The sequence below is a fragment of the Melozone crissalis genome, unplaced genomic scaffold (genome assembly GCF_028551555.1).
Source record: "Melozone crissalis strain CALT ecotype California unplaced genomic scaffold, PUWL_Pcris_2 ptg000009l_1, whole genome shotgun sequence".
Lineage (NCBI taxonomy): Eukaryota > Metazoa > Chordata > Aves > Passeriformes > Passerellidae > Melozone > Melozone crissalis.
In genome coordinates this window covers 15,727,938-15,872,116 of record NW_026535787.1, presented here as the reverse complement: position 1 = coordinate 15,872,116, position 144,179 = coordinate 15,727,938, and the positions used below count along the sequence as shown (strand labels likewise).

The following is a 144,179-nucleotide window of genomic DNA, read 5'->3' as shown; positions in this document are numbered from 1 at the left end:
CAACCTGGTTTAGTGGAAAGTATCCCTGCCCATGGCAGGAGGCTGTTCCTTAATGTCCCTTCCCACCCAAACCATTCTATGATTCTATAGTGCCTCCAGCCTCCTCAAGCCTTGTGATTTCCCTGAATGATTTCAAGGCGGATCTAGAAAAAGTTGTGGTACTCTTCTCTGGTCCAAATCTGAGATAATCATTCTAATATAAAAAAGGAGGGAAATCTCTTTTCTCTCAACAAACAGGGATTTCATGAGATCTTTGTGAGTTGGAAATTGTTAGTTCAGGAGTTCTTCTGGTTAAAGACAATGTACTCCGCCATGCAGCATTCTACTCGTGCAGCTCTGAGGGGGAGGTATGGCATAATGAAGAAGGTGAGGCTCACTAGGACCAGTCCTGTACTTCAAAGAATTAGCCTTCTGGGCCAGTTTAAGATGTGAATGGGAAACATCTGTATTATTGCAGAGCAGAGGATGTCTCAGTGCCCATGGCTATTGCACTTTACCAGCTCGTTTTTGTAGGGTGATGAGAGAGAACAGACCTGGGTTAAAAGCATGGGCTGAAAATCTTCATTTCAGATGAAGCTGTGTCCTGGGGTGACTTCATGATGATTGTATCCCTATTTATCTGTTTAGCCCAGAAATAAGTTTTGCACCTTTAAGACTGGTTCTGAAAATGAAGGGGGTGAGAAGAATTGTAGAGTTGGTTATCAGAAGCTGCACTTGCTCCTCCCATCCTGCTCCTGGACTGTGATGTCTGAAGAATTGATAGATGGTGGGACAGAGCTCTCCTTTGCATTTTAGTTAGTTTTTAGCTAGCTGAAGCAGAGGAATTCCCTGGACTGTGGTTTTTTCTTTTTCTTGTACCTGTTTAACCCTGCTCTGCACTGAACACCAGCAGACAACCAGCAGCTCACACCTGTGGCCCACTGGGCCAGGCCTGGGCTGTGGCATTTCCAGCACCAGAGGGACTGATCAGAGACTGAGTGAGCTGAGCTGCAACCCACAAAGGGACTTTCTGAGTCTGTCATCTCTTCAGAGCAGCAAGAGGTTTTATTGTTTAATATTGTTCTTTTTTTGTGTGTGTGCTGGTGAATGCTTTGCTTGTTAAATAAACAGATTTTTTCCACTTTTCTCCAAGGAAATATTTTCCCAAACCAGTTGGGGGAGGGGCTGCTTGAATCTGCTTTCTAGAAGGGGTGAACCCAATTGGGGGGAACCCAATTGGGGGGAACCCAATGCAGAGGTTTCCTTCAAAATTTGCCCTAAAGCAGGACACGCTGTTAGTCAATAACCAATTTCTAGGAAGGTGTAATTTCAATCTAGAAGCTCCTGCAGGGAAACTGAGACCCATGATATCTGTGTGAGGGGAAGGGTTCATCAACTTCTGTCAATAACAGATGATTAATTAATTGAATGCTGATCATATCTCACTTGACTGTGGACTTTCCTCTGCCTTATCAGCAAATTCAGGTTCTGCCAGTGAGACATAAAGTAACAGGGTTGCTGCAATGGGTGTCAGTCACATCTTACACATGATGGCCAACGAGAGGCGTTGATGGAGGAGACACAGCAAGAGATGGGTGCCTGAGGTTATCTGTGGCTCACATTGTCTTGCTCAGGCTTGCCCTCAAAACTTCAGCTACCAGACCTCTACACTTTCCAAAACTACTGTTGACTTTCCATTTTAGCAATTGGTTTGCTGATGATTTCCTGTTGCTCCAAATGACAAGAATAAGAGGTGGAATCAAGTTTGGTGTGGATATGTGTGGCCTTGAGCCTGCTTCCACCAGAAGCAAACTTGTCCTTCAGGAATTTGGATGTGCAGAAGAGGCTGACTGGTAAAAATGATGATGATTTTTCTTTTTCTATCATTGTTTGAAATATCAGCCACTCTTCCAGTCTCATTCAAGTGCAATAGCAATTTCTTCCTTTTACACATTATTTTGTTCCTTTGCAGGAAAAGACTAACAAATCAATTAACAAACAAACAAACAAACATTAAATAACAAACAAACAAAACCCTTTGAAGTGTAATTGATGAACCCAAAATATTTAATTTTGTTCAGAATCCTACTGAAAAAAGAGTTTAAAAAGATAACGATTAAATTTGCATCAATCCTAATACATAGTTTAGTTGGAACAAGGGCAAAACGAGGTTGGCAGAGATGGGTCTCAGGTCTGTCCCCCTGATGTTGTGTTATTTTTCTGTGAAACAATATGTGAACAGACCACACAAGTACCCTGAGAGCCAAAGGACACCAGAGGATTAGCTGCAAACAGCAAGCCAGGATCCCTGGTTTACACTGAGCAGCTTTAGCTGTGCCCTGCATATAGGATATATGACACATGAGAACCAGCCATGAATACTCACATATTATTAAAAGGGACAAAACGCCCACCCTGCACACAATACCTCACTCTTTAATTGCAACATGACAGAAGAAATTACATTAGCCTATTATTTGATTTCAGAATCCTGTTCTCATCTATACCAGATGCCTTTGTTCTGAGATGATGGATTGTTTGTTTCTGTACTCAGCCTTGCCAGCTCCTCTATGCACGGGGAGTGCTCTTGCCTTTGCAGTTCTGAGACTTTAATTTAGTCTCATTTTGAAGCTTTTAATAGGGCCAATGTCATGACAAGAATGTTTTTAAAACTGATACTTCCTAGACTATGAAGCATAGCACAGAAATAAAAAAGTTTGAAGGGGAATATTACCAGTGTCACTTTGCTGTTTCCCATTTTTCAGCTCCCAAGGGGAATGCAGTCTGGTCACCATCAGTTTTACGCTGACCAGTTTCCAGGTGCCTTCAATTTCATTTATATTTAATTTCCACATTCTTTTCTACAGTTTCTCATAGGCTGATTTAGTGAGGCCACAAATATAAGCTCTGAAATTGCAGATGCTCCTTCTGCCCATGGTGGTGACAACTTGCAACAGCTCATCATCTTCACTGAAATGTGGCCTTGGGACCTGGCAGAATATGAAGGACTCTGTCATCCTGGTTCTGCAGGACCACACAGAGGAAGGATCAGCTGGTGGTTACACAATGCAGAATTTCTAGCACAAGTTCACAGGGCAGCCCTGTGATAAACCTTTCACCTTTCACATGAACTAAATGTTCTTGTATGGGATTTATCCTGTTTCACTGGGCTGTTTGAGGTAGGCAGTCAGCTGCCCAAGGATTCTTCTGGAGCTTCTGCAAAGCCTCTTCCAGAGCACCTTGGTTGGAATGACAGGCCAAGAGCTCACATGCTACATGCAAAGGAGAAACAAATCTGATTCATTCCATTACAGTGCAATTATCCCAAAAAAGGGTGGCATCTGTCTTGGTCCTGTCCCCCAACAACCCAAAATCTCTGCCTACAGGTTTGTCACATGAAGAGAAAAACATACCAGGGAAAAAAGATGCCATAATCATGTCAATATTTGCATAAACATATACAAAAAATACACATCAATAGGAAATACCATAACAAGTCTCCACGGCCCCAGTATGTGGTAGATTGTTTTTTTGTTGCAATCTTAAGGTGTTCCTTATTGTGAGTTTATTTCCATGTGAGTTTATTTCCATGTACCCCATTCAGTTTCCCCAAAGGTTTTGCCCTGAAGTTGCTTACTACTATTTTCCTGCCTAATCCTATGTCAGTCCCCATGTCAATCTCCCTTGCACCTCCCTGATTTCCAGACCCTTCCCTGCCAATCCTGGAAGTACTGCCCTCTTCCCTTGTTCATCAAATGTAACCCCACCCCTTTCTCTAGAACCTTCCCTGTCTATCACCCTTCCCTCAAAGTTCCACTGGTGTGCCAAGCCTGATCCCCTCCCATGGTATCCTCTTTTGGTTACCTAGAATCTGATCCATGCCCCACATTCCTCTCCTGCTGTTTTACTCTTGGTTAAGATTCATATCCTCTCCTAGTACCCTCTCCTGGACTTAAGTCGCTGTTACCCTGTTGGAGTTTTGTCACTTCTTTGTGGGCTCTTTCGGAGATTAAACCATCTTGAGAACTTATACAAGTGGTCCCTCTCATCTCCTTTGTTCTGGCTTCCTCAACTCCTATCAGCAGAATTCCTATAAGCAGCTGCCTAGAGCATCTTTGCTGCCGCTGGGAGTTGGGCAGCCCTGCTGTACTGCCACCCAGACTGACCCGAGAGGGGGACAGGGGGACAGGGGACAGCCACTCTTAGCACAGGCCAGGAGGTGGGGACTAGCCAGAGCATCACCAAGAGACTGCCCGTGTCACCAGTAAGCCTGGGATAATTCACAGCTTTCACCCCGCTGCCCCACAGTTTGCTAAAGCCCTTGTAGTCATTACTCACTGCAAAGTATGCAGCTGGATAAACTCAGTGATCAGACAGGTTGTTTCCATTTCTAATGGGAGTTTGGATTGAACTCTGGCCTGCCCGGGTAGCCTTGGGAGAAATTAGCTGATTAGAAATGTCCAAAGGGGAAGCGGCAAGTGGGAAGAGTTTTATTCTTCAAATATGCATTTGGCAATGCACTGAGTTAGTGAATAATCACAAGGCATTGCGTAACCAGAACATTTCATTGAGGCATTTCTTCCAATTCATTGTCTGTTCCAGGTTTAATATACTGATATTTCTCCAATTACTGTCCCCAGGAAGATCCAACCCGGTTAACACAAAGTCCTTTCTGTTTGTAAGCTCTAGGATAGAATTTGTGTTCCTTTGCCTCCGAGTTATGGTAAGTTTGGTTTTATGTGTGCTGTTCCCACTCTGCTAATTTTTTTTTCCTTTCAGTGCAAAGAATACATTTAACTCCTAAAATACTAGACCTAAGATATGGTGTGCTTCACTGGCAAGCACCTTTACTGTCACTCTGGAGGAATTTATCATGGTGAAATTGAAATCTGTCTAACTTGGCTTTCCAGCTCTGTGCCTGCAGACATCTCCATCTGAGCCACAGACCCCACACTCCCCAGGCACTGGAGTCAAGAGAGCAAAACAGGCACTTCTGAGCTGCAATTCATCTCAGCCTCGTGGAGACATTTCTATTAGGTCAGAACCATGCTCTGTTTCTCTTCACTGACTATAAGGACAGCCTGGGGTGACTAGCCCTCATGGAGGCCTCTTTCACATAGAGGCCTGTGTTAGGTGAGATGAATTTTGTCTTTTAGGTCTGTTTGTGAGGAAGTCAGGCACCCAGTTTTATGTTAGAGCTTTGATTTTGGAGCACCACCTGCAAATTTGTTTCTTTGTCCCTCTCTTGCAGCCGGTGCAGAAAGGCTCTGATTGATGGAGGTTAGTCAGCTTGCTGTAGTTTTGATAGGCCTTGAGAACTTCAGATGGCTGGCATCTGCTTTGGCAACTTGTTCCTGCTTTCTTTGTATCTTCAGCTTTGGCCTGTCATGTAGTAAAATACATATTTTCTTTGTCATAGGCTTTTCTGTGCTACATTGGAGTTGTAAGGATGGTTAGGAGCAATGAGAAGAGCATATTTTCCTTGTCACTGTGGTGTTTTCTTTTCACACTGAATGTAATGGCAATAAGGTGAGTTTAAATCCATAACCATTAGCTGAATACTCATTGATGCTACAGAATAAATCAATAATGTAGCAAGGAGCTGGCTGTCCTGGTGCTAAGAGTGAACCATCATCAGAGAATTTGGCTCAAGAGAAGTATTTACACATGTAGATTTAGGACCCGATCCATGTGAATGGAGCAATCCCCTCTCTCAGGATTGTTGGGATATCTCAGACATTTAACTCAGTACTTGCCAACCTGACCAGGAAGAATGTCAGGGATGGAAATGGTTCATGCCTTAAACATTGCTATGAAGGAGTTTTGCCCATTATAACTAAAACTATATAAAGAAGCTACAGCCACAGAAGCCTCCTTGAAGATGCCTGACTGGAACTTTGGACTGTGAGTTAAGTTGCCTAGATAAGATGAAGTGAACATTATTGTTTCATCATCTCAGGTCCAGGAAGAAACAAGGCTGAGGGAAAGGAATGCATCCACAAGAAAGCCAAACCCAGCAGCTGTGCTGAGAATCACCTCTGGCTGGGTTTGGGGTGGAGGACACCACAGCCCACAGGGGGCCAGGTTTGCACAGACTGCCCTGAAATGAGTGTGGTGTAACCTCTGCTCAGAGGCAGTGAACACCCATCCTCCCTCACACAAACCAGCCCAGATGTGGAACCCCCAGCCCCACAGACCACATCCACGGGGCATTCACATGGGAGGCAGCTGAGGGGGTGTCATAATCCAGCCCCCAGAGCCCTTGCACCACAGCACTGCACGTGATGCCAAGTGATGCTACAGATCCAGAGTCTGCTGCAAGAGACTGGTCTCTCCCTGCTCCCGCCCTGGGGGGAGGTACCTGGGCATTCCTACCTGGCCTGAGAGTGTATTGACCACTTGGATTCCATGCTTTCTGGGGGACCAGCTGGTGAGAATCATTGGGACACTGGTGGGATCCACGGAGGGGTGATATTTTCGTCATCTCTGTCACTCTTTCCTGTCACTCCATCTCTTTTCTACTTCTTTCTCTTCCCTCCTCTCTCTCTCGATCTCTCTCTCTCGATCTCTCTTATTTACTATTAAATAAAACCCATACTTTTGACATTGGCATATGGTCTTGTTTGCACCTTAATTCACTCAGAGACATTTCTAAAAACTTTAAAAACTGGACTGTGACAAAGACCCTTTTTCTTACCACATAAGCACTGTAGCAGGTTCTGTAACAACTCAGTGCCTAGTCCACAGCCTCACAATCATAGAAACAAAAGCTATGGAGGACTTCATTGCTTGTTTTTCTGACCTAAACCCAGTTCCATGCTTTCTTTGCATTCTGTCAGATATTTTTCAAGCCTGGAATTACAAGTTTTGACTACAAGAGCTTACACTGACTCCACTCAAGTCGTTGTTACCCTCTCAGTAGCAGGTGCCTGCATCAGCTCCAGTGAAAGAACCCCTGGATGTTTGCAAACTGAGTCCTCGAGATCTACAAAGAGGCAAACAAAGCTTATTACTGTGACACGACAGACACATTTGGAGAGCCTGCAGCTGCATGGCATGATAGCAATGTGCCAGCTGCATAGGAGACAGGAATTCTCATGATGAGAGTGTAATTGTGCCTGGATGGATATGTCCTCCTCAGATGTATCCTTTGTTCACCTCTTGTCTCATTTTCTTCCCTTTGGTAACCCAGCTTGTAATCTTTCTGAGATGAGGACTGCCTTCAGCAGGGGTCCATGCAAGGCCTTTGTCTGTGGTCATATCCCTTCTTTGAACTATCTGGTGATACTGTGACATAAATAATACACTCTGCATTGATAAACAGTTAAGAAATTTCATTGGTCCTAATCTGCTTGAACTATATCCCCTTCCAATCACATACAGTCCCACCAAAAATGCACATAGTTTCTTACACATGAAAATAATACTAGGAAAATATTTGCTTTGCCTAATTTAGCAGAATTTAGAAGCTAGAAGTAACAAAGAAGAGCTAGCATTTTGCAAAGGGCCATCCCTGAACAGACCACCAGCAAGTACTCCATGCACCTCAGTTTGGAAAGACAGATGGAAGCCATTATTTTGTTTTGAACAAAATACCATCTGGGGCAAACATTTGCTGTCTGTTATTTTTGAGAAAATCCAGAGAAACTCCATCAGGGTCCTTAATAATCAGTCCTGGGGCCAATCTTATTAAATATTTTCCTTAATGAACTTGGCAGAAAAAACTGCCAAGGTTCCTGGCCATGAGATCTGCTGAAGGCAAAAACTTGAGTGACTGTATGGCCAGTGCAGAGCAAGATCAGAATATGATTGATATGGGAAGAGGGAAGAGCTGGATGACCTTGAAGGAAGGTTGAGAGAAACAGGTGAATTTTAACAGTAACAAAGAGTAAGATACTGCATTCAATGCTAAGGTAGAAGCCTGTTGATTCAAGATAACAGTAAAGGAAAAAGGACCTGAGTCAGTCTATCTGAGAATAGTGACCTTAAAAAGAACAGCTGCAACTGTAATATATATCACTCTTCAGTCTGCAGCGTTGGGCTTTCAGAAAAGAGTGCCCAACAAGGATTTGGGAGAGTGGTGGTCTGCACTGGAGAAAGGAATATAGGGAAGCATGAAGTACAGGCACTGAATTTGGAATGCAATAATAGGGCTAAGGAGGGGAAAGAAAAGAATTGGAGGTAAGGGGGTCAGATAGGTCTCCGAAAGGGCCTTTTAGGAGGGAAAACTTTAAAATAAAATAAAGAAACCTGCTTCTGAACATTGACTAGGGAGTGTCTCAGCCCAAAGAGCTGGTCAGGGGATAGATGCTTCCTAGCAGCATCCTGTTTCCACATGCTGCAGGGTTTATGACTCCACACTGAACAATCCAATAGCTACAGGTGTTTAGCTCCAGGGAGTAAACCAGGTACAATTTCCCAACCCTTCCAGTGGGGGTGATCAACTCATAAGCCACAGGGAATGGTGCATCTGATTTGAGATCATGTTGCCCTATGGTTTTTGCCTTTTTCTTTTTCCCCTCTTTTTTTTTCCTTCCTTTGGCACTGTGAATAGGGCTTGCCAGCTTGCCTCTCTGTTTCTCTGCCTCTTGGGAGCCCAGAGCTGGTGCCAGGAGCCAGGAGATGGGAGCACCCCATCCCCTGCCAGGCCATTCCCTCTGGGTGGCAGCCAGAAACCAGCCATCACCCATGCGAGAAATGATACTCACTTTCAAAAAAATTAAAAAGGTTTATTAAAACCTTATCAAAAATACATCAGAAGGCTGAATAAGGAAAAATACAGCGCCAGGAGCAAAGGATTCTATCACCATGTGCTCATCCACAAAATGGATGTTCTGGCCTTTATACCTCTAACCCCTCCCAAGGTCTTGTCAATTGACTCCTTCCTCGCTGTCCAGTGGTGGTGATCTCTTTCTTACATCTGGATTGAAGGTCAGGTGTTGCCATAGGAACAAGCCAACCCTCCCAAATGCCCTGAGTACTAAGGCCATCCCATGATAACAATGCAAGGGGGAGGCAAAACATAACTATACATCTATAAAACTTCTTTTAACATATACATAATATTCACCCCTTAATTGTGAGACCCAACTATCATTACTCACCTATAACACCCACGAGCTGTGCAAAGGAGCAAACCCCTCCCCCAGCTGTGCTGTTTACTGCTGCTGCTTCAGGGCTTTTTGCTACACTTTAGCCTGACATTTTGCATTTGCCAGGACCCCCTTGCTTTGGCCACCACTTAGGGTTTAGTGTTACAATTCCATTCACTGCCCCTGTGGGGTTCTGCTGTTCCAGCTGCTGCTTCAGGTTCCTGGTCCAGTTCAGCTGCCCACCCAGAGTGGCTCTCAGAGTTTGAAAATATGAGCAATTAAGTCCCAGCATCTTGGTTAGTATTCAGGGTATGTCATGCAACATCTTTGGAGGGACACTTTGAGCCCATTCTCAAAACCAAGCTCATCATGTTTACAAAGTTCTCGAAATAACTCCTGAGCAACTCAAAACATGCTGGACTTCCAGCCTCAGAAGCTGAAATGCCCACAGAGTGTGAAAAGAGAACCCTTGGCAACCTTTCAAGGTGTCTTAGAGCTGCTCTGAAAGGCCTAATCTTGAAAATTTTCTGTCTTCAGATGTTTTTGCACTAACACAAAATATGGGAATGGGGAAACATCAGCTTTTGCTCAGGTCATTCTACTGTACTGAGTCAGGATCAAGTCTTCCTCATGCCTGACTATTGATTAGTTAATGTTAATGACCTGGGAATTGCAGCCTTCCTCTGAGGGTGATGAGGAGTGGTTTTTCCATGGGTCATTGGAGGAGATGGAGGTACAGGGAAATTAAGAGATCTTTCTGAGAGATGTTCACCGAGACAATGATGGGGATTCCAGGTCCTGGCATTCAGTGTCTCCTTACCTCTGTTCCTCTCTTGAGTTGGGCTTCAGTGTGTTTTTCCTAATTTTCCTAATTTGTGCCAACAGAAACTGTGAAATCCGTCTGTCTCATACAGCAAGACCTGGTCCATCACCACCTTTCTCAGAGAAATGGGAAGCAAAAGCAAGCACCTTTAATCTCACAAGCCACATCAATCCCCATTGCTTCTGCTCCATTACACAGATGTCAAACCAGCTGTGGCAGGAACAGAAAATGGGCTTTGCATCATGTCCATCTGTTAGGCAAATCATGGCATAGGAAGACCACATTTGGGATCCTTTTTCTTTTCAGTGCTGCCAGTCATATAAAACAACAGGTCCTTAAAATAGTTATGAATAACCATTAGTAGGAGAAGACTTTGAAAATGTTCCTTGTTTATACATTTGCTGGAGGGTCTAAATCTTGGTAGAGCTTAGAAAAATCCACCGTTTTCATTAAGCTTTCAGCTCAGCTTGGCCAAGGGCTCTGTAGCACACAATAATAAATAAATGTCATACCACATGTATACATATTTCCTTCCAAAGCTGTTTTCAATTTCTCTTTTCAGGCATGTTTTGTGCTGATGGTTCCATTTGCTGGGTGTATTAGAACAGCTTCAGCACATCTTTGAAAGCTTTTCCAAACAGAAAGCACATTCATATCCTCAGCTCTGAGATGAGTAACAGTTTGCAGCTATGTACCTTAGGCTCCATAAAGCACAGTAAACTGGATTGGAAGACTTCCTGTGTCCCTTACCATATTTTTGATGGAAATAATAGCTTGGAAAAACAAGAGGTTTGAAAGCAATGCCAGAAGGGCCCTGGAGAGCCTGAATTTAACAGCCTCAGCCTGATCTGTTATTTCTGCTACAACTTCACTTCCCATACCACAAACTAAATCCAGTGTTGTGTTCAGGACCTGCAGCAGATTTGTCCTAAACCAACCAATTCAAAGCCCTTGAAAATACTTCCCTGCCATGGTCCATGTCAGAGAGAAGTGGAACTCAGAGACACCACAAGACCAAACAGTACGAGACATTAAGCTAACATGATGCTAACATTGATGCTAATGATTTTTTGATACATTTAGCCTGAAGTGCAAGCAGAGACAGCTGTACTGATGCCTTGCAGACAGCTCGTGCTGCCAGGCATGGTGGCCACCCCAAAGCAGCAGGCTTAGCATTTCTTCTATGTCTTGGGGGAGTGACTTGAGGGAAGTTTATTGGTCACAATTTGGTCTTGTGTCCTCATCTGGAGTGGTCTTTCCCTTAAAACAATAAACTAGCTTTCCCCCTTTTTAAAATCTGTCATAGCAATAAAGGACAACAGAGTGAATTTTATCAGACCGTTAATACATAGAATGAGTGGGTGTCTTGGGGATGGTTTATTATCGCATATCATTTCTGGGGTGTTTGCTCTGTTTTGTTTCACCTTGTTTCTGGGATAGCGGCTTCCCACACCCCCCGGCCCCCCTCCTCCATGGCTCCAGGAGTGCCTTGATGGGTGGGAGCCAGGCAGGGGGCTCCAGAGAGGGTTGGGGATGGGCAGGGGGGCAGCCCTTGCTTTTCCGGGTGGGATGTTCAGCTCACTACAGAGCTGGTGTCTCTGACAAGAGACACTGCAACTTTCTGTGAGTTTTACCTGTTTTTTGTGTCGGCACTGTGACTGGGCTTGTTGCCATGCCACACCCCCTGAGCAACCCCTGAGCTTTTCCATTCCCCCCTGCCCCATGCCAGGGACACCTGTGCAGCTTCTCTGTACCTGATGGCAGCAATACAGGAGGAAAGGGAACTGCGGGGAGAGCAGAGGGCATCTAAACTACAGTAACATAACTGTACATCACTAAAGCTGTTCTTAATATTCACACAATAGTTATCTTTTAATTGCAAGAGCAAATCATCTCATTATCCATCTATAACACGCAATTTCAATATCTAGCATTTATTCAATTGCTTCCTTTTTTTCCTCTGCCTTGCAGGCATCCTTTTATTTTTCCTCAATAAACAGGGTTTTTTTCACTTTCACCCACTGGTATTAATTTCTCTCATTGGCAAAAAGGGATTGCTGGAGCCCTTCTCTTTAGAGGAAACACTCATTTCAGAGCATTTCCTCCTAAATTTATCTCCAAACTAAGACAGTGGGTGAAGACAGAGGCCACAATGCAGTACACCCTCTTGGGCATATACTAACAGATTCCAAGCCTGTAGAGAGACTCTTTTAGAGCATCTATGTTCATTAAGTAGCATCAAAAGCAGCAGCAAACATTGGGAAATGTTGAGAAATTCCTAATGGGAGCTGCCATTTCAAAGTCACTGAGAGTCTCAGTTTCAGAGTTTCAGAGTCATGAGTTCATGTTTCATGCTAAATATTTTCCTACATATTGGCCCAACTCAATTAAAAAAGAAAAAAAAAGGAGAAGGAGAAAAGGGGGAAAAATCACCTAGTAGACAGAAGCAGATTGCACAAAAAATTAATTTTCTTTCCCCCACCAGAGATCTGCTGATGCTTTGATGGCCCTGCCTAGCTCTTTCCCACTTGCTGAATTATGTGTGAGAAAGCACAAAGAAAGCTATCTTGGGGATTAAAAAGCATAATAATCCTGGGGATTGAAAAGCACTGGCCACTATTTGTCAGAATGCAGAGAAATTGGGGTACCTCAAAGTTTTGTGTGACCATCCTGAGGCTTCTTGAAGTCGTTTCAAACTCCATGTGATCAACTCCTTCACTTTGCCACATGTCAGGCTGAGTACTCAGAGATCCTATAAATACTGACTCCATTTCACCTTCCTTCAATCTCTTTCTTTTTTTTTTTTAATACAAACCATAGCAGGGTGTTGTGGTAATTATCTTCAGATGTATCCTTCTTTTTCAGCATTGCCTACTTTAGAGCTTCTTGTAGCTACTTTCATGGCATCTGGTACTGATCTGGAGCAGAGACACAACAACAAATTTGCTGGAGCACAGCTCTGGTGTGGGGTGGTCTGGAATTCTCTTCTACTCAAGTGTCCTTCAGTACTGATCTTGTTCTTGAAAACACCCAGGCTTTCCTGGCACAGAAAGTTTCACCAGGAAAGGAAGGAATAAAAAAAGAATGAACTGGGTGGGGGGTTCATCCTTGGTGGGCTTGGGATAGCTGGGAACCACCTCTGCTTGCTTGTGTGCATGACCTTCAGCACAACCACAAATCTCCCATTTGTAGAAAACATCACCTAAAAAATGACTGACAGTTACAATTTTTCCACACTCCATCTTCACTCCTCTTTTTCCCTCAGATTTTAGACAACAGGCACAGCTATATAAGCGATATAAACAGTTTCAGGCATTTATCAGTTTGGGGAAATAGAAAACAAGGGAAAATAATTTATGCATTTATAGTATATATAGTCTCTCTACATTTGTAGCTGACCTGTAGAGGTCCATGGTCACAGATAGGTACTTCAAGACTTTAGGTAGAGGAATAAAACAATCTACTTTCAGTTTGCTAATGTAAGTGTATGAAAACAGATGACTTACACTCTGGAATTGCCTCTTTGCCTCTATGAACAAAGAAGGGAGATTTCTGCGAGCACTTCAGACTGTAAACTATCCACTACAGACTGAAACTTCAGTTTCGGTTCAGTTACCTGCAACCCCTGCCCATGCTCTACCTGAGATGCACTGCAATTCCAAAAGGAGGTCAAGTAACAAGGAAGCACATTGTGCATAGGAGCTCCCTTTGTAAAGTAAGGCTGATGATGCTTTCTTTCTTCACTCCCCTGCCTCCCAGACCTAGACATGCTAGAGATTCTCTTTGTTTTCCCAGGATGTAGTTCTTTACACATCATGGCCTCAACCCTCATTCAGGTTACCAGCTGTTTTTCTAAGACCACCCCTTTGCACAAACAGTGATGGTGGAAGTCACACCTTATGTCTTGGTTTGGAAAGACAGGTGTCTGCTAAGGAAGGCAGGAGCCTACCCTGAAATGAAAAAAATGTAAACACCCTCCCTCTGAATTGCTATAAATTTGAAATTAAGGGGGCTCTCAGGCAAAGGTATGGGAACAGGAATAACAGTTCTTTATTAGGGAAGAAAATAAAAAGGTAAAATAAACAATGCAGTAAACTAAGACAGCACTGATAGAGTCAGAACACAACCTGACACCCTGGTGGTCAGGGTGCTGGTAGCACTCCAATTGCAAATGTGGCTGCAGTCCTCCTGGAGTGTCAGGTGTGGTTCTGTTGGAACAGTGATCCTGTAGAAGGGTGTAGTCTTCCTCTGAAGATCCAGTGGAAGAGGCAGCTGTTCCTCTGGGAAAATCCAGTGGAGAAAGCCGTGCTGGTGTTCCAGATTATATCTGGGTAGGAATGCTTGGCTCCTCCCTCTGGATGGAGCATCTCACAACGGGATGCTATGGTTCTTATCAATCATGCAGTGACATTCAATAGCCTGTTATCAGCAGATGTCTCCCCAGAGGGGGGAGTGATTGTGGAAGAGATAAGGAAAACTGCCCAATTAACAGAAGACAACTGCCACACAGATGGCAAATAGAATACAATTTGCTTGGCAATCCAGGACACCTTATAATTCCTATTGACTCTTGGCCTGACTTTGTTACTCTTCAAATCACAAAGGTGAGCTAACAGGACTGATAACTGAGTTTAGTGTCTTTTAAGATCAAGATGTTCAGGGAGGAGCATTGAGGAATATCCTTAACTGTTCCTGTTAAGGAGGATGTGATCTTGTTATCCAAAACTCCTTAACACCAGTGTAGTATTAAGAAGCAGGCATTCTCTATTCAACTGGATGCTCAAGAGGATAGCTCGTCCCAAAAGGTGTGCATGCTGAGTACAGGAAAGTTTCTGTTCATACATTGCATTTTTCATACATATTCATTGATTGTCTCAGACTAAACATACATATGATAATAATTTCCCCAAAATCATTAACATATTTCCCCTGCCCTTTATGCATGCGTTCTTCTGTCCTGGGGGTCTTGCTGGTGGTCCCTGGTGTGTCCCAGATTACAAGGCAAGATGTATTCTATTTGACATCTGTTAGAGGTGGGGCAGTTATCTTCTGTTAATTGGGCAGGGGTTTTATATCTCTTACGTAACCAGTCCTCCCTTGGAGATATCTACTGTTAATGGGCCATTGAGTGTCACTGCATGATTGATAAAATTACATCATCACATTGTGAGATGCTCCGTCCAGAGGGAGGAGCCAAGCATTCCTACCTAGAGATAATCTGAGATCCTGGGACAGCAAGACAGCTTCTCCACTGAATTCCCAGAGGAACAGCTGCTGCTTCCGCTGGATCTTCAGAGGAAGACTACACCCTTTCTACAGGATCACTGCTCCAACAGAACCACACCTGACACTCCAGGAGGACTACAGCCACCATTCCATTTGGACTGCTACCCCTACTACCCCTGACCAACAGGGTGTCAGGCCATATTCTGACTCTGTCAGTGCTGTTTTAGTTTACTGCATTGTTTATTTTATCTTTTTATTTTCTTCTCTAGTAAAGAACTGTTATTCCTGCTCCCATAGCTTTGCCTGAGAGCCCCCTTAATTTCAAATTTGTAGCAGTTCAGAGGGAGGGTGTTTACATTTTCCATTTCAGGGAGGCTCCTGCCTTCCTCGGCAGACACCTGTCTTTTCAAACCTAGACATGGTGGACCGCAGTGTTCTATTGATGATGTTGGAGACCGGCACACGACAGAACACACTGAGGTTCATGCGACAGCAGCCAGCTGTTAGTGAGTGCTGTTCTCCCCATATAGCATGGAAGCTCTGTGTGGTTAATCCTGATTGGCTGAACCAGTTGCCACTCAGCCAACCAGCCAATAGCTTCCCATGTCCCCAGCGGCCTAGGCCTGCTTGCCAATGGCCCAGTCTGGTCATGTTATATAATCAAGGTAATTGTATAATTAGTTATTTAGTCTGTTATGTTTCAGTTATAAATTTATAATTAGCATTATTTATAACTATGAGGCCTTCAGGGCAGCTGTTAGCCACTACAGTGTTCCAGGTGACCTGGCTGAGGTGGCAGGACATTAAGGCTGGTGAACTTCCAGTTCTCCATCTTACACAACGGGCAATGTGTCGTTTCCACAAGCCAGGAGTTTTGGAGAACAAGCACTGTGTTAGCTCACCGGGTGTGGGCCATTTATCATCTGGTAACAACCTCATAAAGTTGGAAAGAAGTGGAACAGTTTGGTCCATACTCATGTCATCATAAAGGGATGCTGATAGCCCAGCGCTACACAACTGGTTTTATTTAAACATCATGGCAGCAATGCCATGCTATCAATACTCTCTTTTGGAAGAATATTGCAAAGAACATGTAAGTGAGGAAGAAACTTCTGTAGGAGGATTTTGCTGAATACCTTTGCTGCCCACCTGTGTTGTAAGACACACATCTTTTCAGTCCTGAGAGCGGTGCTATTCTTGAGCATGAAATATTGTGCCAATTAGAAGGAAAGTCAAGTCAGAGTCATAAAAAAGAAGGCTGGAAGGATGAGGAGAGGTGATCAAGGTCTTTGTTTTGCTTCAAGGAAGGATCAGTTTTTCCCAAGCCATTTCTGACAGTTGTTTGTTTTATCTGTTTTTAAAGATCACAGTTGTTCCAAAATGACAGCCTCCCAGGCAATCAATGCCAGTGCTTAACTGGATTTACTGTTAGAAATTGCTTCTCAAGCTTAACAGAGCTCTCCCAGGGCTCCATTTAAGACCATGACTTCATGCCTGGTTCCCTGGTGATATGGAGAAGAGCCAATTCCCTTTGTATTTATGGTCCATTTTATATAGTCAGACTGCTGAGGGCAACCCTGGAGGATCTCCTCTTGCTGCATATTTGATGTTCACTCTGTTGATCCAGCTCAGCTATTGTGAGGAGCTCCTATACATTCCTGTGGGGCTTATGCTCACTTACAGAATGGTTAAATTCAGTTCTTTCACTCTCTTATTCCTGGCCAGCCTACAACAGCCTATAACACCTATCCCCCTACTGTCCCCAGTGGGTTTTGTGATTCCTGGTCCTTGAAAATTTATTCTAACTTCTGAACTGATGCCCCATGAAAGCTGCCATTGCCAGCTGCAGCCACCACCTGAACAGAAGATCAAACTCTATCAATTCCTTTGTGCTTCCTGCCCAGCACTTCTGCTCATGAACCCACGCTGTTGCTCTGGCTCTTAGCAACATCCACTGTGGACCTGAATGGCCTCATGAGTTTTGTAGCTTCACCCATGTAAGATATTTGTATCTTGCAAAAGTCTGAGTTGTCTTCCAGGTAGGTTACCAGACCTACTCAAAGTCGGTTCCATTTGGGAACTCAGTTAAGCTGAGGTGGTCCAAAGACTTGAGGGTTTTCTGAATGAGTGGTGGGCATATCAAGCAAGCATGGATGCTCTCAATGTGTTCTCTTTCTCTTTCTACTCTCAGGACTGCTTGAAGTGGCCATAATTGGACCCTCACAGGTCAGCATGTTGTAGCTATCATTTCATCCCTTGTCTTGTCTCCTTGAGCACTTCCAAATTTCTCAGAAAAAAATTCCAGCTTGTTTGTCCACACCCACATCTCCTTCTGTAATGGAAGACTGAGTTAGCAAAACCTTGAGGAATCTCTTTACATTTCATGCTGGAAAAAGCAGACAAGCCTTGCAAGCAGGTCCCAAAGACCATAATATATTATCTGGGTTAAGGCCAGCAGCTGTTCCTGCTCCTCCTCTCTGCAAGGATTCTCAGATGGAGACATTTCTGACTTATAAATTACCTGCTGTAGCTGTCATCTGTCAGAGCAGCCACAGAGTATTGTCTCACAGAGAGTGTAATTCCTTTTCTCCCCATTCTTCTCCTATCAAGAGATTATTGCTCTTTTTGGTAGCTTTTTGGTGTCAGTCCCCACTGCCAGGCAGGAGGCTTTCCTCCAGCTCCCAGACTGCTTACTGACTTCAAAGGCCAGCAGGGAATGGGAAGCACAGCAGACCTCATTCCTACAATTTATTTGCCTTGCAGACTGGTGGCTGCACTCAGTTTTGCCTGTCAGAGGTACTGGCAGCCCCCTCAAAGATCTCATCTCACAACTGGGTGTATAAAATGGCGCCAGAGGAGAAAACAAGGATATATTGTACTCTGGGATGGTCACCATCATCTCCTGGCTGATGTAAGGCTTTAGATGAAGTCCTGCATCTCTCTTTAGCAGGACTTAGAAGCCTGTTCCATCTACCCTTGGTTACATCTGCTCTCCAACTCATGATGATGGGCAATCTGAGAACAAAGGCCAATGTTCCTATAAAGTACTGGGAATGGGAAATTCACATGTTCCTGGTGAATTTCACATGAGAAAACAAGTCATGAGACCCAAATGTAAACCTGGGACAAAAAAGACACCACTCAGATAATCTACAGTTTCTGAGGGTCCCCCAGTAAGGTTCAGTTTGATTACAACTCAGTGTATGGAGGTGAAACTATGAGTCACTTTGGTCCTGAAAGAAGACATAACTCAATGAGAGGCTTCTGGAGTCAACACTGATTTCTTACCTGTTCCTGAAAAGTCTTGGAGAACTTTTTTGGGCATGGAGACATGTTCACATGTGGTTTGAGATCTAACAAAGGCCAAGAACTATCCCCAATGAGAAGTTCAAATAAAGGTCCCTATTCAGATTTAAAGGTGTTGGTGCAAGCTCTTCCACACCAGATGACCTGAGTCACAGGACAGTCTTGTGCACATTGAATTTATTTTCACAGGCACAAACATTGAGTTAAGCTCTTGCTGTTTCAGGTGCCATGTCATACAATCCTTCTCGAGAAGTACATTGAGCTCAAGTGCCCAAGATTTCCATGAAACAAGTGGTTAACTGATAAGGACCTCTGTAAGCTTCTCAGCAGACCTTTGAGTCTTTTGCTGGAAATAAATTAATGTAAGGTATTTGAAGAAACAAAAGCATAACAAAGAGTTCTAGAAAGAAGATACCGCAAAATCCTTAGATCCAGACCTTCTTCCTTTTGACTCTTCTATGTAGCTCTACTATCAGCACACAAGTTTATGCTATTTATCTTTGCTTTGAATGCATTCTAGTAAAACTGGTGTGTCCCTTCTCATTTGTATTAATGCATTTGTCTAGTAGTGAGTAGGTGATTAAAAATACCCCCAAGCCCTTGAAACATTGCTTCTCCTTCTTGCCATTTTGCTCTGGTTGGTGTTTTCTCTCCTGAAGAGCACAAACCATATCAATGGCTGGGATTTTCTAGTTTATCCCTATCTTTTCATTGGATTATTGATCAAATCCCATGATATAAACATCCCAGACTTGACTGAATGCTTGACACCATGCTTGACAAGGCACAGGCACATAATAAAGTGACAGCCTTTACCCTTAAGAGGTTTTACAAAGCAGCATGGAAGGTAACAAAGGGTACGTGGAGGAGACTAATTGCAGAACCTCTTTATTACTTGTGTTACACATCAGTTCAAGGCAGCTCTTCTAAGGACATCTGCCATGGGAGAAGGTGTGTGTATTTCTGTGTGAGCATGCATGCCAACTGTTTTATAACCATGCGCTTGGAGGTGAGATTCATGTCTTCAGAGCTCACCTGGACACTTGAGCCTCACCAGGCTTCTGCCGTCATTCAGCCTCTTTCTGTCCACTCATCTTTCCTGACAAAATCTGGGCACTTCATGGTTGCCAAGCATGTGATAAAAACATCTGCCTGCCAGAAAGGCATGTGCAGAGAATCTGCTGCTGCTGCAGCTTCTCCAGGGAAGCTGGCATACTTCAGAGCTTGGAAGGGGTTCCCAGCTCTGTCACTGTCATATTTTCTGAAAAATCTCTTTGCCCAGGGTTCTTTTCCTGGGAAGCTGAGAAGCCTCAGAGAAAAATGAAAACAATAATTATCTGATTTGCTTCTCCTGTGTTTTGCTGCTTTGGAATGCGGTTTGGACATTTTTTACCAACAGGTGCTTGTTTCATTGGTTTCATGTGAATTGTTTTTACTTCATGACCAATCACCGTCCAGCTGTATCAGGGCCCTGGAGAGAGTCACGAGTTCTTCATTATTATCTTTTAGCCTTCTGTCTGTATCCTTTCTCTATTCTTTAGTATTGCTTTGTATAGTAGTCTTTTATATACTATAGATAATAAAATAATAAATAGCCTTCTAACAACATGGAGTCAGATTCACTCATTCCTCCTCTGTCTGGGGAACCCCGAAAATACCACACAGCTCCTCGCTGCCCTTCCACTGTTAACTACTTCCTCTGCACCCGAGCTTTGCACTGCCTTCCATGGCCACAGCACTTTCTCACCACTTTCAGACTCCTAATTAACCTCAGACAGAGCCCACTTCTCCACATGAAGGGCACTTCTTGAACTCCTCTATCTGCCTCATTTTCATGGCTCCACAGAAGTCTCCTTGCACTGCAGTGAGAAAAACATGTTGAGCTGCAATAACACAAGGGATTAGGGAAACTCACAATTACAAAGAAATAATTTCAGGACACTGAGTACCAGAGGGAAGCACTGGGATGATGGTGCTGAAGACCTAGACTGCTCAAATCTAATCAAGTCAAATTAGATCAAAGCTTTTGTTCAAGAAGTCTAGTTTCTCTGAGCCTCATTTTCCCATGGTTATATTTCATTTCCCTACTCTTGCTATCTGTCAAGATAATAAGCTTGGTCAAGATAACAAGCATGTAGGTCTCAGCCTACATGCCCAGTGCTTAACACCATGGCATTCTGACCTTGCAGGCTTCTTTGCAGTAAAAATAATGTCACTCTAGTCAGAGAGAGGCACATTTACAGAAATTCCCTTGGTATGGACTTCTACTCACATCTCTACCATAAGATTGACTCCTTTGAGTCAGAGTATTGGGATACCATGGCACAAAGGCAAATGAGCAAAGCTGCAAATACTCCTTTTTCTCTAGGAAAGGGCAGGCGTTTAGCAGCAGTCACTATGTCTTTTTTGAGACAAATTTAGGACACACTCTGCAATGAGTTGTTTCCTGTAACCCTTTCCTCTAAAGGGTTCAACCATTCTCCTCCACCAACAGAAGATGAATACTAATAGAGGAAGGTGAAAAAAAATCAAAAACCAACAGTTTATTAACAACTGAATGCTCACAGAACTCACCCCCTACCCCACACACACAGAGGAACAAAGACCCAAAAATGTCTGGAGAATGGGGCAAATGTTGGAGAAATACCCCTTCCCAACACGTGGTGTGAGACAGTGCCAGCTTTCATGCTGAGGAAAGTGGAGCTCCCACAAGAGTTCCAGCAGGATGCAAAAAGCCTGGTGGCTCTCTGGCATCAGCCTCCTCTCCACAGCAGAGAAAGCAGCTGGGCTGGAGCCTTTTTGTGTGCTTCTCTCCCTGGCTCAGCTTCCTGAAGTTTGGGGCTGGAGCAGGGTGGCTCCTCCAGCCATGGACCAGCAGCTGTTTGGTTCACCTTGAGGCAGGTGAAAGATTGCTGCTGCAGCTTCTCCAAGGGCAGGGAAGGGAAAACTCTCTTGCCTGGGCCAACAAAACCAAGCTAGCAAAACCAAACTGCACAGCATCACACAACACCTGGGTGGTGAGGCCTTGAAAAGTCCTTCCAAAAAGCCCAAAGCTCCCTCTCTCCCTCTCCCACACACCCAATCCCAGGCCTTAAAGATACAACAACTGTTTTTGGGCATAAAGCAGAGGATCATGGAATAGAGTGTCATCATAAATCACTCCAACACAGTCAGGAATAAATCCCTTTTTCTTTCAGTGGCCAAGAGTTAGTCCTGGACAGCAGGAGTGAAGCTGCAATTTCTGAGCACAACTCACCTGCTGCATGCCCCGTCCTACTGAGCATCCCTCCAGCACACTGGCACAATCACACCCTCCCGTGAAGTTTCGAGGGTTGGGTTTTTTCCCATTCGTTCCAAGCCAAAAAGGGCTGAAAAGCAGTTCCTGCAGTGGTTTTTAAGGAGCAGGAGTGAGGGGAGATATGTAACACCTTTTGCAGTAGGACATCTTATCTGAGACCAATTCATCATTGTCCACCCACCCTGCTGAGCCCTGGCAGCAAGTCACCAGTTAAGGCCCCAGATCCATGGTCTCTCTAGAAATGATCAAACAGTGAAACTGGGAACAGCATAAACTTTCCTGGATGGGATTACAGCCCAGCCAGAACATGTAATACTGAGAAATCCTCCTTTTCATCCCCCTCTGGGCTGGGTTAATTCTAACCCCTCTCCTACTGTGCCCAGCATCCAAAGCTCAGAGAGGCACAGTGGGGATGATTTGGGAGGAGTACACAGTGCACTTCCAGCCCAAAAGCCTACAGTAAACTGCTGGTGTGTAAGACTCACCCTCTGCAGCAGCTGTCCTTACACAGAAACAAATTTACATCAAATTTAATGTTCAGACCCTAAACTCTAAATGAGGTTTAAAGTGAGGTGAGATCAAAAAGCATTCAGAATAAATTGCAGCAGAATAATTCTACTAAGACAGATGAACAGAAGCACACACTACTTCTCTCTCATGGTATCTCTTTTGTGCTGGGCTGTCCTGGGTGCCAGGCATGACCATGCCAGGCCCTGGTTTTCTGTGGCTGCCCTTAGAGAGAAACTAAGTGGAAAGGGATGGCTCCCTGGGCTGGGTTTAGGGCTCCTCAGTCTCCACTTGGGTTTTCCTTGGCAGAAAAAACTGCTTTGCATAGGTCCTTTCCTCTTGAAAGGTGAAGACTGTGTGTCTGGGCTGAATAAGTTTTCTGGGTGTGGTGCAGGCTGCAGTAGGGGCTGGACTAATGGTTAGTGACAGAAACACAGAAAAGCCACACAGCAGCTGAGACAAAACTTTAAAGCAGGAAAAGGGACTTTTCTTCCAGAGAAGGAATCCTCCAGAAGAAAATGCCACCGATGCCTGGTAAAGTTACTTTCAGCCCATGGCATGTTTCAGGGGCAGGAGGGGCAGCCTGTGAGGTTACATGTGGAGTGGCATCCCAGGCACTCACCAGCTCTGGAGAGGAGCCGTGGGGGTGCTGAGCTTCTGGAGGAGCTCCTGCTGTGCCCTCACAGAGATACAGCTGTCCTGCAGTGGGTGTTGACTGTGCCTGTTTTCCTCATGCCATTTGCAGGAAATACCTTGGGCACAGAGGGCTAGAACAGAGCTCCTAAATCCCATCTACTGCTACCTTAGCAAGCATATGTTATATTTCACTAAATAATTCTGGCCTCCCCAGCTTGCAACTGACTTTTTTACCCCCTCTGCCCTCTTTTCCTGTAGAACAACCCTGGCTCTGTTCTGCCTGTGACTGCATGAAACTTTTCACCTTCTTTTCCTGCCTCACTGGCTTAGGTGAAAGGCTCAGCATGTCAGCCATGCACGGGAGTTGTCATGGCTTCTTGTAAGCACTTCATATATTGTGAGGAGTGACTCCCACAAAGGCTTAAGATCCATGACAGCGTTTTCCAGCACTGCCTTGTTGCTTCCAATTACCCTGACATATGGCTGACACAGAAAAGGAGACCCATGCCTCCCATCCAGAGACTCACCAGAAACTTCTCCCCCCAACACCTTTGTCTGTCATCCTCCTCCTCAGGGATGAGTTACATCTTCCCCATCCGCCTGCTTTGCTGAGCAGCCAGAAACTCACACAAACTCACACATCAGGAGGAAATGTGCATGTGCTCTGTTCAGATGGTGAGGGACATGGCATGAATCACAGCAGGGGCTTGCCTGGAGGAGGGGGCTGTCCTGGAAATGGAAATTAATGGCAGTTGATTATCTGGAGAAGATTTTCTTTTATTCTTTTGATGCCTCCATGCCTCCTGTTATAATAGGATCCAGTAATTCATCCTCAGCATGGGTTGTGTGTCTGTTCTCTCTAAAGAATCATCCTAGGGTTGGGTTAGTAATCCAGCACAGGGGATACTGAACTTTTCCTCCTCTCTGTTTTTCCACAGGTGATTTCAGGGCAGCCAATGTACTTCTAATGCCTTAAGTTGTAGCTTTCATATTTACCAGATTTTGTACTGCCTTAGTATGTAACTGAACTTTACATAAAGTGTTAGCAAGTTCTCCTCACAGTTTTGTTAGACAAAACAGCAATCAGCTCCTTTCTCCTCTGAACCAGGAGACTGGACTGACCAAAAACCCAGCCCCAAACTTCTGGAATAGCCTTTTCTCTCTTGTTATCACTTGCAACCTGTCCCCAGCCAAGGTCATTTCAATGGAATGTAGGGACCCCCACCCCCTCCCCAGCTATGTTTTTGTTTTCTTAACTATTGGAAGTTATTGTTTCCTATCAATATGTGGGAAAAATTCCATGAGGGAAGGAAACAACAGGAAAAATCCTAAGTCCCAACAATGGGCCATAGTCTGCTTCCAATTATGGATCATTCTTGCATTCTACTGCTGGTAACATGAGTAGATTTGCCCACAGACAGATTAGCTGACAGCCATAAGAATCAGTCTCAAAGCATGACCTGGCTGTGCTGCCTTCACCATGCACACCTTCCCTCCAGGCTTCCATCACTCTGCTGCAAATCTCACGCATTGGTTGACCAAACCTTTTTTCCCCCCTGGTCTCCAGTGAAGTTTGGCTAGAAAATTTCTGAGCCCTTTGGTAGCATGGTGAGTGTCAAGACAAAATCAACTCTCCCCATTTCCAATGGAAACAAAACAAAGCCACCCATTCCCTGCTCTCAGGCTGTCCTGAGGTCACTGCAGTCCTGCAGATATTAACCCTCCCCTTCCCACCACTGCTGTGACAGCACAACAAGCTCTGTTCTGCAATAAGCTTGACTCAGCAGGCAGGAGAAGCACCAATTTCTGCATTGAAACTCCCTTGCACAAACTGTTGAGTCCTTTATTCAACTGGAAATGTCACTTCTGGGTCTTAGTGGTTCACTGGTGAAAAAAACAAAGCATGAAGCAAAAAGCTCTGCAGGACACGGCCCACCAAGAAAAGCCTTATTTCAGATACTTGTCTGGTTTCAATGGTGATGTAGACCTGTCCCAAACTGGGCAGCAGGACAGTAATATTCGTGACCCACATGCCAAATCAGCAAGAGCATTCAGTTCTTCTGGTTTGATTAGCAGGTGCACTGGGTTGGTTGTATATGCATTTTGTGAAGTTTTCACGTGCTTGGTGTTACTGAAGAGACAGAGAGGAGCAGCATAAAACACATAGCATTTGCAGCAGCACAGTGTAATCACATCAGAGCCTTGTTATCATCAGGTCAAGGTGATTGTCCCAAACTATTCAGCTCTGGTGAGAGCCCACCTGCAGAGCTGCCTCCAGTTCTGGGGCCCCCAACATCAGATGGACATAGAGCTGCTGAAGTGAGTCCAGAGGAGGCCATGGAGATGCTTCAAGAACTGGAGTCCCTCTGCTCTGGAGACAAGCTGGCAGAGTTGGGGGTGTTTACCCTCAAGAAAAGGTTTCAGGAAAGAGCTTAGGCCCCCTTCCAGTGCCTAAAGAGGCTCCAAAAGAGCTGGAGAGGGAATTGTGAAAGCAACATAGAATGACAGGACAAGGAGGAATGGCTTCAAACTGAGGGCAGGGTTGGATTGGATATTGGAGGCAATTCTTCCCTGTGGATGGTGAGGCCCTGGCACAGGCTGCCCAGAGAAGCTGTGGCTGCCCCATCCCTGGAAGTGTTCACAGCTAGGTAGGATGGGGCTTGGAGCAACCTGGTCTAGTGGAAGGTGTCCCTGCCCATGGCAAAGGGGTGGAACTGGGTGATCTTTAAGGGCCTCTTCTAACCCAAACTATTCTGTGATTCTATCCTCACCATTGTTGTGTCAGCATGAGATGGGACCACACACCTGGCAGAGATTGCCTGGAGAGAAGGACATGAAAGAGAGATCCTGGTCATGGAAGAAATTTTGAGGTGGAAAATGGATAACCTTTGGCTTGTAAAATCCAGAGAGAGTAGAAGAGGTTTGAGGCTCTTCTAAGACACTCCTTTTCAAAAGAAGTCCCAGTATTTGTTCAGGGTTACAAAACTATAGCATGTGCAAGAGAATTTAAAAACTCCAAAAATATGAAACCACCTAGTCTGCTCTGAGTAGCAATGTAAACAAATCTATAACAGGACATGTACTGCTCAGCTCCACCACAGATTACATTTGTTTTTATTTTGAGGGGACTATATGGGAAACAGAGATTTCCAGCCTACTGAGAACCGACCTGATGAAACTGGGAAGGTGTCCAAAAATATCTGGCATGTCAAAGGAGGGTGCAGAAGAAAGGCTGGGGAGATTTTGGCATGCAGAGATGATAGAGCAAGATCTTCACACTATTTGCTGGGTTATGTATTTAAGGGCAGTACAACAGGCTCATGGCTTCTCCTACCTGCCTAAGACCTGGCAGCAGTTAATTTGATATCTCAGAAAGGATTTGATATAAAACTATGCAGGGTTTAAAAGTTAATGAGATAGTTGTCTAATGCTTCTGGAATATCAACTCATCAGAAACATATTGAGCAACCAGTAACAGAGACTCATCCACAACTGTTCTTACAGTCAAGATTAAATGTTTTCAAGCAACAGTTTGGGCATGATCCTGAATTTCAGCATGCACTGGGAATCGGTGATGCTCTACTCTTCAGATAGGGAACATGGGTCATCCCATCTTGCCCCAAATGAGCTGGCTCAGCCTGTCATCTCTTCAGATGAGGAGGAGGAGTGCACAGCAGATATTTGTTAAGTCCTCCAGACATGCAGCCTTTGAAAACTGGCAGAGAGGAGATTCAGCCATTGAAAATCTTTGTCAGAGTCTCCCTTCAGATACCCAGGAACCTCCAGATGCCTTTGGATTGACATCCTTTAGCATGGAAAAGGCAAATACAGTCAGTGGACTGTAAAGTCCCAATTTCTCCCTTTTTGTTTTTGTCAGGTTAGCACTTTCAAAACCTCTGGTTTGGAGCTGAAAGTGCTAAATTGAAAAGATGACACCCACAGTGGCACCTGTGTCATTTACATCAGCGTGTGGTCCCTGAAGTCAGATCTTCAGTCTTGCCCAAATATAATTGCATTCAATAACCTTGCAGTCCTTTAGACTGTGCAGGGCCTTTAACCAAAATTGGATCCTTTCCTGTATTTTTCCTTGTTTTCCACTGAAATAACATATATGCTATAATGAGTTTCTGACCTTTCAGCAAGTTTCTGCAGTGATGCCGTCTTCTGCTGACCCTCTGTGGCTCAGAATCAAGAGGAATCACACTGGGTGCCACCATCTCATCAAAACATTCAGGAATGTAATTCACTACCAACCTTTCATTTCAAGATCTACTTTCTATGCTTGTTCAAGAAGTAAAAAATAAAATCCCAAAGCTTATCTACTCTTCCAATAAGCACTTCAAAATGTGATGTGTTTTATACTTTTATGTGACACGGTGCAGAGGAGTCCCCAGAACACCTTTTCACATTAAGGGGCTTTTCCAGAGCCACAGAAACATGCAACCCCAAAGGACTGGGAAATTCTGGAGCTACATGACTCCACAGTTCCTGCTTTGAAAGGCTAAAAGGAGCCTGGCAAATGAGCAGCAGAGAATCCAGCAACATGTAGGCACCCAAGGAACGCAGGGTGAGAAGAGAAGCTTAAGAGCTGGGGCACCTCTGGCCATGGCTCCAAAGCAGTCAGTTTGCCCAAGATGTGGGATCCTAGAAGATGAGGACTCTTCTTCCAACCCACCAGGTGAGAAATGAAGCAGGATGAGCTAGACACATCCCAATTTTCCATCAATATCTTGATGAAATTCAACTGTCTCCATGGTTCATTTAGCTGTGGGATCTATCGAGGTATTGCCATGGTGGAAGGTATGGATAAAACTGAGGAAAAACTCACAACTAACAGTCTCCTGTAAGTAGAGGGGGAAAATCTGATGTTTTAAAGGGAAATAATTAGTGCTGAATACAACCCAAGTAATTTATTTAAAGTCCCACATATCTCAGGGGCCTTCATCTGAAACATGTGCAGATTTTTTTCTGTCTGTTGTTTTAACCAGACTGAAGCAAGCCTACAAGACAAAGATTTGAGACACTAATAACTGTGGCTGATTTCTGCCTGGATTTGTTTCAGCCCTGTCTCTTAATGCTAACCAGGAAAATGAAAAATAATTAATAACAATCAAAGTTCTCCATGCTAAGTGCAAAGTGCCATTGTTTCCCTCACATTCCTGGTGCTGATTCTGCAGGGCCCCAACCCAACAAAGCAATCAAACACATGTGTAGCACTGACAGCCTGATTAGCAGCTTTGGCTCCAAGGAGATCAAGGCTAGTATTTACCAAAGAAATGGTGCTGAGCCATCGGCCAACAAACTATATGGACATCTTGAACAGGTCCTTGCCTCATTTTTGAGTATGACCACTTGTGACTCGATCTTTTGTGTGGGATTCCGTGTTGTCAAAGCTGGCCATGATAATCCAACCCTGAAGCTTTAGATAAGCTTCCAAAGTAGTTTCAATATTGGTTGATGCAGAAAGAGTTGTGTTTTCTTCAAAGTTTCTTTTCACCTGTGTCCATACAGGAAAATCAAAAGGCACTTGGAATTCTTTCCAGACACGAGAGCTCTCTTCTCCAGATGGTTTGATTTTTAGGATGCTCTTGGCACCATTCGGGTCTGGACAATCAGACTGTTCTATGCACACCTCCCAGGCACAGCTCAGAAGGCAGCACAAACTCCAAACAGGCAGTTTGGGAGAAGCCACTTCGTTTTGGATAGCAAGGAGGGACAACAATGTGGACACAACCCTCCTTTGCTGTTTGGCCTCTGGAGATCAGCACTGGGCACATTTAATTTACTGGTACAGATCCAGTGACTAAATCCCTCTCTTAACCTTTCTGTTGCCCAGTGGTAATGTATCATGTGGCAGAGATCTTTATAAACCTTCATCCATCTGGAAATTATTATCTCAAAATGAAGTTTATTTGAAGAAATGGTATTAAATGATTACATGTTATTTTTGCCTTGGCTAGAAAGCAAACTGCTGAGAGCCTCTCCTTGGTCCAGATTTGTTTTAGTTTTTTTATCTGGACCATCAGCATCAGGCAGCTAATTTGGCTGCTCTGCTACAGTTGTCTGGTGATTGGACCTAATTTATTAGGAGTTTGACTATTTGTTTAGGTTTATCTGTTACTGTTTCTCTTCTCCATCTTCTGTTAGGGCCTGTGTATTGCCCATCTGAATTGTCTCTTTATTTACTCTTTACTTTTCACTGTGAAGATTTGATATACATATTAAAGTCCAGAAAAAACCAGCTAAAAAATAACACATAGAAGTTGCCAAAATAGTATCACTTGTGTTGCGTACTTGGAAAAAGCTGGACTAGACAGTTCTGGGGCTGATTCTTCTCCCAGTGATAATTAAGTGAGGAAAAAACCCAGGGAAACCTAAGGCAAAGCAGTAACCTTCAGCAAATGCATAGATTTGCAGACAAGACTTCTACAGTGGTGCAATCTTACTGTAGATCTCTATGACACTGATTAATAATTCATGATTGAACAAGAGACTTCATTTTGAAGGGAAAAATAACAATTGGGTTTAAATATGTTAACTAGGGGGGTGCCTGATAATTTCTGGCATTTGTGTTCAGTTCTGGCTCCTTGCCGTACACACACTGCCTCTGCAGTATGCCCCTTCCAACCCATCTGCACCACCAAATCCTTGTGTGGGAACCTTTTTTCCCCTAATCTTGATAAATACCATCCCATCCCACTGCCATTCATCCTGAGTGCATCTTTGATCAAGTCTTCTCCTCCCCAGACAGCTCTTTTCAGACTCTCCCATCTGTGCCACAGCCAGTGTGAGCTGCTCCTCCTTGCTTCCATCAGGCCTTCCCTAATGCCAGGTTCTGCATCTGCTGCCCATTTCAGGTTTCTGAGACGTGTGCTCTCTCTTGGTCAGAGCCTGGATTCATCAAGACAAATGAAGTTCAGGAGACAGTGCTACTCAATCTGGGGTTGGTGGGTCCTTCCCCACCCCTCCTGGGTTGTACCTCAGGAGGATAAAAGGGAGACCTTTTGGAGCTCATGATGAAAGGGGCACCTTAAAATGAGTGTGAGGTCCAAGACATGAAAAAGTTGTGAAGTGACTGACCTACCAGTAGTTAGAAGTAGTGTTAAACCATAATTTGTTTTCTGTGTGCCATTTTTCTTCACTACTAATCTGGTCAGTATGGTTGTTTTGTAGCAGAGCTTTTAATTCCCCAAATCCTGGAAGACACAGAAATATTTCTTTTTTCCCTGCATGTAATAAATTTCCCCCTGGGATGGTGTCACAGACCAGATTTACTGGTGTGCTTCCCTCTGACCAGGGGCCATATCCCTCTGCTGTATTTGCACCATGACAGGCACAGCAGACTATGTCTACCATATAAAAGCAAACTAGAAACATTTGCTTTTATATCTTATGGCCACACTTCCACGTGCTCCACAGTGATTCCTTAACTCTTTAGTTAAATGCCTTTAACAGGCAGGATAAATGTCAGCCAGCTACTACTTCAAAGTTTCCAAGCCTATCCTTATCAGTTTGATTTTTCTCTTTATTTCTCTTCCTAATGACATATTTAGAAAGGAATTCCATATTCTGGCAGGTTTAGAGGCATTTATTAATTACATCCTGCACTTTGTTTATTAATGAGATTGGGTTCTCATTTTCCCCCATTACAATTGTGGAGGGCTTTTATTCCCCTTTAGCCCTAGCACTCCTAACATTAGCTCATAAACATTTCCTCTCTTATGCCCAGAGATTTTCAGTCAAAGTTTAATTGAGCAGTGGTTCATCTCAAGGAGGGAACTGACTCACTGTGCTCTCTACAGCTGTCAGCAAATCAGGAGTGGATAACACAATTGCTGGGCCCAAGCCCAGGACAGCTTGAGAGACAGAGAAAAGGAAGTCAAGACTGGATTTCTCCAGTATATTTGTATAACTTCTGGCATGGTGTAGGCCAGAGCAGCCCCAAAGTTTCCAGGTGTTACCTCAACAATAATAAATAATAGTTATCGTTAGCAATCAGCAATTATTATTAACAGCATGGAGTAACAAGAAATAATAACAAATAATATTAATTATTTAATAATATGCAGGAGGTGGTGTTTGAAAAAGATTGGGAATTATTTCCACAAAAACAAGTTCTAGATGCTTCCATTTTCCAAGAGTTTAAACAACCCATTTTCCACATGGCACTGCAAATTCTTCTAATGAAAATCCCAGTAGTACTTGAGAAACTAGTTCTCTGGTTTAAAATAAATAAATAAATGAATAAATAAATAAGAAATGGTTGGTGGAGATGTCAGAACAAGGTCAGCATTGTTGGGATGATGGGCACTGAAGGAGCTCTTGCTGCAGATGAAAGGGACCTGCATTGCCCTGGATCAGGAGTCTGTTTGATGATCAGTAACCACAAGAGAGCAAACCACTCTGCCCAGAACCCTTTGGGAGAGGAAACCAGCCACAAACTGGGAATGAAGCCATTCCTTAAGACATCAGCAACACATCAGCAAGACGTCATTCAAACACAGCAGAGGCACAGAATGCTTTTAATTGGAACAGACCTTTAAAAGTCATCTAGTCCAACCCCCCTTTCCACTAGACCAGGTTTCTCTATCCCTATCCTACCTGGCCTTGAGCACTTCCAGGGATGGGGCAGCCACAGCTTCTCTGGACAGCCTGTGCCACAGCCTCAACACCCTCACAGCCAAGAATTCCATTCCAATATCCAATCTAACCCTGCCCTCTGTCAGTGTGAAGCCATTTTCCTTTGTCCTGTCCCTCCAGCCGCTTGTCCAAAGTCCCTCTCCAGCTCTTGGAGCCCCTTTAGGCACTGGAAGGAGCTCCAAGGTCTCCCCAGTGCCTTCTTCTCTCCAGGTGAACACCCTCTGCTCTCCCAGCCTGCTTCCAGAGCAGAGAGGCTCCAACTCTGGAGGATCTCCATGGACTCCTCTGGACTTGCTCCAAAATTCCACATCCTTCTTATTTTTGGAGCCCCATAGCTGGGCACTTATGCCCTCTGTTAGTTGCCTTGGGGCAGCAGCATCCCTTCGCTTACAATTCCACACGCTCCAAAGGGCTTTGCTGATGCCAGAGATGTTGTGTCTTCATGTGGCATGAAACCATGAGCCCTGCCTTGGGCTCATCAGTGGGCTGGCATGGAGCTGTGCTTCCCTGGAGAAGGGTTCAAAGCCTGAGCTTGATGCAATTCTCCATCCCCATCACCAACAGGGGGACAATTTGGAAGTCAGAGCCAGAGCTTGTGGTGCATCATCTGTGTTAGGGTTGGCTCTGTTTCCCTTCAAGGAGACCTGAATAAATGTAATCTTGTAGGATACTGGAATGTTATCAGGGAGCTGATCTGGAGTTTTGAGGTCACAGAGCAAGAACAGAGATCTCTCTCCATTACAGATAACAGGTGAATCTGTCATCTGCCTTTGCCAGTTTTCCCTCTTGGTCCTTCTTCTCCCTCTGGCCTTCTCCACATCCTTCACATTGTGCTTCAGACACAGAGAACAAGCTCCTGCACCAGGTTCCTCCAGTGACAGATTCAGCTGGCCCAAGAAAGCTCCTTATGCAGGCCAAAATGCCCTCAAATGCATCACAAGACGTTGGAGACTGTCCTATGCATCAGAGGAGACACAGCTCTATCAGACTTCCAGGCAACCCCTCAAAGGGAAGAATGATGAGGAGCACTCCCTGATATCAGAATGACTAATTATTACTTTATTATACTATATTATTCTATACTATATCACACTATATCACACTACATCCAAACTGAAACTGCACAAGCAAACAACTCAACTGAACAAAACCTTGTGACTGTCTGCTGCCCAACAGTCTGGACATGTGCTTGGCCCTGACAGGCCAAGGAAACAAAACACCATCACTTTGGGTAAACAATCTCCATATTGCATTCCACTTTGGCACAACACAGGCACAGCAAATGAGATAAGAATTGTTCTGATCATTCTCTTCTCTGCTTCTCTCACTGCTTCTCTCAGGTTCAGAGAATATGAATCCCACTCAGCTCTTCTGCCTGTTTTGTTTTTTTTTCTCCCTAGGCTACAAGATTCCTCCTTTAGGCTACATCTTTGATTTATTGCACTTTTGCACTTATGAGCACCTGGAAAGTGTTCTTGTCCCATTAATTTCAACTTGGAAGTTTCATTGTTTTCCAGAAGAAAAATAAATCACTCGGGATGGGAAGACATGCCCCACAAGCCCCCTCTCTTGTCTTCCACTTTCTTTTCCCTCCTACTGTTCCCTCTCCTCCTATTCCAAGAGGGAAGAGGGGTGATAAATGTGCCACACAAGGTATGAACTTCACAAACCAGGAGCAGGGTAATCCTATCTGTGCAAACATTGCTTTGCTGAGCACCTAAATAAGGCTCTTTGCTCAGCACATTTCCTATTGCCAGAGATGAATACTGTGGTCCCAGAAAGAGGACAACTAGCTCCAGGCGTCTAATCTCTGCATGGGATCTGTGTTCACCTCCTAAATACTTGTCCCCAGAAGTTTGAAGCACTTTGAACACTCAGTATTCAGCTGAAATTGTGTTTCCTTTAAGGTCTCCCCAAATGTGACTCTTCCACCCCAATGGTCTCAAGACTCTCACCATGCAGTGCAGCTTCTCTCACTCCCCCAGGTTTCCTCCTAGCTTATAATCATCATCCTTGCAAGGAAACAACCTACAGCAGCACTCACTGGAATTCCTGAACAGATGGCATACCCCAGATTAAACCTTTCCCCATTTTATCAGACACTGGAAGACAATACTGAAATGTCCTGTACTCTTGTTTTTTATGGTCAGTCTCATGCACCTGCCCCTGTTCTTCAGCCTTTGAAGAACATCAATTGTCAGGTTGGACAGGGCTTGAAGCAGCCTGTTCTAGTGGAATGATCCCTGCCCATGGCAGGAGGTGGAGATGAGAGGAGATTTAAGGTTCCTCTTAACCCGAGCTGTGCTATGATTCTGTGATTCCTTGCTGGAATCCTGCTGTGTTAGTTGAACTACTGCTATCTGCTGCCAGGATAGCCATTACTCCTTTGCTTTAGGCTAATAAACAAAGACTCAACAATTAGGGTTTTATAATACCCTCACCACATGGATAAGTCATTCAGATTTCTGCCAGTGATGAGCACATTATGGACAAATCAGATATGCCTGGCACTAAAGGAAGTGCTTCGGAATCTATGCAGCATTTGTCTAATCAAGATCTGTTGTAAAAAAAATCGAATTTATTTGAAAAATAGCCTCGGTTTCCAGATTCAAACCTGGGTTAAGGTTTTCCACAATTCATTTCTCCTCCATTCAGTACAGGAAATAGAGGGAAGGAACCCCCTGTGAGTTCATTTTCCTATTTATTATATAAACTTCCCCACAAGAATTTAAATTTACATGGTCACTCAATCTGTCATCTACCTGGCCCCCAGAGATTTCTCCACTTGTTGATTTTTCAAACAGTTTTGACAGGAAACTGAAGGTCTCCAAAAATATTATGTTCCTATTTCAACATTAAAAAAATTATTCAGAGAAAGGAATTATTTCAAGCTAAACAATTCCTTCTTATTTTTATCCTATTAGCTGATTTCTACAGGGCAGGTGATGTACATAGCAGATTGTAGTAGACAAAATGCACAAAAAACCCAAGGGAATTTTAAAGGGGAAACAGAAAAAATAGACAATCTTAAAATAAATCAGTTTAACAAGCCATCAGCTTTGAGACAGAAATCCATCACAATCAGACTCTGCTTCCTGTCATTCTTTGTTCTTCTCATTTCTGTCTGGATTTGAGTCCACTCAAACCCTGCTGGAAAGGCAATTCCTCCTGGTATTTCCAGGCTGTCTAGAAATATCTGAATAAAAAGTATCAGAAATTCTTCAAGAGCACACGTATTCAGATGGTTTCCAGTTATGATTTGCACACTGCAGTCTCTAGATAGAGGGTGTACCTCACAACCAGGGGGCAAAAAAATGGTACTTGGTGCAGCACAGAGGCCAGAGCAATCAGTGCCTAACTGGTGCTGTGTCACAGACATGTTTTATGAAAAATCCTTTCCTTAGGATTTTTTCTCCTGAGAAGCTGAGAGGCCTCAGGAACAAAATGTAAACATTGATTATCTGCTGCTGTGGAATGCAACAGGTGGATCTGTGATTGGTCTCATGTGGTTGTTTGTAATTAATGGCCAATCACAGCACAGCTGTGTCTCTCTCCAGTCTGACACAGGATTTTGTTATTCATTCCATTCTTTGCTTTCCTTGCTAGCCTTCTGATGAAATGCTTTCTTCTATTCTTTTAGTATAGTTTTAATATAATATATATCATGAAATAATAAATCAGCCTTCTGAAACATGGAGTCAGATCCTCGTCTCTTCCCTCTTCCTGGGACCCCTGTGGACACCACCACAGTGGTAGCTTGAACATCACCTCCTGTGCTGATAGTAAGAAAAAAAAAGGAGGGGGGAAATGGACATTTTCTTCTAGGCTGGAGTTTTGAATTGCTCAGAGATATCATCAAGAGTATATGTAGCACATAGTTTATCTCAGCACAGACTCTGGCAGTACATTGAATTAATTACATCACCAAGTTTCTCTCCCTTAAAAGTGATTTAAAGGGCCAACTTCAAAGTAATGAAAGTAAATGAGACCAAAAAGATAAATCACTTCAATAAGAAAATTGCTAAGAATCCAAGTCTCCTCAGTGTATTGTCTTCTGCCCTTGCAAATTTACAGGGTGGCATTCAAGAGCATCAGAAAGAAGAGTCTTGTGCAATTCCAGAAGTACAGCTCAACAGAACTTTGCCTTGATCAAATTCCACTGGACTGTGAGGATTTCCTGACGGAAAACCAGCTTAGCAAAGGAGAAAAGCAGGAAAGTGCTCTTGATGACACAAGACACACCTAAGTGCTCTACCTCCAGTGCCATGAAGTTGCACTGAAGAAATTCAGCTCCAGAGTTGAATGTCAAATATGGTGCTAGAATCACACTACTTGCACACTACATCGTTAAGGGGACCCACTTGAGAAAGCACAGTAAACAAGATTATTTAATAACTCTGTAGTGCCTTTCATTCAAATATCTCCCAACACTGTACAACCATTTGCTGCAAACCCCAGGTGAAGCCATGCTATCTTTGCTATGTGACAGATAAGGAAATAGAGGTTACATTATTTCCAGGAGGCCTTGACGTGGGCCAAGTAAGAGCCAAGAGTCCTTCCATTTATTCACCTTTGCCACTTGGGAATGATAGGAAAAAAGTGAAAATGGGGATTTGAGTCTGTGGTTAGCCTGTGCTCAAGTTGAGGGCCGTCCAGTAATGTTTTCTTTTGTTCCTCCATCAGGGCTAATTCAAGTGACAATACAGGGTATAAATGGAAGATATCAGGACAAGAAGCAAAGAAATCACAATGGAAATGTAGTCAGATCAATGGTACATTTGTGAATACTTAGAAACAGTAGGCATCACCCCAGACCTACAAGACACAAATGTTCTCCTATGTTGGAAGCTGGAAACCAAGGAGAATGCTCTACAGCATCAGCTTGCACTACATGCCTACAAGCAGACAGATGGACCTTTTGATAACTTCCATCGAAAAGGAGTCTCTGTAGGTCTAATACCCAGACTCACACCACAAGGGAAAACAGAGTAACAGTTCATCTTGTCTTCAAAACCAGTGCTGGTGGACAGAGAATCTATTCACCTGCACACATCCTCCCTCCAAGCACCAGGATTTACAAGCACTTGTGATGGTGAAAAAGGCTGAGTTCAACAGGCTGAGGCTGGAGGTGAGGAGCCAAATCCTGTTCTCAGTAATGATAAGTCGAGGAGCCAAATCCTGTTCTCAGTAATGGTAAGTGTAAAGTCTTTCTGCAAGAAACTTACATGAGATCTTGTCCTTGCTGAGGACATTCCAGTAAGATCAGTAAAAAAGAAGAGAGAAAAGAGCAAAAATTGTTTTGTTTCATTTGCTGCCAAATTTTCAGCATTTCACGGTTTTGGAATACATTGAAACCTCTTGAGCTAGATGAAGGATACAGATGAGCCTTGCCTGAGCTGGGACAAGGTGCAAACACCATGGCACAAAAGAAATGTGGGTCACACTATAATTTATGTTTAGAAAGCATCTCTGGTTCCAAGCACTATGTCTGTTGCTGCAGCCTCTCCCATCACAGCGAAACTATTGCATATTGCATTGATTCAAATATATACCCTCAGAAGAAGATCTATTTTGCACCAGGAGCGGTTATATTGAAAATTAGGAAAAACTTCTTGTCTCAAAGGGTTGTTCAGCCCTGGCACAGGGGTCCAGGGCAGGGGTGCAGTCACCATCCCTGAAGGGGTTTTAAAAGCCATGTGGATGCGGCACTTTGGGACATGGTTGAAGTGATGGGCTTGGCACTGCTGAGTTAATGGTTGGACTCAGAGGGCTTTTCCAGCCTAAATGATTCCATGATCCTCTGATTCTCAGTCTCCTGTGGAAAAGCCATGCACCTTAGGGGGAAACTTACAAATCAAAATACACCATGAACCAGGCAGAAACCAAATTTCCAAATTTCCCAAACCACTTGTTCTCCAAGGGGAAAAAGCCACTTCAAACTTGCAGCAGGCTGGGCTAAAAAGCAAAAGCATTCAAAGGGCAGAGAGGGCTGCCAGGGGACATGAAAGGCAGGAGCATTTATGTCATCTTCAAATGTCAGAGACCCTCTCTCCTCCTGCATTGACCTTTTACCTTTAAGCCTTCTCTTCCCAGACAGGACCCTGCACAAGAGAGCTGCCCTCTCCAGCAGGTCACTGTTTGAGGGGCAGAGCTGTTCCAGCAGGCAGCTCTTGCTCAAGAGTCAGGAGTGCACAGCTGAGGAGGAGAGCTTACAGGAAAACATTTCAGTAGTGTTTCTGTTCTGTGGGACTCACAGTTTGCATTTGCTCCCTCTTTCCCCTGTGTGAAAAAAGTAAGTGTTGCAATGACTCTTGGAGACAGGAGTGATGTGTGAGTCTCTGGCACCTTCCTGTTGGATTCTTTCTGTGGAAGAGCCTGACCCTTCCTGGGGAGGAGGTTCATGCTGATGGTGCACACGATAGGAGGGGAGCATCTGTACCAAGGTGGTCTCCCTGCATGCAAGAACCACCCACAAAGTGTCTTCTCCCCTCACCTTCCCCAAGCACTGCCTCCCAAAGTCCATTTGGTGCCGTGGCTCCTTGCAAGCATATATTTGTTATACAAGATTTGTCCCCATCACTCGTCTCACAAACAAAAACTACTCACTCCAGTCATAAAAATCAAATCACAGAATGCTTGCAACATGATGATCTGATAACAGAAGGGTTGCAAATGCTCCAAAAGCCAGTGTTTAAACCTAGCAAAATCCAGGAATAGTAATAATAAAATATCCATGACTTGCATGCAGTGGGTGAAGGATGGTCAGTGCTGTGGTTATCATTTTGCCAGAGCCTCTTCAGAAGCATGCAGTGATCATGGTTGTAAACCAAGGGGAAAAGCTGGGGCACAGATGAGATACCAAGGCATTTCCAACCATATCAGGCATTTTTTGGACCTCAAATGAATGAAGAAACTCAGCAGCTTCCAACTTAGACAGGAATTTTCTCAAAAACAACGCCAAAAGAATTTCCCCCTGACATCTAGTGGCTGCTGAAAACAGAGAAAGATAACGTGACAGGAGAAAACAAGCTGTGCTATAACCAAGAAGATTAATTGCAAGTGCAATAATATCCAGGCCTTCTGATGAAATATTTTACAGTATATTGCCCTCAAGAGAATGGCTTTTTTACTGATTTATTTTAACCTCCACATTACACAGATATGTTATAGATGTCTTCAGAGATGCCTTGGTGTTATTTTCCCCCTGACAGCAAATAATAAACTCTTTCTCAGCTGTATAACATTTCGAAGGAAACCCTTGACATGACCAGAAAAATATCAAGGACAATTAAGCCACATGGCACTCACAGCCCTGTGGGAACAGACCTGAGGTCTGCTCCAGCACTCAGAGAGCAGGAGAAACCCTGGTTCAAGTCAAGTAGCAACAGTCTTAGAGGCAGCAATTGTTAAAGATCTCCTGGGTAAAGATCCTCTGGGGTCTCTGTATTATTTTAAAAATGGTTCAAGTCAACTTTACTGCTTGCAGAGGAGCCTGGTCCCACAAAGGTGGAAGGGCTCATCTCAAGGGAATACAGTGAGGACATCTCAGCTGCACATAGTTTTGTTCAGCAGGGAGAAAGGGAGTGTTGGTCACACATCTTTGGGAGTCCAGGTACACTTGATGTCTCCCTTGTAGGCCCAATTTTAGCCTTACTGGATGGAGGGATATCATGGACAGAGGTTCCTGGGAGGTGGATGCCAGCTTCAGGCTCCTATGGTTAAAACATGGTTAAGAGGATTCAGGCAATTTGGGGAGAATTCCAATCACCTGATCTGCCAGCCCAGATGGCTTGCTTTGTCCCTGTCCTTGGTTCCTCCTGTGTAACCCACTGTAATTAATAGGGCAGCCATTTCCCCTCATTGTGGCTGTACCAGCTTTGCTGTGTGTCAGCAGGGCCTGGCATTCGGCCACAGAGCCTGGCTGGGCCCCCACTCCCTGTCACACTCAGGAGAGGCCACTGAGAGCAGGTGAGGTGAGAAGGGTGACCAGACCCTGCTAATTGCACACTGACAGAGCCTCAGCATCCCCTGGCACCAGAGGAAGGAGGCTGAACACCCCTGGGCCCAGAGCTGTGGCACACAGCACACAGTGTTGGCAGAATGCCCAGCATGGCTCCCCAGCTGCTTCCCACCCCTGCTTTGTTACAGACAGACAATCCATCCATCCTCACACCACTGGTGTTTGCAGGGTGCTGGTATCAGTGCTCCTGCCACTCTGGGTGCCACCACACCTCTGAAGGTTCCTCCACACCAGCTGAGCATGAACCTGCTCTTCCCCTCCCTTGCAGTCTCCTCGTTCCACCCATACAGCAAAACGTCTCTTTAAATCTTTTGGTGACCATCAAAGCACCTCAGCAAGAGGGTCTCACACCATCTGACCCTGACTCCACAGCCAATTTCTCTTGTTGCTGTTACTGATGGCACAGGATCAACCCACATTAACCCTTTCTGCCATAGGATTATGGAGCAAATCTTGGTTCTGAGCATTCACCTTCTCCATTCCGCCCCTCAGGGGACCCACACCCCACATGGAGGAAGAAATTAATTTCTAAGAATCCTAGCAAGTAAGAATCATACCATAACTCCTGGATACACCAGACCAGCCCGTGCTACATCATGAAGATTTCAGTTGTTACAGCAGCAGCTTGCATTCAGGTCTCACCTGAATTCATGGTGATTGGACCTGTATCTTATTACAGGCAATTTGGGAGAAAATGGACCAAAGCAAAGTCTTGGTGGCCCAGAGGGACTGTGTGCCCACAAGGGAGGGAACAGCATCTACAGTCATGTGTTTTTCTTCTTATCCACAAGGTCTCTGCAGCTTCTGGGCACGAGTCTGCTGGCTCTGTGTTCATAGGTAGTGGATGGTTATGGGTGTAAATAAACCTTCTGAGAAAATCCTAAAGGTGACCTTGTGACTCTGGGTTTTGACTATTTCAAAAAACACTGAGCACCTGGAGCTTTTCATGCCCCAAACAGAATGATGCATCCACTGTGGGTGTTGCCCAGCAGACACAAGGCCCCTTTACCAACACCACAAACTGAAGGGCAGCTTGCACAGACCTCTGATGCCTTTTTTTTTCCCTTTCCAAGCCCTGTGGAACTGGAACAGACCCCTGTAAAACCACTCTGGTTGGAGAGCTGTTGTCAGGTCATTTTCAAAAGTTCACAACACTTTGCAAATTGTTCCTGCTGGAGGTTGTACAATAACAGGGTCATTACTCAAAAAGACATAGATCAGATCTCTTCACCCACAACAATGTTCCATGGGAAAAAAAAAAAAAAAAAAAAGAGGAAAATAAATTGTTCAACACAAGCTGGAGATGACAATGAAAAATTTACCCTTAATTATGTATATTTTTAATGGAGAAAGGTTATCTATCCATCATCATATACTAGGACAGGAAAGAGCCTGTGGCTATTTAGATATAAGTATCTTGCATAGGTAGCTAAAGAGAAACAATTATCCTAGAGAGGCTGTCTCTACTCTCCGTGTCCTCTCCCTGTAGATGCCCATCACAAACACTGCATAAATATGTTGAGGCTGCTCACCTGACCTGTTTTAATCATCAGTATTGCGAAGTAATGAGTAGGAGTGTCTGTTTCTCTCCAGAAGCAATAAAGGGAGCAATTAGTCCAGATGTAAAAAACTTCATCACATCAGGCCAATCCCATTTATACATCTTGTTTTCTCCGTCTCTAAAGCAGAGATAATAAACCTGCCTTTGTCTCAAAAGCATTTGAAGATCCTTGAGGGGAAAGGTGGTTGTGATATAGGGATGTTTCTCACAAAAAACCAAAACACAATAAGGTTAACAACAAAGTCAGTAATGAGTTCTTATAGAAAACTTGCAGTGGAATTGCAAAAACCCAAGGTTGCCCTCAGTTTGGAAAATCCAAGAATCAAAGATTTGGGTTGGAAGGGACCTTTAAAGCTCACCTAGTCCAACCCCCTTGCAATGAACAGAGACACCTTCAACTAGATCATGTCTATTGTCTCCCCACAGCTGAAACTGGATCCTTCAAAAAGCATTCTTTTTCTTCCTGCAATTTTCAAATGACTCATTAAAGAAGAAAGGTGTTTTTTCTAAGAGTCAGCCACTCAATGTTTCACAAAAGTTGTGTGATCACACTCAGTGCAATTACCATATTTTTCAGCATTTTAGCAAATTGAAGGCAATAGGTCAACCACAACTTCTACAAAAATTAGAGTATTTCTCTTTTTTAATTCCATTTTGACTGTTTTTTCCCATTTATGTTCTCCCTTGCACCTCTGCTTGGACTCCTGAGCATCAATGAAATCCCTCACAGTGGAAGAGCAGCAGAGCCACCCCCAGAGTGATTGTTTCTCCTGGGGCTCTCACACAAAGGATGGTGTTTCACCCCACCCTGTCTGGCCCATGGCAAGCAGCTGGTGCCTCGAGTCCCCACCAAACCCAGACTGCCTGTGCCTGGTACTGCAGCATGAGCACAGGGCTCTGGGAGGTGGCTGAGACTGGAAGAGCTGGGACCTGAGGCCTGGAACGGCTGGAAAGAGATCCAGCCCCTGGATAATCACCAGGTTTGGCTGCTCAGGATGGAAGGTGCAAGAAGGAGGCAGGGTTTAGACACATCCCTGCATGTGCCTCAGCCTCTGGGTTGGAGCCAGGACACCTGAAAATGCATGGCTGTAAGTGCATGTGCCCTGAAACAGGGTGAGACACCCCCTCCTCTGCCCTTCCCTGAAAGACTCACTGTGACAGTGTTCACAGGGGTTTTTAGTTGAGGGAAGAGAGGAGGACCTGACTCCATGTTTCAGAAGGCTTGATTTATTATTTTATGATATATATTATATTAAAACTATACTAAAAGAATAGAAGAAAGGATTTCATCAGAAGGCCAACTAGGAATAGAATAGCAAAGAATGATAACAAAAGCTTCTGTCTCGGACAGAGAGTCCAAGCCAGCTGACTGTGATTGGCCATTAATTAAAAACAACCCCATGAGACCAATCACAGATGCACCTGTTGCATTCCACAGCAGCAGATAATCATTGTTTGTATTTTGTTCCTCAGGCCTCTCAGCTTCTCAGGAGGAAAAATCCTAAGGAAAGGATTTTTCATAAAAGATGTCTGCGACAACTCACCAATGAGCAGGGCATGGGCAGCCTCTGTGGAACACTGAGATGGTCTTGAAGATGCCATGAGACCCCACAAAACCCATGATAATTATGATAGACTCATTCTATCATTAGGGCAGGGAAACACCAGTGCTCAGACATCCATCTGCTTTGTGCCCACACTGTCCATCAGTTCCTGCCCACTTTTAGTGTGTCAGAGTCTCTGCAAGGGGCTCTGTAAACCCGTCACCTTGGATCGAGTGAAGTTTTGTCACCTCTCTGGGTCAGGTCACAATCACACCCTGGGTCTTCAGAGGAGTTTCTAAATTTCCACAGAGTTCCACACCATTAATTTCCTCTCAATCAGTTTTTCCCTCTCCACTGATTAGTCCTTTCTGCCTTTAATACATTTCCAGGCTCTGCAGACTCATAAAACTTCATGGGGGAACATATCTGTGTGGTTGGCGTGGGCAGGAAATTACTGTCATTTTTCACTTCTTCAGCCTGAGGAGGTGTTTACTGGGCCTGTCATCAGAGGGCATTTGCACGTTGGCCCTTCCAGCACCATCCCCAGAGAGGTGTCAGCACCAGGAGCCAATGCAGAAAATAATCCAAGCTCTTTATTTTGACTGGCCTGGGAAGGAAATCTGGGCATTTCAGCAACACAGCTTCTTCAGACAACCCCTCATCAGCATCTCAGCAGGGCAGTGAAGGCTGGAGAAAAACTTCCTGGTCTCCACCAAAGGTTAGCAGCAACCCAAATGCTTCTGTTTATGGACATAACACATCCTGCCCTGCTTCAGCTGATTGAGTGTGAGCACCCACATCCCTGGAATATTCCATGCTTTGACACCTCTGATGGTGCCCTTGAGACTCCTCTGTGTCAGGAGACTTAACAGAGGAGCTTTGTGGCAGAGTACAAAAGCAAATGCAGGACTTGCAAATGTCCACCAAGCTTTGTCTTTTTCCTTCATTTTGATTAAGGGCTGGAAATGAACCTAGGGGTGCCCAAGTGGGCAAGGAGGCCGAGGGCACCGGGCCTGTACCAGCAGTGTGTGGCAGCAGCACCAGGGCAGGGTTCCAGGCACTGCTGAGGTACCTCCAGCCCTGGGGGCACTTCTGGGTCCCTCCCAACACCAAAGGGCACCAAAGCACATCCAGGGAAGGAAACAGAGCTGGAGAAGAGGCTGCAGCACCAGGACTGGCTCATGGAGCACAAACTGAAGGAAAGGAGGCTCATTCTCCACAACTCCCTGACAGGAAGGTGCAGCCAGGGGGAGGTCAGGCTCTTCTCCCAGGGAACAAGGGACATAACAAGAGAAAAGATCCTCCAGTTGTGCTAGGAGAGGTTTAGGTTGGATATTGGGAAAATTCCTTCCCTGGAAAGGTTGTCCAGCCTGGCAAGGGCTGCCCAGGGCAGTGGTGGAGTCCCCATCCCTGGATGTGGCTTAAAAGCCCTCTAAACAAGCTCAATAATTCTGTGATTCACCATTTAAGAGGAATAATGAAAGACAAAGACCAAAGTGTTGGGTGAAGAGCTTCTTCCTCCACTTCCTAAGTGCATAATTTTGTGGGTCTTGTGGGTAGAAAGACAAGGGTTGGAAGATGCAGCTTTTGGGAAAAGCTACAGGATGTGCTGAACAGCTTAGGCAAAGGTCCATTCTCCTTGGCTGTACAGTAGTTCCTCATGGGACATTCCTGTGTATTGAATTCAGGAAAGCCTTCAAACTTCCACCTGACGAACTGCAACCCTTTCTGTGGGAGAAAGAGTTTGCAGTGCTCAGTTATTCACCAAGATGAAAGGGGCAGAGCCTTGTCCTTCCCTTCCTGCAGAGCTGTGATCCAAGGCTGAGATGCCCATCCTGCATGGGATTTTTCTCATGCTCTTTAGAAAGAGGGACAAGAGGAAACACTTTAGGTTGCAAAAACATGTTTGAGAAATGTGCTTAGCCATAGGACTGTGGATTGATCTGCTGTAATTTAATGAGCTCCCCTTGAGAGCAGCAGCAAAACCCTGTTCAGGAGCTGTGTATGGCTGGTGCCTCTGCCTCCAGTCCCAGGCAGGAAGAGGTAGGATAAGACAAGGAAGGATAAGGCACCACTGGAGTGGGCTAAAGACAGTTTAACTTTGGCTCCAAAAATATTTTGGCATGACTTGGTAACCTGAATTTTATCTGTAAAGGTTTTAAGTCTGATACCACTAGGAATCCTGATTTTTCCAACACTTACCAGCAGGAAATCCCTGAGCTGGAGGGTTTAGCTGTAATGAACTTATTGTACATTCAAGCACTGAACGTCAATTTGGATCACAATGTCAAAAATAAGCTCTGAGAGAATGCAGCTGGACCCTGGGGTCACCTGTCAGGAGCTCCAGAGTGAAATTCACCAGATAAAGACTAGCATAGCCTTCATTTATATTACAAATATAAATGTGCAAATATAACAGCTAAGACTGTACAGCTAAGACTGCACAAACATACTATGTCTAGGAGATGAGCTCCCTCATCTTCTCCCCAGCACCTTTCCTGCTTTGCACATGATTTCCTTGTCTGGAAAGGCTTCATTAGAGGCTGCCCAAAGAGTTCTGGAGTGTTCAGATATCTTGGGAGGCTAAATTCCCCTATTAGTGCCCATCTAAATCACAGCCACTTGTGTCACTCTGGGAGCCTGAAGTGCCAGATGCAATCATGATTCCCATCTTCCCAGACACAGGTAAGGACAAGATCCCAGCCCTTGTGCTAAAGGCATTAATTAATCCAGAGCCTGGGATGCCAGAGGAGAGGTGCACAGGGGCAGGAGGGGTAACACGTCTTCCTTTCCAGGCACATCCAAGGGCTGGTGGCAGCTTGTGCTTGGGATTTCACCCACACTCCTGCATCAGCCTGGATTCATGTGGAAACAGGGAGGCTGGACTGGAAAACTGGGGAGCTCCATTCATTCCTTATGCTCCATCCTGAGCACTCAGAAGTGAGAGCTAATTCTCTTCTGCCATCATTACTCACTGCACCCACCCAGCAGCAGCCAGGGGGCACACAGGGCAGGAAGCTTAGATCCACAGAGGGGTCACACCATCACACAGGGGTGGGAAAAGGTGCCCTACCAAGGGATGCTTAGAAGAACCTGAAATCCCACTTACAAGCCACATGCCAGATTTTAAAATTATTTCAAGCTAGATGAGAATAATCCAATGCCAATCATAGGATATCCTGAGCTGGAAGGGGCCCACGAGGACTATCAAGACCAACCAAGCGTGCAAGAGCGTTGTTCAAATACACACCATCTCTAAATAAATGGTTTTGGTAAAGTTTCTATTTGGTAGCTGCTAATGTTATTATTCTTGGTATTCTCCCTAATTGATGTCATATTCCCCAAAGTTTCCTCCTAAATTCTTCTCACAGAGACTCTCAACATTTTGTAGTTAGCTGGATGGAGAAAATACTTGGAGAAAAAGAAGGTGAAGTTTGGTTCTTCCAACCAAAGATCACAGGACTGAAGTCTTACAAAAATTTAAACAAAAAAAATAGAAACCTTTACTTATAACTGTATCCCATAATTCTCTAACCTGTTTACGGTGAATCTGTGGATAAGACCAGAACTTCATTTGCTGTGAGGGAGCATTGAACTTCTCTGCCTTGCACATGCACACACAATCATCTGGCAGACCATGGCCATTCACCCCGTGAATTACCAAAGTCAGGAATGGCATTTGCAGGGCACTTGCAGCCTCTTTTCTTCCCTGCAAACACTCAGCAGCATGAGGAGCTGGTCATCTCCATCCTCTGTCCACTCCTCCTTCTGGCTGCCAATCACTGGGAACAATCTTAGGCTAGAAGCATTTGTCCCAGCCAAGTCATGGAAAATCACCCTTGGAAACTTCATGCTCCTCCTCCTCTCCTCTGCTCCAGTGACTGCTTGTGTGATTCAGATTCCAGAGCCTCTAATTTGCCCTACTTGCACTAACTACACTAGCACCAAAATTAAAGTGAAGGACATTAGGTCAAACTAAAGTCACACTTGTTTCACAGTGGTTTTGTCAGGGAAGAAGGTATTTCACAGAATCATTTTGGTCAGAAAAGATCACTAACATGATCGACTCCAACCAATCCCACGGCATGCAAAACCCACCACCCTGTTTCCAAATGCCATAATCCACACAGCTTTTAAATCTGTCCTGGGATGAGGACTCCAATACTGCCCTAGGCAGCCTGTTCTGGGGCTGGACAGGCTTGTAATGAAAATGATGGAAAGTTTTGGGACTCATTTGTTTTGGCAGGTAGAGAATGATCACTGGTGTCTGTTTTGCTTGTTTATCCTATGCTGAAAATCACAGCTGAGGCACAAGTTTCATGTTGCTCAGCTAAAGAGCATGAAAAATGTTCCTCTACTCCACTGCTCCTCAGCTAAACAAACTCTGCTCAAGGCAGCAACACTTTTCATTAAGGCTGGAAGCTTTGCTGCACAGAGCAAACCCACACACTCCAGCACCTGATATCTGGCTAACATCAGGGAGGATTAAAGCTTCCATCTTTGGCCCCTAAAGATCCCAGCAGAGCTGACATCATCTTGGAATTATCACCCAGGACAAATCCTACCCCAATTTAGCAAGCCTCCTCAATGGACAATAGGGTAGGCAAACCACTTTCTGTTGTCACACTATGCATTATTGACAAAGTTATCACTATAAAAACACTGAGCCAAGCCAGCCAGGGCCCTCCACTCACTCCAGCATGAGAACATTTCCTGTTAGCTCAGGGGAAAAGCTGTTAAAGGCACACTTGGAGGCAAAGGTAACGAGTACTGCCACAGGTTGTGGACCTGCACTTGCCCTGTATCAGTGTTCAAAGTCCAAGGAAAGTGATCTGTGAAAGGAGGGGTCCATCTGGCAGATGAGGAATAGGAAATCCAAAGGTGAGATGTTAGAAGGAAATCAGGTAGATGGTAAAAATGTGCAGCAGGAACAAGGTTGAATGTGCTTAAACTCACCATGGAATTAAATGAGAAGATGCTGTAGTTTCAAGAGGTTTTAGCTGTCCAAGTCAATACTCTGAACAGACATAGAGTCACAGAATCATTAAGGTGGGAAAAGCTCTCCATGATCATCAAGTCCAACTGTTCCCCAGTTCTGCCAAGGCCACCACTAACCCAAGTCCTCAAGTGCCACATCTGTTAAACCCCTCCAGGAATGGGGCCTCCATCATTGCCCTGGGCAGCCTGTGCTGGTGCTGGATAATGTTTGGGGAAAAAAGTTACCCTGATATCAAATTTAAATCACCTGTGGCACATCTTGAGCCTGTTTTCTCTTGTCCTATCACTTATTCCCTGAGAGAAGAGACCAACACAGGACAAAGGGAGATGTGACAGACACCAATAGGTGGAGAAGCCATACAGAATCCAAAGGGCACTTGCCTTTCAAGGCCATCTGAAAAATATGTGAAGTTATCAATCTCTTTCCAAAACAAGTAATGTTTTTTTTGTGGTTACAAATGTAACAGAGAAACAGAAAATAGGGAATGTTTTTGGAGAATTCCAGGTAACTTTCAGCCTGCCCAGAGGATTTTAAAGAAGGTGTTTCCAGACTGCAGAAAACCACCATACAATTGCTTTTATCCTTCTCTTGCACAGGAACTGATGGTGTCCTGCCTGAGCACACAACACAACTGGTGCTGGAAAAAACAGACTCCTGAAAGAAAAACCAGAAAAGCAAGGGCTGAAAAAAGAGACAGATGGTTTTCTGCAGCAGAGCTCCACCAAGGAAGGACAAGGAATTCAGAGATACCAGCAATGCCACAACATTTCAGAGCAGAGCAGACAGAGCACATTAAACACTTCCACCTGAAAAAGGTCAAAATGCAGACAGCAAGCAGACATACCTTCTCTGGCATTTGAAAGGTGACAGCATAGGGCACAGAAGAACCCAAGATTTACCTAGATTAAGTCCACTCTTCCAGCAGCACCTCCATCTTATTCTTTCCACTCCTTATTCTTCACTTTCAGGCAATTATATTTCAGCAATGCTGTTCAACATTGTAAGATAGCTTAAAGTAAAGTTTCTCTCCTGTATCTTCCCACTTCAGCTCCTGGACAATACACACGATGCCCTGGGTTTTTACTCTCTGCTGATAGACAGACTGGGTAGGAGGAAAAAAACTAACTCACAAAACCTCCTAATGATGCCTGGAGAGTCCCTGCAGCTCTTCACATTTCACTGCTTCCCACCAGAGACTCATGAGCTGTGGACACACTCCTGCCAAGACTCATGCAGCCGACTTCTGTTCAAGGTGCACATCAGCATTTTGGGCTGATTCTATGTTGAATATTAGCTGGAATCACAGAAGGTGCTGGATGAGTAGCAGTGCTTCCCTGATGAAGGAACACTGTATTTCCAGTACCCATAAATGTCTACAAATGTCTACAATGTCTACAAATGTCTACATGTTTAGCTAGAACTAGCTAATAAGCAGAAGCAAAAGCAAGCAAAAGCGAGAGCAGAGAGAGAGCAAGCAAAGCAGAAAGCCAAAAGCAAAAAGCTTAATCCCAGCCCTAATGTAGGCTGGAGCTATTTTTCTAGCTGCATGCCATCTTTTGGGGAGAAGCACGAAAAAGAAGTGCAGTACCAGCTCTTCTGAGACAGGATTTGGAGCCATCAAGGCAGTCAGTCCTTCAGGCAAATCTTCTTGCCCAACCATTCACATTGGAAGCAATATTGATTTGATGAACAATAAGCCAAGGAGTTTTGGGGCTGGGAAGGCTACTGGGGTTTAAACCAGGCTCATAAAGAAAACAAACACAAAGGATCCATTGAAGAAGACACACAAGTTGAGAGATACAAATCAATTTTATTTTATAAAGACAGATGAGCTTTCCTGCAATTGCCAACATAGTTTAAATGTGTCATTTATTATGCAATATTCTGGTCTTGCTTATTTTAAATACCTGGTCGAGCAAGGATAAACCAATGCTGTTGTGCTTGCTATAAAAATATAGTGGGATCTGATATTCCAAAACTAATATGCTCAAAAATCTTAAGGATTTCTAATGAGGGATTAAATTGAGATTGCAATGAAATGCTTTCTTAATTTGAAGACAGTTGCAGACTTTTAAGTGCCACAGCTGTGCGGGAACTGAAAGGCTCTTGAAAACTGAACATACACTGTGATCCATTATGTCACCCTCAAACCTCCTGTTTGTTTCTCTTCCACTACACTATTTCCAAAGTAATTTACAGGGGGTGAAAAAAATAAACACCAAAAGGAGAGAGCTATGACACAGCTGCAGTCTGTACAACCCCCTTCCTGACAGCCACAAGGAGCTGGTCAATGCTCCATCAGCCCTGTGATGCTGCCCCACCTCACACCACCTGCTACATGGAAAGTGGCAGAAGTGCAACAGAAACACAGGGATAATTTAAGGCTAACTAAAGATAATCCATAGAAAGCCCATCTGAGCAGCTTTGTGCAACAGATGCAAAAATCAACCGTAGTGTTTAGCACATTACCAATTACAAGGGTTAAACAGGAACAGCCACACAACATTGGGGAGGAGAACTAGACTTCATTTGGTTTGTGCAACCTGAGAAATAAACAACTAATGGAAAAAAAAGTCCCACTGATGCTGTACATACCTAATTTCACATGTTGCTAAACTGCCATGTTCACCTACAAAATGCAGTGACTTCACAACTACTCTTTGGGTTGCTCTGAAAAGTCACCATCCCACACAAGCTGATGCTTTTCTGTTATGCAGGAACACGAGTGTGTGCACAAACAGGCCTGTGCTGCCTTGAGTATGCCAGATCCCATCCCACAGGGTGCAAAACTGACCTGAGGTTACTGAATTTCACCTGAAATTGTACTGGTATCAGAAGATGGCACAGGGCCCAGGACAGGATATCTTATGCTCATCACTATGAAGTGCTGTTCTTTCAGGTGTTTATTTCTCCCTCTCTAGGCCTAGGGACAGCAAGAGCTTCCTACCCATTCCTTTCCAAAGATGATGGCAGTGCTTTGAGCTTCTGCAGCAATTCCTTCAGGGAAGTCTTCATGAGGTTTGAACAGAGGAGCTAATCTGGGGGAGAAGATACTCATAGATGTGTCCAGCTTTGTACTGAACATGAAATCATGTTCAGTGTCTCAAAATCAAGGTTTCCAAGTGCTCCCATCTAGCACATCATCCTGGGACAGACCAAAGCCAGCAAATTGCTGCAGAGAGGCTCTATCCAACCACTCAACTGTGGACACAACCATTAAAAGCTAACTGAAGAAATGTGAATATAGTTTTAATGCAATCATTAAGGCTTTACCTGGAAAAATGCATATTCTAGAACAGTGCTATTATGTATACCGGTTCTCACAAACACACCTTGTTTTGACAACAGAAAGCTGAGGTTATACATATCCATATTTTTTAAAAGTTAATTTCCGCTAGCCTTACAGTGAAGTTAGGAAAAGACTAGGTTGTGGGTTCAAAAGAAAACATAAACCAGGGAGAGAAAAAAAAGCCAGACAAGATAAAGTATTTTTATTCTGCTATATACTTTTATATTTCAGAGCTCACAACTGAGCTCAGATTCTTGGGTATACAATATAGAAAGCAAGAGCAATGAAATCCAAACTGAAATACATACCAGGAATCACAAAGCAGGCTGCAAATTGCTTTCTCATTAGTGCAGCTGAACACATGTGGCAGTGGTAACCGACCCAACAGCAATCTGCACCTCCAGCAAACCACTGGAAGTTTCTTCCCTCAAAGTATAGATGGTTAAAAAATAAAAATTCAGATGAATAATGTTAAGTGCCTCCTTTTCACAGAGGATGGAGCAATTTCACACATTGACCTAATTCCAAAGTGCTTCATTCCCAGTCTGGGTTTTTTGGAAGATGTCTGAAGTGTCTCAGGGCACACTGTCCCCACTGCACACCTTGGAGGGTGGCAGCTGAACACCATGTTGGTACTGGGTTCACTAAGTCTCACTAATGAGATCTGTGCCCAGCCTAAGTGGGGAATGGTCAGGCTGAGATTATTACACAGAACCTTGGAGGTGGTTTATTCCTCAAGGTTTCCACTGGTAGGAAGAGCAAGTTTGGAGGAAAAGAGAAGTGGAAAAACCCCCAAATGTAATTTCTGATTAACCAGGTGCAAGGAAACTGCAAAAAAATCACACAGGTGCTCATTCTCTGGCAAGTTCACACTGTCAAGTGAAGACTCCTCAGTGCAAACTAGAACTTCAAAGGCTACAGAGCACAGCCAAAATAAAGTTGTCCAGTTGTACCAAATTCATGGTATTTCTCTAATACTGACTACACTGCTCAAGCAAACACAGGAGTACATGGGAGAATGTAAAGACATCTTACCATAAAAATATATTAAATTAAAGGGTTTTTCTTCTGAAAAGATTAAAATAAATTTAACTCTAAATAATAATTAAGAACATAACAAACATTCATAGAAGGGGCTGATCATCACTAGAAGTTGTTTTCAGAAAAGCCTTTATAAATGGATTCCAATGCCCTAGAAAAAAAACCCCACAAAACCTTCAACAGATTATAAATACCAGACAGAAAAGGACTTAAAGCAGAATGAAGTTACCTGGGCTGTGAATACACCATGATCCTGTGTTATTGTGCTCAAGTCCATTTGTCTAACACCATAGGAACAACTTTAAGCTTTTTTATTTTCATAATTAATATAAAGAGTAAGTGCAATTTTATTTCTATTCCAGATCACTGATTTCACCTCAATGTCTGCTATCAAATCTCCGTGCGAGCTCACTTGTCCGAACTCTTGCGAGGTCTGCGGAAGCTGGACATGTTCTCGTTCAGTGCACAGATCCTTCGGGAGAACTCCTCAAACTCCCCTAGCACTTGTTCATCACACTCAACCGCTACAGCGTGTTCCACTGGGATGGAGGTAAAGTCTTCCAGCTGATCTCCTGTGCTGAACCCTGTTGCCTCCATACCCATGATCTCCTCTGCCTGCTCCACGGTGCAGCAGAGCACGGGGTTGAGCGGGGGCTGAAACTCACAGGGCTGCTTGTTGTTCATGGTGCCAGAGCACTCCCCAGGCAGAAACGCCCCATTTATTGCACTAGAACGTCCTAGGAAAGGTTCCTGCCTGTCCTGGGTATTGTTTAGGCTTCCATTTTCTCCATTTAAACTACTGCACAAGTCCTGGCCTTTTTTGGTATTTCTTTTGGAGGAGTCCATACAGGTGTCCAAGGAAGAACATATGGGTCCAGGATTTTTATCCAGCTCTCCCACACAGGCTGTGACAGCAACAGGCTGTGTTAAAGCAGAGTTGTAACTAGGAGGAGGAGTTTTGTACTGTAGTCTCTCGCTTCCTGTGTTGGCTCGTTTTCGGAGTCCTTTATCTGGAGAAGGAAGCCCACTGGAAAAACCGATATCCAATCTGCCAAAGCTAGAGGTCTGTCTCTTTGGAACAGGAATTGCACTGGAAGTATGGTGTCGATCGCTGTAAAAGAAGGGAAGAACAGATCACACCCATCAGGCACACTCATGAGCAATACAGATGTTTAACCAAAGGCTGAAGCAATTGTTTTATCACAACTCCAGGCTCCGTTTGGCCAACAACTTCTATCCCAAAGTGCTAAAACCCCAAACATGTGATATGAACCACAGAAGACAGCCCAGGGAACAGCTGTAGTGAAAAATACGTTTTGTAGGAACACTTACACAGCTCTATGGTTTGGCAAGCCAATCACCCAAGAAACCATCACATTATGCTAATTCACACTGTTAACACCATTTTATAGGACTGAGCTGCACTTATGGAATATTACTGCTGACCATATATTTACGTATTTATGGCTTGTATTGGGTCATCATAAACTCTTCAAAAGTGAGTAATAACATCTGAATTCTCTATGGACAAAGAATCCAACAGCAGACTTCCCTGACAGCTGCACAAAGGAGAAAAACCACAACAACTTCACTATTTGCAGAGGGTTATTCTTGCCAGATCTTCTGCTTTTCTGTGCCAGTCATTCCAAAACTCTGTGGACAATTGCCAACCTCTATTTCTTACAGAACATGAATCAATCAAGCCTAATTTACAAGTTTAACTTACTGCAGTACAGTTCTACAAGCTACTTTCACCGTCTCAAGCTCTATAACTTGGAAAATCCACTTTACATCATCTCAGGTGTGTTATGAGAACTTTCCTTCATCAGCTCAATATTTATGCGACTATAATCACCACCCTATATATAAACAGCATACTATACACTAACATCAGCAGCTGGTTCATTTCCTTCCCAAATTAAAAAAAAAATTGTAAAAAATCAGCTATTATTGATCTACTGAATATGCAACTCTTAAGATTCAACCACTCTTAAGATTTAGTATCAAATTCTTTCATGAACTCCATTTAAAGAAACTCCTGCTCAAGTCCTGATCCATTTTGTCTGGCACGGGAAAATCTTGTGTCATGGTTTAACAGATTGTTTGGGACTGCAAGGGTGGTTCCCTGTGGGGATCTGGCACACTCAATCAGGTGACTAATTTTGAAGACTGACCCCCAGTTAAACCACTTAAGAGCTACTTTAGGCCTCTGTGAAAACATATTTAAGGACAGGTAAGCCCGTGAAAAGCTCTATTGCTTCTGGCCTTGGAACAGGTAACTGGGAGCTGGCCAGGCCTGGCTCTGCTGTGATGCAGGCCCCTTCCCAGGAAGCCTGCCAGACCCTGTCCCATTGGGGTGGCTGAGGCTCCTTCCCGGCAAGACCAAGCCACTTCCTGGAAACGCCACTGGTCCTTTTTACTGCCATGGGGCCCATCCCAATGCTGGGAGCAACCATGTGGCTGGGACCAGTGCTGGGAATGGCCCTATGGCCAGTGCTGGAGGGGGCGCCGGGGCCGGGAGCAGCCACATGGCAGGGACTGCCCGGCCAAAATGGGCGTGGCTGGGGCAGCGCCATGCAGCAGTGGCTATCAATGAACTTTGTGTGCTTGGCTGCTTTTAGCCAGCCATGCTGCTCACAGAAGGACAAAAGCAGCAGCAGCTTTTCTTTTTTTTTTTTTGATGCCTGTGATATATGTTATATAATAATTTGTGCTAAAGGAAATTAAAACCACAGCATCTTGTGTACCAAGACAGTTTTGGGCAACAAGAAGTAATAGGCTACGTGATAAAGAATGGAGATTCAAACACCAGGAGGACACTGTCTCCTAGGATGTATTTTTCAAGGGATTTCTTTCCATCTGACAAGACCCCAGCAGGAGGCATTTGATAGCCATCATTAGAAGTTTATCCCTGAAAGTTTTCACCTGGCAGGATTTCAGGAATTATCCACCGGTTCTCAGAAACATGGTAGCAAGAAAGAAAAAACTACGATAATATGCTAAAATATGCTGAAGAAGAGCCCCCTTCCAGAGCCCAAAAGACTGTATAAAACAGATCCCTTCGAAATGACATTTTGGAGACCCATAGGGACTTTGGTGCAATAGAGGCCAAATCCAAAGTCTCTCCAACTCTAATTGCCTGTCTCAGAGTTGATTCGCTTGTGGCTTTTTCCAAATTTATACTTTGATAATTTAATAAATTTCCTTAATTATTAAACTGGAGTATTCATTTATAACAGTGCCCCACATGAACAGAAGACACAGGGTGGTGCCAGCAGCCAGCACGACTCGCACAGTGTCGGTGAAGACCCCGCAACCAACGGAGAGGCACAGTGAGTGATTCCCCCAATGCAGAGCCTGGATGAGATCAACCTTCCAGCACTGCAGAACTCTATACAAAACTGCTTCAGTTGATAAAGCTTGAGAACAAATGAATCTGTGAACACCAATTCTCTCCCAAATCAGGAAAAAGGATGAAGGCACGTAGAGAAAACAACATGGGACACTAAGGTCAGTGAAGAAGTCTCCTAGATGGGAGGAGACTGAGGAGATCCCTTAGTCTTGGGCTGAAATTCCCTTGTAAGGCTATGGTTAAGATATAATTGATACATCAGACTCAAATTTTTTCCCTGTAACTCACAGAATGCATTGGGGGGATGTAGCATTCTATCCACAGCCATGAGCAGAAGCAATGTTGAAGTAAATTGAACAGAAAGGAATGATGAGAAACCTTGCCCCAGGAACAGAAGAAGAAAACCTCTGTTTCCTAGAGATGGCTGAAGAGAAGTTTTGCTTTTATGCTATAACAGCTCATCCTTAGTACCCCATAAGTTGACATGGCCCACGAAAGCAGCTGTGGGAAAACTGCAAGGCATGGGAGAGATTTTCACACTGCAAAGAGATTTTCCTTTCCTGGGTGGCTGATTCACTGTGACCTTAAAGCCAAAGACAACTGTTTCTTGTGGAGAAGTCTCCATGGCATGGCAAGAGAGACTCCTATCCCTAAGAGAACTGAAGAAGAGATGGCACACTGACTGAAAGTCTCAGGTTTTGTCTCTTTACATTGTCAGAGGGAAAGAAAAGAGGGTGTGTGGGGGGGATAGGAGAAGTGTTATGAAGGTTTATTCTGGTTTCTTTTTTCTTTTTAGATTCCTTGGTTAACATTCACTGAAATGGACCTTAAGGCTTCAAAACCAGGTTTTAAACTGCTGGAGAAATATGGGAGCAGAGTTCAGAACTCTGCCCATTGCTACCAATAAATATGAATAGGATGCGTTGAGCTTCAGTCAGGAATAAATACAGGGATAACATCCCAAATCTGAGAATGGAGGAATGAAGTCAATAGTATGGTTTATCTGCTTATCAAATGTTATCTAAGGCATCTAGATAGAAGTAAATATGTATAAAGGGTTTTGGAGATCAGCCATTGAAGAGTTCCACAGTCACTGGAGAGGAAAAATGAGACAAGAGTGTTAATCCCGTATTTGAGAGCCAGTTATGATCACTGGGAAAGTCATCTTCCCTGGATGCCTTTTCTTGATCACAGGGGCAACCTAGGCAACAAGCTCAGGCTAAGTGAGAAGTGTCTACAAGGCAAACATGAGAAGATAAACAGCTCTCTTTTAAGTAGAATAATGGTCATAGTCTGCAGGCAAGTAAAATAAATCCATAATGACTTATGTGGATTAAATGTTTTTTCCTGTGCTATCACCTCCCTCCAGGTGAGCATGGGAAGTCATGTAGAGGTTTTAGTTCAGAAGTAATGTTTACAGTGGCACAGAGCTCAAAGATACAAGGCTGCTATTAATACCTATGAAAACAAGCAGCTGATGGAGGGTGTCTATTCCATTTGTGTTTTCCTTGAGGCTGTACTGTTACTAAAATTCACAGCATTGATATCAAGGTAAAGTCCAGAGAAAGAATCCCAGAAGGATCTGGTTTGAAACCAACTTTCAAGACCATCTAGTTCTAATCCCCCTGCCATGGGCAGGGACACCTTCCACTAGAACAAGTTGCTCCAAGCCCCATCCAACCCAGCATTGAACACAGGCTCCCCACCTTCACCTTCAGGGAAGAACTGCTTCCTAATTTCTAAACTAAACCCACCCTCCATCAGTTTAAAGACATTGTCCCTTGTCCTTTGAGCTTCACAGCTCATGAAATTAATAAAAATATATAAAGTATATAAAAGAAGAGAGTAATTTTAGAAAACTCTCATCCAGTTACTCACACACTTTAGAGACTGTGAGGTATTGTCCCCAGTGAGAAGGGTTTGGCTTGCAGGAGCACAGCCCTTTACTCTAAGGCACAGCCTTGACCTGAATTGCTCAGGTTGGGCTGATTCAGCTTCCAGCAATAATCCCTTGGTTGGTCTCCTGAGACACCAAACAGGTGTGGACATCTGTCCAAGAAGAATGGCCTGTGACTTGTGGAGTATAAAAACTGATTTCATTAACTGTCATTAGGGCCTGTTGACTTTTAGTCGAGTGGATGACACTAGAACTGGTTACACATATGGGAATGTACAGTTCCTGACAGACAGCAGGATTTCTAAATTATTAAAAAAAAAAAAGCAATGAGAAGCCTCAGGTCACCAATTTCAATGTTTCAATTGTATCCAAATCTCAAAAGCCAATTCTAACAGTCTGACTTCAGCTCTAAGTTTTTCTGGCAGCAAAATGACAAAGTAGCTATTTTCTCCCAAAATACTAATTTCCACTAGTTCCAAGTAGTCACTTTGAGCATTCTTAGCCTTAAGGTGGAAGACACAGACTCCCCACTGTAAACAGGTGAGATAAAGTGACTGAAGTAAGACACAACCATTTCTGAAATTATTTTCTTAGTGAACACATTCTGGTTGTAGTTTTGATAAAACATTTCTTCGGTCAGATTCACCTGTGATTATTCAATCTGTCTGCAAGTGGCTCAGAGAAACTGTAAAGCAATATGAGGGACAAAACACAATTTACAGGCTCAAATATGTATCTTTTCCTCCACACAAAATGTTTCCTGTGAGGAACATTACTGGATCACAGCTGGACAAAATACTAAGTTTTGATTGCCTGGCCAAAAGCCAAAACCCACAGCTACAGCTCTTTGCTATGAGAATGCTTAAAAAAACCCACAAAAACCTAAACACCATTTGATCTTTTAGTGTTGCAAACTATGACCTCATGGCAGTAAGAACACTAAATGAAGGTGTTTTAATTGGTTTATAGCTATCTGAAATGCTTGAAGCTCCATGAGCAGTTCAGAGCCAATATCATGTCAACTGTGCTAAAAAGCAGTGATAGTTTCTCACCTTCTTAGAGATTACCGGTAAAATAATGTACAATAGCAATAGGAAGGCTGCCAATATGAAGTTAAGATGAAAGTGCATCTTTTGGCAGCTAAGAAATTTGGCAACATATTTTTAAAAATGAAATCTTCATAAATCAAGCCATCAGAGTTTTCATAACTAAGAAGTTCTGGGCTCCTCTTGATTGTAGCAGTATATTAATCAAGACATAGCCTCAAAACACAAATTTAAGCCTTGGCATTCAAGTATTTTTGAGGAAAGCCTTTAAATGCAGCTCAAAAGGGCATCTCCCTGCCTACAGACAAGCCATTCAAAAGGGGTAGAGTGTATTTAGATAAGTCTACTGTCTATTCACTAAGAAAAAAAATCTTCTTGCTGGTCTGCAGCATGTTCTTTACTTTCTGTTAATCACAAATACTATCCCTCATAAGTTACAGAGTGAAAAAAAAAAAAAGAAAAAGGCTGAAGAATAGGAGAGAAAATGAGTCAGAGTCTTTTGATTTAATGCAACTATAATCTAAAGAGCCTGAATTTGGGAAAGGTAAATCTGAACCTGCAAGAAGAAATAAAACTATTTTAGTTAAAAATATTAAAAATGGACAGGCTACACAAAAGTGGGAATTTGAAGGGGACTTATGAAAAACAGGGAGAGCAACTTTTTAAAGAGGCAGAGAGAGACAGGACAAGGGGGAATGGTTTTAAACTAAAAGAGGGGAGATTTAGATTAGAAAGAAATTCTTGGCTATGAGGATAGTGATGGCACAGGTTGCCCACAGAAGTCTGGCTGCCCCATCCCTGGAAGTGTTCAAGGCCAGGCTGGACAGGGCTTGGAGCAGTCTGGTCTAGTGCAAGGTGTCCTGCCCATGGTTGGAGAGTGGAACAACATGCCTTTAAAGTCCCTTCCAATCCAAACCTTTCTATGATTCTGTCTCAAATGCTGGAATAAACTGCCTGCTCACAAGAAAAAGGATTTAAGACAAAATCTGCATAAGGCCTTTTGCATCCACAAAAGCTAACCTAAAAAACTGAGCTACTTTTCTGGAAGCCAGTAAAACTCCAAGACTAAAAAGCTGGAAACAGAGAGAAGTATTCCCCAAAGGAAACAGAAGAGATTTGGGGGACAAAAGTAAACACAGCAGAATATTGGTACCAGGAGAGGTATGAAGATGGAAGCAAAGCTTGCAGATCTGCAAGCTTGCTGCAATAAATCACATAAATTGGGATGTGAAAACATTTATTAATCATTTAAATGTAATGCCTGAGAAACCAAGACAACACAAATCTCACCAGGCTCAGGAAACCAGCCACTAAACCTTGATGGACAAACACTGGACTCCGCAGACCTTCCAAAGGGCCAAAGGCTAGCCCAGAGCTCAAGGCAAAACAGGGGAACTCACAGAAGATTGAGGCAGACACTTTACAGCCAAATTTGCTCTAATGGATGCATCAAATATGTGAGCTCTTCTACAAAAGCCATGGAGCATTTTTTGGGTTTGCTTTTAATCTAAAATGATGATGATTATGGTGGTGACAGAACTTAAATTCAGAAAATCCCAATTACAGTGCTCAGAAAGGAAACTGAAGATCAGCAAGAGAACCAAACAAATCAGGCAGTGCAAGTGAGTATGTGGATAAGAAAACCTCTTGTCTCTCTGCTCTTATCCTGCAAACAAAGAATAACCTGGAAATATTTTACTGACTACACCTTGTCAGAGAGTATCAGATGACTCACAGTAACCTGAAAACAAAAAATTCTTTTAAATATTAATTTTAACAGCTAGTGGCTTGTCTGCTTGTTTCTATGTTCATAATCAGGTATTATCCACAGGACAGCGGACGTCTGTATTCTGCCCAATTATGAAAGTCTAGCCTGTTTTCCCCTCAAGACAGACTCCCTGTAAAGCCTCATTTCCATTTATTTTATTAGGAAGCATTAAGAAGCATTGATTGGAATCATCAGTTTAAAAAAGAAATAAGTTAAAAATTAACAACTTCTGGACATGAGAAGAAAAAGAGGCATAGACATCCATGGGGAGAAGGGAATGGAATACTCGAGAAGAATTATGCTTAATATTCCTACATGGAAATATTATCCAGCCAAAAAAAAAAAAAAAGTGCTTTCTTTTATTAATGATTGTGCATCACCTATAAAAAACAACAGGCTTGTATGGTGGTAAAAGCTCCGAAGCATAATTAAAGTTTCCAAATCAGTTCCTCAGAGACAGCACATGCCAGAAGGGAAGAACAGGTATCCACACTGAAAATAATTCCCATTTCATGTGTTCCAGTGTCAACCCACTTCTGCTTATTCAAGACTGTAGTAGACACCCATGACCTGCACCCCCCTCCCACTCTACTGATGAGCAGAGAGAAGTGCTACAGATATCACAGTCTGGCCCTTCATTTTCAAATTTTCTAAGAGTACCACACATCATCTGAGGATTTTTATACTACTGTGAGGGATACCACATGAAAACTCACAGTGATATTTTCCTAATGAAGAAGGCTTTACTTGCTAGAGAAAAAAACAAAAGCAGGGAGAATCTTTTCAGCTGTGTCTGAAATTACTTACAGAATGAAACTGCACAAGGGGCTGAGCTTCCTTTTCTCAGGATCTATTTACTTCCTCTGTTGGCTGAGCTGAATTTCCATCAGGCAACACTTTTTACAGTATTGCTGAAAGAGGAAATTTTTCCTACTCCTATATTTGCTTTCCCTTGCCAAGACTCCAAACAGCAACCTGGAGGTGAGGGTGTTCAGCCTGGGAGAAGAGAAGGCTCCAGATACCTTAAAGCTCCTGCCAGTGGCTGAAGAGGCTCCATGGGAGCTGGAGAGGGACTTTGGACAAGAGCCTAGAATGACAGGACAAGAGGGAATGGCCTTCCACTGCCAGAGGGAAGGGTTAGATGGAATATTGGGAAAAAAATTTTCTCTGTGAGGGTGGTGAGGCCCTGGCACAGGTTGCCCAGAGAAGCTGTGGCTGCCCCATCCCTGGATATGTTCAAGGCCAGGTTGGATGGGGTTGGAGCAACTTGATCTGCTGGGAGGTGTCCTGCCCATGGCAAGGTGTGCGAACTGGATGATCTTTAAGGTCCTTCCAGCCCAAACCATTCTATGATTCCTGTGACCTGTTACAGTAGGATTCACACAAGTACTTTTCAACATCAAAATCAATTTTAAAAAAAGGAGACTGTAGGGAGAAGAAACTGCTTTGCTCATGAGAGTTAGGAAGGCAGGAAAACAAAACCATTCTATGATTCTATGATTAGATGAGAATGCAGGACAGAACAATTGCTTAAAGCAAGAGACTGCATGAGTGCACACAATTCAAAGAGCATAAATTAAAACCATGTGAATACAAACCATCACTTGTTGAAATCCACTGGGTAGTAAACTGTTCTTCACATTTAGTGAAGTTCACCTCAGTTTAAGGAGAACTGGTTAAGCCTCCTGCTTAAACAACTGCTGCAAGATAAACCTAAACCAACTTTAGCCTTAAAACACAGAAACCTGTCTGATTTGATTTCCTGCAGTCAGTAGAAGATGAGTCTTAATCCTCCAGAGTGAATCAGAACAGAAGTACACGGATTTCTGTGGGAGATACTATTACCTTCAGTTATTTATTCAGTTATTTGTTACCTTCAGTTTATTAATGTAGCTTCTCATTTAGCAACAACAGTGAACATGCAACAGCTATTTTCATTAGCAGCAATTATACTACAGAGAAGTTGTGTTGTTTATCTTTTAGATTCCTGTGCAGCTCACTTGAATTACACAGTCAGGGACTGCCCAGGCTACGACTTGTTCTGCTTGATCAGTTTGGTACAGAAGGTGCACCTGCTACCAAACATTAAACACAGTCTTATGACAACAATTAATTCACCTCCCTCTAGTGAAGAACATTATTTTTTCAAACAGGATTCCCTTGCTACATCAGCCTCTGAGAAGGGTTGTGGGCCCATCATATGGAAGAACTTCTAAGAGCATAAGAAAACAGTAGAAAGTTGTGGACAGTTAGAGAGTCTGTATTTTGGGAAGGTCATAATCTCACCAAGCATTCTCAGCTTGTGAAGAGGAGCTGCTTGTCTGAGACAAATCCTTACCTTCATGTTTTTTTTGTAGTACCCACCTCTTTCTTATAAATTACAAAAAATACTTACCATCTAACCATCAGTCCAAGCTCCATGAAGTTTTTCAGGTTAGGAAGAGTTTGCCTTAGATCTGGAGTACTCAGCCCGTGCTGGTATCTAAGCTACAAAACCAGAAAAAAAATTCCTAAAATTAGCACAGTTTTCCAAATGCCAAAGAATACATCATTGTGGTCAGTTAAGTCACTAGGTTTTTAGAAAGTTTAGGATGATTATCCAGCAGTTCCAAGGTATTTATTCCCCTTAAGAAAATGGTCTATTTACTACATGTATTAGGAAACCCACCCAAGAACAGAGACAAAATAATCAGTCAACCTGACTCTTAAACCTCCTTACACTTTCTCCATTTCCTATCTGCAACAGGAGAGCAGGTTTACAGCTTAATAAAAATACAGCCATTACGGGAAGACACCAAATTTCATCACAATGTTCTGTATTCATGAATTCCAAATATTAATTTGTGTGTACCTGTCAGTCTGAGTGTAATTTGTGTGTACCTGTCAGTCTGAGTGTATCAGTGTATACTGGAATCAGTAATGGAATTATTACAGTAAAATCAATGAGTAAAAATACATATTTTCACACAGCTGATCAATATCTGTGATCCTTACACAGTTTACATAGCATTTAAACACCTGTTATCAGTATCATAATTAAATCCAGCACCCAAATCACTTCACTAAGATGCTACTTAGCAAAGGGAAAGGCTTTAAACACTGACATACTTTAACCTGAATATTGACTCCTACAAGTTGTTCTTAGGTCATCCACATGACATAACTGTCACTGGTGAGAATTATAAACTCTGTGGTTAACAAATTAAAATACCTCTGAAGAAAACAGCACATGGAAGGGAAAACACTTTGTCTTTCAAGTTTGAATCTCAAAATTTCAGGGAAATTTTGCAGAGAAATGTATCCCTTGTGTGGTTAAAATAAGAAAAAAGAACCAAAACCCTACGTTCCAGTAACTCTAAGGCTGCTGGAATGATGCACTACCAATTTAATAAGCAGTTCTCAGCATACATTAACACACTTTAGAAGTCTCTGCTGGACTCCAACACAGGCACACACAGGAACTGCACAAATTTAGTGCTGATAGAGCTACTTGCTGAAACATGAAGAGTCTCACTCAAAGTTAAATTTCTTTTGTTTAGAATCACACACCTGTTTCCACAATTCCTGACAGCAAGATGCAGGAAAGTATCAGAGGTTTCAAAAATTTTTGACTTCTCCCAAACAATCAGTTTTGCAGAGAAAAAGACTCCTGAAATTGGGAATAATTTTTGTGCTTGTCTGAGTTTCAGAAAGAATAATTACTTTGGAAGAAAAATCACCCTCAGTACCGCATTGTACAACAGCTGGCCATTTATTACAGTTTATTATTTCCATATGGACAAAGCCAAATCATATGGTGGGCTTGGGCTCATATTTTCTGCTACAATGACAGAACCTGGATTAAGACAACCATACAATATAAATTACAAAACCATCACCCCATTCTCCTGATGGGATTATAGTGGAATTCATTAACTGGAGAATTAGCCTGGAGCAAAGAAATAAAAAAGAAAGAACCCACCAACTCAAAAACTTTACATTTGTTTCTCTTCTAACAATGAAAAGTCCACGGAATACCCCTTTTTATAGTCATTCTTACATTTTAAGGTTTCAGAGCATAAAAATAAGGTGGATTAAGGGATCTCTTCAACAGCCAAGATTAGAAGAATTCATGGGAGACCCCAGTATCCAAATATGAGCAAAACCATTGCTTCTACTAAAATTTTCATATTTCCAACAGTAGAGATGCATAATAAGTAAAGTTAGGATGCAAGTTTCATGAAACCCCTAGAAAAAGTTATTATTTAATTTCATACACTGCGTACTATTTGGCTTTGTAATTGATTAAAAGCAAATTGATTACTGCCTTGTGTCTGCATCAATACAAGCTGCTGCTGCTGGATTTACAAACCCAGGAATCCCTGAAAAACTTATCTGCCTTCTAGGAACAGAAAAAAACATTCAAAAATCAGCTGATGAATTGGGTTTTAGTGTGGATTCAAAATTATCAACACATGAACACAGCAAAGGTTAACTCCTGCTTGGCATAATTCTGTAGTGGTCTCACATATCCTGACAAAGAAATCTCTGCTTTGCTGCATGATGCGGGCCACTACAGATACAACACCAAACAAATGTGAACAAGGAGCTGAAAGGAGTTTAAAAACAACTTTTTTTTACTTCAAAGACCAGAATTCCTCTTCCTCCTCCCCTTAACCTCTGACAATGTAAAATAACAAATATTAGTAAGGACTGGTTTTTTTCCCCAATCCATAAAGCATTTCTCATACACGTTCCCTTAAGTTTAATTTTTTTAACATCCAACACCACACATGCAGGGCTAGTTAATCCACCTCATCCAATAAACAGTAAGGCTCTGAACAACATTCATAAGGACTGAATCCAGAGGGGGCCATGGAGATATACCAAGGGTTGCTGGAGCACCTCTGCTCTGGTGACAGGCTGGGAGAGCAGGAAGTGTTCAGCCTGGAGTAGAGAAGGCATTAGGGAGACCTCAGAGCCCCTTCTTGTGCCTAAAGGGGCTCCAAGAGCTGGAGAGGGACTTTGGACAAGGACCTGAAATGACAGGACAAGGGGGAATGACTTCAAACTAACAGAGGACAGGGTTAGATGGAATACTGGGAAGGAATTCTTGGCTGCGAGGGTGGCAAGGCCCTGGCACAGGTTGTCCAGAGAAGCTGGGGGTGCCCCAGCTTTGGAAGGATGGAGCCTCAAGGCCAGGCTGGATAGGGCCTGGAGCAACCTGATCTAGAGGAGGTTTCCCTGCCCATGGCAGGAGAGTGGAATTGGATGATCTTTAAGGTCTGTTTCAGTCCAAACTATTCTATGAGTTCCTGTGACTTGTAGGATTCACACAAGTACTTCTTAACATCAAAATCAATTTTTAAAAAGAGAAAAATGTAGGCAGAAGCTGCTTTGCTCAGAAGAATTAAGAGGGCAGGAAAACAAGAGCAGACAGAGGTAACCATGTGCTGTATTGATTCTCCTAAGAACCTGTTCAAATTTCAATTGTCACTATTAAAAGTCACCCATCTCCACACTAAGTTTCCACTGCAATAATTTTCAAAAGCAGCATTTTATTCAAGATTTTAAAGATCTGATTCAGGATATTACAGACCCAGCCATCCAAAAAAATGTTCCTATTCTAACTGGAGTGAAGAGGTGTCCCAGATTTGTGTTCACATAGAACACCATGTATTCTCCACAGAACTTTGAGTAAATCATTAATGATGTTCTAGTGATAAAATATTAATTCTGATTTCTACACCAATATTTAGCTCTTATGCACAGCTTTGTTTTCCCAAGTGCTACTCTCATGTTTGTTACTAACTTACTCCACAGAAACAAGGTATAGGAGACAAGATGCATCATATTTTATGAACAGTTCAAGGCAGAAGAATTTAAAGAATTATATGTACAAGAAATCTCAAAAAATAGGATAATACATTTACTTTAAGGCCAACTTCTCTACAGAAAACCAGCTAATCATAGCAGTGGGTATTTTCTATTATACCTATATATTCCAACATCACAGAAAACCATAAATGGTAAAATAAGCTGCATATAAAACAGTGGTTCTCACAGGAAAAGGTAGATTTAGTCTTTAAAAACCTGTATCAGCTTTCTAAGATAGTGTTTAAAGACTAAGTTTCCTTTAAAAACTAATGCCAACAAAACCACAGCATTAGCTGTAGGTGAGGCATGACAAACTGAAGTTAAATTGTAACAAAACAAGCATAATTATTTTACACTCTAAGATGAGAAAAAATAATATTCAGCTTCTCCAGTTTCTACCTGTATTTCCTTCTCTGCAATGGTCTGAACTTACACTGGAAGGTAAATGAGTGAACCAGCAGTGAACAGCTCCAATCTGAGCATCTCTACTCCACTGCCAACCAAACAGCTTCCAAGGATTCAATTCATCAACTGGACTGTTAGACTTCAAAATCATGACCTAAAATCATGTTAGACAACAGAAAAGCTTACTGCCTTCCTAAAGGTAACAATTCCACAGCAAAATGTTCATTCATCAAATCTACCAGTAGAGATACATCATTTGTTAACTAACTAAAATACAAATCTGAAAAAGCTCAGTTACTTTCCTATAAAGTCTAGAAGAAGTACTAGGACTACTGAAGTTTTTCAATCCAATAGGCTTTAAAAGAAACCATTTAATTATCTTCCTATTACTGGGTAATTGCAGGTTACACCCAAGATTGAAATTAGGAGATTTGCCACTCTACATGCCTGCTCTTAAGAAAAACAATGATATCCTGCATTTATGTGCAAAAAACAACTGTCCACTTCCTACCCTAATTCTTGCAGCAGTATTTCATGACTAATGGTATACAAGCACATACATTTACTTCCAGCCAGAAACCACAGAGTACCTGGGCTCAATTATCTTTTTTTGGGGGGGGAGTGCAGAACTGACTCCAATTCTAACCTCATCTGTTCATCATTGTTCACATTGTTTCCCCAGCCATATTCATCTTGTTCTAAGCCATGTGGAAGCTGTCTAACAGCCAGAATATGTTATTAAAGCTCAAAATAGCAGCCCCTTTAGTACATATTGTGCATAATATTCAAGTCCATGCCAAAATCTGCTGTATTTTGGACTTCTCTTAGTCCCCATTGCAGGCAACTGGTTCTTGATGTTGTAGCAGTACCTGTACCTACACAACAGGTGGACTCAACCCACTATTACACTATGCAAAGATCTTGCAGTATTAAGGCAGACAAATTCAATTTTGAATTATTTTCAGCTATCTGAGGAGTTTCTCTTGATAGCATCAAGAATTTCAAAAAAACATCTGCTCCACAAATGTGAAAACCTACAGAGAAAAATAGAAGCAAAACTATTGTTTCAATCAAATTTGCAGAGCTGGTCACAAGCCAAGCATTTTCACAAGGTTTTCAGAGAATGTCAAACACTGAAATATTAAGAATGTCAAACAGAAATATTAAGTTTTAGAAGTTTTAATAAAATGACATAGTTAATTGTTTTACAAGATCCTGGGTGACTTTGTCAGAGTAGAACAGAACACTGGCAGAGATTCAGATTACTAAGCACTGCAATAAAGAAAATGGGAAGTGTTGTTATAATGCCTGTTGCTATATAAACAACTATGGGGGATCACTGAAATAAGGCCTGCTGCTATATAAACAGTTGTGTGTGTTTATATCTTTTGGGAGCAATTATAAAATTTTTTGCTTGCCTTTGTTTTATTGAATCTGGCTGGTTGTTCTAGCTCTGAATGCCTAGGTGGGTTTACTGAAAAACCCTTAAGCTACAACATTACTGAAACATGTTGTGGTATCAACAGCTCTTTAGATAATGTACCTCCAAACTCAGCATCTAAAAATCATTTTCATTTTTCATACTTCAAAAGACTATCAGTAAGCATCAATTACAGTTTGGAAGTAAACATAACAAAAGGGTTTTTAAAACTTTTTTAAGATTCTTGGGGAAGTAGGAGCTGAAAAAAGAAAAATAACCACTGTGATTTTAACAAGTCTTGAAGTTCTCAATCTTGCTTACAGAAGGAGCAAATAGAGGACTGCTACAGTAGTGACAGCCCTCATCCAAGCAAAAAGTGCTCAAATATAACAGCTATTTCAACAGATATTATGACTTATCTTTATATGCCTGTATCCATCTCCCAAAGTTACACCTGAAAAGCAGATGTTTACTTTGCAACTCAGTCAAGAGAATTTAACTAACAAGAAAGCAAGTTACACCCACATCCTTGAAGATCCATCTCCTTCATTAATCCATTGAGCATACTCTTTCAAATTCCACAAGCCAACCCAGCGTGCCTAAAGCCTTCACTAAAACCATCTTAAAAGACTCCCATCGCAATTTTGATATAGCAATAGCAAATAAGGCACACAAACAGCAACCAAGGCAGTAAGAGGAGATAACTGCATTTTATGCTATACCATTGAAGGATACTTACAATCAGTTATTTTTAAAGTATGCTTAGTCTGAACTAACCTGATTTGTCCCACATTTACAAGGGAGATGCTGATATCAAAAGGATAATTTCCAGGTATCACAAAATCCTAGAATGGTTTGGGTTGGAAAGGACTTTTAAGCTCATCCAGCCCTAACCCCACCACCATGGGCCTAGATACCTTCCACCAGACCAGGCTGCTCCAAGACCTGTCCAGCCTGGCCTCAAACACTTCCAGGGATGGGGCAGCCACAGCTTCTGTGGACAACCTGTGCCAGGGCCTCACCATTCTCACAGCCAAGAATTTCTGCCCGATATCCCATCTAACCCTGCCCTCTGGCAGTGGGAAGACATTCTCCCTTGTCCTGTCATTCCAGTCCTTCTCCTGGTCTCTTGGAGCCCCTTTAGGCACTGGAAGGGGCTTTGAGGTCCCCCTGGAGCCTTCTCTTCTCCAGGCTGAATCCCCAACTCTCCTGGCTGTCTCCAGAGCAAAGGGGCTCCAGCCCTTGGAGCATCTCTGTGGCCTCCACAGGACTTGCCCTAACAGGTCCATGTCCTTGTGATGCTGAGGGCCACCCACTCTCTCACTCTGACCTGTAACAGTGGCAACTAACACTGGAGATGCTACACAGTCCCTGGACCAAGACAGTCACTAGTACAGTTCATAAATGTTCATTTCTACATAAGAGAAAAATGTCCTCAGAGAGCTCTGGCTGATTCAGCTCTCACAAACTGCATCAAATTGAGATGGAAACTTTTTCTCACCACTGGTTCCTCCTGCCCCAAAAACAGCCTGTCTCCTTTCCTCTCCTCTCAGCCTGGAGAATTTTAATTCATTTCCATCTGAAAGGCAGGGAAAATTCATGCATGAAATCTACATACAGGAATGGTTCAGAAGTGATCAGGGAAACTATATTCTCATCTGATAACAGACCTACTTCCCTTTTACCTTCTTTGATTTGTCCTGGAATTACATTAAGCTGCTTCTTTCTCTTGCATTAACCAAAACACAAAGTCTGATCTTTATTCAAAGACAGCAGCACCCTCAATTCTAAATGCACAGCAACTTTTACTATTCTGCCAAACATTTATGAAGCAGTTTTCTTCTTATTCTTACAATTTCAGCAATATTTAATATTGGATTTTGGTTTCACAGCAATAGTGTTTACTGGAGATAGACCTCAAGAAAATAAGGAAATAAGAGTATGTGTTTGAGTACACTGTAGAACTGAACATTTAGGTAAGCCAAAAAGCTGCATTTCCTCAAGAACTCTCTCACTGCTATATATAAAACTCTCCTTGAGAGTAAACACAAGAGAAGTTTATTCTCCCTCCAGAGAGGTCTCAAACATTAACCTTCATGGTTTCAGCCTGGTGTCCAGTAAGGGGAACCATTGTCAAAGACAGGCTGTGGGAGCCACTCATATAAGTAAAGTATTCCTGTAAAACTTAGCAGTTATTGGGCTTGTTACAAAAACCAACATATATGGGCCCCCATGCCTATAAAGGTACACCTCATATGCCATGACTGTTTCATAAAAGAACATTTAAAAAGGCAATTTGGAAGATAGAGCAGTTACCAGCCTCCAAAAAGTTTCCCCCACTCCCCAGTGAAGCACTCAAATAACTAAAACCATGTTTACTGCAGTCTTGCTGTATTTATAGCTTGATGAGATGAAACTATAGAGCACATAACCTTTACAGATTCAGGTCAGAGCTTCTCAAAAGGCTTCAGTATCACTAACTGATGTTCACTGGAAATTGATGTTCACTGTTTATAGGAAATGGGTACACTTATTTCCTATTACTTCATTCAGGCTGAGCTTTTGTATTAAAAATCATTACATCGGGCACAGAACAAGAGGTTAGACATGCAAAAGTCAAAAGGGGAAAGATAAGTAACATTCTGTGCCTCCACCTTCAACATTAAATTTTCTGTGTGTGTTTAGCTCCCCAAATGTAATCTGTATACCTGAAGTTTGCTTTTTACCTACATATGAACCTATGGATACCAGAAGGGCAATATTCTCAGGGAATACCCAGGTATGTACAGAGAACTCTCCCATCCTGTCCTGGATGGAAACCAGAGAAAATGTATGGTTAGGGTTATAGTGCTACACACTCCTCCTCCACTTCTCTGTTACTTTCACATTGTAATAAATCCACTCCAAAACCAGGTAATTTTCACATATGACATCAGTTCAGCTCTACTCTCTACCTTAAAATGTTACAGGAAAGGAACCCACAGAATTATTTCAGTGGGCAAACAATGAGCTCCATTAGCTGTTGTAAAATCTTTCAGCTATTTGCTCTTTCATGTTGTGTTGGGAAAGCCCTTATTTAAAATAGGTGAAATTGAGTTCCTGGCCATTCATTCATCCATCCAGGTTTGTGATCCCAGCTCTTTCAGGTAAAAAGGCTTTGGCTTCAAGAAAGCTTTACTCAAAGAGCAAGTGATTCAGCCCATGACACAGAGCTTAAATGGAAGAAGAATTTGGGGATTCTCTGCTCCCAGCCACATCTTGCATTTCAGTTGAACTGCTTTCCAGGTATCTATTACATTACTGTCAGTGAAAAAAAGAGACTGATTTCTAAAAAAAGATAGATTGTAAATCAAATGGAAAGCCCTCTCATTTGAGGAGTACAGAATGGACAGTTTAACCTATGAAAGCCTTGCTTCCTATCAGGATAACACCAGTATTCAGTGAACTCCACTTGGCAGTAAGGCACACCAACACAGGAAATGGTTTCCCATATGATGGATGATATTTCAAACTTAAAAGCTGAGGTCAGAGAAGACAGTTCAGCACTGGTCTTCCTGAAAACATCAATCTATATGTGTTAAACTGAAGCAGAGCTTGGTTTTTTCCTAATTACAGAATATTAACTCCATGAATTACACACAAGACCAGCAAAGAGAAATGCAATAACCCCTTTAGTATTTCCAGTCTCTTGAAAAACAAAACACTTTAAGTTCTGGATTTCCAAACATTATGGACTGACCAAAAAGTGAATGAGCCCATACATATCAGAGCCTTTTATTCCATTTGTTGGAGAACAACTTACTCTAAACTTCAACCCCAGTTTATAAAAAACATGAAAGGCATTTATGGATGATTAAGTAGCTGACATACCAAAAGTATTCAAAGTAGGTTTTGTGCCCTGGTGTGCCAAATCTTATGCACAGAAGTATGAGACCAACCCTGACCAAGGAGGACAAAACATACATATTAAACTATACAACAGAAGAACACAGGATGTGGGGGGAAATGTGAAAATAACAGAGGCTCAGGGACAAAAAAATCTGAACCCCACAAGTCACAGATTGTCACTTGCTTGCAAATAAGAGATAAGAATTTTTATGCATTAAAACAAGTGAAGTTTTAAGAAATTAGGTGCATTTTACCATAATTTCTTTTTCCCATTAAGAAAAGGGCCACATGGCAGAAAGAGAGAAGGCTCTGAAGGAAGAAACAGGCCTACCAAGCAGGACCTGGAAATCCACAGATGTGAACACTTTGTATTTGAATGTCCAGCTTTGCCTCTAGTGCACACACCAACTGTTAAGAAAAACTATACACTGCAGCTTTTTCCTACACTAATACATTGAGCCAGGGCTTGATAACAGATTTCCCACCTCCCTATCTCTTTCAATTTTGTAACATGGAACTTTTATACACTACAAAGCAGCTGAATCTGGCAGACAACATGTGTTTATGTCAGATTAACTATATCAGGAATCCATTTGCATTTTGTATACTCAACTTCTGTTCTATTTTAAAAACATACTCATTTTTTTAGCAATTCTTTTAGTCTGAAGAGCTAATGCACAGAGATGATGACAGCTACACAGTACAAAAGCTATGTAATACACAGAAAATGCCTGCAAGGCTGGTCCCACAAAATAATTTTGGAGAACTGACTCTAAGTACAGCTGGTGATGCCACCTCTCCTATCCATAGAAACCCGTAACAGTCTGGGTTAGAAAGGACTTTTAAGCTCATCCAGTCCTACCCTCCCCCACTATGGACCTAGATACCTTCTACTAGACCAGGCTGTTCCAAGACCTGTCCAGCCTGGCCTCAAACACTTCCAGGGGTGGGGCAGCCACAGCTTCTCTGGGCAACCTGTGCCAGGGCCTCAGCACTCTCACAGCCAAGAATTTCTGCCCAGTATCCCATCTAATCATGCCTCTGGCAGTGGGAAGCCATTCTCCCTTGTCCTCTAACTCCAGGCTCTTCTCCAAAGTCCCTCTTCAGCTCTTGGAGCCCCTTCAGGCATTGGAAGGGGCTCTGAGGTCTTCCTAAAGCCATCTCTTCTCCACTCTGAACAACCCAAGCTCTCCCAGCCTGTCCATATATGAGAAGTGCTTCATCCCTCCAGTCACCCAACCACACTGGTCATCCCACCACAGCTGCAGGAGCCTCCAGCACTGCCTGGGCTTAGGCTGCAGGTGCCAGGATCTGTATGGGTTGAACATCCAAGACCTGCTCCTTCATAGAGCAAGTTCATATTGGTATTTGCCTATAGACAAGGATAGGCAGGCTTTCAGCTGAATGAAAGCCAGGACTTCAGTTACAGCTAATCCAGCCTCATTTCAACCTATTTTTTCTTGGCATGGGTGATAGGAAAGGAAAAAAGAAAGCCTTTCCAAAAAGTTTGCAAAAAACATACATTTTTTTGAATTCTCCAATTCTAAATGATCTGGCTAAATATCAGCCCACTGTTACCCTGGGAAAGTTTCAGGAATGAAACCTCTCCTAAGAGCTTTTGGCTCTACACAGCTGGAGAAGGTACTTTGTGGTGTTTCAGGTGCAGTCTCTTCCTCTTAAATTGAAATGAAAGCCTGGCACTTGACAAGACAAGGACTAGGCTCTGGCTTCAACCTTTGCTCTTTCAAGAACACTTTTCTGTATGCAGCTGAACTGGCCTTGGATTCAGACAGTGCATTCTTTCTGAACTGTGTGTTTTATGATCTTAGTTTAGGGGCCTCATAAAAGATGTAGAGTGCAAGTCACAGTATCCTGCACTCAAAGGGCCATAACCACTGCATGTACACCACTACTCACAGGATTCTTTAAAGACACTTCTGCTCCTTAGTGTTTATTGCCAAAACAAATTCTAGGCCTAACATTTCTGCTGTTCAACTTCCCATGGAAAAGCTTTTAGTTTGTGTTATAGAGCTGATTTTCTCTCATGTTTGATAGTCTAACAGAACCAGAAACTGAACCTCTTGCCTCATTTCATGTTTAACAGCTGAGTTTCACTTCAGCCTCTTACATATGGTAATAATAATACTAATACATAAATATTCAACTTTAATTTCATGCAGGTATTAGGAAGATGGCCCTTTAACTACACCTACAATGTAACAAGAATTTTGGTTTTCTTCTATGGTTCTGTGAACGTTACTTTGTGCATTAGACAAGCAACTCACCCCCAAAGCAGCATTCCCAGGAAAGCAGCACTGGCTGCTCAGCTTCTCGAGCAGATTACACAAAGCAGGTAAATGCTACCTGCCACCATGTGGACATGGTGGCCATGGACACACAAGAGGAGGGCCAGACATTACTTACTTACCTGGATCTGTACTCTATTGGTGAGAAAAAGAACATTGGGGGAGCTGACAAGAGAGTATTTTGGTTTTTTTCATATCAAATTGCAAAGTTCATGTGTTGCTAATGACTGTCAGATGAAAGCTGAACTATTCTTTGGCCAGGGCTGAGCAAGTGATGCCAAAGTGAAAAGGAGTATCAGTCTAACACAACACAGTATTGGTCTGACAAAACTAATGAGGATGAGGAAAGAAGCCTTCCTTGTGAAACAATCCTGACCACAGCATTCAGGCTGAACAGGAGAAAAAATAATCTTTTTTTTTCAGTGTAACAAGTTCCACAGGTTTCACTAAACTTGGAAGTGATGCCAGGAAAGTGATGCTCTGTCTGACACCATATGCAGAGACTCTGCTAACAAACACAACTGTGAACTTTTTACACGGGTAGACAGGGATAGAAAAAGGGGAAGAGATTTAAACTAGAAGAGGGCAGATTTAGATTAGATGCTAGAAATAAATTCTTTACTCAGAAGGTGGTGAGGCCCTGGCACAGGTTGTCCCACCCCTGGAAGTGTTCAAGGCCAGCCTGGACAGGGCTTGGAGCAACCTGGTCGAGGGTTGGTGTAAGGAGGGTGTTGGTCTAGGGAAGGGTTTCCTGCCCATGAGCAAGATGGTCTTCAAATTCCCTTCCAACTCAAACTGTTGTATGATTCTATGAACTGAGGTTAAATTAGACACATTCACTCCTTGGGCTGGCTGTAGGAAAACAAAGAGTTGTAAAATGGTCCAAATGATTTGACACCTGGTTTTACAAGTCTACTTTTCAAGAGCCAAATTATTTAGACAAGGACAGAACACCACCGCTCCTGAGGCCATGTTAAATAAAGCCAGATGGAGATAATGACCAAGGTAACAGCAAAAGAATAAAAGAGGTCTCACAACAGTCATACAGATGCCCTCTGGTTCTGTGGTAAAGCTGAGATAAGACTTAGAATAAGAAATCCAGAAGATTAAGAGGCAAATTAATTTGATGTCATTCAGTGGCTGACTGAAATAGAAAATCATTTGACACATAGATTGTAAATAACTTTACTGCCCCATGCAAGAAAATAGCTGTAATAAACTCCCTTCTCACTGGTACCTAAAGAAAGCAGCTTTACAGCTCTATTGAAATTATGTCCTCTACAAGTAGTCTGGTAACTGGACAAGAAATAATGCCTGTCAAGTATCATGCAAAAGACAACTTCTTGAATACCTAAAGAAATTGGAACTTTGATGAACAAGATGGACAGGCTCTCCTCAATGACTACACATCATAAATGCATGCATTAGACATAATGACCAATACAGGAGAGAAATAATTTAATATAGAATCACAGAATTGTTTGGGTTGGAGAGGGACCTTTAAGCTCATCTCATTCCAAGCCCCTGCCATGGGCAGGGACACCTTCCACTAGACCAGTCTGCTCCAAGCCCCATCCAACCTGGCCTTGGCCACCTCCAGGGATGGGGCAGCCACAGCTTCTCTGAGCAACCTGTGCCAGGGCCTCACAACCCTCAACTTTCTGCGTATACAATTTTGGGCAAGTTATTCTCCCACAGTAACAATGTGTGTGCTCACTAGGGACTCACTCACCTCAGGGAGGATGGTCACTAAATTAAGATCAACTCATCATATACCTACACTGAAGTCAGGCTGAAGCAATTAAGGCTCTGGGAACAAAGGGGAGAGACAGCAAAGCAGCCAGCAAAGCAGCAATAAAGATGCTTTCTTTTTACAGCCCTGAGACTCAAAACTCACAGCCACTACATTCTCAATAACCCCTAATTCAAAGTTTAAAAAAACTAATTAAACTATTGAGATGAAAAAACCTAGAGCAGCAAGACCACTGCCCAAGCACTTGTGAGAGCTCAGTTCCACAAGGTCTCTGCCCCAGCAGAACTGGGTGCCAGCCACACTGTTCAGAACAAAGAGAACTCTGAGAGATGCTATTTGGACACTGTTCTGTGTTCACTTATCATCCACAAAAAACTTCACCAAACTTCAGGTATTTCCTAATATTCATCCACCAGAACAAGAGGTTTTCATGGTATAATCTCAATTATTCCACTGTGAATAGCAGGATGAGAGTTCACTTCTTTCTCCTACTAAAGCCTCAGCTTCCTCAGATACTCCATACACATCCCTAACTCAGGAGCTACAGGGTTTATGGGGCTAGTACTTGCTGAATGCTCTCAGCTGTCTAATGCTTTGGAGAGCTGTGCAATTCACTCCTATTTTAGCAACTCTATTGTACTTCACCTTTGATAATTATAATGATTTTTTTGTAGGTATTATTAGACATAAGTGACTAATTTATCTTTGAAAAAAAACCTGCATTTCTATGCTAGTGAGAGTCAAACAGCTGAAATCTTAAATGGAAATTTACAGCCTTAGATAATGTTATCCAACTCAAAAAGGTCCTCTGTGAACTTTGTCAGGGATGCAATTTTACAAACAGAAAATATGGGTATTGAAACAATTTGTGCTCACATACAGATGGAAGTTATTATGAACTCTTAGAATTAACACACATTGTTTCAACTTTGGAATGTAACAGCAAAGCAAGTTTCTCCAAAAAAAACTCTACCAAGCCAGCACTAGGCTGCTTCTAATTCCAGCTGAATTCTCCTGAGTGCAAGATGTGGTTTCCAGTGTTATTATCCTGCTGTTTTACAAAACAGTACCCCTTTATCTCTAGAAGAGTTTTTATGTCAGTAATTTTATATCAATCCCATCTCACTTCTGCCACACTCTCATTTCTCCTTGCTGCCAGAATTCTAGGTAATTGTAAAAGGAAAAAAAAAAATCTGTGAAATCAGGCGAGCTTATACAAATAATTTCAAAATATTTCTTTAAGTTGATTGAATTTTTCTGGGCTCTTGTTTGTCACAGTGTTCAAAACTTGCATGAATGATTCAAGTGAGGTGACAGAGACCCAGGCTCCTGTTTCCATGCTCCAGTGAAGTCACCAACCACTATTCTTCCCAGAGCACAGAGGGAATTAAGCAACTGATTTACATTTATTCCTGACAAAGAGGACTGGTTTTCTGAATCAAGGTAAACACCTTTTGGGTGATGGTCTGGAGATAAGAGAGAGGCAGCTGCTCATTTTCTGCCCAAAGTTAATTTTTCACACATTCACAAGAACTAAGCATATCTGAACACTTCTCTGAAAGCAGCCATAAGGTCTGCTAAAAGCTATGTAAATTCAACAATTTCAGCATCCCAAGAAACATACAAGAACTCAGACAATCTTGGGTTTTTAGGTCAGGTCAGCCCCAGAGCACAGAGGTTTTACGATGCATTGCTGCACATTACCTACCTGCTCTGCTTTCACAGTGGAATTTCCCCTTGGCAGAACTACATAAAGCAGCAATATTTGACCAAGGACATGAAAACAAAGGTGACTACAACAGTTTATGTGGACATTATAACACTTTCATGATTAAGTAAGTAGTAGAAGCACCCCCAGAAACTCCAATTTACTTTTATTATGTTTTTATATCCAACAGCATACAATCTCAAACATTTACATGGGAATCACTAGTGTTCTACCAACCACTTCGAAGTTTGGCCACTGACTGGCTTGCACCAGCACCAATGACCTCAAGCAGAGCTGCAAACTCTTTTTATACCAATACATACTTAAAGCCTTCATTTACTTTTATGAGTTTAAACATATGCCAGTGATTTCAGAAACCAACTGCAAGGAACTGGAAGGCAACATGGGTGAGTGACCGTGTGTTAACCACCCAGAGTCCTTCAGAAACAGGACAAGAAAATCAGAATGAGAAGTAGGTATAAGAGTGGTAACATCTTAAAGGTGACAAGTCAAGGAGATAAACAGGAAAACAAGTGAAGTGGTGAAAGTTTCTATAAAAAAATACTACAGGCACAAGTGTCAAGTAACCCAAACTACACAAACAGGAAAGACAACCACCCTGGCCTCAATGAAGAATTCATCATTGCAATGAAAAAAATGACACAGCCTCTTGCTTGCATCACATAACTGAATGGCAAACTCCAAAATAAGGCAAAGACAAAGAAGGACTGAAAGGCAAAGGAAGCAGCATCACACTCACAAGTTACAGAATGAACTAGCAAGCAGAGATTAAGGAAAGCATTGTTTTGATAGTAATGAAGAGCAAAGCATTTGAGGGAAAGACTAATCCCTTTTTCTCACTAATTTTCCTTTTGGAGGTCAAGTGTGAACAGCTGGCTGCCATTACCAATACCACCAATAAGGAGGTGTAGTCCAAGATACATTAACAGCCTAGCTAAGCCAATTTCCAAGATTAGTAGGACTCCATTAACTTTGTCCTAAGATATTTTAGCCTTCACGTAATTTTAGAGGTTATTGCCCAAAATACACTAAGTATGGGCAAGTCTGGAAAATGGTAAATGCAATCCAAGCTTAAAAAACAAACAACACAGAAAGACTCAGAAGCTTTACTTCAATTTGGGATAAGGAATGGGAAAAAATGATGGAAGAGAAAACTGGAAAAACAAACAAGAATAGCAGAAACTAAGCATTAAAAGGTCAGATTTTTCAAGAATAAAACTGTAAGACTAATGTAATTTCAAACAGGTTAGAAACAGAAATGTCATATTTCTCTTGGAATTTAAATCTCTTGGCATTTTCTGCTATAATATGCTCACAAGTATGCTGGGGAAATGGTATATTGATGAAGTACAAGTGAATACAGAGAAAGTACACTTTGGGTGTAATAAAGAATGGCTCATGACTACAACTGAAGTGCTGGCAAAATGGGACTCCACCTGGAATAACAGAACCCCAGTTCTATCCAATATTTTAATTAGGTAATCTGGATAGGGCATAGGCTCAGATGGAGCCAGCATAAAGCTGAGACTGAGTTCTCAGCTTTTTTTTTTTTTTTTTTTTGCCACCAAAGCGTAAACATGATTAAGAACAAGAAAGTTCTTTAAGAATACATTCAAGGTACAGCATATAAAATGTGAATTAAACAAATCACCTGCTGTGACAGCTGCAGCTGGTCTGAAGCTGCACAAATAAATTTGGCCATAATGACCCCAACTTGACCAGCCTGGTACATTAAAGAGTAGAGGTAAACAAGTCCCTGGGTAAGACAGTGATAAGTAGGGTTTGAACTCCAGCAGGGGAGCCCAGCCAGTCCCATTCAATCCTGAATGCAGGCACCAGCTGGCCAGTGAGCTGGGTGGGGTTGAGACCCCAGCCACTCAGGTGTTCAAGCATGGGAAATTTGAGCCCCCTATAAAAGGAGGTGTCCATCAATAAACATTGGGTGTTGTCACTTGAACTCGGTGTGTTCGGTGTGTTCACTCCTGTGCCTGTCTCCAGAACTGCAACAAACGTAACAACCTGCACAAATTCAGAATGGAGTGTTGTGTTGCTGTGCAGGAGATACCTGGGGCTGGTGGTTGCACAGAATCATAAGATTTACTCTGCTAGGCTTTTAAGAGTACAAATCTATTGAGAACCCAATGAACTGGAAATAAAAGGACAAGACTTGGGAAGCATTTCTCCCATCCTACTCAATGTTTTGAAAGCAACAGTTGCTCACTGTATCCAGCTTTGGGCATTGCATTTCAAGAAAAATGTGGATTCAGATGGGAGAATCTGAGACAAGAGAAGTGTTGAAAACTGGTTTTTCAATGCATAAAAGTTTGCAAAATGGAAGAGACTTAAATGGATCAGATTATTATAATATATAAACAAAGGCAAGCCAGGTTTGGAATCAATGTCAGAAATTAGCTGTCTTTAGTGGCCAAGACAGTCAAGCACTGGAACTAAGCAGCACTTATATCACAGGTTTTTCTTCACAGAACATCACCAGGGACAGCATAAAAGCAGCTGACTCTGTCCTAGGACTACATACCAATTGAAACAGCCAGGCCTCTTTAAGACCAGCTTTCTGAACATTCTCTGAATTCCATACCAAATGTGTTAGCTGCAGGTATTGCTGCCATCTCAAATACAAGTATGCCAAGTCTCTTCCATTTTTCAGAGTAATAGATGTTGGGGTTTTTTTTTAATACATTAAAAACAAGGAAGTAAGGTTGATTAGAGAACTTTTTCAATAAAAGTCACACATTTGCAATACTTCATATTTTACATGTATTGTTTTCTAATAAGGGTAGAATACTAGTTGAAGTAATAATACGGCAAAATTAAAGACACATGAGCAAGAATTACATGAATAGATCTTCAAGTACAACAATAAAAAAATCTGAGAATATTTACAGTTTTCAAAACAGTGTGAAGTCGATAGACTCATAGAATGTACCATTTGAAAAGGAAAAGATTGATTATTATCTGGCAAGTCCATCTCTAAGCACCACAGAAGAAAATCTCAAACACAAAGCTGAAGATAAGTGAAAATTATGTTTTCAAGGATATTTTTCTTATATCAGGTTCACAGGTTTTTACCACTGAGAGGAGTATCACAGGACAGCACATGCACATTCACGTCACATTGATAACCAAGCAGAGAATCCATATAAATAATAATAAAAAGCAATCTCAACTGTACCAACCTGTGCTATATTTTTGTTGAGAAGATAAACTCCATATTCAAATTGAAGCTTCTCCCCTCCTTTTGCATATAAAGGAAATCTGATGGGAAAAAAAAAAGGGGGGGGGGAAGTATTTAAGGTGAAATTATTCAGTATTCAGACGGTTATGTAAACTTCAAAAAGCCCCAGATTCCTTTTCTGAGAAGGTAAAAATTAAAAAAGCTTCCTTTACTGACTTCTCCCAGGAACCCCTGCAACTCCAGTCAATCAGCATTTAACAACTGATGCCAAAACTCAGCTATGGAATTCCAGTTTTAAAGTATTTGAGGTTTTTAAAAGACATTTTATGATTCTCCCAGGGCTGCAACATCCCTCTCACCAACCAAAGTGTAATTTCAGAAGCACACAGCACAATTCCAGATCCCACATTATCCCTCTGCATTCACTCAGTCACACTTGGTTAGCTCATTTCCAAACAGAAAGAATATTTTATAAAGTTGTTCTCTTTTGATCATTATCCTGTGATTGACAGAGCACAAAGCCCTTTACACAGAGAAGAAATTTGCAGGCTCACTTACCTGAACAACATACAGAACAGAAGTGATTCCTTTCAACAAACTTCACACATGCACCAAAGGCTTGAGTCACAGCATCATAGGTCACTATAGCCCTTGCAAACATTTTATTACTGATCTTTATTTTTCCTATGTAATAAATATTGCTCACCATTTTAAATGCAAATTTGCTATTACATTTATATACCCAAATGTATCAAACAGTTTGTAAGAACATAGCATGGCACTGCTGCATGAGACAGGAGAACTAAAACATTAGTCCCTTAAATATTGAAACTCTTTGACAGTTTCTGCATTAAAGAATATCGTTTTATATGTCAGCTTAAAGAATCTCTGCTTAAGTGAAGCAGTTCTTAAACAGCTTTAGCAGCTGTACACTGCACTTCTAAGGATTGTCTTTTGACTCCTCCTCAGCACCAGAGGTTATGAGGTCATCATGGTCAATTCAGAAATCTTAGCACAAACTAAAATGTATTTTTATGGGAACTACAGCATGAATCAAGTTTTTGCCTTTTCATGAACCATGTCCTGCAGCTCCTAGTTAAGATGCTGAATGAAGTATCCACATAAGCCCCACCCTACAGCAGAAACCAAGGTTCTCAAATATAAGATAACAAATAGAGGAGATCAATATCTACTAGAAACAACACACATTCTGGAGAGGTGATTAGGCAAAGTGAATTTTATCAACCATCAGCCCCACAGTAGAGTGCATTTGTAATTTTAAGAATTATACAGTGTCATTAAAGCTAAAGGTTAACAACTCATGACCACAGCAGATCAAACTGTCAGCTTCAGGTTTTCTGCTACTTTCAAACTTGCTAGGTCTCTTTAAGCTGAGGAACATGAAAATCTCTGTGAATACTGTTTATCTAGCTAACTTTGCTTAATAGATCTATAAATTGAACTAGTTCCCCATGCAAGAAAATGAAACTTTCCCAAATGCTACAAAAATTCTGCAACACGCTATTCTAAGTGTAAAATACAAAGCAAGAGGAATTCCTTTCACTATCTCCAATTACACTACCCAAACAGAGCAAGAGTTAGATTTAAAGAATAACTTTACAATTAACAGTCTATTAACTGATCCATTTTTTAATAAAAGCACCATTAGCAACACAAACCACGGTTCCCTAGAAAGCAGCATTTCATGAAGTCACTGGTAACAGGAACCATGCATTCTATTATTAGACACAGAGCTCTTTGATCCATACAGTATAGAAAGGGGGTAAAAACTGGTTTATGGTGCTCACTGACATCTCCCACACACAGATTCTTTTGAAAGGGAAAATCAGGCTTTTCTGCTTATCACGTTGATCCTGCTTCTTTGCCAATATTCAGATTTCCATCCTCTAACTTTCACTAATTAATCTTGAAAGGCTTTAAACCACATATATCCTCAGGTCAGCTTTCACAACATAATCACTTAAATTAAAGTCTTGAAAACTGCCAGTGGATGTCTCTGCATACACACATTTATGACTCAAGAGAAAAATATCACTAGGTTTTATGCCTCTCTCTCTGTGTTTTATCTTCCTTGCCCATTAAGCCTGATCACAAACAATAAACTCAAGGAACCCAAACATTTTATACAGTGCTTCAGTGAATATAATTGAATCCAACTTGAACTGCTGCCTCCCTGTGTGAAATTCTTCTTGCCCACTCCACAGAAAATGGAGTAAGCTTAATCCTTCCCTTTGGCATGCTGCAAAAACCTGAGTCTGCTGTGTAAGGATTTAGTTATACTAAATACTTTTGTAAAACACTATTTTAGTGTTTTTAAAATCACAAAATGCATAATAAAATTCAAAATGGCATCCGCCTACCTATTCTACTCCAAAGTGCACTTTCCTTCTTTCCATTCTTGCTGATGTATTTGGGGAAAAAGAATCACTAAGCTCCTTTAAAGCAAAAACAGATACTTATTCTGAGATAAAAAAATTGAATGAGTGTGATATGTTTAGTGGAAAGAATCAAAAAACACAAGCTATAGGTACCCTTGCTACAATCAACAGAAAAGATTACCTGAGAGAAGTTATCAAGTGTTGGAAATTTGTTCTCAGTCCAGATCAGAGCTCAGAAGTTGAGCTCTGGTCCTCCTCAGAGTAGTAGTTACACACTCTAGGAAACCATGCATCTGCCATGAGAACAGTCAGGAATTATGAACAAAACAGCTTCTGCTCAGTGAGGGTCAACATATGCCTTTGTAAAAATATGTTGTCATTTACATACAGCTAGGCAATATGACATTTCAATAGCATGTAGACTTCTTAAAATACAGTGCTAACACACCCTGAGTTTACAGAAGATGATCTATTTCTGTATATAAAGAGACAATGCAGCAATAGTAGTTTTAATAGTGATTTGTAAAGAAAATCCTGGTTTAGAGAAAATGAATCTGATAGAAGAAAAACTCCACCATGATTAGTAACTTGTAACAGGTTTACTCCATTTGGAGCTGTTTCTGTATCTGGTATTCCCACTGCTTTCAAGACATGTCAGAAAAGGTAGGAGCCTGTACTGGGGAAAAGCAACAACAACTAGGAGTGATTGAGGGAATAATCAGCCAGCAGGCATGCATAAAGGTGGCTTTAGGATCAAAGAGAATTGCACCAAAGATGCTGAAATTAAACAAGCCCCACTGTGAATTCAGAAGGTGGAGAACTCTGGATCAGAGTGATCCAAAACTGCACTCTGGACTGATTTGAACCAGATGGTCAATATGTACTTTGAAGTTTTAAGGTAACATAAAGAAGATTCTTAATCTTAAAAGCTTACATTTGTTTTGGGAGTCTCATGTTTTGCTTATTTAATCCTACAGGACTGTGACAAACACTAAGTTTTTACTAATGTTTTCTGAGTCATGTTCTGTTTTATAGGGCTCACTGGGATACAAGTCAGATGACCAGTGTTACCCAGCTGCACCACAATGCACACCTACAATTAACCACAAAACACCTGCAGGACATTTTTAGACACATAGCTCACATCCCCTTCCATGGCATATCACTTTGGACAAAACCTGTGTTTTTCTATGGTGATGCCACCATGATTGAACAGTCTCTCCCCTGGTGAACCAACACTATTGTGTTCAAGACTCAAGCATTCCCAGTCTCACAGAAGAAGTGGTTTTGATTGTCATTTCTCACAGATGACAAAAAAAATTTAAATAAAATAAACCCAAAATAACAGAAGCAGATAAAAGACACTTTTTATCATCTCTGAATAACTTCATTTTAGTGGGGCTTAAAATAGAGATAACAATTCATATGCCCTAACCTTACCTCTCTCATCCTCGCCCACTTGACTTTTCTCCCATCTATCCTGCTTGGAGGGTTCCCAAGAATAAGCCCCTCCTCTCTACCTGCAATCTTAATTTCAGCAAGTCATTATCCACAGCTTTATTTCAATCCATTCCCTGTTAATTCCTGCCACACTTCCTAAGCAGACATGAGCTACTGGATAAAGAACTCTTCATCTTAAAACTTGTTTTTCTATCAAAATCACCTAACACTCAAGTATTTAAACCTACAGAGGATCTGCTGACATGCAATGAGTAAGGAAACAAGTGTGAGCAGGTCAAGGCTCAATAGAGTTGTGAAAAAGAAAAGGCAAGGCAGAGGTTACATGCTTGGCTTACAGTTACCCTGATGGTTCAACATCAAGTCAGACTTTTAAACAAAAAACAGGGCTGAAAGTCTACCTGTAATCCACACTTAAAATACAAAGCCAGCATATTACCATCAACAACAGAATTAGGTTTTGAGTTCAAGGACCTCACAACACTCCACAAATGCTAAGTTTTTAAAGAGTTAGTTTGAATATTTGCATTTAAAAATATCATTCTGATAGGTATAAAGTTTAAATGTACCCAATTACACCATCAACAGGACTCTCAGGAAGCTGTTATTTTGCTTAGTCTAATTAGACTCTATTCTACCATGGTATTTAATCAAGTAGAAAGCTCTGTAGACAAAAGAAACACATGTAACTCTAAGAAACTTAAAAGCAAAGTATAATAATAATAATAATAATCTCATTACAGTAAATCACATCAAGGTTACAAAGACCAGACAGAATACTAAATCATCCACTCTGGTTTAAAAGTCTTTCTATTAAAAAAGATAAACCCAGTATATGTGTTTCCAGTCAATATGAAAAACCAATGGTGGCTGGTTGTCAGCATTTCCACTCCAGCTGACTCATGCACATGCAAACAGCTGAACAGAAATCTCAGTGTCAAACCAAGGCAAATTCCAATTTTCAGTTGAAGGAGGATTCCTGAGTATGTTTAAACACATTCATGGTCTGGTGGCAGTACAGGAGCAGCAGAGATGATTTCACATGAACACTTTTGCCAGTTGTGCTTGTCTAGAGGGCTAAAGGCATTTCTGCTAGAAGTTGGCTCTGTAATTCTATGGGATCCCTGCAGGAATCTGATCCAGAGGCTGCAGCCCATCCCATGAGGCCACAAGCCACTGCTCTGTGTTGCTGTTCATCCACACACAAGGAGATCATCCTGTAATCACAAAGCTACAGGCACAAAGAAGCCTCATGTATCATCTCTAATGCAAGTTCAAGCCACCCTGTACACTCAGCTATCATAACAGTTTCCTCTCAAACATCATCCTTCCTAGGGGTAGGAAGGTTGTTAAGTCGCCTTCCATTGTTAATTCAAGTCTTTTCCATGATCCAAGATGTAACAAAGACTGTGCTCACGTGCTGCTGAAAGTAAAACCAAGACATTTCACGCACAGACAGAGAAAAAGCCTCTTGCAAGGATTTTTCATTTTCATATTTAGAGTTTGAGGTGTGATGCCTGCAGTTCATATCCATAACCTATTCTGGTGAGGTTTTTTTCCTCATTGACTTAACAAAAGAAAGGGTTCCAACCCTTCTCTTACTGACTTTTAAAACCCCTGGCTTTGGTAAGAGCATAGGCAACATTTTGCTAATATAGTGTCTCCAATCAAAACTGCTCACTAATACTGATACATTTAAAAACCAGAAAACTGACTACAGAAAAAGAGATCTTTTAAAGTTGCCCACAGATATTACTCTGGAAAATCAGAGGCCTGTTTCAAAGCTACAACAATGATTAGACTACTTGTGGTGTTTTAAGCATTAGACCATTCTTATAACTCAAATAAATTGTGCTAAGTGTTCTACTCTAATCACTAAAAACTCTTCACTGTCCTTCTTTTTCCAGCTGACCCTCAACAAGTTCTCATCAGCCATCAAGATCTCATTTAATTTCATATATTTAGCTCATCTTTAGCTGTTTTAAATAGTCACTTTGGTGCTTGATGAACACTCAAGTAAATCACTACAGGATTCCTGGCTCAGGCAGATGGTACATGTTAGGAAAAGTTAAAAGAATCCTTATTCCATACATTTATTTCAGACCTCAAGCATCTCTTACGGATTCAAGTCCAAATAAATTTACTGTTGTGTTCTGTGATTTATGAATTCTGCATCCAGAAATATCACATATGTCCCAAAATACTGATGGCCCACTTTTATTGTCTATAACCACCTGCCTTTAACACAAACTATTTTTAAAGCTTATGAAATTGCTTCATTTTAACTGCTTTCACCTGCTTCTACTTTGGTAATACACCATATGTTTTAGATCTTCTATTCTCTCTTCAGTTCAGACCTCTGCCATATCCCAAATTATATTAAAGTCTCAAAGTTTAATCTGTACTTCAGAAAGCTCTTAAGGGAAGAAGTCAGTAAAATAATGGTTTTTACACATCACATCCAACTGTCTTGCACAGGCCGAAGTCTGGCACAATTTAAATATCATATTACATCTCATTTGGCAAATCCAAGTAAAATTCCAAATCTAGTTTGGAATTATGTTACATAGCCTTAACTTTCCAAGTGATTCAAAACTTTAAGGACCAGTAATATTTGCAGCTTTATAAGCTACATTAGGACACTTATGTTTTAAGAACACTTAATTATCACAAAATGGTTTGTGTTGGAAGGGACCTGAAAACCCATCTTGTTCCAACCTCTTACCATGGGCAGGGACAGCTCCCACTAGACCAGGTTTCTCCAAGCCCTGTCCTACCTGCCCCTGCACATTTCCTGGGATGGGGCAGCCACTGCTTCTCTGGGCAACCTCTGTCAGGACCTCCCCACCCTCACAGGGAAAAATTATTCCCAAAATTCCATCTAACCCTGCCCTCTGGCAGTGGGAAGCCATCCTCCCTTGTCCCATATCTCCAGGCCCTTGCCTAAAATACCTCTGTAGCTCTCTTGGAGCCCCTTTATGCACTGGAAAAAGCTCTCAGGTCTCCATGAAGCCTTCTGTTTTTGAGGCTGCCTCCAGAGCAGAGGGGCTCCAGCCCCTGGAGCACCTCTGTGGCCTCCTCTGGATTCATTCCAGCAGCTCCACGTCCTTCTGATGCTGGACCCCAGAGCTGGAGGCAGCTGTGCAGGCGAGGTCTCGCCACAGCAGGACAGAGAAGAAGAATTTCCCCATTCACTGCTGCCCATGCTGTGGGATCAGCCCAGCACACAGGCATTTCTGGGTGCCAGCACACATGTCCAGGGTATGTCCAGCTTCTCATCCAGCCATCTTCCCAAGCTGTCCTTCTCCTCAGAGCTGCTCTCAACCCATTCTCTACCCAGCCTGAACTTGTGCTTGGGATTGTTATGATCCCAGTGCAGCACCTTGCACTTGGCCTGGTTGAACTTCACAAGGCTGGCACAGGCCCAACTCTTCAGCCTGTCCAGGTCCCTCTGCCATCCCTTCCCTCTAGCACCACACAGTTTGGTGCCATTGGCAAACTCCATCTCACTGTCCATGCCATTGGCTTAGAAGATAAACAGTGCTGGCCACAATTCCACATCATGAGAACAACAATCATCACTGTTGTCCCTTCTGACATCAAGTCATTACCCAGTAGTTAAGTGCAGACTGGAATCTTAACCCAAAGATTAAATGAAGCTGACACCACTGCACTTTCACATGACTGTATTTACACTATCTTTGATACTTCCTGCCCAATTGTGTCCAATTTATCAGAGAACGAACTCAACCTGGATTTTTCTTTCACTTCCTATTTTCAAGGACATTAAGCAGAATGACTGCAGAGAGGTGGCTGCAGCACAGACTTGGCAGAATGCAGCTGAAACCCAGTGATTCCTTACCATACAGATAAAGAGCTGATGTCATTTCTCTGACTGTAAGTCACTTGTATCATTAGAAGACTCATCTACCAAATCTGGGGGAAGAATTGTGTCTCACACAATGCTACTAAAAATGGGTCAGTTAAGAAAAAAAAATTAGTTTTAAGCTTTAGACCATGGATAGGGCACTCTGTGTGAGGACAGGACTAAATAGCACAATCCAGGTAAGATAATGGCCTGAAAAAGCCACAAGTTCTTGTTTGATATGTCTGAAGTATGAGGAATGTAGAAGAAAAGGTTTAAATATTTACTGAAGTTTGAGTTATTTCAGCTTCACCCCCTTCTGGGGTCTGCAAGGGGGGCAAGCAGGGGAGGAAAGAACTGGTGTTTTCCCTCCAACCTCACCACACCTTGTTTGCTCACTGTAATGGAATGTCCTATTCAAAGGAGGAAGCTTGTGTGATTTAAAAGTCCTGGGGCTTCTCTGAACCAAAAGAAATTAAACCCTGAAAGCCTTTAAAGTCAGAAGGACCACACTGTCCAGACAGCTCACTTGAAATCACAATTTCTCAGGACACTTCAAATCAAATACTAGGACAAATAAACTGCTCAAGAGCCACAAGCACCAAAGTATCCAGCATTCCTAACATCTTAGCACTCCACCTGAAGATCAAGGCACAGGAAGCTTTGGCTGCACACCTTTAAAACCAGTTTCCTTCTCAGATAAGCTGCACCACAACTCTACCAGCTTCAGAGCAGAGACTGCACAGATCTCCTGCAGAAGATCCAAAATTAAACGAAAAGACAGAAGAAAGGATTACAAGCATGCATTTTGCTTGTAATTACAGATTAAGACATAAATATGTGTTACAAATCACAAGCAAATTCAGACTGGATTACTATATGGTTTTGAGTTCCTACTTAACAAAAAAAGCTACACTTGTAAAACAAATTTGATGACAAAAATACAGACAGCCATGAGGAAAAAAAAAAAAAGCATATCCTCAGTCAAGCTTTATACAATAAAGAATTCATTTACTGGGGAAATAAAACATTAGTTTAACTTTATGAAATGTATTTTCAAAACGCATTTCTGAACTGTTCAGATGATGATAATCAAAAGCAGAAGCATCTTTCTGTGCTAAGTGTAACCACTGTGACCTTGCTCTTGGGGAATGCACAATAGCTTCAGTATGTACAGACTGTGGAAAGAAAATAAAAGCCAAGATCCAAATTATGAAAGTCAGGCAGTTCCTGACAAGACAGTCACCACTTTGCACAAGAGGGTATCATTCTATGGCTTCAGCAAATGATTTCAAACACCTCAAAATCACAGCAAAGAATCTATGGAGACAGTGGCACTGATGGCTTTTTGTAAATTGGGCATTTCTGTGACATATTTCAGCTTGGATTCAAGGCTTGCACCATACAAGCCATGATGAATGTCATAATACATGGACTATCTGTAAGGACAGAGCAGACAACCTTGCTATCAGAACTTTAAATCTCACTGCCACTGAAGAATCATTTTTAACTAGAAGACACTCTATACAGGTCAAGTCCTGGCTTATTTTAAAAAATGAACTAGTGTTTTGGAAAAAAAAATGTCAACAGGAGTATAGTGTTCCAATGGGAGTAGATTAAGACTAGTATGTCTTCACAGAAACATTTCTCAGCTGGTCTCAGATGTCTGGGGTCAGTGGTCTCAAATACTGCTGTAAACAAAATCTGCTTTCTCAGACTGGCCAGGAGCATGTTAAAACTTCTAGTTCCCAGAAACAGTGTTAACATTATCTAAATTCATTAAACAACACCTGATCTAATCCTTTATCTATAGACAGCAATATGTGCTGACTCAATGAAGGCAAAAGTATTGTTTTGCTAATCAAGAATCAAATAAGCCAGGATTCTAGCTAAATATCCTCAAGAATTGTAGAATGTAAAAATACAGTTCAAGACAAGTTCATGGCAAAAAGCATTCTTTGAGCAATACAGTTGAACCCTTAACACACACTCAATCTGCCCCAAAGAATCAACTTTTCTTTGATAGCTATTAGATTTCTCAAGCAACCATCTCCCTCCATCTAAGTTTGCCAAGATTTCTTCCCAAAGCTGCCATTTCATGACCTCAGCCAAAGTACCAAATTTGATTAAAGACGTGTCAATTGAGTTGGAAAATCTTAACGTCAGTGAAAAGTTATTCTTCACATGCTCGTGTTCTGATTTTTCAGACTGCTTTGTTTGCAAGTGACTTATCTGTTACCAGGCACAGAGCAATAACAATTTCAGTTGTGTTGTACTAAGTCTACTGCAGCTGAAATTCTTGTTTTCCCATTCTTCCAAACTGGAGTAAGGCCACAATAAGGAGGATCACTTATAGATTATGCTCATTCAACAAGTGGATTGCAAATGCTCCAAAATTATCCATAGGCCACTTCAGCAACACTTATCTCCACTTACTTGCAAATCCAGCTAACCACACTTCAAAGAAATTAAAGATAATACATTGAGACAGATAATTTGGAAGCATTTTTTGGAGCAGAACTGGCAAGGAATCCCATATGTTTGCTTTATTCCTATTTTACCCTGAAAAGAAACTTTTTACATCAGAACTTTCACTGTCAGTAACTCACTTTCCACAATTTAACACTGTGTGAACCACACACAACATACCAGCTTTTCTGAGCAGTGCAAATGAGTAGGTCTAAAATACAACACCAATACTCCAAAATAATTGCTTGAGTATGTGTAGATTCAAAATATGCCCTGCCTGATTTACTTAATCTTCTCTGAAATTTGGTTTCCCAAGCTAATGAAAAGCACCCCAAACTGGACTAATCCAGTCTGCTGGGGTTTGAGTTCAAGGTTCAGTCAACAAACTGTGGAGATACATCAGCATTCCCCACATGCAAAGGTGCTGCAGACCTTGCACATCAACTAAGATAAACTTACTCAATGCTTTGCATCCTTAAGGAATCCAGAACCACTCTGAAGACCCAAGAAGGGCACCTCTGATTTATGCTTTATGCACCCTTCAGTTGCAACAAGTCTGCACCACCCCAGTGGAGGGTGTGGAGGGTGACATGTTTTTTTTATTTATACATTTGCCCTTCCCACAAGGACTACAGCAATGAATTCAAACTGCCCTTCAAAGTATCAGCACCTAGAGAAATCAAACATCAAAATAAAAACTGACTAAGCACTGCAATCTTCTGGCATGCCTGAGGTTTTCAATAATGATCAAGGTAAGCTGCATAAAAAGACAATTTGAGGTGTAACTCCAACTCAGAAAAATAGTTTCCAGGAAATTACTTCAGGAACAAATCTATCCCTTTTAGCTATATTATTATTTAGCAGTATTTTAATTCTGTTTTCTGTGAAGGCCCAGTATTACAATAGACAGATGTTTCCTACTTTAATGACAACAAAAGGAATTTAGACAGGACAAGTAACCCATGGTAGCATCCTTAATTTCACTCCCCCTTACACCATTTCATACATCTTTTGGTACCTGAGGTACATCAAAGTCATAAAACAACTGCAAAGATGTCAGATGCCTCAAGGTACATGCCCAAGACTTGCATGGTAGCTGTCTGAATCTTTTGGCCTTTGCTGTCTGTGTTTGTCATGCACAGTGGAAGGAAAAAAATACTCTCTCTAAATTACAAATACCAAGGAAACCTTTACAGTTGTTTACTGTCATCTCAGATCAACTAAAGCCAAATATTCCTGCAAAAATGCACCAGACTAGATCAGGTTTCTTCCATACCTGTCTGGGTCCTGTTTGCTTATCTTTAAATTTTATATATATATTTGGCCTTTGTAACACTGAATACCAACAAATTCAATATTTAAACATATGACCAAAACAAAAAAAGGCCATTCCTGGAGATCAGACAACTCTGCAATGTCTTTAAAGGCTCCAGCAGCTGTGCTTGCAAATGACAATGTTCTTGCTACCTTTTAAATGTAAAACCTTTTTAGGCACTGATGTCATTTTCTACCCTTTCATTTTTTCCCCAACCTGAAGTATGACATCGAGGTGGCAACTTTCTTCCTACTGCTCCTACTAGTCCTCCCTTAACACATTTTCTTGGGAAGAAGGTGTAACATCCATCAGATTGTGTGTACTATTTGATTTCTCTGTATTATTATTACAGAGAAATAATGTTAGTAAAACTATTTCTTGAAATAGTTTCCAGTTCCAAGTTATCTAGCAGGGAAGTAAGAGCTCTTGAAAATCTTCAAGAGACAGAGTAGGAGTGATAGCTCAAAAATTCAACATAAATAATTCATCCGAATGTGCATTTCACTTGTCCAGATATACAAAGCAAATCAGAAAGATGACTAAACTTTAAAAACCCTATTTTTCCTCTTAGAGGAATATATATATATATTTCCAAGCTGCTTATACTCAAAAATACTATAAAATGAGCAGCAACACCAGCACAGGGAATGTCACTATGTATGTCTCACTCCAGTCACAACAATCCTTATTTTGCCCTAAACTGGGAGTCATTCTTTGTTAAAAATCTGTGAGCAGACTAACAGAAGCATTAAATACAGGGCTTGAGAAACACAGTCTCAGAACATATCAGAAATAGTTTCATCTTAGCATTCTCACCCTGTTATTGAGGATGTGATGAAGTGTTAGGTTTCAGTTCCACCAGAACACTGCCAAAGAATTTGGGTGATTTATTCTGCAAGCAAACTTGTTCATCACTGCAGAGAGGGACATGCTGCTGTCTAAGTAGCTTCAATTTGGAGTTACATGCCCATAGAATCACAGAATCATTGAAGTTCTTTAAGAACATCCCAAATCCAACCACTCACCCAGCACTGCCAAGGCCACCACTAACCCATGTTTCAAGTGCCACATGCACATGGCTTTTAAACCCCTCCAGGGATATTGACTCCACCACTGTACCAGGCTGGACCAGGGCTGGACAACATTTTCAGGGAAGAAATGTTTCCTAACATCCAACCTAAAACTTCTCTGGCACAACTTGAGGCTGTTTCCTCTCATCCTGTCACTTGTTACCTGGGAACAGAAACCCCCCCCACGTGGCTCCACACTCCTGTGGAGTTGTAGAAAGTGAAAAGGTCCCCTCTGAGAAGGGTGGGAGCCTCCTCTTCTCCAGCCTGAGCTCTGCCAACTCTTTCAGTCTCTCCTGGTGCACCAGACCCTTCCCCAACTCCATCTCCACCTCTGGGCATGCTCCAGCTCCTCAATGTCTGTCTTGCTGAAAGGCAGAGAGGATTGGAAGTGCCTCACCAGTGCCCAGCACAGGGGGACAGTCACTGCCCTGGGCCTGTGCCATTGGCCTCCTGATCACCTGGGAACACCTGGGCTCATGTTCAGCCATGGCTGATCAGCACCCCCAGAGCCCTTCCCAGCTTTCCAGCCACTTTGCCCCAAGCCTGCAGCATTCCATGGGGTTGTGGTGACCCAAGGGTAGGATACAACCCTTGGCCTTGTTGAACCTCATACAACTGGCCTTGTCCCATCAATGCTGCCTGCCCAGATCATTCTGCAGAGTTTTCCTGCCCCATCTAGCAGGTCAACATGCCTGCCAAACATGGCGTCTGTTGGGGAAGATGGAACAGGAAAGCCTTATAAATATGATTGTCTGGCAAAAGATTTTGAGAATACAGAAACTATAAGCAAGATTGAAATGAAAGCAAGCTTTGAGATCCCTTAGTTACTGAACAACTGGAAAACAATGGTGTGGTCCAACTGAAGGTAATCCCCTTCTGATGAAACAATTCCCTCTGCCTGCAGACAGGTCCAAGGCTCAGAGCAGACCCTACTAGCTTAGAAGAAGGGGTTTAAGTCCAAAGAATAGTTTTTAGGGTTTAAAATGTAACACAGAATGGTGATGTAATGATTCTTATAGGCTATATGTAAATGCTATAGGATTTGTATATTGTACTAGATTAGTTAGTGAGAATTAGAATATTCAACACAAAAGAAGATTTATTGTATTGTGACGGGAATGTCGCTCTCTTACCCCTTTTACTCCCTTACTCTCTTACCTTCTCATCCTCTCTCCCCCTCTCTTCTCTCAGGCCTGCCCTGAGCTGTGGCTGGCAGCTCCCAGCAGGGCCCTGCACCCAGGCCCTTTGCAATAAACCACAAGTTCCACGACCTGGCTGCAGAGATCTCTCGTCTCCGTCCGTCCCGACCGTCCTATCCCCCGATGATCCTACAGGCGCCCTCTGCAAACTGACTCAAAGTGCACTCATTGCTTTGAAATCTTTCAGACTCCAGAACTTCTGAGAATTCTTTCTTCCTACATATTGCATGCATTCTGGAGATGCTGAAAGGGACCACTGAAGAAGTGAGTTAATGGGAAATTTTGTTAAAATCAGATTCTTGCCTTTACATGGTAATTCAAAAAGTCATAAAAGTAGACATCATTGGAGAAAACTTAGAGCTTTTTGGTAGAACCAAAATCAGCTTTTGGAACACACAAAAGAAACAGTTATTCAACAGATTACAAACACTAATATCTCTACAATTACAAGGCTGACCATATACTATATGCTACTGGTAGTCAATCTGTACTTCATTCTAAGTTCATTCTATGGCCAGACAAGAGCTAAGTTCTCACCACAACCTCCTACTTCAAAGTCCCAATGTAACAGTTATTGTAACAGAAAAAAACTGTAAATTCTCAAGGTCCTCATAGAAGTGACCTGGATCATGCAAGTAAACCAATCTGAAGCAGATGAAGCATTTTCCAGAAGTTACTGACATTCTGAAAGCTCTTAAAATATTTAACCAGCTCAACAGGAGGGCTTAGAAAAGTCAGTAAAGAAACTTGAAAGTGTATTAACATCTTTATACAGTATGACTTTAAAAACAAACATCTGTAATTATGAATTTGCTCTTGAGCAAAAACCTCAGCTATTTCGCCCAACAAAAAATTTCTAGAAAATCTAGAAGGATCCTAATAAGGATCTCAGAGAAACCCAGTGTCTTGGCTTAAAGGACAAGTGCCTGCCAAGGAAAGTGGGAACCTTACTGGGATGGAAAACATGAACCCCTTCCCTCCAAATTATGGTAACTTTGAAATTACAGGGCTTTCAGGCAAAGATATGGGAAAAAGAATAACAGGGCTTTACAAATATATATATGTATAACAAGACAAACAAACAACAACAATGGCAGCAACAACAAAATAAAAACAGAAACAGAACCACAGCCTTCTCTTGGCCATTGAGCACTCTCCCCTTCAGTGCAGTTACTGCCACAGCCAGCAGCACAATCCTGCTCTTGAGAGAGAGTGAGAGCTCAGCCCAGCCCCTAATTCCCAGCATCCCTGCATTTTCCAAGATAAAACCTCCCAGCTAAGAGACAGAAGCAAACTGTGCCCTGTCCCCAGCCCTGGCCACATCTTTAGTCTCTTTTATCTTTCTGTCCTTCCCATCTCTTAGACAACAAATGAGAGAAAAATTTCCTGAGAAAGGAAAAAAAAAAGGAAAAATCCTAGCCTCCAACACCCTGCAATGAAAAAAAAAAAAAAAAAAAAAGCCAAGTATGTAAGTATAAGCTAGTCAACAATAAGGACGCTATGAGTTATAGTAAAGATCAAATACAGGGATTACATCACTGCAATTACTCAACAATTTATGTTTGAGTTTGAAAAGCTGCTAAAGGACAGGTAACTGACATAAAAAAAATCTAATAATGTATGCTAACTGCTGTGCTCAACACAATTAGGAGCAAGGGAGAAACATGATCTATTAGTTTAGAAAGATAACTGCAATTTGACATAAAACCTTGGAGATGGTTTTTATTGGAGGATTGTTTCTCCAATAGCTGGGAAGAGAAGATCTCCAGCAGGAGCTAATTCTGAAAAAATCTTGCACAACACAGGTAAATAGCCCAACAGAGATAAATTTACTTAGATAAAATCTCTCCTTTTCAGAAATCTGTTGTGAAATCAAGTATTAAGTCACAAGAGTTTGGAAGGCTGCAGCATGAAGGACTAAACCTTCTAATCTGTATGAGAGAACAAGAAATTGAATTAATCTTTACACACCCACACACAAGGAGCTCCACTACTCCACTACTCAGAAATTTGTTTTCAAGATAGAGATGTTCTAGTTTGCAGCTCTTCTTGAAGTGATGTTCAGGAAGGAGTATGATCATCTGCTTCAAGAACTACACTGAGGCAAAACAGGTCAATGCTCTATTAAGGTACCAGAAGTGTGTTTGGACAAGTTATTAAAATGGTATCAAAATTACTTTGCAAGACATAATTATATAGTTTTGTTTTATGGTGTCACAACAGGAAGACAAGTTTAAACCTTAAGGCAAATTACCTTGCCCGTCCTGCCTAAAGTCACTAACCTTCAAAGAGAAATCAGACACTTTCAAGCATCCAAATTCTGACAACTAGGCACAATAAAACCCTTCCATCTTTATTAAATTATGAGGAATTAGTGTTAAAATGTTGTAATACTTTGACAGCATATTTCCAAAGAGAAGAATTTGTTTCTTCACAGCTACCTGTCAATAGAGTCAGGCTACTTCCCACAAATTCATTTCCCCTGTCATTTCCTTTGCTCCCTTTTCAAACTATTGTGGAAAAATGAAGTTATTGATGCTGCAAGCCTGACTGTAGCCATCCATACACACATCCAGGGTCACAGAATTCCTGAGCTGTAAGGGACTTCAATCTCATCTCATTCCAGCCACCTGCCAGGGCAGGGACACCTTCAGCTAGACCAGGTTGCTCCAAGCCCAACCCAACCTGGCCTTGAAAACTTCCAGGGATGGTGAGTCCATAAAGCCTCTGGGCAAACTTTGCCAGCGCCCAGAATCTGAACAGAGCAGTTTGGCCTCCCACCAATGGTCAGTGTTGCATTCCTGGCAGTTCAGTGGTTTCAGGCTACAAAGGGAACCTTAACCAGTAATTGCCACTAATTTCATGTGAGAGCACACAGGTACCAAGACAGTGGGAAAATAAACAAAGTTCCAAAACACAGGAGAAGACACTCAGAGAGTGAATTTAAAGATCTCTACATTGAATATTCAGTTGATTTATAGTAGGTGGCAGGCTACTGTGCTTTTTCAATTGATTAAAAAACTCAGTGTTAAAACAAAGCAACTTGTTTTCCCCTATTTATTAACCACTATTAGGGCACTGGCAGCACCTCCCCAGTGAAACTACACTTGCTATCCTGCAGTTTATTCCCCTAGCCCGTAGCAAAACATAAAAGGCAAGTTGTCCAAATAGAAACCAAAACTCATAAAACACTAAGAAACTCTATTTAGGTCTTTCTAGCATTACTGGATGCCAAATCAAAGCCATATATGTGCCAACAGACCCAGAATAACAAAGCTGAGTTACTTTATTGTATCCAAAAATTCCAACAAGAGAAACCCAATGACTATTCCACAGCTACTGAAAGCAGTAACAAGTAATTTCAAATTCCTTATCACCTCAGACTGCCCCAAACTGTTTAAAATGGGGTTTTTTGGTGTTCATTTGTTGAAGACAGTAGATCAGTGTATTTACAAAATACTCACTCTCGCTCTTTTTCCGTCAGCTTGTCGTTTATATTGTCTTTGATTGTGGACCGGGAGCCCTTGTGAATGATGGGATACCTGAGTGGCACTTGTAAGAAGAAGGAGATCATGGAAATTAGGTGAGCAGTATAGCCCAGGGCAACAGCAATGCTTCCATCATCTTTTGCTGTCAATGACAAAAAGATGCCATTATTAATTGGATCCACTGAATCCTAATATTCATCTTTATTCTCAGAGAACAATTACTGTAGCTCTCAGAAGTAAGAACTCAAGGACAGGAGACCTGGTGTCACTTTGGACAGCTTTACAAGTGTTTGCACTTCACTGTGTTGTGTTTGCTTCTTGCAATGAGACACAGAAAACTGGTGATGGCTTGTTTTCCTGTAAATTTTATTTTCAAAGCTACACTGCCAGGATGGGGGAGGGTGAAGAAGAGCTGGGAAAAGTGAAACAAAATTCACAAGACAAAACACAAGTATTAAGATTTCTGCATTTCTCTAGATGGAACTCACACGTGTGAGTGGGATCTGGAGAAAGCTGCATTCCTCCTCAACTTTATTCACAAGTGAGATCACTTGGAGAGACACTGACCCCAAGCTATGAACTCTGTTCTCTGCCAATAGCTGGAAAAACTCAGATTAATCCATTGCTTTCAAGTATCATTTTCAATTTGACAGTTAAAGTTTCAACCTTAAAGCTTCACCTGATAGGAATACACATAGACCTTGCAATGGAAACTACATCTTTTAGCCATTTAAAGGCTTTTCCTTTCTCTTTTCTCACTTTTTAATTATTTTTAAGGGATACAGGCAGCACAAGTCATCCCTTCTGATGCATCCATGAAACCAGCTGAACAGAGGACCTTCAACAAAGCTTATAATGATACTCAGCATCCATACTGAGATCTATCAAAGCCTGTCATGATGTGTGTATCTAAGTTACACCCCTGTCAAAATGGATTGGATTTTGTAGAAAAGGTTCAAAATTTGCAGCAAAACTGGTTTTCTGGATTATTTTGACACCTAATTTTTTAAAAGATGGTATCTACTGGGTCTGAGATAAGATCCATGCCAGACAGCTGGGTTTCAAATTTAACTGCCTATTTCGTTAAATTGAATGCTTAGTATTTCTTCCTCACAATACAATTCTTCTAAAGACTTGGATAAAGAATTAGTAATTCTTTTGCAATGAATTAATACCAGGAAAGTGAAACTGGGCCAGAAGATGGCACACCACTCATTCCTCAAGAGTTAGCAAGCTGAGTTCATTACCACATTTAGTGCAATCAGGGAAACAAAGCAATAGACTGATTTTTGTCCTACTGACAAATTTATTTTTTTTAAAGATTATTCCTCCAATATTCAAGCATCCAATATACATATTATTAGGACAAGTTAATTACTATGGTGTGGCTTTATAGAGTCAGACAACTGATGGAGGTTTTTGCTCAATAAACCAGAGTGAACAGGTAGTGGGGGCAAGAAATCCTCAAGAAAATTTTAATGGATTTCCAGTTCACATTAAACATTTATAGATGAATGCATGCAGTTACCTGTACAACTGTTATACAGGCAGGTATATGATATATTTGTTTATGGAATAGGATGAGGGTTGACAGTTGAAGTAGAAGGTCATTTGTAAAGTACTCCATACTGTCAGAGATGTTCAAAGTATTTTTTTGCAAGGTATTTATTTGGCAAGTTCACCAGCAACTACAGCAAACCAAATGGGGATTCATGCCTGTTGCCCCACCGAGACTTATGGACTAAGAGTACCCCCAGTGGAATTCTAGGTCAGACACCAATATTTTCCAGAATCACCGAGTTTGGAAAGCACTTCACTCCGGGCTCAGAGCAGGCTGTTCCTAGGACTGTGTCCAGCTGGGTTCTGAGCATCCCCAAGAATGGAGACTTTGCTGCCTCTCTGGGTAACCTCTCCCAGTGTTTCAATATGCAGTCTTAGAACACACAGGTACTTTTCTAAGAGTCAAAAGGAGCCTCCTTTGCTTTAGCTAGGAAGTACCAACAAATAATTCTTCCTTTTTTTTCTAGTCTCTATCTTTCTGGTCAAAAATTTGGACCCCAAGCTATTGCTACCAGTTTTCTTAATTTTACAAAGTTTAGAAGCAGTGTGAACTGTAACAACTACATTAAGAATATGCAGCTACCTTGAAAGTCTTCAGAATTAGGAAGCTTGACTCCACAAACAAAGTAATCCTTTTGGTTGTTCTGTAAATTTAACACCAAGAGTGGAAAGTGAGCATAAAACAATAACATCCAGAACACCAAAACCTGCATACAACACGACAACCAGGCTAACAAACAATAAAATAAAAATAAAAAACCTAAATATTCAACTAAATTTAAAGTGACTGACAGAGTATTTTAATCCATATCTCACACAGTTCAGAAAAGAAATACAACTTTTTTAAAGAGTGAAGAACTTTATATTAATTCATTATATAGGAGATTTTTAATCTCAACATTTTAACATGTTTCTGTGCACTCAGCTAGCCTACTGTCAGGGTTAGTTTATAGAACTGTACACAAAATGGAAAACATCCATTAAATTATAGCTATTCTATTTTCATGGAGGACACTGTGTAAGAGGTGCTGGCCTAAGTTCCCTCCCTGTAAAGTTTGCAATCTAAAGACCAAATGTAAGAAAAAGCTGAAATAAACAGAATGAGCAAAGAGCAGATCCTGTCACAAGTAAAGCATAATATTTGTTTGCAGTGTAATAAGTAAGAACTACATTTCACATTGAGCAGACTATCAGGATGTTGAAAACATACCAAATCAATAGGGTAGATGTAGGATAGCTCCGACAGCAGCTGCTTGCATCGAATAGTCTGCTGGGCATTTATCTTCAAAAACTGTTCTCTTTGGGGAAAGAGATTCCAAAACTATTATTTTCTTCAAAAGCTCCAAATAAAGGTATCAAGTTGTCATATCCCTTCTGCAGCTTTCCAATTTTCATCTCCTATCCTCCAAAAAGTTATGTAAATCCACCCAAAAAAAAAATACAGCACGCAAAGCTAATTTCTGTCTTCATGCATACCATACACTATGGACATATTCTGACTACAAGAATCAGGTATTACAAAGCTGTGTTACACTAAAACACACCTGAAATTCCTATCAGAGTCTACACATATAACCAAGCATTAGTTTTCTTCTCTTCTAGACTTGCCACTGGTAATTACTTTAGATATCTACAAATTGTAGCAGGGATATCTTAACAGAAGTTTTAGGGCAACATGAGAAGAACTTGGTGCCAGAAGTCCCATTTTCAATGGCTTGCTCTCAAGCTTATCTTTTTTTTCCAGTTACAGAACAAACATAGATCCTTTTACCTCTTAGCAGTGCATTCCTTTCTTGATTCATACAGAGATTCATTATGCTCTTCAAGTTTCTGGTATTCAGTCCCAAATGCATTTTCTAACCAATAGGAGAAATCAGAAAAAAAAAATAGTATAAATATTTTCTTAGTTATCCAAAGTTTTAAAAGTAGATACTGACAAAATGTTGGCAATAATCCTCCACTTATTCTTACCCTTCCATTTTCCATATTATGCTCCCAAACTAGAGAATGTCAGACAGCACAGGAGGAACACCTGTCTTCATGCACTACACACCATTCACCAGCCAAACACAACCCATCAGATTTCATCTTCCTTTAATACCTGTTCCTCTCACAACCACACAGTGCAGTAATCCAATGATGGGATCTCAATACTTGCACAGCCAGAAAAAAGTACATGGTAAAAACCATCCTTTTTAGTAGTAACTAATTATTTCAGACTCAACTAAGTATTGAAACAAAAATTCCTGCAACAAAATCAATTATGGGTATAGTTTGGCCTTGGTGAGCTCTGAAGAGGCAGTAATACAACATTTAACTATAGGAGACTTGCCTGGTAAAGGATGATACCAAGATGAGTATTTCATATATCACTTACATATTAAAATATTAAGAGGGGATTTTTGTCTTCTAATGCTTAAAACTAAATCCAAATCACAGGTACAGAAACACCCTTCATGACATGAAGTTCCTTTATGATGGCAATGTTTACTGTAGTATACTGCAGTTCTTCTGATGTTCTCAAAAAATGTCAATTAAACACAGATTTAACATTGCTTTGGAGAGGTGTCATAGTAAGAAGTTATTTAGAGACAAGATACCAGAAACTGCTGTCTAAAATTCAGTATAATATAGAGTGAAGAAATAACACCTGGCTGCAAATTTCCAACACAGAAAAACACAAGCAGCACATTACAGCCAGACAATGAAAATAGAAAAGAAACCAGCACTTTCATTCTGGTCAAACTAGGCTAAGGTTTCTACACTCACCTCTGTCAAGCAAAGTACTTTTTTGCTTGTGCAACAAGGCTACTTCTTGACCAAGGGCCTTCTTCTGTCGCTCCAGTTCATTACGCAGCACCAGGATCTTCAACTGTAAACATTCACTCTCCTTTTTCTATGGGAAGAAATACAGATTTTAAAAAAAAAAAAGTTTCTCTGCACAGAAACAGTTCCATAAAAAGGTGGCAGGAGAGAATGAAAAAACAGAACAAGACTAGCCCCTGCCTAGGAATGGAGTTCAAAGATTACCACAGGCAACAGATTCCCAAAGACTAATAATTTTGCTGCTTTGGAAGGAAAGCAATGCAGCTGTGTGTCACAGTGCTTGATCCTCCTGTGGGATGCATCTCTCTTGAGTCCAGACCAAAAACTAAGAACAGTGCTTCACCAGGACATAAAAACTGACAGCACAGCACTAGCAGCAGGATGAGCATTCATTCCTGGCAAAGGGCTCACCAGCAAGAGGGAAGGTGAGCAGTAAGAAATCTATACAAAGGGAAGGCAGGATCTGGAAAAAGGCTGAAGATATTCAAGCTGCACTGTTAGATTAAATTCCCAGTTCAGGATGATGAGAATAAGAGGATACAAAGAATAAGCTGAGACAGTGTTCAGCCTGGAGAACAGAAAAGGCTCCAGGGAGACCTTAGAGCCCCAGTTGTCCAAGAGAGCTGGAGAGGGAGTTTGGACAAGGACCTGAAATTACAGGACATGGGGAAATGGCTTCCCACTGCCAGAGAGTGGTGTTAGATGGGATGTTGGGAATGAAATTCTTGGTTGTGAGGGTAAGGAGGCCCTGACACAAGTTGCCCACAGAAACTGTGGCTGCCCCATGCCTGGAAGTGTTCAAGGCCAGGTTGGACAGGGCTTGGAACAGCCTTGTCTAATGGAAGGTATGCCTGCCTATGGCAGGGGTTTGGAACTGGATGAGCTTTAAGGTTCCTTCCAGCCAAAAACATACTAGTATTGTTTGATATAGTTTTGCTCTCAGATATTTAAAAATTAAAAGCCTTTGTAAGGAGGAACAAGCGTCTCCATAACTGAAAAGGTAATGGTTAAGCAGTCAAGATACCAGAAGGCAAAGAAGCTCTGGGTTGGAATGATTCACAAGAGATTTTACATTGCCCCGTATAGAAGGCGACTTCTTCACCTCTTCATCCACAGTGTAACCCCTGTAATTACAAGGGTAATTGGGTAAACAATCTCCTTTTTTTCCCATTTTGTCAAATCCTTGAACCAGTTTGACACTTTTGGAACTTAGCTGAGTACTCTCAACTCAGGATCTGCTTTAGAGCAATAAATTAACACCACACTCCAAATGTGTCCTTTACAAGGCACCAAACACACACCACTGAGTACCAACATAATGAAGGCACCACAAACCACTCCTGTCAATTCATCTTTGAACCAAGATTAGCTTTCCTGGGCAGAAAGCAGGAACTAATGTCAACAAATTTCTCTGGGGAGGGGAGGGGAAGCCAGCAGGCAAAACCAAATGTCAAAAGCCATTGTAAGATCTAGTACAGTTTCTGTTTAAAATGAATGTGTCACTTGAATGACAGCATTTGCATGAACTCTGTTCATCCAAAGGGAGTCAGGGTGCAAGAAGGTACAGCCAATAGACTCACCCCACTCTAAATCCACCACAGGTTCCTGTCAAGTTTCATATAAATCATTAGAAGTTTGTTTTTCCTCTAAGACCTCTTTTGTGCAATGTTTATGCTTTGATAGCATGATTGTACAAAATAAAGGTAAAAACAGGATAACTGATTTATCAATCCATCTGAGTACCTCACACAACTCAAACTGATGATATTACACAGTTCTCAGATGAATTCCCATTTAAAATGACAGGTGTAAAGAAAGATTCCCAGTTCAAGTGTTAAAAATAAAAGCTTACAGTCAAGACATCAGTCAGATGCTTCAGCAAGCCCATAAATTAAGGTTTTAATAAATCAAACATACCAGTTCATTCCTTGTAGATGTACATCTCAGCTTTTCTTCAATCTCCCTTCCTATTTTCTGAACAGTTACCTGAGTCTGTTTAATTGCACACTGAGCTCTGTGGAGCCTGCAAGGAAAAAGTTACAGCTGTGATAAAGGTTCCCCACATGTGCAAACACCTCAAAACCAGCAACAGGAATGCAAGCTCAGACTGCCAGCTTCCATTTCAAAATACCAAATAGGATGCACAAGGAAGGCAGGGTTAGATGGGACATTGGGCAGAAATTGCTCCCTGTGAGAGTGGTGAGGCCCTGGCACAGGCTGCCCAGAGAAGCTGTGGCTGCCCCATCCTTGGAAGTGTTCAAGGCTGGGTTGGACAGGGCTTGGAGCAACCTGGTCTAGGTGCAAGGTGCTAGAACTGGATGAGCTTTAAGCTCCCACAACCCCAAACCATTCTGTGACAACCTGCATAGTTTATGAAGAAAACAGTCAAGTCCTTAAATTCAATCCAGTATCAAAACCTCTTCAATTTTTCACTTCAACAGATAGATCAGGCTGCAGGTGAGAGAGCAGGCAATTACAGGTACCTCACTTAAGCTAAATCACCATTAACGTGAAATATAGATACACACAAGCATTGTTAACACAGGCCAGCTTTAGAAAAAGTGCAAGTATCCTTTAGCTAACACACAGCTCCCCAGCCAAGAACACGAAACATTCTTCAGTATCTCCCACTATGCCATGGGTCCTTCTGTAGCAAAAACACAGGTTTCTTAACTGAATCACGTTTGAAAATATTGAAAGATTATAATGATGTGTTACTGATTGTTAGCCCTGGCCTCAGGGTGAAAAGAGAATACCAATTATTTGCCATATTTATTGGGAAAAAAAAACAGGCAGAGGAAAAAGATAGATAGCAAAAACAGGCCTAAGAGAGACATTAACATCTTTCTTAAAATTAACACAGAGTAGAAATTACTGTATTTATTACAAAAAGGGGAGTTTTACATGGAAACAAACAGTGCTAGTAATATTAATAAACAAGGTCTTGTGATTTAGAACTTTTACATGTTACAGTTTTAAATGAATACACTTAAGTCACCAGATGCCTTTAGCTCCTTCACACTGCTGCTTCTCCTATACACCAGTAATAGCATAATTTAAAGCAAAAGTTTAAGTAATTTCTTTGGTTTCCCTTGAGTTTCTCAAACTGCCATAGCACCAGCAGCCACAGAGCTGTTCAGGGGCCATCCCATATGAAGAAACACTGCTGTGCTGGCTGCTGAGGGGGTGGGAGGGGGCTAAAACTGCTCAGACCAACAGTCCTGCATCACCCAAGGGCTTGGTCTAAACACACCTAATGTAGAACTGAGACCTCCTGGAAACCCTGATCCTACTGGGAACTACTCCTTACACCTCTCACCTCTGTGAATGCATCCCAAGGCTGTTGGCTACAGAACATGTGGTTACACAGGTCAAAGCCAAGGTTTGCTGACCATCCTAAGCATTGCTGACAGCTCTGCTGCCATGTCATCCACTACCACACTTTCCAATTTGACTCTTTCCAAAAGTCTGGAGTGTTTTCCTTCTATATATAGGAAAGCCTTACCCAAGATAAAACTTTTTGGTAAAGAGTAATAATTGAATGACATTTCCCTCTCCTCTTTATCAAGAATGTTCTTCCAGTGTTAAACTGGAAGAACATTCTTGATTTAGTCCATTGGGTGATCATGAGATAGTCTTACAAGTTTTCACAGCGCTCCATTTAGGCAGCAAAACCTCCTGGAATGTGTTCTACTTGTTGAAAGAGTACTTACATAATGGAGAAATTATTAGAAAGGTCATTTGCCATGTGAGTTCCTCACAGTGATTTGATCAACACTCATTAACAACCTACCAGTTGTGTAGTAACTAAGTTCTCCTGTGCATGCTCAAAGAACAAGGGACAAACATCTACAGAGACTGACTTCTCAAAACAATACATATAGTCAAATACTTGTTCAACTGGTGAATCAGTATCCAAATATAAATTTCTGACATATAAAAACTGCTATAGAAAATAATTCAGCAATAAAATCTGGTTTTAATAAGAAATGTATTTCTTTTAAACCAAGCATCATCCACTCATTCCTTGCAGAGTTAAACTTTGCCGCCTTGATGCCAAATAGGGCCATTTACACTGCAAGACAGAAAAATTACTGATATTGGTTGACTCAATCCCAGTACATCCACTGTTGTTCCAAGAAATTCAAAATGGTAACATGACCACATCCAAAGTTAAATCTTACAAGATGAAAATTTTAGGGACTTCATGTCACAAAAGCAGCAACCATCAACAGAATTTTTATCTCAGCCAAAAATAAAAAGCCTCTACATGGAAATCTTTGGTCATCCAACAAGGGGAATACAAACTAAGCTATTAAGAACAGCAATATGGAAATTTTGTGTATCACTTCAGCATAAGCAGACTTAGGTGGAAGCAATTATGATTGCACAATGGAGATCAGCAAGCTGAGGCCATAAATCTGGATTAAAACGTTAACGGAGAGAAACTTCAACCCTGACTGACCACATCTTGTTTCCATTTCTAGGCTAAATGCAGGTCCAATGCTACAGCTTAGTCAGCACAAGCTGTGCTTTGAGCACAATCCTGCTTGCTTTAAAAACTGTCAACCATAAACCAACTGATTACATCACCTACATGCCATCAGCCAATCTGGGATTCTTCCTACGTTGTCCAAGACTTAATTTTTTAAAGTACTTTATTAAAAATAGCACTTCCATAGCACTTTAAAGCTAATTGAGGACTTGAAGAGGCCACTGGCCTGCTACCAAATTTCCTCCAGCAATTGGGAAAGCCAAGCCAGTTACAGCAGAAACTCCAGCCTTTTTAAAGGGATAGTTTAGCCAACAGTGTTGTCACTCAGTGTCTGCAGCAGCTCACAGCCATTGTCAGCCAGGAGCAGAGCAACTGGAACGTGCTGACTGACAGATTTACTGCTGTTGCTTGGGGCCCTGAGAGCTGCTCTGCAATTGTCCAACATCAGGCCAGGTCCATGCTGCTGCCTGGGAAAGACTGGAAAGCAAAGCAGACATTTCAATTCTTGAGCATCCTGACTGATTGAAGGTGGAGATCCACAAGGCTGCTGTTCTACCTCCATTCCTACAGCACCAGCTTTCTGAGATGGGAGAGATTAAGAAGACACAAAACACTCTCCCTTCCTTTGAACAGTTTAGAAAACAGTTGGGTACATTAAAGGTGCAATCCATGTACTGTAAGCTAAGACTAACACAAGCTGCATCCCTACTTGGTGCCAGCCAGCTGTAAGATTTTTTTCATAACCTCTTAAACCATCATTTGCTACATCTGCTTTCCCACAAGAAAAAATTCCTAATTTATAATCATACACTCCCTTTCCAATTTCTTAAGATACCTATACCTAGAATTTATCAAAAGCAGATGTAGGGCAAGAAAAGACAGTAGGGAGTAAGAAAACAATAAAATACAAGTCTGACTTAATAATTTGTGACATCAAACCTCTACAAGAGCCAACGCTGTAAGAAACTCATGTGATAGGTGAGTAATGTGATGGTTGACTCTCACCATTAAAAGGCAAATATCATGTCTATATGTTAAGAGAAGTTTTATAGATTTATAGTTATGTTTCACCTCCCCTTGTGTTATTATTGGGAGTGGCCTGGTTTGGGACATTTGGGATGGTCAGCTTGTCACTATGGCAGCACCTGACCTCCAACCCAGATTTGAGGAAGTGAACTCCACCACTGGACAGCAAAGAAGGAGTCCATGGACAGAACTTTGGGAAGGGCTAAAGGGTTAAAAGGTGAAACCTCCATTGTGTGGATGAGCACATGCTGGGAGAGAGCCTCTGCTCCTGGTGCTGTAATACTTTCTCTATTCAGTCTTCTGTTGTATTTTGGATAAGGTTTTAATAAACTTTTTAAAGTTTTTTAAAGTGAGTATTGTTTTTCACACACACAAGTGAGTGATGCAGCACAGACAACTTTCCATCATTCACTCAAACAGTTCTGAGTCCTACAAATGTAAATCACTTACACGTACGCCTTATGGTTACATTGGAGAGTCTACATTTAAACCTTACACATTTAAGACTCAAATTAAGGTTTAAAATAATCAAGTCCATGTGGATTTGTGGTCTGCAACAGCAAATGCTTTGAGCTATTTGGAAACAGAGAAGAAAAGGAAAAAACACATCTTTCAAATGGGCAGGTTCCAGCCTCCAGCTTGAGGAATACTTAAGGAAGTTAGCTAGGATACAGATCACCTTCAATACTCACAGGGCATGAATGGAAGAGGAGAGCCTTAAAGTGAAACTCAGGGTTTTTTACAAATTAAGCAACAAATGTGAGATGTCTCTAGTTCCAATTCACAGATTAAACTTGAGTTAACTGGATGGATTTATGGGTTAGTTTTTTTAATTCAAAAAACTAATGTGGCAAATTACAAAGGAGGCTTCTTTTTGTTCTCAGTTTGTGATTACAGAAACCTTGCTGCCAGAGCACACAATCATATTCAAGACACTGTATTTAGTAAAAAAGGTAAATTAGATGTAAATCAAATTTCTAAAGTGCATAAACACGTCAAGATGACTCCTGCCAGGTGGACAGTAACACCAGAATAACTCAACAGGCATTTCCTTACAAATCGTCACAGAAGTTTCAAATCTCACTCTGAGACAGTGAGCAAGCCTAAGACTGGGATTCACCAAACAACTGAAAAGGAAGCTGCACAAATTCAGACTGAATGTGTTCCAGGCTCCACCCAAAAGAGACCAGGTGCTCTCCACTTGATTGTGTTCTTCCACTCAAGGCCACACAACTGATAAAGTGCTTGTGACAGCAGAGCACAGGCTTATGGAATGGAGGAAGGAGGTGGAACACCAGCCAATATTCAGGTGACTCACGTTTCAAAGCTGCATACTGCTGCACTTTCCTCCTGGAAGCCACCTCCAAATTCAAATCTGAGTCTTCTTCCAAGGGAAGCAGAATTCTGCAGCTATGGTAGTGAAAATCCTCACCTAACAGGGATGGTCATAATGCTTTCCTCAGAGTTCTGCAGCTTCTTGGACACCCATGCACCTCCTGTCCTGCCCTGCTTTAATGAGCAAATTTATTAGAGCATTTTACCCACAAGAAGATCTTTAACTCTCTTTAATTTGTTCTCAGTCAAAATTTTGCCTTGACTTTCCCTGGTGTGGTTGCATAGTTCTGAGGATTTTAGAGACATGATTGCATTCACCTAAATCTTTGCCCAGGCTGAGAGAGAAAGCAACTCAAAGCACCATTCTCATGGCCACATGCAGGAAAAAGGTGTAAAAAAATAAACAGTCCTGATGTTCACACAGTTCTCCTTCTTAAAAACTTTCAGGTATCCATCAGTAAATACTTAGATTCTCCTTTGGTGACAGTTTGCTATTTAGATTAAAGATAAGGAAGACATTTTCTGCAATGAGGATGGTGAAACACTGGCACAAGGTGATAGTAGGTGCCCCATCCCTGGAAGTGTTCAAGGCCAGGTTGGATGGGACTTGGAGCAACCTGGTCTGCCATGGCAGGCAGGCAAGATGATCTTTAAAGGTTCCTCTGAACCCAAACTATTGAACAATTCTACAACATGCTGGTTTTTCCTCCAGAGCCAGAAAAAAGACTGGGTTCTGACTTCTCAGTATTGCTTCATTAATACCATCTTTTACACACTGTCACAAATAAAGAGGCATAACAAAGCTACTTTTGCTAAGCCCTGCACAACTTTGTGTAATTCCTCTCAAAAGTGCTTTCAAACAAAACTTGACCAAGAGCTAGCAATATATCAAAGCTAAAAATGTGCCACTGCAGGGGTAGCTTATTGCATATGGCTTATTAGGAAAACTGAAGATCAGAGCAGCAGCAGACTTAAACACGTGCTGCTCTTATGCTTCATGGACTGTTTCAACTTGCTATGACCCATGCTACTCTCTGCTACAGATTTTGGCAAAAGGCAGGCTTGTAAGTTTATTGTTCTAATGGCTGAGTAGCATCAGCTCCCATACAGCTCAGCACCATAGAGGTAAAATGCATGGGAAGAGACTTGTCCAAAAGTCTGATGCCACCAATAAAAATCCCTAAGGAACCTATCAAGATAGAAAAAAAAAAATCAGATCTGAGTTTTTATCTCCATTGCTACTTTTCAGGAAGCCTCCACAGCACAATTCCAACCCACTAAGTTTTCAGGCCAAGAAGAATCACACTTGTTAAACTGTTCATCCATTTCAGTACTGCTTAATTAAGCATACAGAGGCGCTCTAGAGGTCTGATTCCAACTACTATTTATTCATCTTGGCCTTAGGCCTCCTGGATTTGCCTGTCCAAAGCCAAGGGGGGATGCCTGCCTGGTCTTGGCTGCCTATTAGGCACAAAGTGCCAAGTCTTCCAGACGCAAATCTTTCCTGTTTAGAAAAATCAAACCTGGCCCTCACAACCCCCCCCAACGTTTATCACTAGCAAATGGATGTTTGAGCAGAGGAACTTGGTCATTTAAGAGCAAGTAAGAGGAATCCTACAACCTTTATCACACTTAAGATGGTGTATTTCTGCATCAACTAGGAGAAGATGATGGCAGCAGCAGCAGCAACATTGAAGTCCAAAAGTCTGCAATGGGATTGCCAAGATACTCAGAAAAAGCCAGGGCAAGGCACTGCAAAAGTGTCAGGTTATTTATTAGTGATCACCTTTCCTGAGCCATTCACGTGCTACAAAAAGATGGTGACTGTTCCACCATGTGAACATCCATAACTCCAATGTTTAAAGAGGTTTTGGTCACAGCTGAGTTGGGACCCCTCTCGAGTAAAGGACAGCAAAGAGAAAAGCTAGAAACAGGAGACAATTATCAGTGCATCTTCTAAAATTTAACTAGATGTTTTCTGCCTGTCCTTATCTCTATGCAGCTACCAGCATGCCACAAAGAATAGGGTAGCAAAAAGCAACTCTTTTCCATGTAGTCCCACCTACTTCCTAGCTCCATTGGGTTCACTTCTTTCATGGGGATGAAGATAGAAGTAGAGGAACTTCAGGGAAGTTCAAAAGGCAGTACAGCTTTGCATGGCTCACATCTGGATTTATCAGATGCTGTGCTACTCTTTCAACACCACAACCAGTGATGAGAACACGTCTTCCTGCCTTCCCTCCTTTTCACCCCACTAAACAACTGGAAGCCTAAAGTTGGGAACTGCTGCTTAAATCAACCATACAACAGCAAAGTCTGGCTGAGCTCCTGGCAGACAGGACACTGACTCTGTTCAAGATGGGCTGGTTAACACAAGTCAAGTCAATGTACCCGAGATACACCTCAGCACTGAGCAGCCTAAGCCCACAAAGCCCTTGTGCTGCTCTACCATTCCCTACTCAGAGCTTATGAAAAACTGTTTCACTTTCAGCATTATTTTCATGTGTTAAAAATAGCTGCACAAAGGTATTACATATAGATTTGGCATATGCAAACCCAGGGACTGCAGTCTCAGAGAAACTGAGGAGCTACTAATAAGTTTTTCAGCTCCACAGCAGCCTACATTGACCATATATTTTGTCTTAATTTCTAGTTTCAAAGATCAAGTTCTGTTTGTTCAATAAAACTGTTAATAAAGATGGAAGATTTTAAACAAAAGCAAAATAGCTGTTTAAAACCATCTTCCCTAAATTAAGCAGAGCTAAACAAAAGCTAATTTTCTATCACATCAACATGTTTTAGCCATGGTCACTAGAAGGTGATTTTATGAACATCTCAGTTCCAGATCACAGACAAACACTACCAATATTTGTATTCTTAAATAATATCTCTTCAATGATGAGACATGCACTCTTCTTTAAGTGAACAATTATATTACAGATGGCAAACCCTGAAGCAAACTCTGTCACTTGAAGCATACTCCTGCCCTATAAGAGATAAATACCCACAAGTATCATTCAAATCAAATTCTGCCAGATTAGACACTAATAATCCTAAGCAGCTGCCTGTAGCTAGTCTTTTTACCCAGCCCAGCACTCAAATGATGCCAATGTTAAATTCTGTTGTTGGTTTTGTTGCAAAAGAACACTTTTTTAAAGCAAAAACACAAGCAAAATGTCTTCAATCTGCACGAAGTAGCTGACTAACCACCACAAACACACCATGCCATCTGCTGAAGAACAGTTAAGCCATAGAGACAGCAGTTTTGAATGGAGTAATAAAAACTGCTGGAAGCAAAACTTCAAAGGGGCAGATTTTCACTAGTTCTTAGAGTCCTCTTTGTCTTCAGGAAGAATATGCGAGGATTTCAGGCAGTCACATATTTAGAGACACAAACCAATTGCTCTGTGTCACAACAAAACAAAAAAGCAGTTGCAGAATACACTATATTAATTTTTGGATTTAGACATTGAAGTAAAATTTTATTACATAGCATTTTAAGCCCTTTCTTTAGTGATCTCATCTTCCCAACACTACTTAATACTACATGTCTATTTTTCAAAGCTTTAGGAAAAAAAAGGCTAGAAAACCAAGAGAATCCTAAATTTAAACCTATTCCCATTAGTGCCGCAAACGTGCTCAGAACTTGATTATTGAGACATGTCCAGAACATGACCTCAGATGAATTTGGCCCATCCTGAGTGCTGTGTGAAAGTTTTTACTGTATAACCCATTACTATCAGCAACATAATGTTTAGAAAGTCTTTAAATTATCTTTTTTCAGAAAATATGACAAGAAATAAAAACCTCAAAATTGGAGCTTTCCAGTTGATATGGTGAATTCTTGTTAGTTAGCCCTTTTAAAGCAAATGGCTGGAAGAACATTTGTCACTTTCTTATGGCAAACAACTTCCAAGCAACACCATGTTTGCCTGAGGATATTGTCCCTGGTCCCAGAACAAGAAGGGCCATGAGCTGCAGAGGTGCTGAAATGTTCTTTGTGTAAAGAGGAGTTGGCTGAACATTTCACTTTTTCCTCTTGTTTAACTGACTTATAAATCCACGTCACTCAGCATCTGAACACAAGCACTACTTTAATCCAATGCACAAAAAAATTTCTATTGTTCACACACTCTGTCATTCCCAATTAATTTTATTAATCAATTTGAGCCAAGCATACACTTTTCATTAAGGTCAATTCACAAGCTTCATAAATTTGAACTATTCACTTCTGAGGAAAAAAACTACATCACATCTTCCCCCAAAAGCAGTTCTGAAACACAGATCAATCACAGAAGTTCTCACAGTGCAGCCAGGAGCTGGGGGATGAGCTAGAACCAGTTGTCTCCATTTTGGCTATCAGTGGCTTTGCCACATCTGGCAGCACAGTATCAACAAAACTGGGACTCAGATGCCACTGTCACCAAGATTTGCTTCCTTTTGTAAAAGTTTAAATAAATCCAGTACAAGCTGTTCTTAATATCCACATTTATTGTGAAAACATTAGGAAACCACATGTGCAGCCTGTGAATTTTTATTACAAACAAATATCTTATCATGAGAAACTCTTCAAAACATGGGATTTATGTGACCAGATGCAAATCTTTATGGTGTGGACACCTCAGTATTCTCTTTACAGCCAATGGAAAGAAGAAGGAAGAGAGCAACTCATTTCCTCCTGTCTTAAGTTGCAAATGCAAGATGTGGCTGGGGGTGTGTATTCTATTGCCATCTGCTAGATGTGGGGCAGTTTCTGCTGTTAATTGGGCCACCTGTTAAAAGCAGGTGGGGCAGTGTTTCTTTATCTCTTCCACTACCAATCCTCCCTCTGGGAGAGATCTTCTGTTAATGGGGCATTGAGTGTCACTGCATGGCTGATAAAATTACAGCATCCCATTGTGAGATGCTCTGCCCAGGGGGAGGAGCCAAGCATTCCTGACTGGATATAATCCGAGACTTGGAATACCACAAGCAACCTTTTTCCACTGGATTCCCAGAGGAAGACCAGGCCCATCTACACCACCACTGGATCTTCAGAGGGAAACTACACCCTTCTACAGGATCACTGCTCCAACAGAACCACACCGGACACTCCAGGAGGACTGCAGCCACCATTTAATCAGACTGCTACCAACACCCTGACCCACAGAGTGTCAGGCTGTATTCTGACTCTGTCAGTGTTGTTTTGTATTACTGCATTTTTATTTTTATATTTTTATTTTAATTTTTAATTTTTTTCCTAATAAATAACTGTTATTCTACTCCCATACCTTTGCCTAAGATCCCCTTAATTTCAAAATTCTAATAATTTGGAGGGAGAAGGTTTGCATTTTCTGTTTCAAGTGAGGCTCCTGCCTTCCTTAGCAGACACTTGTCTTTTCAAACCAAAACACCTCCCAAGACATTAGACACATCCTATCTAATGAATCATAACTCAAATTATGCCCATCTCTCTCTTTTGTTCAAAGAGGAACACACTCATACAAACTATCTTTGGGAAGAGTTCATGGGCTGGCTATTTAAGCATGGACTGCTGGAGGAGGTGGCAAACCAAACTGCGTGGTAGGAGAAAAAGGACACCTAACAAAAAGTGACTAGAGATTGTTTTAAACAAACATCATCACCAGGCTTTTCAGCTTGATATCAAAGCTAAGCAGCAGTATAGAAAATGCAAACAGAGTTAATGTGAGAGGGAATAGAAAGGATTCTAAACTACACAGATGACTCTGCTTAGTTCCTGATTAACTTCCCTAACTACAGAGAAATCAGACAAAGATGACACCTAGGCAGAGTCACAAATTACAGCTTCTAACTTCTGCTGGAACTGAACAATGCAATGTAAACCCCTTGATATGGTATGCAGAATCCACTAAAACACAATAAGCAGCAGGCCTGGTTCTGAGGCTTGGAAAACACTGTTCCTTTTGGGACAAAATAGAAAAGGAGAATTTCTCAGCTCAGAGACAAAACTTAATAGAAATTAAACTCAACAGCATGCCTAGGCACTATGAGAGACTTGAGCCTGTACTCTCACATCCCCAAAAGAGAGAGGCTCCAGTAGTCAGGGCTCAAAACAGCACTGGTCATTCAACAAGGTGAACTTTATCACAGCTGACATCTTAATTTCTTGTCAGCCTGAGGAAAAACAGTCAGGCATGCTCAGAAGAAGGATTACAGATCAATTACACAGAGCTAGACAGGGGTCAAGCTCATGACCATAGTGAGTCTTTTTTCTGCACTTGTCTTCATATATAGAGGTGTACACAAAACATGAAAAACACTCCTGAATGAAGTAATCAGGGTACACTGCACATGCTTTCCTTTTTCTGTCTAACAAAGAGTTAATGTCAGCTAGTACAAGTTCTCTTTTAGTGGACTGTGCCAAAATGTAATCAGAACATCCTAATACGCCCCCTGGTTGATTCCCACTGAAAGCACAGAAAACAAACATTTAGAAAGCAGCCTTCAGTTTAAATATGCTTTACAGAATCAAGAAAGAGAACAGCTAAATTTTAAGAGAGCTTAAATAAGGACATCTGAATAGGCAACCTAAGCTGACTTTTCCTCTCTCTCCAGACAGGCAACACTGACACCTACTGTCAACACTGTCAAATGGATTTAACTTGCACAACTGATTTAAAAAGTCAAATGTTTACACAGACTTTTGAAAGCATATTAAGCATTTCCTGTTCAAGGGTTTCCTTCATAGCACATGAAGGAAACTTCCTTTACTGCAGAAGTTATTGGCTTGTCTTGTAAAACGCCATTTAAATAGAGATTCCTCAAAACCAACTTACTGATAGTGGTAGACCACAATTATACCTTTTCATAACTAATATTTTTGAACTACTATAATTAAAACAGATCTGAAAAAGGACATCTTGTTTAACTTAATACTAGCACTTTATGTTTTTTATCACCACAGATATTTAATTAGCCACCCAAAAGCAAAAAATACACTGTACCTTTCTTAGTCCACATCTGTGTTGGAGTAGCTGGGTCTGACTGTGTTCTCATGTATTTAAAAAAAAATTATTGCTATTGAGAACAAAGTAGAGGCTTTCCACAGAAACTTTCCAACAAAGAAACTCCATGATTTTGACATTCACAAGGCATGTCCAGCTCCACAGTCAGTCCTGGTTCAGAGACTCAAGCATCTACACAACAGAAGCCCAGCGACCACCACTGAACACACACACACACCACAGCCCAGCTCCTCACCACACGAGTATACTGGCACAACCTGGATATCTCCTTTGCACACTCCATAGCAGAATGTTGGGGTTTTTTAATATTTGGAAAGATTCCTCCCACACAGACACTGCAGAAGTTACAACAGCTACACAAAATACTATCAAAAACCTCACCTAAGCAAAGAGAAGACATCGTAAGAGTTACGAACACAGTTCTGATCCACCTGGAGAAGACTGTTCTTCAGGGTACCTGAGTGATCCTTGAGGAAAAGAAGGAATATTACTTTAAAAAAATTTTAAAAAACCCATCTTGAGTAAGAGCATACACTTTTAGTAGAATAAATGATTTGGCATTTAATGTATTTTAAATCTATCTTTACACATGTTTTATCTATGGTAGGTGGAAACAATTTAAGGTGGCAATATCGTCACTTACCTATAAAGGAATAAAAATATCAGTTTATCTATGTTCTAGCACATAGTGTGTTTTCTTGAACTTTATAAACCATAACTGTCTGAATTTTATGCATAGAAACACGGAAAAATGCAACTGACAGCACTGCCATTCTTCACCTTCAGACCTGAGAGCCCCCTCAGTCATGTGAAAGAGAATTACATGAACATGAGATAAAGCTCCATCCTTTATCTGTGCTGTAACACACGAAAAGATCAAAGTAATCTCAGTTTTGAATGAACAAGTTTCTGGAAGTTACAAAGTAAGAATGAGGTAAGGTTGTTCTTTTAAGAGATCAGAGTATCCATTCTGCTCAAAAGGTATCAAAACAGTAAGAGAAAACCAGCAATTCCTCATGCTGCAAATGCCAGATATTGAGCTTTTCCATATCAGGCAGTGTCATACAAATTCCTAGAAAAGCTGCAAACTTAGAAATGTTGCTTTACATGATAAAGTAAATTTTAAGCAGGTCAAGCCACTGTCAGCACTGTCAGAAAGATTGTGGATTGCAGGGAAAAAAGGCACTTTAAAGTAAAAAGCAGCCCTATCTCATACCTGTGATCAGGCAGCTTTCCAACAGATAGAGGGGGATTCTGAGTACCACAATCCCTGCCTAAAGAGTCTTTGCTGCCCCAACAAAAGTCTGTCTCCATACAGAAGATGTTGAAATTCAGAGATAAACATCAACATCTCCTGACACAATTGTGTTAACCATAGGCCACACAGCAGACATTCCTTTCCATCAAAAATATGGTTCCATCTAAATAATCCTCAGATCTACACACTGTGTAGCACCATCCTACTGCTGCAGAGGCACCATCCCAGCAGCTCTCTCAGCTCCTCATTTTCATACCCAAGACACTGGATGCTAAATGCTGAAATCCAGACATCTCTCCATTTAAAAAATACCAAACTAAAAACATCTTAATGTCTGTCTGAAAGAACTAGGATGGTGGAAAACTGAAAATGTACAAGTTACCATCATCACCATGCCCTTTCCTTGGAAGTGTTCAAGGCTAGGTTGGATGGGGCTTGGAGCAACCTGATCTAGTGGGAGGTGTCCCTGCCCATGACAGGGGGATGAAATGAGATGGTCTTGAAGATCCCTTGCAACCCAAACAATTCTATGAAATGATTCTATAACCAAAACCAAGAAGTACCTTTAAACCTTATGAGCTAGGGAACAAGTCCTGACAACAATCAGAAAAAAAAGACAATGTTCTCATCTTTGAATTCAGGCCCAGGCTGTCAGTACTGAAATCTTGAAAAACAACTGCATCCTGCTTCAGGAAAACTGAATGCAGAAACTGCAGCTGTGTGTCAGGGAGTCATTTCCACTCCAACCACACAACCTATCTGGACCACAGTACTGCCACCAACAATTGAGGATTAAAAAAAAAAAACTGTCAGAGGCACTATTTACAACAGGTAAGTTTAAAACTCCTCATCATCAATGAGGTAATAATAGAGACAATATTGGATGGAGAGGCACAAATACTACAGTGGATTCTTGAGAAAAAAACCCATGGGGTAAAACAGGTGCAGAATGAGCAAATAAATAACTTCTCATTAAAGACCTACAAACTCTAGGCTGCAGACTGAAAATCAAAACTTTGTGGCTTTATACATGCCATGAAAATGAGTCTTAACAACCACATCACTTTCAATAGGTCCTATGTCTGAAAGACATGTCTGCCTTAAAGAATACAGTCAAAGCTTATTTCCAGTAACTAAGAGGGTTTTTGGACCCTAAATGCTACAGTTCAAGTCTTTTGAAAACATCACAGATATCCATGCAACCAAGGCAAGATATTAGTTTGTATCTGTCATGTCAAAAAACTATTCCTTCTCAAAACAAAGCATTTTATTGTTCTGATTTTTCCACATTTGGGTGCTCAATCTCACAGATTGAATTTCAGTTTGTCACCAGTACCAACAAACCAGAACAAGTACACCCTTACCTTCTGTTCAAATGAAGCTCCATAATAACCATCATTGAGACCAAAAATAATCTCATTTGGGTTTCTTGCATGGATCTGTAGGGAAGGAAGAAAACAAACCAGTTTACACCCAGCTTGCTGCAAATTTTCACACCAAATTGCTCCAAGAGTCTAAGGCAGTTTTTCATCACTTGTAATTCTAAAAGTACACAAAAACTCACATAAAACTGCATTTAACATGGAAAATCTGCTTGCTTCACAGCTTTAGCAATAGTCACCATGCTCAGCCATTCTACTTTGAACTCAGAAACACCAGACAGAGCATCTTTCCTATACTGCATTTCCAGGTGACAAAAATAAATTAAGATAGCTGGAAACTAACAGAGGTAAGACTCAAGAGGTTGGTGTGGAGAACAGAAGGCTCCTGTTAGCCCCTGTCAGTGGCTCAGGGAGCTCCAAGAGAGCTGGAGAGGGACCTTGGACAAGGCGGAATGGCTTGTCCCTGCCAGAGGGCAGGGTTAGATGTGATATTGGAAGAAATTCTTGGCTGTGAGGGTGGTGAGGTCCTGGCACAGGTTGCCCACAGGAGATGTGACTGCCCCATGCCTGGAAGGGGGCCATGATGGGTAGGGCTTGGAGCAACCTGGTCTAGTGGAAGGTGTCCCCACTCACAGCTGGGGGTGGAACTGGATGATATTTAAGGTCTCTTCCAACCCCAACCACTATATGATTTAATGATTTAAAGCTCTGATGTAAGCTAACATGAATATCTGTAATCAAACTTTAAAGTACAATCTTTAAACACATTCATTTCCTTTCTCAGCATTCTATATATCAATTCATCCAGATGTTTTGTTTCCTGAAGGAAAAAGTTGAGAAAAAATATTTTCACATTACCTGCTGGCCCAAGTACTTTAACCCATCTAAATTGACCTTCCATTCAATCAAAAGCTGAAAGTGTTCCTTCTTGCCACCCCAGATCCTCACAACAAAACAAGAGACAGAGGTATCAAGATGATCAGGCATTATCCCAAAGTCCAGACTCCTCCATGTTGGATTCTAAGTATTCAAAGAAGGATAAATACAGTTAAAACAAGCTGAAACTAGGCCATAAATTGACAATTCAGAAACCAGCAAAGCCTACCCCAAAGATTTTTAAAAATGTTAAGAATTAGGAACATCAGCCATTTCAAGCTCTGCTGCTTCCTTACATGGTTTGCTAGAGAGAATTTCTCAGTTAAAAGGTACATGCTGTAAAGTACTTCAGAAACTGTGAATGGGTTTTGCTTCCTTCCATTACAGGACATCAAAGAATCTACTTCAGAAATTACTAATTCAGCTTAACCAAATAAGGAACTTTCAAAATGGAAGTAGCATTTCTTTCATAGTTATAATTCAGCTTCTGAAAACCAGACTATAGCATGTATTCCCAAAGTTAAATGCTGCTATATTCCCCAATAATTAAATTTGCAGAACTTGCTGACGTATTTGTTCACATTCTTCTCCTCTTGACTGATGCTCAATCCTCAAATGCTGTCACTAAAAGCTCATCTTTACTCCACAAGATCAGACTTGTACCTGGAGCTTTTCAGAACCAGCACACATTAAGCTAAACTGCAAATTCCACCAGAACTCAGACATACAAAGATGATGTGTTCCAAGAATTTCCACTCATCTCTAACAACAACTAAAGAACTGACCCAAGCTGTAACAAAACCAAGTCAACCCCACATTACTAGTGCCAAGAGACAACAGGGTGTCCAAAAGCAGAAATGGGAAAGTGCTTTTATTTATATTTATTACTCTCCCTCCTCTGCTGAACACAGAAACAGTAGCTCTTGCAAAACAAAAGGTAGGAACCCACCACCCCAAGAAAGAATTCGCCTTCCCTTCTAGTGCTTAAGCAGCTTGGAAAAGCTGCTTAGCTTTTCTAGCATCCCTGAACTGGAATGAGTCAGTTTGAAATAGGATGCCTCTGAAAAGAAGGGAAAGGCAAAGTTACCCAGTAAGGATTACAGAAGAAATGTATTAAATCAAGTCCTCCTAACAAGAAGTATTTCATAGCTATTCAGGCCCAAGAACACCAGGTCATTCAAATACCCACAGGTTTTATTTAGGATGTCCTTAAAACATCTTTTATTTAGATTTTTGTTATTCCATCTCTTATATCCTGTGGTTAGTCTCCCTTTTTTTTTTACCTTTTCCTGATTTAGAATAGACAGAACTAAAAATCCTAACAAGAAAAACTGGATAAGTTAGCAGCCTTGAGTAAGCAGACAGCTCTTCCTTCATTCAGGAGGGTTTCAAAGCATTTACCCAGGGTGCTATAAATGGAGCAGTTCTACCTTGTTAATGCAGGTATTAAGAAGTCTTCAGCAGGTTTTCAAACTCCCTTAGCCAACATTTGCAACATCCTACTCCTATCCTATTACTACCCTTCTCATTTGTAATAAACTGTTCAGTTCTGGTCCCTTCATCTGAATTGAAAAATTTAGAAAATCTAACATGTCTTTAAACTTCAGTTTCTAACAGCTATTAGCTCTTCAAAGAATACATGTATATATCTGGCAGGTACATGTTCCTTGCTGTTTTCCTACACAACATGAAGATGTTAATAGAAATCAGCATTTCTACTACTCAGCAGCTCCCTTTTCTAACCTTCATAAAAAGAATCTGAAAAGGAGGAGAAGAACACACTGCTCCTAACAGGACCAAACAGTGGAAAGACACATTAAACAGTTATGGTATTCAGCAGAGAAATCAACATACTGCACTAAATACACAACTTTTAAAACAGTTTTTCCACATTAAAGGAACTTACCAGAGAATTCTTGATCACCTCACTCTTATAAAATTCTGAAGAAAAATAAGTAAAAAAAACCACCTTTAGATTAAACGCCGATACAAATCTTAGTATTTGAAACAGAAAAAACCAAAATAAGTAACAATCAAGAAAGACAAATGTTAATGGATCCAGTTTATTAGTAACCAATTCATAAGACAGACTTTGAAATTCAGTCATGGTTTTGACTAAAATTACTCCTTCACACTTACTTATTACAAGTCATTATTTAAATTTAGTGTTTCATCTTTATACCCATGATAACCCCCAGGTTTTACAAGGCTTTGATTTCTGAGGAAAGAACATGGCAAGGTAGTTAACAGATTTTGGATGACATTTGCAAAATGACTGGTTTGCCACACTGGTTTGCTCTTCCTGGAACACAGCAGCTTGGATAAATTAATTACAGCACTTTCCTGTAGAGAAATCATGACCTGTTCCAGGTGCTCAGAGAGGAAACAGCCAAGTTACCTGACAAAGGTGCCAACAACCCTGTGTTTAAATGGGAATTATCAACTGCTGGCACATGAACCTTGGCTTTCCCAGTCAAAGCAAGAGCTTAAAAGACTTTAGACAGCTCTAGAGGCAGGAATACAGATTTTGTACAATATCCCTGCCCAGTGGAGACCAGGGATAAAGCTTTGATGAAGTGCAAGAGTCCCTAACACCAAACACTGCAGGAAAAGTCGTCAGTGACAGGTTCAACCAACCACAACAAAGTCCAGGCAGTAAGCTCAAGGTGTGTATTCTTATCCTTCTAAAACACCAACCTTGGTAAAAAAAGCAAGGCAAGATGCCAGATGTGTCACTGTGCCAGATGAAAATAAAAATTAAGAGAAAATCAAAATTCATCTCCAATCACACCAAAAGGAGAATGAAGACATATTTTTAATAACATCTCTCCACAATGAACTATATACTGTAGTGGGAAAGAAAAGCAAGAAAGAGAGGAGATCTAATGTTGAAACACAGTTATCTAAACTAGAATAGGTGCCTGCATGCTTCATGTCATTGGCTGACAATTCTATTTTTTGAAAACTTTGACAACAGTATGTGCTGATGTATGCTCTGTAAAACAACGGGTGTGCACAGAGTGGGACACTCTTCCCCACAAAAGGCAACCAAAGCTCCAAAAGCTTTAACTTTTATGTGCCCTTGGAAGTCCCCAATTTCTTACATCATCACTCAGGGAAGAACAATGACAAAAATAGGGTGATTTGAAAGACTACAAAAACCTGTCATCTGTTTTGCCTCCTTGGCTGCTAACACTGAAAGCTTTCATGAAATTGAGGAAACTAAAGAGCTCTTTTCCAGTGTTAGCAAAGGTGATGCAACTAATGGCAGAAAGTTGTCAAGACCCACATAAAAGGAAGGAAGAGAATTCATATCATAACAATTCAAAGATTAACTAGCAAAAAGGTTGATAGCAAGGCTGGTTTACCTTTGTAGATCTTGGTTTTACCACACAAGTGAAGAGTGAAGTACGTATCCAAGAGACGGTGACCATTCTTATTAATAATGTTACGTGCAGCAATATTCCGAAGATGACGAAGACGGCGCTAAAAATAAGGAAAAAAAATAAAAAATTTTCTTAGATTGAAAATTACCCTTTCTCTTTTTTTTTCAGAGCATTTTAATGATTCCCAAAGCAGTGTTGTAAAACCAAAATCCCACCAAACACTCAGTTTTCTCTGTCAGACAGCAAGTGTAAACAGCCAGGATTCTGCAAAGCCACAGGACAAGCAATAAGCACCTACAAGCTTGGATTCAGCAACGCTGATATTCAAGAGAAGCTGCTCTTAATTCATGTCCTGTACGTCATTTTTATCCCACATAACTATATCACCCTGACTCTTTGAGCAGTTCCAAGCAATGTGATGCTATCAGCTTCAAACACAGCAGCAGCATCACCCAGATGTTTTACATCATCACACTGGAAACACTCCCCAGCCAGAGCTATTTTCAACAAGCATTAATGGACAAATAGCTCAAACCAACCACCAGCTAATCCAGAGCCATAAGGAACTGGCTGAACAAAGCTTCCTGATTTCATGGTAATCCTGGAAACTGCTCTAACAACCTTAAATGAAAGTAAAATACATCAGGAAGACATATCAAGATTTTCAGGGAAAAATAAGGGCACAGTGAAATTTGAGATTTTCACTGTGAGTTACCATCTGCTTTGATGAGAGTCCTTTTCCCTTGGAATGAATACAGGAGGATATGTCACTAAAATATTTAGTTTAAGTGATTTTATCCAACTCCAACATTATCTTGGTTTACTACAATACTGCACCTTGAATGAAAATCATCAGATCAAATCAATCTCCTCTCTGTGCCCAACAGCTTTAATAGCTGTGGCTAAGGTCTTAGCTTCAAGGGACATCACACCCTTAATCTTTGACAAATATTTTGCATTATTAACTTCCTATAAAACTTAACTAGTTAACAAAGCAATTTTGCAGAACTGTCACACTTAAATCATTGCTTAGCTGCTGTTTCTATTGTAACTTCAAAGACCCATGCTTCAAACAGCCTCCCAGGAATGCAGCACTCAGTGAAGTGCCAACTCAAATACATAAAGTTCTCACCAAATCCTTCAGTGGAATATTTTCCCAATCCATCTCTCAACTCACCAGTGTCTCACCCACTACAATGGGGACATTGACAAATGGTTCCACATACTTTGTGGATCACCACAACACACCAACAAGCCTCAAACAACTGCTTAGTGCATACTTTTACCTCAGAGCTCATCTTACACCATTTTTCCCAAAAGTGTCTTTATTTGCAAGGCTCAATCCACCTTAAAAGCTGATTGACCAAAAGCACATTTTAAAAGCTTTTGAAACCAAATTTTGAAGAAAATTTTCCTGTTTGTTGCTTGTCTTAAAGGCTTTTAACAAGAGTTGAAAGGCCATAAGTTTTAGAATCACAGTACGACACTTGATATCACTTAACACCACTCCAGTGATATATCAGTTTTCCTTTATGGAAAGGTATGAGGGATATGCAATTTTTGTTTGACAGCCTAAAAATCACTGATTGAGTCATTCCCTTCAAAGTCTATTTATGACTTAGACTATAAACAGCCTGAGATGAGATGCCCAGGTACCTCTACTACAAATATACAAAAACTTCCAAAATTAAAAACAAAATAGCCTAATAAAAAATGTTCTGTGAGACTACATGGTCTTATTTTCTTAGAAAGTGGTATCAAAAATGTCAACAGAAATATTATGCCTCACTTAAAAGAAGCCATATAGACCTTTAATATTTTTTCACATCTAACCTCAAAGCTGGGTAGCTTCACTGGCTGTTTTTATATGCAACTGAAACACTTCTTAAGAAACACCTTTGCATATGAATTTTGCTACCTATAAAAATGATTCAAGATTTTAATGTGCCATCTCTCTTTTAATTAACATCAGGAGAAATCAGTAGCAGTGAAATCAATCAACTACCATGCTCATTCCCTTCATTTTTGTTATCTTTTTTTCCTTTCATCCTTTACAAAGAACAGCCCACACTGTACTCTAACTAAGACAGCAATTTTCTCCAGGTCTCTTTAGGATTGCAAACTAATTTGTGTGCCTGCTTTAAGTAATATGTTTCACTGATTAGCTCTCAAGCAAAGTTAAACAAGTTTCTTACCACTTACAGTACACAATGAGGTCAATGAGGTTTGGGGAAAAAAAAACCAAAAACTGTGGAGTGTCCTAACCTACACCTGCACTTCTGAACAAGATGTGAGTCCTTATCTCTCCATGATTTTTTACTTCCTTGCACCCTTCAGCATCTGGGGGTTAAAGTCTCACTTCTCCTAAACCTGTTGGAAGAAGGTAATTAAATCTGGGAGAGATTTAGAGACCACAACATAGTTAAGAACTCAATGTGCAACAGGTAATGAATATTTGAATCTGCAGCTTAGCCAGCACTCTCCTCCTATCCCTTCAGTGAAGTCATGATGACAGAGAGACTTGAATCCTGATAATAAATCTTCCCATTCGCCCACTATGTTCACTGATATTATACTGAATTATTCAAATTTCCTCAGAACTCTACACTGGCAACATTCAGAGTTAATTAGCCTCTCCTGATCAAAGATAATTAGGAGAGGCTAATTAAGCCAGGAGACTTTCAGCTGCAAAGACATACCCAAAGACAACTGAAAGAGGTTCTAGAACTCCTCATCAAGGGCTTTGTTTTGTGACAAAGTAAATATTAATTTTGAGGGAAGTTTTAAATATCTAGTGTTACCTTCTATGCATCTCATATCATTTTGTGCTGGAGACACTGGAACACACAAAACAAAAACCCCACTGTGTTGCAGCTCAGCTAGCACCAGCATCAGCCCAACACTGCCAACCCCCAGCACTGCAGCACCCTTTCTTGTTCGATACACCATAAACAAGCACTCGTGCAGCTGCTCACAGAATCCTGTCTGGGAACCAGTGTGGATGGAAACCAACCACATCTCCCTTTTCCTGGGTAAGTTTCACCAGCTCACTTCCTCCACATGGCTGGACCAGCAGCTGAGCTGACCAAGGAGGGCACAAGCAGCAGCAAGAGGCTGAAGGCAGGGAATGGCTGGAATGACACCATCAGCTTCAAGTGTACCTGGAGCAGCAGAGCCTGGCACTGCCACGAGCCAGGGGGAGCAGCTCACAGTGAGGTACCAGAGCACTGCAAACTGCAAAAGCAACTCTCTTCAGAGAATAAACCAGTATGGTGAATGCAGCAGCTGCAGATAACACACAATTCTTTCATTTCCTTCTCCTTCTAGGTGAAGTGCTAAAAAGGGTCCCTTTTTTTAGCGACAAGTTTCAGCTATTTTGCTCTTTCTGTAAAAGTGTCAAGAAATCTTCATCATGAGGGAGGTTCCCCCAGGATAAGATGCTCTGCACCAGAACAGTCATTCTAAAAAGTTCATCTTAAAATTCAAAATACAAGGGCTATAAAACAATCTAAGGGCCTTGGCAGCCTCATGAGTCACTCAACTTCAAAAAGGCCAGTGTGAGTGCAAGATGGTAATGCAGGACCTGTTTTCATTTTTAAAAAAAGAGCAAAATATGCAATGAGTACAGCTAATTTTCACTGCTATTTCCTCAAAGAGTTTACAGGTTACCAGCAATACAGGACTGAAGACGTCACAGAGGGGCATCTAAAGCAAGTATCTTAGTGAGATATCCTACAGCAAAAAAAAGCTATTTTTGCAGAATACATACCATGGCAAAGGTTGTTTAACCTTTCCAAGAGCTCACAATTCAGCACATACAGCCTTAACAGGGGCATATCTGGATCAGTGCTTAGCACAGTGGTACAGCAGGTCTAACAGGTCATTCTCAGGGGGTTGTGACACAAGTTATTTTGGTTACAGTTGTCCTAGACCTTTGCAATTCCCAAGAAAACCAATGGAGTAGTGAAATTACATTACAGGCCTGGTTATCCTTTGCTTTAATTGCCATTCTAAGTTGCATTTGATTAAAAGCAACAGCTATATAACAACTACATCCTGATTCACATGAAAGAAATTAGTGCTTCCTTCTATGTTGAAGATAAATGACTACAAACCAGGAGAAGAGATACACTTATTTTCCATTAGGAGAAATCCTGAGTGGATTTTAAAAACCCTGCTGCATGTAAAGATAGCACAGGTGATAAGCAGACAGCAATCCCAGAGATACATAGAAAGTATGATCAGGAAAGCTGTAGGAGAGATCTGAAGAGCAGAACCTACCCAGGTTTCATCCCTCATGCCTGCAGAGGCAGAACAGCACCTTCCCAGAATACTGCAGCAGCATCTTAACAGAGCTGCTGTGGAGCACAGCAAAGCCATCCCTGCTCAGTGACTGCCAGCTGCACTCTAAACAAATCACACTGCTCCACAACCAAGCATTTCATCATCAGCCTTGTTAAGATGGCTTTTTCATCAGGTGATTCTAGACAGCCACATTTTTTGAGACTTAAAGGACTGAAACTGTCTGATCCCTTCATGCTTTAGTTCCCTCAACACTAAGATACCATAACCTTTCACTACCTCTGCCTAGAATGCCACCTTCAGCATGTTCCTATCCTGCATGATGTGTTTTGTGCAGTCTTATGGTGAGGATCAAAAAATTAAACCAAGGTAAAGCTGCCAAAACCAAAAGTTACTAAGGGTAACTAACTGGGTAAGTAAGGGAAACATCTGGCTAAATTCACCTCTCTACAGCTACGCAGATGTGCCCACCACAGAGGACACAGGAGGCAGACTTCAACACTTAAGTTTCTCTACAGCTTAAGTTTATCCAGATGCCACTCTTTGCTTTCTTCCAGGCCTGAGAAACAGAAGTGATAAGCTACTCACTGCTTTTTGCCTAATAATCTGGTATCATGAATAAAAATCACTGCAGAGGTGATGCACCAGAGAGGTAAGAAAAGGACTAAGTAAAATGAGAGAGAAGTGCACTGCTGTTAACACAAGGTCTGGACTGCTCATGGCAGGAGAACAGGACTACCTACAACAGCCTCAAGTATTCATGCAATTTCAGAATTATTTGCTCAAAGTCATATAATGGGTAGCAAAAGCAAGTATAGAGAGTTCTGATTCCTCTTCCATCTTAACCACTTCATTATTTCCTTAAAAGAATCTGATAACCCTCAGAAAAAAAAAAAAATAGTGTCAGTATATCCAGGCTGGATGAGAACACAGCCAAACACCATTTTCTATTTCTGGTACTCAGCCATCCCACTGACTCCAGCTCTGGCTCCAAGCATCAATTGAGAAGCTCAGGTCACTAAGATGGACAACAGCAAAGCCCATTCTGATCACATGGAGCCCATCATGCTGTCACAGCTGGGATGATCTAATGGCTCACAGCTGGCAAAGGGGGAGCTCTGTCTTCTCCCTGTCCCACATCTGCCTTCTCCCAGTAGCACTGCCCCTTTTAGCAACACTGTTCATGAATTCTACTCTCAGCAGACCCTTTGACATGTTAAATAAATTTGCAAAGGTGTCAAGGGAGTATCTGAACTCAAGCAAGGCAGGCAGTTTGGTTTCTTCCAGCAAGAACCATCCAAGATGCCATCAAACTGTCCCCTGTGTGAATGGAGGGTTTGGCTGAAAACTTCCAGATGTTGCTAAGTGACAGTGGGCTCACTGCACCCATGGCCATAAGCAAGTTTCAGAAATTCCTTCAGGCAGATTTTTTAAGAATTTTATAAATAGAAATACATTTTCCAGAATGAAGCTTAAAATCAATTGTCCAGGGAGAAAGCTTTATGTATCTGTGACTGAATTTGAAAAAGGCTGCCCCACCCATCCCATTCCTGATGACTTTCCAGACAACCCATGTAACCAGAAACTTGAAATGTAAATACAATGGTAAAACCAGCAACCAGAAACTTGAAATGTAAATACAATGGTAAAACCAGCATTAAGAAGGCTGGGAAATCATCTTGTACAAGCAAAGTAGAAGTTTACATAAATTACTTAGCCCAAATTCACCAAAATTAATCACCACTCAGGGGTCTCTCAGAGGCCTGATGAGCTGAAAAGCAATTATTGTATTTCCAGAACAAAGAACCTTCAACACTGGCTAAAATTTCAGCACCAGGTCTGCTTCCTTAGCCTTTAATGGAGTACCCTAGACAGTCTTCATCTCTGGGCACCATCTCTGTTTTCAGACTGCTGCCTTCCTCACAACTCTGTCAAGGAAGTAAATTCCCTGAATTCTTTTCTGATCAGGATCAGCTCTGACCTCCGTATGACTTGGTACACACTCTGTTTTTACCTGGCTTTCACATGAATTTCATAGCTTGCTTCCTTGCTCTATGACCCACAGAAGCTCTGGAAGAATTTAAACAAAATCCCTCCAACTATTTTAGCATTAAAGCAGGAGGCAAAGATTAGTTAGCAACACAAATGTTACTCCAGCAAATCCACTGGTTTTGAACTGAATGGGCCTGAGCTTGCAATGCCAGCTATTTAAATTTAGTCTGCATATTTGTCAGAATTAAGTCACATTAAAACAGAGGGCTCTGTGTGCTTTGTAGCTCATAGCAGACGGGTTGAGCTGGGTCTTTTTCTTAAAAAGCATCAAACCTCCAGCCCTAAAACAAAACAAAGTCACCAAAATATGATCTATATTTAGTCAACATGAGCATTATTTATTATCACAGCACTGCTCTACACCTTCATATTGCACCTATCAACTTCCTCAGATTTTCACTGTTTGCTTTCACCTCTCCATGCCAGTTTGAATATTAAGAAGCAATCACATGATCTAATCTCTTGAAGTCAAATGGTAGACAAAAATTCATAATTAATTTTACATAAGTTTTCAAGCTGACTCATTTTCCAATTTAATACCTTTTTTTTTTAGTGGAGCATATCTTGCAGAAGGTTGGGTCACCTCTGCCGCAAAACAAAGCTTTTAATATCCAAGAAATGTACATGGGAAGTTTAGGCATTACTCAGATGGATGGTTACTTAAAACCACAGGAAGGGCATGAAAAAGTTTGTACTCTAATTTACACACTTGCTAGGAAGATTTATGAGGTTTGCAATTTAACAGTTTTCCACAGTTCAGAGTCAAGAGAATCAAATGGGCTTTCAGATCTACTTCTGATGCAAAGCAGAAGCATTTAATATGCAATTTTTGTGGGACACGCCATTAAGAATTTTAAGGAATTCTGTTTTAATGTCTTCCAGCACACACTTGAAGACAGCAAGGCCCTCAAAGCTACACAGCCATAATTAGTTCATACACAGCCATAATGAATCACTTGTAGTTCTCCTTATGACTGTGCCTCCTTCCTATCTCCATTTCCCCATGCTAAGCGACCACCAGCCATCCAGGAACTCCTTTCCCTTTCTAAGATCAAACTACTTTCTTGCAAGTGCCTTCAAGAAAACAATTTCTACTGGGAATCAGAACTGAGGACAACACCGGTTGGAAGATGCACTGTAGGAACACAACTACACCTTTTTTCCTGTGAAGGTGCAACACACTCACATACATCACATCCCTCACATTCCCAAAGATCTCATGCAAGGAATCAGGCACATTGAACCTGTGCAGAATGATTTACCCACAAGAAATGACCACAAGAAAAATCAAAGCCTAAATGACCACAAGAAAAATCAAAGCTATTTCATCAACACGGGCTCCAAGTTTGCTAAGATGCACAACTGTGAATTTTAGTTTACAGATCCTTAAATCAAAGTGCGTCCTTTCCTTTACACTTCTGGGCATCTGAAAGGTTTTTGAAAGTTTCCCTTAAGAAGGAAAACAGCTATGCAGCTTTCATGTGAACACATCAAGGGTCAATACAGGTTTCTAATCATCCACACCCCCTGCCATGGCTACTCCTGCTTCTGTCCTGCACTGAGAGCTTCAGCAGGAACAGGCAGCAAATGGGAGATGTTCAAAAGACATCAAGTCTGCCCTAATTCACACAAGGAGAAAGTGAAACAGGAAAAATAAGGAATGTCTCAATACTTGACATGGTCCATGCAGAAGTATAATTATTTTCCAGCTATCTGAATGCAAAACAGCCCTTTGCAAGGTCAGTATGGAGTTAAAGAATGCATCTGAAGTCAGTGTTAGGTCTAACAAAATATTTTAGCCTATGGCATTATCTGCTCCTTTAATACTAACTAAAGCAACAGTCACACCAGAAAATAATTAAAACAGATAACTATACTATAACTGAAAAAACTTAAGACTATCTATTACTCTTGAAAGACACCAGTGTTCTCTGATCTCTCCTTCCCTGCACCCTTTGCTACCAGCTAAACCTCTGAACTACTTCCTCACTAAATAACTGCATTTACACTGAGGAGCAACTCAGAACTCAACTTCCACCCCCAATGATGTAAACAGCTGGTAACTGTTCAGCTGGCACAACAAATCTTCTCTTTGTACCCCATAATCACATGCAGAAAATCTACACCACTCACTTTAGAGTCCAAAATGAATGAAAGAACTAAGACTAAAACTGATGGGAGCTCATGATGTTCACACGACTCACTGTGACAATCTTCAGTATCTTTGTTTTGTGCTCATTTCTGCATAAAGACTATAAAAGGCTGTTATTTAAAACATATTGGAGGGGCAGGTACAGAAGACATGTTCAGTCTTAGGACACAAACAGATGTGGCAAAACAAGACTCAATACACAGAACTAACCTAAAGACAATGTTAGCAGGAAGGACTCAAAAGCCAAATCATGTGCTTATGCAGGGTCTTGGGCAAATAAAGTTGTTCCTGGGTATTGTTTCAACAGCTGTATTTTGTTATGGTCACTGTAACATCAAGAGTGACAGATCCAGCAAGCTGGCAAACACCACAGCTCCAAAGGGTAAGAACTGTCAGCACACCCTAAAAAATTGCTCCAAACTATGGCTAAGAAAATGTTAGTGGGCAAATATTGCCCAGTGGCCAGATAAAGCTCTTCTTGCTAGGTGTTTACATAAGATGCAAATAATAGGAAACTAGACAGTCTTTCCATCTTTAACCAAAACCTTTCAGAAGAAGTAGCTAGAAATACCATCTTTCCTTATTGATGCTTTTCTCTGAATTTGTTCAAGCAAGTATTTAGTCTCAAGATGAAACACTGAAACTGCAGCTGCTTCTTTCACAGCATGGGAACTAACCCACCAGACAGAAAAGAACATCAGGGTGCAAGTCCCATCCATTAATAACACTGCAGCAGTTGAGGAAGTCCCTTAAGCCTCTTAACATGACCTTGGGGAAGGGAGCACTGGTCCACATTTGCTGTGGGAATATCAAGATGATACTCAGAAGGAAGCACCCAAAAAGTAAACAGAGCCTTACAGAAACAACAACAAAAACAAAACAGTGGCAGTTTTGACCTTAAAGAAGCATTAAGGGACACTCTGGGTTGCACAAGCAAACAGCATATGATGATTAATAACCTGAAGCATATTAATGCTGATCTTGTTGCTGGATGATAAATCAAGAGCAAAGAAGTCAGTTTCCCTTCATAAATGAGACTTCAGTCTTTAGCTAGCAAGTTGCTCAATTAAGAGCATTCCATAACCCACCACAAACATCCCAAATAAAGCATGAAAGCTGATTTAGTGCAGCTTTTGGACCTAACAGTCTAACTAATCAACAGATCATTTGGTCTGCAAAACACTCCTGCATCCCTTACAAAATGCAGAAGGTACACAGCAGATAGCAAAATTCCAGCTCCAGCTTAACAGCCAGTCTCTGGGGCTAAAATTACAATTTTCCAGTAACTTTAACAACTACTCCTCCTAATTTGCCTCTAACAAACACTAAACATTGATGCAGCTGGGTATGGATACAACTGAATAAGATCAGCAGGTCACTCACACTGTGGCCTTTCACTGGAGCAGCACTTCCCTCCCACTCAGCATTTAAAGACAGTGTGTGTCAGAGAAGTGAAAGCAATATTCCAATACAACACTTGCCACACATTATTCTGATTGCCTCCCTCCCTCCATATTTTGTAGGAAAGGGGAAGTAAAATATTTAAGAATAAGGTTTTTTTTTTCCAGATAACTCAGGAGAATATGTAACAAGAGTAACAGAAAACTAATGTTTAAAAAGATACTATTTTCTCATTGTTTAGTTTAAAGTCCCATTCATGCACAATCCTGGGCCCATACAGTAACTTTCTTCACTTTTCCTACACAAGAGCCCTCAAACACATTTGCCAGCACACTTTGAATCCTCCCTTTCTGCCATGTTGCCCAAAATGTTGTGTATGAGTGATGCACATCTTGAAAGAAAGAAATCCAAGTTGAATCTGGAAGTGAACCTGGCAGAGGATGCAAAAGAAGGGCTTCTCCACATACACTACCCAGAAAAAGAAAGCCAAAGAAGGTGTTACCCCCTGAAAAATAATGCTGGAAAAGTGGTAACAGCTGATGAGAAGGGTGAGGTACTCAACAACTCTTTTGCCTCCATCTCCAATGACAACCTCTCTTCCTGCGCATCCTGAATGGATGGACAGCAGGATGGGGACTGGAGGAACAAAGCCCCCCACACTCTAAGATTGGGTTCATGGCCACCTCAGGAACCTGAATGGGCACAAGTCTATGGGACCTGATGAGACACATCACAGAGTCCTGAGGGAACTGGCAGATTTAATTGCCAAGCCACTCTCCATGACAGTGGAAGTCAGGTGAAGTGCCAGGTGATTGGAAAAGGGGAAGCATAGTACCCATCTTTAAAAAGGCCAGAAAGGAGAACCCTGGGAGCCACCACCCTGTCAGCCTCACCCCTGTGCCTGGGAAGATCACAGAACAGATCCTCTGAGGAGCTGGGCTAAGGCACGTGGAAGACAGGGAGGTGATTCCACAGCCAGCACGGTCTCACCAAAGCAAAGTCCTGCCTGAGCAACCCAGTGGGGTTCTGAGATGGGGTGGCTGCATCAGGGGACAAGGGAAGAGTTACTCATGCCATTCATCAGAACTTCTGTAAAGCCTTTGACAGGATCCCCCACAACATCCTTCTCTCCAAACTGGAAAGATGGATTTGATGAGTGGACTGTTAGATGGATAAGGAGCTGGTTAGACAGACAAGCCCTGAGGGTAGAGGTGCTGGTGTGGAAGCCACAGGAGCCATGTATGATGAGCATAGCTCTTGGACTCATACAAGTGCACAAAACTCCACCTGCTTTAGGAACCAGCTTTAGGAACCCCAGCCTTAATGTCAATGGAGGCCACAGAGTGTCCTTGACAAGTTACACTAACTGGTTCTCCGTTTTGCTCTACCCTAAAACACACTTCTGACACCTGTAGCTGAAACCTCATTGCTGCTCCTCTCCACAGAAACTTTCACAGTCTGTCAAGAGACGTTTGTGAACCGAAAGATACAAAAATATTGGGTTACCTGGTCTGACACTACTCATGGCTGAGCACAATGGCACAATTTACCCCTTGCCTCCTTACCAGCACATCCCTACTCAGCAGACACATCCCCCTTCCTCCCAGGCAGTGGCTCTGCAGTCCACGACTGTGTGCTTCCCTGTCCCTGGACAACCACACATGAGCTCTGTTTTGGCCAGCAATTAGCACAGCAGCACTCAGCAGATCATCTGACTGAGGCATGACTGCCTCTGTACACTCAGGCTGCATCTTTCTGTCCAGTCCCTTCCACTGAGGATGTATAAGAGTCTGAAAGGTTTGGGTCCCCAATCCCTCCATTGCTTTGAACTGCTTGCAATGACAGGATTGATCAGTTTGAGCATTCAGGAATCCTTAAGTTATGATGACACTCCCAGTTTTCTTGCATCTACCAACTGCAAAGAGATATTACTAAAGAATCTCTGCTCCTGAAGTGTAGTTATTTCACATTTTCAGTTCTGTTGTGCTCACTTGTACAGCAAGAGAGAACAACATCCTCACACAATTACTAAGGGATTCAAATGGGAATTTTATGCATTTCTTTACAGCCATATCCTCTATTTCTCTTTCTTAAAATACAGAACACAACAGCAAAAAGTATTCTTTGCCCCAAACACAGTTACAGAAGAGGTCAGTCACTTTTGACACAAGTATCATCACAGTAGCAAAAGGTTTCAGACTTAACTTTTCACTCCTGCAAGAGTGTCAGTAGCAGGAACATTGTTTTCTAATCAATGTGAATGTTACTGGAACAATTAAAGCTAGACTAAATCCAAATTACACTGGCAGTGCTTCTGCCCCTAAAAAGTCACTTCAGTCATTAAAAGCACTCACTTTGAATTCACAGTTGAGAATTTGTCTTTGGAGAGATTTACAGACATTACTCAGACCATCCTGCTCTCAATTCTTATAGTCACTATAACATCTTATAGTCAAACAAATGTAGCTTTGGGTGTCCCAGAGAAAGCTGCCTGCTGAAACAAATCACCGAGCTGATTTTGTGCTGGCACACAGCACACAGTTACTTTGTCTTACCTTGCATAGCATCACACAGCTTGGGTCAGCCAGACCGTGGCATTACAGAGGTGGTACAATGGAAGGAATGATTTATCTTTCTCATAATTCTGCAGTAAAATAGCTCCAGTGTGCTGAGCCCACATCACACCACAACAAAGCCCCTTCAAGGTATCTTGCACTTCAGTAACAAACTTTTGAGCTCAGAGAACACAAAGCAAGGAAGTGATTTGCTATCAGTGTGTTCAGCTGAGCCTCTCTATCTGATTCCAAGTAAACACAGCACACAGACCCCTCAGCACATGGTCCTTCTGTTGGCAGAGCACACAGCAGGATACCTCAGTCTCTGTCACAGCCTTACACTTGCTACAATTAACATACAAGCAGCACCCTCACTAAGTATTTACTCAACTGGAACAGCCTATAATTGGTGACTCAATTTCTGCTCCTAGGAACTCCTATAGAAGTGTCTGCTCCTAGAAGAAAAACCCTGTGTTTTGGTCTCACTTTCACAAATGAAATCCAATGACTAATATCTCAGGCTTCTCCCTGCAGCATTCACTAGTTCCTTGCACAAGCCTGAGAAAGAATAAAGCCAAAAATTCAGCAAGGAGAAAGCCACACTTGATCTCATTGTTTCCTGTTCATACAGAGCAGCGTTCATGTTTATGTTTACTAACACGGAGCAGACCCACATTTCAGAGTAAGCACTTGCTTGCAAATTACAGTCAGGTGGGGCCAACAGCCACCTCCATTTCCCTCCCTTTGCCCCCAAGTGGATGTCTTCTAAAACCTGTTTATCATAAGAGCAGTTATGCATCCACTTCATTAACATCTATTGATTTTTTCTTTAGGTACTCTTTATATTCCCACCATAGCTCAAGTAAAACAGATTGTGTGGCTAACTCGTAATAACATCCACTGCACTGAGAGTCAATGAGCCAAAACAACATTCACATCTTACACTATTTCTAAAAAAGAGCAAAATTTTGCAAATTACTCCTGCCTTCACCAGTCCTGCTCCGGCTCCTGTACAATCAAAGTGACCCCATGCAAGAGGGGAAAGGGCACAAAGTCGGTTTGATAGGGATTGCTCAATGCTCAGGCAGAACCTAGTCTTCCTCACTTAAAATTAAAGCTCTCCAAAATGAAAACATGGGACAAATGCCCAGTAAGCCAAAAGCCAACTATCAGCAAACAGGAAAAACAGAGCTGGGTGAAGGAAGGACGCAACGGGGAGAGAACATTTCAGCACTTTTCAGAATACCCCTCATGTTATATCCTCACACTTGCAAGAGAAGGAGGAGGGGACACCCCAGCTGCTCCAGCCTCACGAGGTGCCCAAGTTTAACACCGATTTTCATGGTGTTATTCCTGCTGCAACTCTCACCTTTAGTCTGATTTTTTGCAGGCACAAAAGTAGTTTTCTGGGAGAGGAAACAGCACCTGCCTCCACTGGGAGAGAGGCACAGACCCCTGCCCCCATGCTGCCTCTGGCCTTCCTACCAGCCTGCGAGAAAGGTGTTTAAACTGTCCCTTGACCCCCCTTCCTTCAGCCTGGGGACTCTATCTCAGGTTCCCCCAGACCTCGGAGAAGCCCCACTGGCCCCTCATGGAGTACCTGTCCCCCCTTTACCGCAGGGAGCAGCCCCTGCACGCCTCAGGGAGCTGCTCTCAGTTCAGGAAACATCTCCCTGCACCCCACAACAGCCCACACCTCAGCGAGCACGCCCCTGTGCACATGCCACGCCTAAAACAGCACATCCCCTTCACCTCAGGGCACCCCACACTTCAGGGGACACCCCTGATTCACCTCAGGACACCCTCCTCCTCCTCCTCAGCCCCTCCGAGCGCCGCACCGAGGCCCCGCCGTACCTGCTGCGAAGGCAGCTCCACATGCAGGGCGCGGGCGGCGGAGCCGGGCGGCAAGGCGGCGGGACCGGCAGCCGAGGTCATCCTCACGCAGGGGCCCCGCTCCGCTCCCCCGAGGCCGCCGGGCGCGCAGGGGTTAATGGCGGCAGCAACGCCAAGCCGGCCGCCCGCTACGGAGCCATATTACCGCAGTGCCGGGGGGTGGGCGGGGCTCCGCCTCCCGCGCGCCCATTGGCCCGCGCCCCGCAGGGGCGGGACCCCGCGCGACCTCTCGAGTTGCCACTGGCTCATCCTGACGCCAATCAACGCCCCGCTGCGCCGGCCCTGTCAAACCGCCGGAACGCGCGCCGGCGCCGATAAGAGCGCCCGCTTCCGGAAGGCGGGACGGCGTCCGATTGCGGGCGATGATTGGAGGAGATGGGGTTTGATTGACAGCACACCCTTCGTCACGTGTGCGGGAGCTGTTGTCATCACGTGGGGGACGGAAAATAGTTCGGCGGAGGGGCCGAGGGGCGGTCGCCATGGCGACCCTGAGGGGCGGCCAGGCCGGGCCGGGCCCCGCGCTGTGCATCGGGAATGGTGTCGCCCTTAGCACCCCGTCCACATCACCCCGACCTGCTCAGCATCATATCCACCTGCCCCATGTGACACCTCCCCAAAACAGGCCCGCCTGCCCTGTGTCACATCCATCTGTGTCACGTCAATGTAAAAGAGGCCTTAGGCTATTGCAGAGGGTCCAAATGTGAAAAATGGATGTATTTTATGATTGGCTTTTCGCAAATATTAAAATGAATATTATATGTGTTTTGTTAGAAAGTAACGCTGTACTATTGCTCCTAAGTGTGTTAAATATAGTTTTAGGTTATAGCATAATGTTAAAATAGAAACTATGCTACATAAGATACTTTATTTTTAAAGAAAGGACTCGCAGCAAGATAGCAGCCACAGGACACCTAAATCTTTCAGAGAGAAAGAATTGATTGCCCTCTTATCAGAAGAAACAAACTTCTTCCTGCCTTGAAGGCGCTGTTAGGATTCAGAGGAAGAAACTGACACTGGCCAGACAGAATCCTGTATTTGAATGGAATTTATGCATCATGTATGAGGTGTATGAATATGCAACAGGCTGTTGTTTTTAAGGGTTAATCCTCTGTTAACGTGTGTCATTTTCGGGCTTATGTTGCCCAGGAAAAGGTACCCTGACATCCATAACACTTTGTCTCTATTCTCTCATATTGTCCTCATTCAAATTGTCTAAATTATTATTACTCTAATTGTATTACTATTTCTATAACCATTTTATTACTATTAAACTTTTAAAATTTTAAAAACAAGTGATAGGCGTTTTTCACACAAAGGAGGGCCATAAGGAGGGTGAAGGGTCTAGACAGACTCATAAGGAGCAACTGAGGTCACTTCTTTTGTTCATCCTGGAGAAGAGAGTGAGCAACAAGAGCAGGCCTCATTGAGGTCTTCAGTGTCCTCAGGAGGAGAAGCAGAGGGGCATGTACCACTGTCTTTACTCTCATGACCAGTGACAGGAGCTGAAGGAGTGGCCTGAAGCTGTGTTGGGAAAGGTTTGAGTTGGATATTAGAAAAAGGTTCTTCATCCAGAGGGTGGCTGAGCACTGGAATGGGCTCCCCAGGAAAGTGTTCACAGCATCAAATCTGACGGAGCTCAAGAAGAATTTGGACAATGCTCTCAGGCACATGGTGGGATTGTTGTGGTGTCCTACACAGGGCCAGGAACTGGAGTTGATGATCCTGATGAGTCTCTTCCAACTCGGCTTATTCTGTGATTCTATGAACCACATTACATCCACTTGCCTTGCATCACACCAGCCTTCTCCATAGCACATCCACCTGCCCCATGTCACCCCAACCTGCCTCATATCATCACCCCAACCTGCCCAACAACAGACCAACCTGCCCCTCATTGTGCCAACCAGCCCCATATCAGACAAACCCTTTATTATGTCCCCATGGGTGTTCCTTCAGTGTGTTATCACAAAAGATGAAGTTCCTGCAGCTGCAGCAAGTACAGTACACACAGCACTCAGGATGGGCAGATGGAGATGCACACAGCGCTCCCACATCCATAACCTCCCTATCCACCCAGCCTGAGTGGTGTGTCTGCTATGCAGAGGGAAGGGATGGTGTCAAGAGGGATCTGGACAGGCTGGAGAAGTGGGTCTGTGTGAGCCTTGTGAAGTTCAACCAGACCGTGTCCAAGATCCTGACAGCAATTGATGAAGGAGACATGGACTCCATGGTTTGCACACATGGAGCCATTTATTGATTCACAAAGCTGAGCTTATAGAGCTTTTCAGCAATTAGTAAAAATAGCACAACTATAACATTTATGTAACTAGGTAACATTGCTTAATTCAGAGCCTCCTACTAACTAGTGCAGGTGTGTGTTATCTCATGGAAGTTCTGCTTACAAAGCACACTGCTAACTTCTGTATTCCTTCTTCAGGGTTCTGCTTTCTGTTGCCAAGGCTTGCAGCATACTAAGGCTAACATACCCACTTCTGTCATGAGCTGGACAGTGCTCCCAGCTTGGCTTTCTAGCTGTATTCCTACAAAGTCCTGCACATGGGTTAGGGCAATTCCAAGCACAAACACAGGCTGGGCAAAGAATGAGCAGGGGAGAAGAATTTTAGAGTATTGATGGGTGAGAAGTTCAGCAGGATTGACCATGTGTGCTGAGAGCCCAGAAGCCCCCATGTGCTGGGCTGATCCCACAGCCAGGGCAGCAGGGGAAGGGGTTCTGCCCCTCTGTCCTGCTCAGGTGAGGTCCCACCTGCAGAGCTGCCTCCAGCTCTGGGGTCCAACATCGGAAGGACGTGGAGATGCTGGAGCAAGTTCAGAGGAGGCCACAAAGATGTTCCAAGGACTAGAGCACCTCTGCTCTGGAGACAGGCTGGTAGAGCTGGGGGTGTCCAGCCTGAAGAAGAGAAGGCTCCAGGGAGAACGTAGAGCCCCTGCCAGTGCCTAAAGGAACTGCAAGAGAGCTGGAGAGGGACTTTGGGCAAGGGCCTGGAATGAAGGCCCTATAATAATCCTGGTGGATCCTTTCCAGCTCAGAATATTCTGTGACTGTGAGTCTGTGACAAGGGAGAATGACCTCACATTAACAGAAAGCAAGGTTAAATTGGGTATTTCAAAGAAATTTTTCCCTGTGAGTGGTGAGGCCCTGGTACAGGTTGCCCAGAGAAGTTGTGGCTGCCCCATCCCTGGGAGTGTTCTAAGCCCTGGATGGGGCTTAGAGCAGGCTGGTATAGAAGAAAGTGTCTTTGCACATGGCAGAGGGCTGGAACAAGATGAGCTTTAAGGTCCATTTCAATCTAAGCCAGTCTGTGGTTCCGTGATCTTCAGTTTTCCTCAGATGAATTCAACAGTCAAAAACATCACCAGATTACCGACTCTGTCTTGTGTTTATGTGTTGTCTAAACTCACACTGGCAGCTCCTCACTTTGATATTATGGAACACCAGAAGGCATTTCTTCTGAACTTTTTTTTTTTTGAAATCAAAGCCAGAAGATAATTAAAATTGCTACTAACAAAATTCCAAAAAGAAATTTTAACAAAATCTGGTAAAGACTCCTGCAGAATTAAGTGTATTTTTGAGAAGTCTCTGGAGAAAGCTGTATGAAGTGCCAGTGAGGAATTGCCAGCAATTACACTGGAATATTTAAATGCCATTTCTGGAAAAACTACTTTATCAGTAGTCTTTTTGCACTGAAGTTGAGATACATGGACGGACTCATATCCTTCAAAATGACAGACAGTCGACTACCTGCAAGTTATTACAAATATTATTTAATAAATTTTATTGCAAATTTTGGCAGGGTAGCACCTTTGGGAAGAATTGACCTTATGGCTAATTCCTACTTCTGCCACAGATCAGGTCAGATATGCTTCTTATTGAGGTATGAGAGCATTGCAAAATCCCTCCAGTGAGACAACATACTTCACTGATGGGTAGAAGCATTCCAAATGCAGAGCAAAATATTTGAAGTTTGTGAACTTTTTACATGGATGAAAGGACAAATTCTGCACTGACTGGGTATTAAATGTATTTTACAGCCATAGATGTGGGGTTAAAAGAGTTTGTTTAGCTTTCCTTTGAGAGGGACCAATCTCAAGCAATAGTGACTAAAACCAGAGACTGGTTTTGTGGGCATTGAACTTTGCACCTGTTTGTGTCCAAGGTATTTCTTAGGATCTGTATTTCTAGTTGCAGCTGAATATGTTTGCACCCTTCACAGAGGTTATTTTGAACTGCTGTGAGACACTTGCAGATCCCTAAGGTGTTCTGGTCATCCCTAGGCAATGTATCAGAAGCTCACAGTGAAAAGCACAGTAAAGGTCAGATCTTTTTAATGTAGAGGGCCTTGGTTTTAAATTAATAGTAATATAAGTCTTTAAGGCAATAAACTCCAAGGGGGATTGTATTACTTTGCAACTGGGCATTGTTGCACTTTACCATCACCCTCAGCTACATAAATATGGGGGTATTAAAACTGATTTAATTAATTTACTGTAAGTTTCCTGAGTGTCCCATTATAGATAAGCCTCACCTCAGACAGACACTTCATTGTGTTTTTGACACACCATCAAGCTGTTTCGGTCACATTATGTGCGCAGAGGACATCCATTTTCAGTAGAAGACATTTTCAAGTCAGCTCATAACCATTAGGTAATTTCCACACAGGACACAGAAGAGGACTCCTGGTGCTTTGGAAGGCAAATGATGCTTAGAATATCTGTTACTCTCCTGGTGCTTAAAAGGGCTATTATTTACATGGAAAAAACTTCCTTCTCAGACTCAAACATGTATTTTAAATATATATTGTGAATGAGATGGGGAAAAGTAGTGAAAGGACTAGAGCACAAGTGTGACAAGGAGCATCTGAGGGAGCTGGGGGCTCAGCCTGGAGAAAAGGAGGCTCAGGTGGGCCTTTCTCTCTCTCTACAATTCCCTGACAGGAGGGTGGAGCCAGGTGGGAGTCAGGTTCTTCTCCCAGGGAACAAGGGACAGGACAAGAGGAAATGGCCTCAAGTCATGTGAGGGGAGGTTTAGGTTAGATATTGGGAAAATTTTTTCATGGAAATGGTCATCCAGCCCTGGAACAGCTTGTCTGGGCAGTGGTAGAGCCCACATTCTTGGCAGGACTTAACAGATGTGTGCATGTGGATGTGGCACTTGGAGACATGAATTAGTGGTGGGCTGGGAAGTGCTGGGGAAATAGTTGGGCTCAATGGTCTCAAAGGCTTTAGAACTTTATTGATTCTGTAATTCTATGAAACTAAATATATTTTAAATGAGAAGGCAATTAAATGAAGGGGAACAGCACGTGGGGTCCATCGCACCCTCCCACCTCAAAGTGGTTGCTACTACTGGGGACCACATTAAAAGCCCAGGTCAATCAACCAGAAGATGCTTTCTGATTTCAGTGGGTAGATCAAGGCCAAAAGCTAGTGGCTCACTACAGTGTGTCACAGCTGGTCTGTGGCTTGGCAATTAATTCAGCTATAAATAAGGAACTCAATCCAATTCCATAAACCGGTCCTTCGGTGAGCAATGATAGGATACATTCAAACCCAAACAGGGACTGCACCCAATCATTCCATCCTAAGCCACAGACATCACACTGGTCAAAGAGCTGGGTGGTGTTAAACCCAGACCAGTCAGTTTAGACCAAGGTGTTTCAAACCCCTTATATAAAGAGGATCTATATGAACAATAAAATCCATTGTTGGTGCATGGATCCCTGAAAGCGTGTGTTGTCTCTGACTTCTGACCCCACATAACAAAGAAGCACTGGGACTGCAAGAACTGTCTTCCAAACAAGAATTGCAAAATTCCTAAGCTCCCGTGTAAGTACAGTCATGAAATATCTCCTGGTACATTACCATAAGTCCCTGAAGGAAACTTATTTCTGAATTCTGCTTGAAATAAAGTCCCTCCCTTTACTGCACCTGCATTTTCATCTTGCAGAGATGGTAATGTGATTTTTATCACCTCATCTGAGGTGTCATGGTTGTGCTTTCCACTCCAGAAGTAGTTGCATTTAATCTATGGGAAAAGTAAATCCTTCCTTGGAATGTTTATAGAGACCTTTAAAGCCCTTTGAATGAAAAGTTTCTGCTGGATGAAAGCATTGATAAAAGCTAAATATACATAAGAAGATAAAAAATCAGTACAGGCATTGAACTGGAGCCTACTGGCTGTTAAGCCTCCCCAGGACAGCATTTGCACCAAAACTTTGTACTTCCATTGGCTGTAAGCATCTCCCAGACAATATAATGCCATTATACCAAGCCACCAAGACTTTCTTATCTTTGATACTTATAAAATATCATCTGTAGGTCATAATATCCTGATGAAACTGATGAAACTTCACTGATGAAACCTTTACATCTATTTAAAAAGAATTTGGGATATCCAGACCTCTAGTGACAAAGGAAGAAGAATGGGTTCTATGGTTGCTGATGCTGTACAGCCTATTTGCATAAAAGTGCAGAATCACAGAATCATTCTGGCTAGAAAAGACCTCTCTGATCAACAAGCTCAGCTGTTCCAAAGATCTCACACAATGGCAGTGTGACATTTTGGCACAGAGGCTAATATTGTCTCAGTCAAATGTGGCAGGAGGGTGCTCCTGCCTGCACTGTGCTGCCTTGATCAAAGCACACCCCAAAGCCAAAAACTACTTGGGGGAAAAAGCTCCCAATATATGATTAGCTAGAAGTGTGGATGAGATCTAAGAGGAATCAGGGAACCAGTAAATAATCAGACCATGGATGGAGTTCAGATTTCCAGCAGGCTTACATTATGGCCTTTCACAACCTTTTAAAACATCTTTGCTCCAAAAACCCCATCTGAGAGG

The 144,179-nt window shown here is 41.9% G+C and overlaps 1 protein-coding gene across 1 annotated transcript; it reads right to left on the bottom strand.

Moving 5' to 3' along the window:
• Positions 1-50,618: 50,618 nt before the first annotated feature.
• On the bottom strand, positions 50,619-137,454 carry UVRAG (UV radiation resistance associated). The gene is made up of 15 exons (XM_054270197.1): positions 137,284-137,454; positions 122,950-123,067; positions 121,488-121,522; positions 119,564-119,725; positions 118,688-118,762; positions 116,447-116,532; positions 104,141-104,246; positions 102,167-102,293; positions 101,169-101,253; positions 100,608-100,695; positions 99,981-100,041; positions 97,814-97,979; positions 80,576-80,654; positions 62,420-62,511; positions 50,619-53,072 (listed from the first exon to the last, which is right to left on the bottom strand). Exons 1-15 carry the CDS (start codon positions 137,362-137,364, stop codon positions 52,370-52,372), a joined length of 2,064 nt encoding a protein of 687 aa, XP_054126172.1. The 5' UTR covers positions 137,365-137,454; the 3' UTR covers positions 50,619-52,369.
• Between the last annotated feature and the right edge of the window lie 6,725 nt (positions 137,455-144,179).

Bases quoted from the DNA above. Each gene is read 5' to 3' on its own strand.
- UVRAG (XM_054270197.1), bottom strand. From the start codon at position 137,364: ATGACCTCGGCTGCCGGTCCCGCCGCCTTGCCGCCCGGCTCCGCCGCC. The intron at 101,254-102,166 runs GTGAGTGTAGAA...CCTATTGGTTAG, and splicing joins AAGTACTTTGCTTGACAGAG to AAAATGCATTTGGGACTGAA. The intron at 62,512-80,575 runs GTTGGTACAGTT...CTGGTTTTGTAG, and splicing joins TCAACAAAAATATAGCACAG to CTTAGATACCAGCACGGGCT.